The sequence below is a fragment of the Cololabis saira genome, chromosome 13 (genome assembly GCF_033807715.1).
Source record: "Cololabis saira isolate AMF1-May2022 chromosome 13, fColSai1.1, whole genome shotgun sequence".
In the NCBI taxonomy this organism is placed as follows: domain Eukaryota; kingdom Metazoa; phylum Chordata; class Actinopteri; order Beloniformes; family Belonidae; genus Cololabis; species Cololabis saira.
Genome location: NC_084599.1, coordinates 28,347,288 through 28,477,547, shown reverse-complemented (window position 1 = coordinate 28,477,547; position 130,260 = coordinate 28,347,288). Strand labels below are relative to the sequence as shown.

At 39.8% G+C, this 130,260-nt stretch overlaps 6 protein-coding genes across 9 annotated transcripts; all 6 read left to right on the top strand.

Moving 5' to 3' along the window:
• Positions 1-10,105: 10,105 nt before the first annotated feature.
• slc5a5 (solute carrier family 5 member 5) lies at positions 10,106-23,842 on the top strand. 2 transcript variants are annotated; one of them, XM_061738523.1, is made up of 17 exons: positions 10,106-10,212; positions 12,171-12,597; positions 13,104-13,169; positions 13,329-13,380; positions 13,795-13,862; positions 14,350-14,504; positions 15,667-15,807; positions 16,943-17,072; positions 18,300-18,388; positions 18,682-18,794; positions 19,373-19,443; positions 19,813-19,899; positions 21,474-21,676; positions 21,885-21,982; positions 22,237-22,322; positions 22,693-22,785; positions 22,892-23,842. In XM_061738523.1, the coding sequence occupies exons 2-17, from the start codon at positions 12,232-12,234 to the stop codon at positions 22,958-22,960; spliced, it is 1,887 nt and encodes a 628-aa protein (XP_061594507.1). In that variant the 5' UTR covers positions 10,106-10,212; positions 12,171-12,231; the 3' UTR covers positions 22,961-23,842. The 2 variants fall into 2 exon arrangements, with proteins under 2 accessions (XP_061594507.1, XP_061594506.1); XM_061738522.1 differs by having other exon boundaries at positions 21,882-21,982.
• Positions 23,843-29,733: 5,891 nt separating this feature from the next.
• On the top strand, positions 29,734-37,800 carry cluap1 (clusterin associated protein 1). 3 transcript variants are annotated; one of them, XM_061737198.1, is made up of 14 exons: positions 29,734-29,898; positions 30,891-30,918; positions 31,008-31,119; positions 31,500-31,584; positions 31,678-31,857; positions 32,766-32,861; positions 33,303-33,386; positions 33,486-33,619; positions 33,845-33,986; positions 34,309-34,381; positions 34,564-34,674; positions 36,516-36,565; positions 36,821-36,871; positions 37,490-37,800. In XM_061737198.1, exons 2-14 carry the CDS (start codon positions 30,897-30,899, stop codon positions 37,667-37,669), a joined length of 1,320 nt encoding a protein of 439 aa, XP_061593182.1. In that variant the 5' UTR covers positions 29,734-29,898; positions 30,891-30,896; the 3' UTR covers positions 37,670-37,800. The 3 variants fall into 3 exon arrangements, with proteins under 3 accessions (XP_061593182.1, XP_061593185.1, XP_061593184.1); XM_061737200.1 differs by having other exon boundaries at positions 29,884-29,898; positions 30,873-30,918; XM_061737201.1 differs by lacking the exon at positions 36,821-36,871 and having other exon boundaries at positions 29,745-29,898.
• Positions 37,801-39,841: 2,041 nt separating this feature from the next.
• ccdc124 (coiled-coil domain containing 124) lies at positions 39,842-42,325 on the top strand. The gene is made up of 5 exons (XM_061737197.1): positions 39,842-39,983; positions 40,540-40,717; positions 41,145-41,340; positions 41,494-41,599; positions 41,692-42,325. The coding sequence occupies exons 2-5, from the start codon at positions 40,559-40,561 to the stop codon at positions 41,894-41,896; spliced, it is 666 nt and encodes a 221-aa protein (XP_061593181.1). The 5' UTR covers positions 39,842-39,983; positions 40,540-40,558; the 3' UTR covers positions 41,897-42,325.
• A 4,470-nt stretch (positions 42,326-46,795) lies between these two features.
• On the top strand, positions 46,796-54,451 carry kcnn1b (potassium intermediate/small conductance calcium-activated channel, subfamily N, member 1b). The gene is made up of 9 exons (XM_061737196.1): positions 46,796-47,526; positions 48,502-48,915; positions 49,630-49,725; positions 50,105-50,523; positions 50,725-50,866; positions 52,672-52,782; positions 53,066-53,193; positions 53,377-53,446; positions 53,835-54,451. The coding sequence occupies exons 2-9, from the start codon at positions 48,604-48,606 to the stop codon at positions 54,117-54,119; spliced, it is 1,563 nt and encodes a 520-aa protein (XP_061593180.1). The 5' UTR covers positions 46,796-47,526; positions 48,502-48,603; the 3' UTR covers positions 54,120-54,451.
• A 3,038-nt stretch (positions 54,452-57,489) lies between these two features.
• uhrf1 (ubiquitin-like with PHD and ring finger domains 1) lies at positions 57,490-74,219 on the top strand. The gene is made up of 17 exons (XM_061738521.1): positions 57,490-57,619; positions 62,593-62,755; positions 63,006-63,272; positions 63,668-63,822; positions 65,351-65,566; positions 65,848-65,963; positions 66,048-66,234; positions 66,414-66,537; positions 67,557-67,664; positions 67,891-67,995; positions 68,111-68,217; positions 68,324-68,486; positions 68,619-68,756; positions 68,965-69,067; positions 69,271-69,419; positions 69,713-69,811; positions 72,762-74,219. Exons 2-17 carry the CDS (start codon positions 62,603-62,605, stop codon positions 72,906-72,908), a joined length of 2,337 nt encoding a protein of 778 aa, XP_061594505.1. The 5' UTR covers positions 57,490-57,619; positions 62,593-62,602; the 3' UTR covers positions 72,909-74,219.
• Positions 74,220-75,132: 913 nt separating this feature from the next.
• Positions 75,133-128,795, top strand: kdm4b (lysine (K)-specific demethylase 4B). Its single transcript, XM_061738520.1, has 22 exons — positions 75,133-75,258; positions 85,857-86,309; positions 86,497-86,672; positions 87,296-87,410; positions 87,772-87,965; positions 94,898-94,947; positions 101,327-101,430; positions 102,723-102,860; positions 108,548-108,744; positions 108,946-109,187; positions 110,167-110,405; positions 110,515-110,635; positions 111,340-111,500; positions 111,637-111,829; positions 115,108-115,184; positions 116,185-116,240; positions 116,399-116,507; positions 120,340-120,537; positions 121,793-122,038; positions 122,469-122,588; positions 123,234-123,326; positions 126,629-128,795. Exons 2-22 carry the CDS (start codon positions 85,884-85,886, stop codon positions 127,103-127,105), a joined length of 3,732 nt encoding a protein of 1,243 aa, XP_061594504.1. The 5' UTR covers positions 75,133-75,258; positions 85,857-85,883; the 3' UTR covers positions 127,106-128,795.
• The last annotated feature ends 1,465 nt before the right edge of the window (positions 128,796-130,260 follow it).

Sequence of the window (130,260 nt, the reverse complement as noted above, 5' to 3'; positions counted from 1 at the left end):
GTATGGAGGTAGATTTGTTTCTTAATTATTCAATCAAAACAAATTTCACTTCAATCAAAAAAAATGATTTCAATCAAAGAAAAAAGTGTTTGAATGCAAAAAAATATTTGAAACTCAAAAAAATGCATTTGAACACTGTTTTTCTTTGATTGGAAATTTTTTCTTTGATAGAAGTGAAGTTTTTTTTGTTTGAAGCAACTTTTTTGATTGAAGTAGTCTTTTTGTGTTTGGTCCATATTATGGATAGGACATTTGTGTCTTTATCATTTAATCAAAAAAGAAGTTGCTTCAAAAAGAAAAAAATATTATCAATAAAAAAAATCACAACTTTTTCAATCAAAGAAAAAGTGTTTGAATGCAAAAAAGATATTTGAGACCCCAAAAATTGCATTTGAACACTTTTTTTTGGATCGAAAATATTTTTGATTTGAAGTGATTTTTTTTTTGATTGAAGTGAAAAAAGTTTTGAAGTCTTTTTTTTTTTTTGATTGAATCATTTTGACACAAACATCGGATGCTTCCCCGTTGGTCAGCCCAGAGTCAGACATGTTTGACAAGTGTCTACACCAACGTCTACAGCCCCCTGACTTTGTCCAAAATGGTCTTGTTTGTTTGTGCTGCATTAGTGCTGGTTTGTGCAAAAAAAAAATCGTTTGTGCTGCTTTAGTTTTGGAGATATAATGGGTTAATTATGACACGATGATGTCACGCAGCTCCCCGACTTTGTTGACGTTCGCGGTGGAGTGAGCGTCGTTTTCGTGAGGACAAAGTGTGACGTTCCTGCTTTGGAGCTACTGGGCCACGCCATTATATGTTGAAACAGTAGCAATATCAGCTAAAATTACACACATCACCCTCAACTAAAACAAGTGAACTAGGAAAACTTGCACAGAGCCTCAAAACTGGAAAAAACACCCGAACCAGGAACGTCACACTTTGACAAGACATTTTGTTGGTTTTTTCAGGTGTGGTTTTGTGGACCTAAACCATGTTTTATTTTTAGAGACGACCTTTCCCCAAAAAAGCACCAGCCAGGTTTTCAAACTAGTGACATGTATTATCAATATTAACAGGAGAGTAAATGGAATTCTGACCCAAAATTTGGAGGTTAGCATTTCACTGGAAGCACAGTTACTAGACAGATGAATAAATGTTTAAGTCATTAACGAAGTTGGTACCTCTCAAATGTTAAAAATAGCCTACTAGTAAAACTGCTTCTTGTTAATCATAGCTGGGCCAGATACTGCGATATAGAGTAAGACAGATTATATAGAAACATCAGTTTTTTTTCAACAGTTTAATGTGAGAAGGCTTTAAAGGGGATGCAACCTTTTTTTCTTTAGGGGCATCACAATTTCCAGAAGTCTTAATTAAACATCTGTGATTTTCTGACACTGTTGCTATGGACATGAACAGAAATTATCTAAATCCTCACCCACAGGGATTTCCTGGTCCCCACTTGTTGAGGTGAACAAAATCCACGACTTCCAAAGGTTTCTTTTCCTCTGGTCTGGTAGCACCTACCGTGCTGCAGCGCCAGCATCAGCCCTCTGATCGTGCATCGATGCGATTAGAGTGGTTGGTGTCGGGCTCAAACGCTCTGCAGACTTGAGTGTCTCAGAGCCACCACAGCCTCCCATGGCTTATATGAAGTCATTCAGGACGGCCACACCGACGGAGCATCGAGGCTCATGCTTCGACCCAACCTCTTGCCAACTTTGGGTGGCGAGGGTGAACTTTTGCACGCTGCTGAAGTGGAAATGGGTTTCACGGCCACCAATAAAATAAATGGATCCCTGGAGGTGAACGCAACCGCAGAACTCTGGAAAAGTTTGATCATTCTTATATACTGTCAGCCAGCGGTCAGTTTGCACGTTGTATAACTCGATCTTATCATTTGGAAGATGGTCCTCAAAGCCACTGATAGTAAACAGCAGCTCGGCAGGCAGGCGTGTGCGTGTGGGGGGTCTCTCCATGCTGGAGTCACGCAGGATTTCCATGGTGCTGATCACCATATTCACACAGTCCAGGTTGTTCCTTACAACATCATCTTTGCTCACAATTTCAACCAAGTACTCAATGGGTATTAAGAGCAGGCGGATCTGGACAGAAATAAGAACATTTGCAGATAGAGACTACATAAGTGATAACAATTAACACAGACTTGTACATTAGCCCTTACAAGGCCAAAACTCTAACTTGTGTTTCATCATTAAATGGTCTGTTGGTGGTGGTAGATACTTTATCTGCCACTTCAACTCATAAAACTGTAGTTTCAGAACTTCTGAACTGCATATCAATCATTAATAGTTTATTTAATGTCCTGCCTTGACTTACGCTGGGCAGCAATGTGGTCAGGTGGCCCCTGCGTTCCTCAGGGGCAAAGCCGATACAGCGGAGGATGGCCTCAAAAACAGCACTTTCCTGCCTCACGTTCAGCTCATCCTTCTCTATGAGATACGTCAGCTCCTCCACAGACAGCTGCACTAACTCCTGGGAGAACCTTGCAATCTCCTCGAAGTGAAGCAGAATGTAAAGGTAGGCTTGCTCGGGATACTGGGAGTGTTCTGCCAGCCTCCAGGTGACGATGCAGCTGTCGGAGCTAAGGTTTTTCTGCAGGAAGTCACAGCAGGCCTGAATGATGCTTTTGACGTCGAAGTGCTGCCAACAGATCCAGCACGTTGTCCTCCGTCACTGTGACGGAGCTGGTGTAGGCGTTCTCCAAGATGAGGCTCATTACTTTTGCCGACACATCCGGGAAGCTGAAGACCTTCTGTGTTGGGTTGCTGGAGAACAGGTCATTGCGGGATCAATTTCAGGTTATGGAGGTAGAACAGTCTCAATAGTCACAAATGCACAGGTCAAGATTCACACTTGGACAAGATACACAGATGTATTTCTGATGCACACACAAATATTAACTAAAACCTCCAGACACAGAGACAGTTTGTTCCCCCAAGCTGTTGCTCTGATGAACTCTCAACACTCAGGCCAACACACAGCCAAAGTTCCGGGGGTCGCCCTCGGGACCGGGCAGACCGGCGAGACAGTTCGGGGGGGGGGGGGGGGTTGCCCTCGAGACAGGGGCCGATGCGTCGTCCGGGACCACCGCCGACACAGGAGCAAGCTGGGGGGGTCGTCGTCGTCGTTGGGCCCACCCAGAGCCAGGCGTGTTACCTGGAAGGGGGACTCCTCCTCCTCGACCCAGCGCATGTTCTTCGCCGACTCAAGAACTCAAGCAGCATGATGAGCTCTCCCGCTGGGTCCATCTGGTTGGTCCGTTGTCAAGGTGTGGTTTAGTTGAGGACCCAAACGCAGGAGAGCGGGAGGCAGGAGTTCCAAAATCTGGGTTTATTAAGCAAAACCAAACCAAAAACACGGCAGAGCAGGATCAAAAGCAGAACAAAAACAGGAATCCAAAAATATAGATATAGATATGGAGGGAGCAAAAAGTACGGACCAACACGGAGCAGGGGAAAGACAAGACTAGATATACACAGGGGATAACGAGACAGGTGCAGACAATCAGGGCAGATGGGAAACAGGAGGGACAGAACTGAAACTCAAAAGCTGGGGGAAGTGTCAAACCCTGACAAGATCACGTTATTCCAGCCAGATCCCCCCCATCCCATGAGGCGCCCCAGTATCCTTCTTAACCTGAGAAGTGAGCAGGCCGCGTTTTTCACCAGACAGGGTGGGGATTCTTCAGCGGGACGTAGCGCGTGGAAGGATCACGTTATTCCGGCCAGATCCTCCCCCCATGGATGGATGGACGTTTTCCTTTCTAAATGTTTCAGAGACCTTCATGTGGCAGCTTAACATTGTTCATAAGAACATGACTTCTAAAATGAGGCAACAAAAGCCATCTTGCATTGATGCACTGAATATTAAAATGCAGAGCCTTAAATGAAGAAAGTCAAGATCATCATATATTATAAATCATCCACAGATACTTCACCTTACGACGTAAGGCTTACGTCATTATTGTTTACAGTTTTGGAAAGGCTAAGACAAAGAATGATCTCTTTCAATTTCCTTTGCTACTACAACAACGCTGGACATGAAATGATGAAGACGCTTCGTGCCGGACAGGGCAGAGTGAAATTCTCTGAATTCTATCAGAAGTAACAACTAAGTTTAAGCATCGCTTTGGGCAAGCGAGTAGCCACAGTGGGGACTCCGTCACGCTGGATCACTGGGAGAAAAATCCTCAACTTTATCCCTGTGGGTCTGCAGTGAAGGCAGGAAAGCAAACATGTACTGTTGAAACAAGGAAACTGGGTTGTTATTTAAGTCTAAGCCTCATTTAAAGTCTGAAATGGACAGAAAATAAAATCTATTTTATTCTATCTAACAACTTGCAAAGAAATTTGAAGATCTGAATGTTTTGTTTTTTGTTGTTTTGCATTTCATAACCAATGACATTTTCTATTGCTTGCACCTAACATAGTAGAAAATGAAAGTAAAGTAGAAGAAACTTAAAATTGAAACTAAGACTGGACCAAGCAAACTAGAAGAGCTCCTAGAAGTTTGTGGCATTTTATTTTCATGTATTTTTGTAAGTACATGAAGATAAAATGCCACAAATTTTACTTAAGCGTGTAAGAATAGTCACACATACACACATTAGAAAAAAGGAGAAGTGCACAAGAAATTCAAAAGAAATTTTCAAAAGGTACGATGTTATGCATATTTAATTTAGCTGCCCGACTTACTGTATCTAGAACATTTAAAATATCTTCAATAGTCTTCATGCAACCACATTTCAACCATAACGTCTGATAAATTAACAACTGGTGAGACACAAAGAGTCTTGAAAAGGACAAAACTAAGCTTCAAATGCAAAACATTAGAGAGATAAAAACAGCAAATAAATATCTCAAAAGTATATTTATAGGGAGTTTAAGACTTTTTAAAGCTCCTTTCACACAAATGTGTTAGTTTGTCAGTGTTGGTTGTAATCAGTGTTATGTAATAATTTTGGAGTAAATTTCATCAAATGTTAGTGGTATATTTTAGGTGCGACATGCTTTCCAACACATGCAGTGTTAAATTGGCCATGTACTACTTTCAGGTGAAGAAGCGTCTTTCAGTTTCTGCAGACGCCAGTCTTATGTTTAATTAAACCTGCTTGCACTCTGAGTCATACCCAGATAGAATTTTATCAGAAGCTTACAATAGGCCTATGATCTTTATCGCTCTATGGTCACATCTTTGGATGAGTAACAGTGCAAACATGCGTGTGAAGGAATTTTCACAGTTGTTCCTGGAGGGAAATTAGATAACCAGGATACTCTTGAGTAAAGTGGGAATTTTACAAAAGGTGCTAAGATCGGGGAGCGTCATGTTTATTATATGACCATGCAGCTTTTTGATCACACGCTATGAAGATGAACTACAATCAGAATCAGAATCGCTTTTATTGCCAGGTAAGACAGCACACATGAGGAGTTTGTCTTCGGTTCACTTGGCTCTCTTAAGTGAAAAAAAAGAAAGAATGGTTTCGGCCATGGCGCCAAGAGACTTTTCTTTAAGTTGCAACATGATACAGGTGTGTACCGATTTTCGTGCATGTACGTCAAACCGTATTGTGGGGCTTGAGGCGCAATGTTTTCTAGGGGGCGTTGTTGAGTCATTAGGCCACGCCCATTAATGCAAACCATTAAATATCACATTTTTTGCCAGGCCTGGCTTGCGTGCAAAATTTGGTGACTTTTGGGGCACGTTTAGGGGGGCAAAAAGGAAAAATAAAAACGAGAAAAACCAGGAAAAAAAAATTCCTACAGATACAATAGGGCCTTCGCACTGTAAGTGCTCGGGCTCTAATAATATACAAAGTAGGTAAAGAGTAGGTAAAATAATTTAATCATCTAACTGTGATTTGTTCGGGTTTCAAATCAACATCTTAGGGTATTTTCTGTTTTTAGCACATTACTTCAAGTATTATGTCACTTTTAACCCTTTAAAGGGGACCTATTATGGCATTTAATGTATATTTTAAACAGGCCTTGAATGTCTTAAAAACAATCTAAAGCTTGTTTTTTCTACATAAAACAGAAATTCAGCCTGTGGGCCATGTCTCTAGTTTTACCGCTTCTAACCCCATTTTCTGTGCTGGATTCTGAGGGGAGGGGAGGCTATGATAATGAGGCTCTGTGCTGATTGGCTGCTTGAATGACGTGTAGCAGGGGAGGGAACAAAGCCTCGCTCCGGGCTGAAGAGCCGGCTGCGTACACAAAGCGTGTCCCATGCGAGGGAGCCGCAGCGACAAAATAAATTCCATTGCTTTATTTTTTTTGTATTGGACTGTCCAAACTGGCCGCGAGTTTAACGGTTTCAGTGTGGACAGAGAGCGTCCGATGTCACGCAGCTCGACGCGATAGTCGGACGCTTGCATGCATTTATGACACGGTTGTTATTATTTTTAAAACTTTAATCCATTTTAGTGACTTTTTATTTTATATTATTTATTATTCATCTTAAGTCTGGTATAGATTTCTTTAAAATTTTACACTTTTAGGCATTTTTTACTTTCTTTTAATCTTTTAGTTTTTAGCTCCAGTGTCTCCTCAGGGGGGTCGTCCACACTGGGAGGTGTGTCTGCTCCGCCCATGGGGGTGTCGTCATGGGGATCCCTCAGGCCTGGGTAGCTGGGGGCGGGACTCCACCTTCTGTGTGGGGTCTGCCCTGGTCTGTCCGGGTTGGGGGGGTCTCTGTGGCGATGCTCCTTGTGGTCATGGTCGGTGGAGCCTCTCGGTGTGGATGGCCACCCATAGGTAGTGTTTTTCCTCACCTGGATCGTTAGTGCTAAGCCATGTCACCAGTCCACTTACTGTGTGTGTGTGTGTGGGCGTGTGAGTGTGTGCACATGTGTATGAGTGTGAGTGAGTGTGTGTGTACGCGTGGGGGGTGGGGGTGGGGTCGTATGGGATGTTTTAAATTGTTTTATTGATTGTTATTTTATTCTGCATGTAAAGCACCATGTGTTGCATTTATATTGTATGATTTGGTGCTATATAAATAAATAAAGTTTGAAGTTTGAAGTTTGAAGTTTGAAGAGGGATCCGGGTCACCTCGTCTTCACACTAATTCACACAGGAAGATTTAATTGAATTCTTAACAGGTACACCACAGTTATTTACTCCGATTCCTCATCATTTAATTTCTTATGTTACAAGACAAATGAATCATGTTAACTGTAAAGAAATCCCAACACTGAATTTCCGTCATGGTATCAATCATTAATATGTGTGCAGACAAGGTAAAAAAAAACAAAAAAACAACACTGAATTTTCACAAATGGCAACTTTATTGTTAAAAAAATAAAAGAACATAAGTTGTATATAAATAACATTTATTCACTATTGCTGGCTCAAGGAAGGACCGTGCGTCTTCTGAAGGTGTCGTTGAACAGCTTCAGGTGCATTGCTTGGAAGATCTGAAACCATAAACAGAAGAAAAAATGTATTACAGATAGAGCTCCAGTGTTACCTAACACTCCGTTAGGGAACACTGGAGCCACCGGGGCTCCTCACCGGTCCGGTCCGGTCCAGTGAGGAGCCCCGGTGCTCCGGAGCTAAGCTAAATACTTAGCCCATGCAAAGATCATACTTGTAGACAAATATAAATAACATAAAAAAATAACGTCACTTACCGCTGACTCGTGTGCAGTTGCCGGATCCGTACTGTGGGCACTGATCCTTTTATGAGGGTAAGTGTCGATGCAAAACCTAATTTTTACTGTCCCCTCGCTGTGGAAGCAGCCACCGCTTCTAAACAATGGCGGAGCTCCAGCCGGCGGAGTTGGTTGTGGGCGTGGTTTCAGCAGCGGAGGCCGAAATCAGCCGAAATCAGCACCTATCGTTACGTAACGATAGGCGCAGATTCTGAACGGCTCGTAGAAATCACGTGACACTGGAAGATTCAGCCGGGCGGGGGGTACAGACCCTGCAGAATTTCGTGGGATTTCACCTTTTCTGTGTTGGCAGAGTGAGGGGAGACCACTTTATATATGTTAAAACAAGAAAAAACTTGTTTTTCATAATAGGTCCCCTTTAATGCCTAACGCATGAAATGATACACAGAACTTCAAATTTCTTATTTGAATTTTTTATTATATATTGAAATTAAAAATACCCCTAATTTTGTCTTTATGAATACAGTGGGTAATTGTATGTGTTTTTTTAATCATACAAAGTATTATTAGAGCCCGAGCACTTACAGTGCGAAGGCCCTATTATATTTGTAGGAGTTCTCTTTCATAGCATTCGTTTCGTGTCTCACATTGGGAACGCCCTTGGCGTGACCTCACGCTGAGGGCGTTCCCAATGTGAGACACTCACTCATGCTACTCAGAGAACCGAGGTTACGCAAGTAACCTAAAGTTCTCGTTGTTTTTCTCGTTTTTATTTTAATTTTAATTTTTACGAAATTAGGGCCTTTTTGCCCCCCTAAACGTGCCCCAAAAGTCACCAAATTTTGCACGCAAGCCAGGCCTGGCGAAAAATTTGATATTTAATGGTTTGCATTAATGGGCGTGGCCTAATGGCTCAACAGCGCCCCCTAGAAAACTCCCACTAGGGGAGTTTTAACTGCCATTGTTTATCTATTTATTGCTTGCGATCATGCTCTGGGCCTCTGGAAAGCATCTAGAGACAAGTGGTATTGTTATAGATGCTCTATAAATAAAATAAAATTGAATTTAATGATTTATGCGTGCAGAGAACTTTGGTACAGAACTCGTGAAGTATACAGCAAATGTTTCAATTTCTCCTGTCACCTTTTTATTCCATGTATTGTTTTAATTTCATCACTAATTATCAAATAGTTATTTATTGTTATATGTATTGATGTATAGGTGCACTGCTGGCTTTATACCTTGAACTTTGAACCTTATTTAAAGTGGTCAGAGTTTTATAGCCTAGGATAAACTTGTTTCTTCTGTATTTTACTCATAAAAACTCAGTTCTTTGTGTCGCTGGCACGACAGGAGATGGCTTTCGTATAGCATACGTGGTATAAAACACATAGTAAGAGCCAATGTAAAACAGGCGGTGTGAAATAAGGAAGGCGTTTTAACAAGCAATAAAACGATATTTTCAACAGTGCTTCTGCAGGTATGAACTGAAGAGAGGACAGGTGCTGTGTTGGTAAGGCAAAGCAAGTTTATTTATGTAACACATTTCTTGTACAAAACAATTCAAAGTGCTTTAAATATTTTTTTATGCATTAAGAAGTAAAAGAGTTTAAAAGCAGAAATCAAAGACAGACAGACAGACAGACAGAAGTTAAAAAGAATTAAACAAATGAAACGCAAGAATTAAAGGTTGTAGTGCATTATGGTGGATTACTGAAATTCAGCAGTAAATAAAGTTTTCAACCTCAACTTAAAGCAAAACAGACTTTCAGCAGCCATAATGTAGTAGATGATGTAAATGGGAAACTCTTTGTAAAGGATATTTATTCTTTACTCATAGTAGTTAGCTGAGCTTTTTTAGATTTAAAGGGAACAGCTTATTGTCAATATCAGCTATGACCAACTCTGTTACAATCAGTAGTTAAGTTAATGTGTAACATCATTGATCGCTCGAATATGCAGATGCACAAGAGGAACTTTTTTCGTTTTTGAGCCTCATATGATTTTTGATAAAGGAGCTTGAGTACATCAACAAAATGGTTCATCTGTTAGTTGAAAATAAAAAAAAAAGTACTTCAGGCCCCTTGCAGAATAAAGTGCAGTGAAGACCACTTTTTTTCACAGACAATAATAAAACCCAGCCTCACCTCAATGTTTATGTGTGTATGATGGCCACATGACAACACGTACACACATTTGCACGCTCACGGGGCCACATGCTGCAGAAAGATGGATCTTTCTTTACCCAGCAAGTGTAATGCCTCTCGACACAAACTTCTCCATTAACGTTCTGTTCACTCGTCCACTAACTCTCAAACCTTAACTGACCCTCTCACCTACCACACCTGAGAGCATACCTGCAAAGAAGTTCCCATGGAGTGCTCAGGTATCATATACGTACACACACACACACACACACACACACACACACACACACACACACACACACACACACACACACTTGTTTGAGAGAAGGTGTATGGATGTGAAGCAGCTGTTGAGGAGTGACGAGGGGGGCCGTCAGCACATTCCTTCTTCACTGACCAGACGGGACTGAACTGGCCACCGAAGCACTGGTGAGTCCTTGAAATGTTTTATTCGTATTTCTGCTCGCTGGTCTTTTATCGGCAACAGGTAACAGTTAGCTGTAAACTGAAACAAATGGATTCACAGCTTACATGTCAATGAGCAACCTTTATACAAGTACATTTATGTTGATTTTCTACTTGTTGAAATGACGGAACAAGGTGTTACAAACAGAAACAGCTCTTCTTTTTTTGGTTTTATTTGTCATTCAAGTGTTAGATATATCCACATCCGTATTCAAGTTTGTTTTGAAATTATATTTTCTTTTGTAAGTTAAAAGAAAATTAAAAAATTATTAACACAAGGTAACTTTTCTGTTTATCCAGATATGTCATTCATAACTGTCAATCTAAGGTCAATACCACAACAGGTTTTGGAGCTGTTAGCTGAATTGTATAAGACATTTATCTACAGCGTGGGGGTGTTTTCGATCCGGTGGAGATATCTGGGAAATAAGGAACAACAGAAGGGATTTTAAGGAAAGCTTGTAGCTCAGGAAATTAACTGTTTGGGTTGAGGGAAAATGAGGTTGAAATGGGAAGAGATCATTTACACGATGACATACACATTCAAGCATTTCTTTTCCCTTGATTGCTACTAATGTAAATGACCCACACAAGAACCATAATCATCAAAAATACTTTTGCTTTTCATGTCCATACATTCAGTCTAATTTCCTCAGATGTTGGAATATCTTTTTAAAGGCATCTTTTAAGATTTTCCTTTTGTCTTTGGTCAGGATAGCTCATAAGGGGGGATTTCATTATTTTACAAATGTATAACCTTTTTCCCCATGTTTCAGACTGATATCATTTACTGTAGATATAATATAGTTTTGTATTTTCCTTCCCTGTTGTGTCTTAATACGAGACAAAATAACTTTCTTCGGACTTTCTTCACTGTGGATGGACTCTGCTTTTCAACTTTAAATGATTTCAACTCTCTATACATAATCATGATGCTGAGATACATATACCACCACAGCAAAACAGACCAAAATAAGATGTCAACTTTTTACTTGAGTGTCGTAACAAAAAAATGCATTATTTCCTGCAAACTCTCTTGCATCTATGGGAGTTGCTAAAATAACCTGCTTTCACTGGTGTCTCAAGATACGGAGCTTGATCAAATTTTATTGCACCGTAGATATTAGTCTAGCAGAACTAATTCAACTTTGATAGAACTCAGCAACTAGAAAGTACTCAGCTTGAAATAAATGACATGAAATTGTGGCCAAATGTGCTCTGCTGATATCAAATGCATTCACATGTGAAGCCAAAGCCTTCTGACCGAGCATTAGTAGGTGACAGCTGTGGTCTGCAGATATTTGTATGTTTTTGTTCTTTTTTGTGTGCGTCTGTGACTTTAGTTTTCTGTTTCACTTTATTCGGCTTTAAGTCTGATCAGATTGTTCCCGTTCTGGATTTCCTCAGTTTGTCGCTGTCCACCTGTGTCCTGTTTCTCTTGCTGTTAACCTGTTTTTTATGATATTGTCTAGTTGTGATTTTGTCTCAACTGCTGTTTGTTGTTGTCATCCCTGGGTCTGCAGCGCGTTTGATTCTCCCATTTCCACTGTCGTCGACTTGCAGCACTTGCAGTACTGTATGCCTGTGCCTTAACAATAAAAGTCTTGTTTGCCTGACCTCTGCAAGCTGTGCTTTGGGTCCATCTTTAGAGCCAACACTGAGAGTGATGAATAGTCTGGCTATGTCCTAACAGATAAGAAAAGAAAACCATGAAGCTTTTTCACTAATATAGACATGAAAATGTGTTTTCGTCCACTGATTCACAGTTGATAGTAACACATACAGTAGCAAAGCTCCTGCATAGAAAGTACAGAAAAAGCAGCTTAAGAGAATTTTTCAGCTTTTATACTTAATTAAAATGCTTAACAGCACATGCCTTATTGCTCATTTGGTCACTAACTGATTGCAATTCACTCTGACAGATCCGTTGATCAACTTGATCCAAAAGAAACCACAAAGCAGGGGGCATCAAAGTTTAAGATAATGGAGGAGCAGTCTGCCAGCGACCCATCCGGAGCGGGTTTCGTCGCGGCTGACTATGCTGTCTTTGCTGCCATGTTGTCGATTTCTATGGGAATAGGGCTCTTCCAGGCCCTGAAGAGGAGGACAGAGGACTCAAGTGTCAGTGATTTCTTCACCGGGGGTCGGAGCATGCCAGCTGTGCCTGTCGGGCTGTCGCTCTGTGCCAGTTTCATGTCAGCAGTCCAGGTTGTGGGTGTTCCCTCTGAAGGTTTTCGCTACGGCTTTAAATTCCTCTACATGTGCCTTGGACAGAGCATCAACTCCCTGCTGACAGCTTACCTGTTCCTGCCAGTTTTCTTTCGACTGGGCATCACCAGCACCAATCAGGTCACAGTGAACTTTCAAGTTATTTCAAGAACTCAACATGAATCAACCAATGTTACATGAAAATGAATAATCCTATCGATGAGTTTCCCTATGGTCACAGATTCACTGAAACTGTACATTTTATAAAGTTTTTTTTTTGTTTTGCTTTGTTTTTTGTAAAGAAAATGTAATTTAATACCTCAATATAATGTTAATGTATTAAAATGATCAGTCATAAAAAGAACAAACATAAATTTGAAGCTGTATTAGGCGTTTTTTGAAAACAAAGTTTGAAGAATATCTAACAAAGTATTTTTCTGGAGAAGTTACACCGTTTGAAAAGATATGGCATATAAAGGATATTGTTTAATTTTAATCAATGGGGAACTGTGTTCAGGATTTATCTCAACCTGATGAAATGCTCCTGCGAGTAATCAAACGTAGCAAATATGGCAGGTGAAGAGGGACGAGGGTTGTGTGCGGCGTTACACTGTGATGTTATGACTCTGGCCATCTGCCTGTCACAGTATCTGAAGATGAGATTTGGCAGAGAGATGCAGCTGTTGGGCAGCGTCCAGTTTCTTCTTGCTACAGTAAGACTGATGTCTTCATGCTCTCCATCACACAAACTTTTAAGTTTTTCTAAAAGAGATATTATTTGTTAAAATGTTAAAATAATTGTTTTGAATGTGCATATTTTCATTCTCCTGCCAACATTTGCTTCTGACTTGCTTGTGTTTACATTTTCTCAGCTGCTATACACTGGGATTGTCATCTATGCACCCGCTCTGATCTTAAACCAAGGTAGGAAAAAGGCAAATATGAGTTTGAATTCATTTCTAAAAAACTGTATTTATAACACTGGTGAATGCCATTTTCCTATTTTTCCCTATCTCTATCAACGTCAGATCCATGTTTGAGTAAGATGGACCCTATAATCCTGATAGCAGGAAAACTGGAGAATTTAAGGGAAATATCGACCACGAATATATCTTATCTGACCAGTGATAAACACATTTAGATCTCACAATAAAATATTCTAAAATTTAAGTCATTATTGTAATGGTCTAAGGAGTTGTGTTCCAGTATGTCAGAAAGCGTAGGGGGTGTTGTTTAGACACAATTAATTACCATTTTAATAGGTGTTTCATTTTGTCAGCATTCAAATTGTTAAAAAAAATACACACTCACATATTTTTGTCACCTTTGATTTTGCAGCCATGGGACTCAATATGTGGGTGTCTCTGTTTTCCACTGGTATCATCTGCACTTTGTACACTACATTGGTAAGAACATCATTTTGATTTCTTTATCAAATTAGCACGACTGTCTGTGTCTGTTTATATTTATATACCGGTACATACAGAATAAGTCCAGTCTTTTAAAAATGAGGCCGATCGCATCCTGGATGTCCTATTATTTCTTCACTTAAGCATTTATTTTAGATATGATCTATGTATGTACTATGTATTTTACTGCATTTTATGCTGAAGCGAAAGCCACTCCAGTTTTATGTGCATGTTGGGTTAAATAGTCATAACAAAAACAACAACAACAACAAAAAACCAACAACAACAAATAATAAACAAACAAAAAGACTCAATGATGACTTAATGGAACATTTTACGTACAAATGTATTGTCCACATCACTCCATTATAACTAAGTCACAAAGGAAATGTTGACCATGTGATGGTATGTTTTATAATCTAACATTAACATTTCTTAAATATACTTAACTGTGTTGCTTCATGTCCTCCACTTGTGTGTGCAGGGCGGCATGAAGGCCGTGATCTGGACTGACGTGTTCCAAATCTTTGTCATGTTGTCGGGCTTCGTGGCAGTTTTCATCCATGGCACAGTCCTCGTTGGTGGCCCTGCACAAGTACTGGAGATTGCCGGCAATGGATCACGTATTAATTTTAATGAGTAAATGCATCTTAACGCCACAACATTATGTTAAATTTACATTATTGCATGCATTCATCCGAATGCAGCCTAGTTTTCAAAGTAAGATGAGATGAAATGATGACTGGCTGTAGTTATGGAGCCCTAGAGAAGCACCGCAGCAAAAACAGACACAGTTTGTGGTGGATATCACAGAACAGGCTCAGGAACACCTCTGCGAATAATCGCCAGTAAACACAGTGGTCTTCAGCATCACTTCACTTCAATCTCAAACACAAGTTAGAACTCCGCTTTAATACAGATGGCACGAGTAACTTCAACTTCTGTGAGGGCAGTTTTTGCTGCACCATCGTTAAAGGCTTTTAAAGCCACATATTCAAACATTTAAACATCTTTTTCAGAGAAGCAAAAAATAAATTTGGTATTGAATTGTTAAACAAATTAAATCCAAAATAAAGCCTGAATGTGACCTTGATCTTCTCGGTTCTGAAAGGCCTTTAATCTGTTGTTAAAGGTAGGGTATTCAATTTCTGGACATCTGTTGATATTTAAGTATGAAAACCAAGCTTTTTCACAGTTTACTCACCACATGGGCAGCTAGTGGATGGTATGGAAAAATTTACTAAATGTGTCAAAAAGTTTTCTAGGTTAAAAATCACACATAATCACCTACCCATGGTAGCGTACATTCACAATTCATATTTTTTAACATGGATCAAAGACCAAATATGAATAATAAAATGTTAAGGATTTGCAGATGATTGCATTTTGGTTTTAATGACATTGCAAACAATCTCCTAACTTTTTGGGAAATGCCATTTAGACGTCCTATACATCAGTTTAACACGAGTAATTGATTTTATTTGTTTGACTATATACATCTTTCAGGGTTTACGTCACAATAACGTAACACAACCAGCTGGAGGCAAAACAGAAGCAGCCTGAAAGAAAGTATGAATATTCAGCGCTGTTAAGTTGGTTTTATAAATGTTTTAAGATGTCCTCCAGTAATTAGGGTAATAATAAAATCTAATAATAAAATTCTTCCACTGAGTAATAGCGTACCACTGAAATTTTTCATACTGTTTACTAACAAGAAAGGGGTATACAACAAAGGGAATGTAAAGATTCGAGTGACCTTTGTGTTGTATTGCATCATTAACAGTTAGTCATTCCTTCACAGTTTTGACGTTGACCCACGGAAGCGTTATACCTTCTGGAGTCTCACTGTTGGCGGGTCAATGGTTTGGTTGTCCATGTACGGGGTGAACCAGGCACAGGTCCAGCGCTACATCTCATGCCGAACAGAGCGCGAGGCCCAGTGGTGAGCGGAGGCTTTCTTCTACTTCACATAAAAATGTATTCAATTCAATTCAGCTGTCTGAGTGGTGTTCCTGAGGGGTGTGCGGTTGGGGATGGTTTACAGTGCCAAAGGCAGGTATAGATCACAATAGTAACTTGTACCGTACAGATAACCTGTCCTGGAATTTTTATTTCAAAGCCACTACAAGTACCTCATTGAGTCTTTTCTTAGTAAATTCCTGACAGAAAAATCCGATTAAAAAAAGATTATTAGATTCCAATGTGATACAAAGAGAACCAGAATGTGACCTAAAAGTTTCATTACGAATTGACTTCAGATTTACAGCCACAGCTGGTAGGAACTGATTTAGTATCATGAGATCATTAAATCCAGCCCTGTGACCTCTGTGCAATGTTCAGTTCAAGGCTAAAGCAATGTAGATTCTTTGCTAAGGGAATGTAGTTTCAAACCTGTTGGTCCCTATATCAATAATGCCAGTTACAACCACCAGGCTTTCAGTTCATAATGCAGAAAGTGTTTGATCTCGACTTGCTGCGTAATCGGTCTCACACTGCTCAGACTGATAGAGAACAAAAAGGAAGACCTGATTTCCACTGATTGTTCATCATTGCAAATGAATACAATTACCGGTATACCTTGGATGTCAAACCTAAAAGTAAAAAGTTTAAATTTTAGGACCTCTGATGTCCCGCTGTCAGAATCGAGTGCATCTGGTTTTAAAATACATACTAGTGATGAGTTAAGTCTCTCTGAATCAGTACCTCTGATCCAGAGTTAGACCTCATAGTAAAGAGTAATGGACTGTGATATTAAGGTCCTGCAGAGTGGAGATCAGTAACTCTCTCCAGATGAATCCCACCATTTCATTATTGAACTTGGCACAACACATACAATGAATGTTACAGTTAGATAGCCCAGACAAAGGTTACATATTATGCAACATCACATCATACACCCTCTCACTTTCATCCCAGTGACAATCAGTTCTCAGCCTCAACAGGTTGTTTAAAATGATAGATTTGATGATAGACGTCTTCCAGATTATGAGACAGATCTGTTTTATTTTGCTCACAGCAAGTGACTAAGTGAACGGCGGGGAGGAAGCCGACTAAAGTGCAGTATGTTTCGGTTGCAGGGCGCTGTTTGTGAACCAGGTGGGTCTGTGCCTCATTGTGAGCAGCGCTTTAACCTGCGGCATCGTCATGTTTGCTTACTACAACGACTGTGATCCACTGAAGTCGGGAAAAATTTCGGCACCTGATCTGGTACTGTACAATGACAAATGATCTTTTCACACACTGACCCATTATCATTAGCTGTCGTTTCACTTTTATGGTTGATATCATGTGTTTCAGTGGTGCAGTCACTTTTGATTATCTTAATTGTTTTTTATATTATGAGGTTCATGGTATATTTAACACATTATTTTCTTGCAGCCCTAGAACATAAAAAAGTTAATACAATATGGTTTAAGCAAATATAGTATTGATTACATAATATTCAAACACATTTGAAAAAGTTGGTACAGAGCAATTTAGTGCATGTAAGAGGGTGAAAGAAAAGTAAGGATGTAATTTCAAACAGGTGATCATAATCAAAATATGGTAGAGAAGCAGTATTCGGGAAAGGCTGAGTGTTTGAAGACCAATGATAGGTGGAGGATCTCCACATTGTCAATAAATGTGTAAGAAAATTGTTTAAAATATTTATATACAATGGTCCTCAAAGAAGATTGGAAGAGTAAATTTCTCCTTCAGTTATCATTTCACTAAATAATTCAAGGAATCTATGGGAAGTTCAGAACATAAGGATGAAGCACATGAGACGGACCACCATGCAGTGGAAATGTGCACTGTGGTCAAGCAAATCCACAATCCAGATGTTTTATCCTGGAAGAAAAGGCTACCATGTGCTCAGACCATAGACAGAAAAGATAATCTGGAATATTATCAGCACAAATCCAACAGCCAGGGTCTGAGGAAGAGGAGGCTCTGGCGACTGGACGGGCCTGTGTGCATTCTTGACGTGTCCATGGAGGTAGCATGGAGAATTTTGACACCAAAAATGAAGCTATGACAAACCCGTACTTTTCTACACCACATGTTTACAAGAGTAATGGAGGGAAATAAAACTGAATCTCTTCTTCCTCTGGTATCCTTAATGCTGGAACACATTTAAAGCATTGTGAGAAGGGATGGCCGTGTTTGAAAGTGGTTAAAACTCTACTGGCCCTTTTTTGTCTTGTTAGGATGTGTTGCAGAGCTGAAAGTAAAAAGATATGTATATTAACACATGACATGAACGAAATGAACCAAATAAATGAACCAGATTTACTTTTGTTCTGCTTTCCAGTTATTTCTGTTTATGCTCTGTTTTGTGGAGTCCAGTTCAGACATTCTTCAGATATTGTTCTGGAAGTTGTGTAGTTTGCTTATTTAAGATGCTGAACAAACTAATATTCTCTACAATATCTCTCTGTTGATCTGATAAAGTATATGCCGTTCTTTGTGATGGACATATTCCGAAATCTCCCAGGCTTTCCAGGTCTTTTCCTTGCCTGTGCGTACAGTGGAACTCTCAGGTATTTTATTCTTACTTTGTGAAAGATATATTTGGAGAAAAATGTCACTATAATCAAATATGGCTAGCTGGTATAAATGTGCAACATTTGTACTACTTGTGTGTTTCAGTTTGTGTTTGTTTTTTTTTGCCTTTTTTTGTCTCATGTTTTCCATATTTCAGAGAAAAATGCTGGGTGAATATCTAAGCCTTCCATCTTCCTTGGTGATGATGAACTGGTTTTATACACGAATGAAATGAATGCATGACCTCCAGTTGACTCAATTACTGGTGACCAAGTGTTGTTTTTCGCAGCACGGCTTCCACAAGCATCAATGCCATGGCTGCAGTGACCATGGAGGATCTGCTGCAACCCCATCTGCTCCACATGACGCAGAAGAAACTCATCCTTGTCTCCAAAGGATTGTGTGGGTTTATTCTCACTAACCACTGAACACCTTACTACAGTCTTTTGTCTGTCTAGACATTCTATCAATAATCCAAACGTGTCTAAGAACTTGTTTCACTTGTTCTGGTAGTCTTTATGACTCCTGTCCTCATAAATCAGAGCACTACTCGTGACGGTTAATTACAGCAGTTTTTGTTATGGAAGAGGTTTGCAGGTAAATGACTGTACAGAGTCAATAAAGACTGCATCTTCTGATGTGGAAGGATGATTTTAATTTGATGTTGTGCTGGTTTTAAGATAACTTCAATATATGTTTTCATGAACCACTTTTATTTTATCTTATTTTATTTAACATAATTCCATTACTCTGTGCTCCAGCTGACCCTTTCTTTGGGTTCAGTTTGGTCCAGGGGCAGTTTGATTTATCAATGATTATACTGCCTGTTAGAAACTGAAAATTAACTTAAGGATAACAGATAAATGTGCATTTACAAACGTTGTGACAAGGCCAGGCTGAACAATAATACAATCAGGCTATATTTGCCACAGTTGTCCTTTTCGAATACTGAATCTGCTTTTCTCTCTTTTCTCTCCAAGCATTTCTCTACGGGGTCGGTTGCATCACTGTAGCTGCTCTCTCCTCTTTCCTGAACTGGGGAGTTCTCCAGGTATGACGCACGGATGATCTATGATGGAACATCCTTATCTGTGAAAATCCGGTGTTGCAATAAGTTTTTAGGAGACACATCATGCAGTGTGGCAGCTGCAACCTGCAAGTTGTTTTTGAAAGTGATGTCAGGTATTTACTACTTCCATCTTAAGCTAAATACAATGACAAATAAAATCAAAAATACAAGCTATTGTAGATATTTTGTAGAAGAAAATGTTTTAAAAATGTTGCTTGTAAGCCCTTTTGCTTCATTTTGTCATCTGGATTGTTTTTGGTTCCCAGTTAACCGCAGTATAACGTTAACTCCATGAGGAAGTCAGGTTTGTTTGTTTGGTTTTCCAGAACGTTGTTTATCTTTTTTCCTCAGGGTTCCTTCACTGTCATGGGCGTGGTCAGCGGCCCAATACTGGGCGTATTCATTTTGGGAATGTTTATCCCAGCAACAAATAGGCTGGTGAGTGACAGGTGGTCCGAATATCAAGAAAAAAAACAAGTATGTGTATATATATATATATATATATATATATATATATATATATATATATATATATATATATATATATATATATATATATATACCGTATTTTCTGGACTATAAGCAGCACCTGTATATAAGCCGCATCCACTCTATTTTTAAAAAAACAATAAAAAAAAGATATACAAGCCGCACCTGTATATAAGCCGCATCCGCTCTATTTAAAAAAAAAGATATGCAAGCCGCAAATATTTATGTTGTTAGATTAGACATTTACTACATGTACAGAACCATTTTGAACTGTAAATGATGTACATGTTTGTACCTAAATAGATCTTTCCTAACAGTCTTTTAACACGAACCTCTTGGTTTAACAGAACCAAGAGAAAATAGCCAGTATTTATTTATCTATTTATCTGTTTGAAATCTGCTTCTACCTACTTCTATCTGCTAAAGAAGAAGTAGCGTATTCTTCCTGGCATTTATTTTGTCTTAGTTTTTATTCTAATTCCGGTTAGCACTGCCCCGAGTGGTGGAAGAAAAATCCACAGAATAGCCGCACCTTTGTATAAGCCGCATGGTTCAAAACCTATGAAAAAAGGAGCGGCTTATAGTCCAGAAAATACGGTATATGTATATATATATATATATATATTTATATATATATATATATATATATATATATATATATATATATATATATATATATATATACATATATATGTATATATATATATACATATATATGTATGTATGCGTAAACATTTTGGGGTACCTACATCTGAAAATGTCTCATTCAGTCAGCCATTCAGATTTGAATGGCATTGTCACGCCACTATCTAAAATCAGATTACAGTTATCCAGCCTCTCCAGCTTTATCTCCATGCAAATTCCCAATTTACTGCATGGTGCCTCTGAAGCAGGTAGCACAAAGTTTTCAGTGAAGTGGTGTTGAGTGGCTAACTCCTCCCCCTAAAACCCTATAAAGTTGTTGAAAAGTGTACCTTTGTACTGTATCTCTGGTATTTTGAACATAACATTTCACATGAATGTGTCCACATTTGAAAAGGCCATAAGGTTAAAAAGAAAAACACAAAGGAGCTGATTTGCTATCATATGGTCACAAATCCTCAAAGAGCGAGAACTGTTGCATTTTCTTTGACCGTTCTACAAGAGAGGTCTCAACACTGATATACGAACCGGGTCACAAAAAGCTCCTCAAAGTGTGACCAGAAAAGTCTACCAAGAGAAACACAAATGAGGAGAAGCAGAAGCAAGCAGAACGAACAACAACTAGGAGTCTGCAACTGACCAACGACAACGACTCAGCTTGTTTCATGAGACAGCTGAGGTTGAATAGGCATAAAACCGAAATAAAAAGACAAGGGTGGAAATGACCACACTTGGCCTGGATCTTGGGGGAACACTTCAACAGAAGAATAAAAAGGCCCACAGGAGAAATTAGTAAATGTTCAAACACTGCCTGATAAAAGTTGCTTAACATCCACACGTATGATTTCTTTTCCTCTTCTTTTCCTAAATCCATCTTCCAGGGGGCATTCTCAGGGATAATAGTGGGCTTCTGTGTCTCTATGTGGCTGGCTGTGGGTTCAACGCTTTACCCACCCAGTGAGAAAACCATGGGTGTCCTCCCCAGCTCCACAGGGAGCTGTGAGCCCACTAACATCACCCTGAACAGCCACGTTGATCACGACCAACCCTACATCTCCACCCCACTTCACCCCAGTGACGACGGGTCAGTGAGCTCACTTTTCTTGTGATGTTACTTTTTTGATGATCTGAAAAGAGAGATTCATTTTCATTTAATCCCTTTTGGAGGTTTGGAGATCAGTCAGCTCTCCTCACACTGGCTATTCTTATCGCACCAAACTATATTGTTGTATATTATTAACAACTCAACATGTGATTTGTATATATTTTCATCTTGTTGTTTCTGAAAGTAGTGGCATCTATAACTTCTATTCCATGTCTTACCTCTACTTCGGAGCCATGGCTACCAGTTCGGTTATACTTGTCGGACTGATAGTGAGCTACGCAACAGGTATAGAAACATTTTTATTTTCTATTTTATTTTGGGGGGGCCCAATATTACCAAATAAGTTCAGCTTTAAAACCTGTTGAGTCACAGTGACTCATCTCATAGATGATTTTCTTTATCTTGCATCTATAAACTGCACTTATTACTATCTTGAATAAGACAGGTTGTTAACAACCAAACATCATCACAGTGCAATAAAAGCTTGGTAAATTCAGTTTTAAGTGAAGCTGGGATCTGTTGTTACTATTTGAACACAGGGCCAACAAAGAGGAGCCATATTAAAGAGGGTTTGTTGTGGTGGGACCTGAATAAAAAGAAAGAGGAGCTCCCATCAGAACGCAGAGTAAGTGTTTTATCCTGAGATTAGGACTTCCACACCTGTTGCATTTCTGCTAACTGCACAACTAGAAACCTTGCCGTTTAAAGAATATTTTTATAGACCTGAAGGACATTGTCTATAAATGTTCTCCACTCAGGATTTTAGAGACATTTGTATTTGCTATTATTTTGGATGTGCTGGGGGTCAAATGTATGAAACTACTTTCCTGTCAATCTATATTACCCTGGAGTTTCTTCATTTAACAGCTTCCAAAGTCTCAAGTCAAATAACTCCATGGATCTGACATATTTTGTGAAATAAACAGATTACAACCAATCTTATGAATGAAATCACATCATATGTTAAATGATTCCCCTTTTTTTATGTTTGTAAGGCCAGTGCAATATCCAGGATGTTCCCTTGCCTTCTGCACAATGCATGCTGGGATGCAGTACAGACGCCTTTGAACACCAGAAGGAATAGTCAGGTAGAAAAATGAGAAAGTAAAAAGATCTCACTGATCATTACCAGATAGAGTGCTTAACACTGGTTCCTTTCTGTCTAAAAACTAGAAATGTGTGTCTTTCTTGCAGGTGGACAAAGTGTCTGATAAACCACAAGTGGTGCCTTTGATGAACCTGCACAAACCTGAAGGACTGTAAAAGAAAAAGAGCTAATAGATAGTTGCAAGGGTGGCCTTTACCCCATTAGCATTAAAAAAGGAATCACAATGACTTTTCCCATCCATAATGTCCTCGCTGTCTAAACTCTTTAGTTTGAATGTTTTCTGCATTAGTATTTTTTTGTAGTCTCAAAATCTGGAGTAATATCTGTGACTTAATAACTGTTCCAAAGGGCTGTGTATGAGCTGTGTAGGCTGTAATTTTAACTTTGATGAGAGACATTTTCATCTCATTCTGGTATGTTTCATATATGTAACAATGAAAGTGTGGTTTCATCAGAATCATGACAGGGAGCAAAGAGTCCTTTTAATTAACAGCTTCTCCTTCCTCATTCCGTTGACGTCAAATAAAACCTGTTATGTTATTTCCAGTTAACTGGGTGTTGTGGGAAACAGTGTACAGCCTAAACCAAAGTAGGGTCTGTGAACGCAGTGTTATAGTTTAATGCATCACCATAAAATGACTGCAGTCTTTCTGTACACAGGATGCAACACAAAGTCTTTTTTCCTCCGCTTTTTTGTGTTTTGCAATATGTTGAAAGACATGGCGGGCTTTTAAATCTAAAAACTACACAATCTTTAACTGAAAAGTGAAAGGCTGCATCCATTAAAAGTAGCATAGAGTGCATGCCTTGAGAGTATCGAGGGGAGATTTATTTGGTCTGAAACAATTACAACTCCTGCATGTTAGAAATACTCCCATGGTTTGTTTCGGCATTAACCATTCCCAGCTACGGGTGTCTAGCAGATACAGGCCTGTTCACCCTCTTCTCAACTTAAGAGTCTTAAAAAAAAACTAAAAAAAAAACAATACATTTTGTTGAATTTGCAATTGTTATGACAATAATAAATAAATGAATCCACAGCACGTCTGTGACTGCATCTATCCTTTGAAAATTAACTTTACCAACCACCGTGTACTAAACAGAGGCTGCAATGCATGGAACTGAGGCACAAATTACTCTTTGAAAGTGTCCTGCAGTTTTGTGCTTGTATAATTGTGACTACTCAGATTATTTTCTGTTTTTTAGGAGCATGAAAACACTAACATTTTGATAAACCGTATGCGTGCAACTTTAAGGGGGGGGAGACTGTTGAGTGACATAATCATCAAGATTACAGACGCATCCTAAATCTGTGGTGTATACTGACATCTGGTGACAGATGCTGATAATAATGCTGCGTTCCATTTACCTCGGAAATAGGAACTGGGAATGACGTCACAGCCGAGTTATCAGCGTTCCAGTTACAAAGTAGGAAAACAAGTTTGTAGTTCGCATATACCACATGAAAAATGTAAATTACACTATAGCAGCACATATATGCCGAACAATACTTGTATATGACTGATTTAGTGTGACCAAAACTAGAATGAAGTGCTACGAATTTTTACAGAGCTCTCTTATACCGTTTACAACCGGGGCAGCCATCTTGGAATGTGAACTCGGGGGTGGTGAAGACTCTCCCACTTTCCCAGTGTGAAATCCCACTTCGAAGGGCGTTCCAGTTGAAAAATCCAACTGGGAACTGGGAAATCCCCACTTCCGAGGACAAATGGAACGCGGTATAAGCACACATGGTTGCAGCTGCATCCGTCATGGCTGCCAAACACATGCAGAATGACTTCAAAAGGCACGTCACGTCACATGGTGGTGATTTATTGCGTTTCACTCATTCATTCGTCATTCATTTTGACTGTACAGAAATAAACGTAACATTTCCAGACACTCCGGATGCTAGATTCAATTAGTAAAGCCTGAATTATGGTTCCCCGCGTTAAATCGACGCAGATCCCTCCTCCCTCCGCCGGGCTTCACCACTCCTCCTCCGCCGCCCTGTTCGAGTCCTCGTCGGCCACGGCGCAGTCCAGCCGCTGGACGCTGGGCAGAGCCAGGTCTCTCTCGTTCAGCTTTTCCAGAAACGACGAAAGCAGTCGTTTGTTTAAGTGGTCCGTCAGCGTCCTTTCCTCCTCCACCCGCTCCTTGGCCACGTTTGTCCCCACGTTTGTCCCCGGCTCCTCCGGCTGCTGCTCCTGCGGCTGCTCCGGCTCCTCCGTGGCGGCGTGCAGCTGCGAGGGCTCCGGCCGGCGGCTCAAGGACACGCCGCTCGGCTGCTCTCCCTCCCCGGGCTGCTGCTGCTGCTGCTGCTGCTCCGCGCCGGGCTCGGTCTCCATCCGGGATATTAAACTGGTTTGCAAGGCGGCATTTTCCAGCTCCTTTAGGCGTTTGCTGTAGAGCCCGTGTGCTGCAGGCTGGTTGTCGGGCGGGCTGCAGCTGCTGCTGCTGCTGTAAGGGGGATCACTAGTTTGCTCCATCATGCTCTGCGTCAGGAGAGCAGCCTGAAGACTGGCGGTGCCGCCACCCAGAGGTGCTGCCACCTGCTGGCCTTCACTGTGGATCCAAATATGTCGTGGTATTTCTAAATATTTGTAGGTGTTAAAAAAGTTCAGCAATTCCATTAGATACTATATTTTTATATTTTTATATAGGCTATCTAGACCCAAATTAAAAGTTTAAGAAACATGTCAAAAAAATGGCTACAATTATAAAATATAATCTACTTAATTTTAAATACATCAGAAATTGTCTTTCTCTGGATGCAGCCAAGATATTTATGCACGCAATGATCCTGTCCCATATGTCATACTGTATCACCTGCTGGGGGCAGGCTGGTGACTCTACTCTGAAACCTTTGGAGTCTTTATATAAACAAACTTTAAAAACATTAGACAAAAAGCCAATTCGCTACCATCATTGCAGAATACTTGAGAAACACAACCTATTGAGCTTTGTGAATTTTAGGTAATTTGACAATTTGTGCATGGTTTTTAAAATTGTAAATGGTTTGGCCCCACAGCCATTGCGTGACTTTGTTCACACTCGCTCGTTAAGCTCCATCAGGTCCACTAGGATATCCTCAATACTAGATTGCACTATACCATTTCGCCGCACTGTAACTGGGCAATCAGCTTTTTCTGTAAGAGCCACAAACCAGTGGAATACCTTACCTGATACTATAAGGAGCAGTAGCTCTCTCAGAGTCTTTAAAGCCAACCTGAAAAATCTGTTAAAAGATGCTCAGCTCTGTAACCATTAATTTGGGCTCTCTTCTGGGTGTGTGTATGTGGGATAAGGGGTGGGTGGGTGGGGGGCGTGTCAGGGTGGGGGGATTGCACGCAGATGTGTGCAGCCATGTTGTTTTAAATTGTGTTCTAAATAATCAGTGTATTTTTCTTGGTATTGTATTACTTGTTACTGTATTTCTTTTTTATTGTGACCTTTCAAGGGACTGCAGATGCAAATTAGTTTAAAGCTATAATCTGGTACAGTGCATCAGATGGCAACATTTATGTTTTAACTGTACACTGTCCCTTTTTAAATAAAATTGAATTGAATTGAATTGAATTGTGGCCCTGCGATGGACTGGCGACCTGTCCAGGTTGTATCCCTGACTCTCGCCTGAATACAAGCTGGGATAGGCTCCAGCAGACCCCCTTGACCCTGCAAAGGATAAAAGCGGGTATAGACAGTACCTTATTTGAGGGGGGATGAGGGGGGATGGCATCCCCCCTGAAATAAAAACGGTCCAAATCATCCCCCCTGTAAAACTGCCATCTCCCCTTTCCATCCCTTATGTCATTCCATCAATGAATGTGGTTTTACTGCTATTTCAACATTTAGAGTCAACACCAGGAAAATAACACCAGAAAAATAACTTATTTGACAATTTTCACCTGTTTCAAGTAAATTTTCACTTGAAATAAGTAGGAAAATCTGCCAGTGGGACAAGATCTTCTTATTACAAGCAAAAAAATCTTGTTCCACTGGCATATTTTTCTACTTATTTCAAGTGAAAACCTACTTGAAAAAGGTGAAAATTGTTGTTTTTTCCAGTGATGACTCTTGTTTTAAGTGTAAAGAGATTTTTTTACTAAAATGAGACATTTTAACTAGAAATGGGACAGATATTCTTGTTAAGATTTAGAATTTTTGCAGTGATCCATTTTACTTATCCTGAGGGGTAAAAAAGTAGAAAATATATATAATTACGAGATATAAACAATATATACAGTACATTGCAATGGAAGTAGAGGTAGTGCGAGAGAGAGAAAACAGTGCAAAAAAGCAGGTAAAATGTGTGTGAGGTAGACAGACAGATATTGCACATATGGTATTGCACAACTTGTTATTGTTATTATTGCACATGGTATTGTCGGTAAACTACTGAGAGCAGGCCTGGTTGTACAGTCTGATGGCAGCGGGGAGGAAGGACCTGTGATGTCTCTCAGTGACGCATCGCGGGTGACGAAGCCGGTCGCTGATGGAGCTCTCCAGGACTCTGACTGTCTCATGAAGGGGGTGGGAGACATTGTCCATGATGGAGGACAGTTTAGCCACCATCCTCCACTCCCCCACCACGTCCACTGGGTTGAGACTGCAGCCCAGGACAAAGCCGGCTTTCCTCACCACTTTGTCCAGTCTCTTCCTCTCTGCTGCTGTGATGCTCCAGCAAACCACACCATAAAAGATTGGGGGATGGATACAGTAAAGAAAAATTAAGTGTCCGGCAACTAATTGGTTTTGATATACACCTTCTGGTGCAACCTAGACACATCATCAGTGTTGTATCCCGGGGTCACGGGGTGTTTCGGGTCTCACAACAGACACCCTGGCCCAGGCGACCCAGCCGGGGTGATCAAGTCCCGGCTTGTGTCTAGGTAGCTTTTGTGGTAAGGCCACATGACCCGGCGATGTTGGGACTGCCTGACATAGGGTGGGCCTGTGGAGCGTGGAGGGTCCGGTGTCCTCCTGCGTCTCACCAGGTACTTGACCTGTGCGTTGCACCACCATCCCTGTCAAACATTCATTTTGGTCTGGTGGATCTTCAGACCACGCGGGTTCTTGCAGACTTTGCCACATGCTTGTGGGTGCACCCTCACGGGAGCTGCAGTTTGGGTTGCTGGCCCTCTCTGCCCCGGTTACTGTCTTTCCAGTAGTCAGCTGTCTCTCCCGCAGTCGCCATACTTTCATGGTCGTCATCCGTCCTATTCCCGGAGGTCACTGGCTTGGCCAGATCAACTGAACTAATAATAAGAATACATTTTATTTATAACGCACTTTATATTTAGTAATCTCAAACTGCTACAGAGCAGAAAAATAAAACATGAAATAAATATAATTTAAGAAGATATATTTAAAAACAGAGCATATAAAAGATATATTTAGATATAAGCTTTCTTAAAAAGGTGAGTTTTCAGGTCACGTTTAAAAGCCTCTGCAGTCTGTGGGGCCCTCAGATGGTCAGGAAGTGCGTTCCACAGCCTCGGAGCTGCAGAGGAAAAGGCCTGATCGCCCATAGTGGGGAGCTTGGTTCTGGGGACTTGGAGGGTGTTTTTGGATGCAGAACGGAAGTTGAATGAGGAGGTCTGGAGGGTGGGTAGTTCTTTTATAGGTATTGGGGGGCATGTCCGTCCATGCAAACTACAATTTGCCTGACAGAAAGCCAAAACTTAAACAATACCAATAATATTTTTTGAAGAAAAGCTTTTTTCTAACCTCGAGTTACTTAGTTTTTGGTGACTGATTCTCCTACAACATTTGTGGAAATAAGAAATCAAGAAAAATATTTACTTTAACTTTTTTTTTTAAACTTAAACGATGAATTCATCAAAATAGTTTTTTTTTTATTGAACACTTGAATATTGTACAAATCTTTGAGGCATATAAAACAGCATGAAGATTTATAAGTCAAATAAAACATACTGCATCACTGTAAGAGTGCAACAGTAAATGTAACAGATAAGTTGTAAAGCAAGGACATAAACAAATGGCGGGTCAAAAGTAAAAAAATTAAAAAAACAACAAAATATAAAATAAATAAATACAATTATAATAATAAAATATGAGAAAAACGGTGAGAAGCAGGGGCATTAGTCATTTTAAAATATCTTAAGATCTATATAGGCGTTAAGGAGTTGTTTATCAAAATAGTACCAAATAAGCACCGTCGGTGCCACCGGCTCAGCCCCATAGACATATATAGCCTACATATATATATATATATATATATATATATATATATATATATATATATATATATATATATATATATATATACCGCTGTCCAACCAGCCTAACCGAGGTCCAGTATTAAATTTTAAAGGTTTACAGGTTTACAAGATATTTAAAATATCTTACCTGTCAATCACTTACAAACTACAATTATGTGCTCTTTATGTACCTTTGCTCACACTGAAATGCTGTGGACATTCCTATGTATGCAATTCCTATAATAGAGCCTAAATGAAAACACAAAGGGGAATTCAAGCACATTTATTTATTTTAAATATTTTCAGTTTATATACAAATTGATTGTCTTCAAGTTAAACATTTACATTTTCTTTTAATTTGTCATTTTCACTCATGGGGGAGTCTGGCCCATTTTTAGATATATTTACATGAAGTCTTCGCTTTTTTAGCAGAAATGTCTTCTCTCTGGTCTGGTTACATCCATCCATCGCTCATCTGTTGCTCTGAGTTTGTTCCATGGATGTATTAGGTTTGTTCCCGTTGTCGCCACTAACCTCGCGAGAACTGCCCTCCAGGCTACAGCAGGGGGTAGTTCTCGCGAGGTTAGTGACAATTCAGTTTGTCGAGGCACAATAATCCTTTTTAAAAATGATTATATTATAAAAGAGGAAATTTACTGCAAAATAATAATACGGGGGGACTGCGGGAAAGAGGGGGAAAATACGGTAGTTTCCCGGCCAAAACGGAATATGCTCAGCCCGGCTCAGCCCCGCTTTGCTTGGTGCCTCCACAATTTTGGACCTCCTCGACTTTCCGTAGACGGAAACCTGTTTCCATAGAAACAGTGGCTGAGGCTGCTGGGGGGGAATCTCATACGTCACGACAACAGGTAACAGAACACAACAACAGACACGAAAACACACAGATATGTTGCAGCTACATATGTCTGCGTTTTAGGTTCACGTTATGTGAAATGAGCTCGACATTAGCTCTTTGTTAACACCCAGCTAGCGAAAGAGCTACCTGCATGCTAGTTAAACCGAGGTTGGTCAGAAAAGATCACAGGTCCTCCTGTAAAATATGACAAATTATTTTATGTCAGGTTGATTCTCACTGGTCTATGATTAAAAACTGCAAATCGTGCTTTTTTAACTACTGATTTTTTTGGGGAAATACATACAGTTGTGTTGTGTTTGCCCCCTTCCTGATTTCTTTTTGTTTGTCACACTAAAATGTTTCAGATCATCAAAACATTTAAATATTAGACAAAGATAACACAAGTAAACACAAAATGCAGTTTTTTAAATGAAAGTTTTTATTATTATTATTATTAAGGGGAAAGAAAAATCCAAACCTACATGGCCTGGGTGAAAAAGTGACTGCCCCCCCATAAAACATAAATTATCTGTGGTTTATCACATCTTTGGGAAGCTGAGTTTAATTTCTCTAGCCACATCCAGGCCTGACTACTGCCACACCTCTTCTCAATCAAGAAATCACTTAGATAGGAAATGCCTGACAAAGTGAAGTAGACCAAAAGATCCTCAAAAGCTAGACATCATGCTGCGATCCAAAGACATTCAGCAACAAATGAGAAACAAAGTAATTGAGATCTATCAGTCTGGAAAAGGTTACAAAGCCATTTCTAAAGCTTTGGGAATCCAGTGAACCACAGTGAGAGCCTCGGAAAAAAAATGCAAAAAAATGAGAAATCAGGGAGGGGCAGACAGTTTTTCACACAACTATATCACGTATCTTGCATTCCCAAATCCTCAATCTCTCACAGATGATCACATTTAATAAGCGACACTTTCTTAACTTTTGTTATATCTGTTCATCCTCCCATAATGTTTTTTTTTAAAGATTATTATTGTTTTGCAGGCCAAAATGTCTTTCCGAGACTTAAGAAGTAAGTTATCCTTGCTGTCTTCACAGTAATCAACATGATATTTTATTACAAAGTGATGACTGTAACTGGAGTTCTCTCTTATGTACCAGATTTTACAGAAATGATGAGGGCCTTGGGGTATCATCGTTTGATCTCTATGGAGAATTTCAGAACGTCAAACTTCGCTCTTGTTGCAGAAATTTTAATATGGCTTGTGAAGAGGTATGCTGGTGCTTTCAAAATTCACATGTTAAAGGTTTTAGTTAATTTCTTTCAATACGCTTTCTACAAGTCTAATGCTTTGGTTGGAATGTTTTACATCAGGGGTGGCCAATCTTGGTCCTCGAGAGCCCCCATCCAGCATGTTTAGAGGGTTCCCTGCTTCCACACACCTGATTCAAATCAATGATCATCATCATCATGTCATCATGTCATCAAGGTCTGCACAGCTCTGTCAGTGACACAGCCATGTCTATCATGGTGTGCTGAAGCTGGCAAACTAAAAGATGCTGGATAGGGGCTCTCGAGTACCAGGATTGTCCACCCCTGTTTTACATAATCCTCTTAACCGTCACCTCTCATCTTTCTCTTTCTCCTTTTAGATATGAGCCTCATATTGAAATTCCCACTGATGTGGACACAGAGTCAGACAGAATCTTCTTCATCAAGGCTGTGGCTCAGTTCATGGTACCATCTTGTCATAAGTGTAATGCAGTGCCCGCTATTCTTTGCTTTAGATGGTATTCAGCGTGTCTTAACAATAATCTCACCTGGCTGTAGGCAACAAAGGCTCATATCAAGCTGAACACCAAGCATCTCTATCAGGCAGATGGCTATGCAGTGAAGGAGATGCTCAAGATCACCTCAGTTCTATACAGTGCTATGAAAACCAAGCAGATGGCCCTGGAAGACAGAGTGGAAGAAGACAACAACAAGTTCAAGTTTGACCTTAGCTCACGGGTGAGGTTTATTTATCATATTGTGTGTTATGTTAAAGCTATATATTACTTTATTTCCAGCCATCACTAAACCTGATATGAAACTTGCAAGTTAAAAGCCACAGTGACATAAAGTATAAGACTATGTAACATCAACTACATTAACTACAGTCATTTTTACACATGTACACGTATGGTCAGATTAAATACAAACTGTTAGAATATTTGCTTTCTATCATTTATAAACGTTTTTGTAGTACCCATGTATAATGACAATAAAGTATTCTATTCTATTCTAATAATCGGTGCGTCCGAAATGCCATACTAAACAGTATATACTAAAAAGTATACTTAAGTTCGGCACACTTTTGAGTAAATATCAGTAGTGTGCATTAATTTGGACGTACTATTCAGAGCGCACACGTCACTTCCTGCCGTTGGGAGGAAGTGACGTGTCACAGCAGCAGTAGCAGCTCCGCTCCGCTATTTCCTGTTTATTCTGGCCGAAACAAGATGACATTATATAATATTATTATATACGAATATTATCATATTAATATTATATAATAATATTATTATACTTAATATTATACTTATGACATATACGTATCACTTAGCAACCAAACGCCACTGCATTGCATTGTGGGAAGTTTCTGCTCAGCTAGTGTCCATCAATCCACACTAATTTCTCCGGAATGAGTATGGATAGCGCATACTATTGAGTACGTTCTAATGTTTCGGACGCATTAAAAAATCTCGCATACTCATTTTGCATACTCATTAGGGTGGAAGTATGCCATTTCGAACGCAGCCAATGTCTTTGTAACACACTAGTTTGCACTTGTGGTTCTAGAATTGTAATCTTATTTGTAAAATTAGCTGGAAGAAGAAGAAGAGTTTGATTATTTTTTTTTCTTCTTTTCTCTGTAGATTATGGACCTTAAAGCTGCTCGCCATTTGGCATCTGAGGTCACATCCAAAGGAGCATCTTTGTATGATTTACTGGGAAAAGAGGTTGAACTGAGGGTGAGAGAAAACACAGTTAAAGTTTTGTATTTTGAAGAAACTCAGTAAGAAGACAATTATATGACTGACTGAGTTACAGCAATATGTAACTGCTCTTTGAAGACTACTAAAATATTATTGAACTGAATCAAATGTAGGTATTTGTTATGTGCACTTAAAAATAAGTTGCTTTTTTCTTTAGAACTTCAGACTGCTTTAAAATATCCTATAAACTTTCCAGCTGATAACAGTCAATTCTGTGCAATGAAGGCATGTGGTGGCTTTGCTTTTTTTCAAGTGAACATCATTTCAGATGACAGAAACAGTTTTTTAAGAACAGCTTTAAAGCAACCTGGTTGAAAAGATATTGACGGTCACAAATTATAAATATATATATTTATAATATAAAATATATATATATATATATACATTTTATTTATCTTTAAATCATCTGACTCACAGGAAATGAGAACAGCAGCCATTGCTCGGCCTCTGGAGATTAATGAGACTGACAAGGCCCTGAGGGCTGCCATCAAGGAAGTTCTAGTCAGTATTCATCCATTGCAGTTTAGCACATTTATCTCAAATTTTACTTACTGTACAATATTGTGGCACTGCATCTTCTGACATCGCTTTATGTTCAAGGAACGTGTTGAAAAGACCAAAGAGTTGCTCAGTAACATTGTCTCTGATGAGACTAGTCTGGATGCCAAGATAGAAAAGAAGAAACAAGAGCTGGAGAGGCATCAGAAGAGGCTCCAGACCCTGCAAAGTGTCAGGTCTGTTTGTGAGTAGATAGGTAGTAGATAGACAAAATGACAGGGATTTTTAATATTTGTTGTTTGAAAATTAAAACCAAGCATTTAAAAAAAAAAAAAAAGTTTCTTATTGGCTTCTTAAAAGGTTTCCATTTCAACTTACAAGAAAACTTTTTTTTTTTTTAAATTAACAAAATAAAACATTTTTAAAAATAGGCTTTTGAATTTCCAATCTTAATTTCATAGGCCAGCATTCATGGATGAATATGAGAAGATAGAAGAAGATCTGCAGAAGAATTATGAGACCTATGTGCAGAAGTTCAAGAACCTCAGTTTCCTGGAGTCTCAACTGGAAGAATATCACAGACTGGAAATGGAAAGATTTGAGGTCTGTTTAAAAAGTTTTCTTGTGAATAGTAGGCGAAATTCGCTCCCTCAGTCTTATTTCGTCCCAAGAAAAGTCATCATATCCTTCCCATGTTTTGCATTTGACTAAACTCACTTATATTTCCACACCAAAATATCAGTGGACATATTTGGATGTAAGAAAATACTCAGACAAACATTGGCATATAAAAATGAAATGTGATGAATTGAGAGTAACTGTTAATCTGAATGCAGTTGAACGCTGATCGGTAAAGGAGAGTAAGGACAAATTTGAAGGTACTAACAATATATTTTTCACAGAGGTTGTCTTGTCTCCCCTATAGGAAGCTGAAAACAATATGAGGACAATGCAACACAAAATGAGAGAAGAGGAGAGGGATTTGATGAAGGGTTCATGTGAGAAAAACATATAAATATACACACTAAAAGGTAGAGGCATCATTTCCAAATCATTTGTGCAGGCTCAAACACCGTCTTTCTTTCTTTCTTTCTTTCTTTCTTTCTTTCTTTCTTTCTTTCTTTCTTTCTTTCTTTCTTTCTTTCTTTCTTTCTTTCTTTCTTTCTTTCTTTCTTTTCAGTGAAAGATGAGGATTCTGACTTAGACATTCCAGAGGATGAAGGTTCAGACAGTGACCTTGATGAATCTAGACCCTCTAAACCACAACCTACAAGAAATGTCCTCATGGCAGGTACAAAGATTGGTTATAGCCATGTCCAAGTGACAATCAGCTTCTAATGGCTATCATTAGCTAATGTCAGTGTTAGAAATAGATAAAATAATGTCCATTGTTCTGTTATTTTATTATCTGAGCTGGCTTAAAGAATCATTATAGAACCTTAGATTATAGAATCCAGAGTTGGGGAGCTCTGCTCTGGAACTCACACCCACCTGACATCCGTAATAGTGACTCTTTACCCCAGTTCAAATCCGGACTCAAAATACATCTGTTTCAAATTGCATACAATTTATAATCTCTCCTTTTTATTTTATATTGTTCTTTGTCTGTTTTTGTATATTTTATCATGTTTTAATTTACTGTAAAGTCTCTTTGAGGCACTGTTAATAAAATGTATTAGTAGTAGTAGTAGTAGTAGTACTATTATTATTATTATCATTAGTATTCTTATTCTAACTGTGAGAGATGTCCTGTGTATATCTATTTCAAGGTCATTCTGTATGTTTTCGGTGGGATTGAGGATTTGGTTCTGACGGGCCAGTCTAAGATTTTCTTTTTCCATTTCTGAGGCTGTGTCCTGGTTTATTTTGATGTCTGCTTTTGTCATGTCGGAATGTGGAATTCCTCTGCATTTTTTATTCAAGAAATTACAGGTTTTATCTTAGTATAGCTTGGTATTTGGAACTATTCATTTTTCCATTTATCTCGACAAGTGCTGCTGGCCCAGCTGAAGAGAAGTAGCCTCAAAGCATACTACTACCTGCTTTACTGTTGGCATGGAGTTCCTTAGATTATGCTCTGTATTGGCTTTGCCCCAAACATATCTTTTTTGTCTGTCTTTTTCCACCAAAATAGTCTGGTAGATCCGGTGAGATTGGGGACTCAGTTAGATTGGGATTATAACATTCAGTTGGTCCAAGTTTACTTCCACACGGAACTTTGTTAAATAAACCTCCTGAATAACTTTATTCCCCTGTGGTGTTGCGGTACTAGGGCTTTTAGGTGGCGCTTTATTATTGAAGAAGAAGCCAAAACAAACAATGAGCAAAACACCTTGCTCATCTATTGTTGTAGCATAATTTAGTAGCTCAGTAGTGAGTTTGCAAGCATTTTTTCTTGTGTTCATCAGCAATTGTGATATATTTCCATCTGACCATACTTCTGTGAGAACTTTTGCCCTGTCCTCAGTCCAAATCAGACCGCAAGATCTTTCTCCTGGCTATCCCACTAAAAGCCCATTTGTTTAGGTTGTGTTAACCCACAATGCTCCACGCTGAAGACCGCTTCCTGCATTTGGTCTGCTTGAAACAGACCAAGAACTATGTCTTAGGCAGGCCAGAGTTCACTTCTTTGGTCGACATCAAGATAAACTTCCCCAAAGTTCAACCTTTGTCTCATCAATATACATAATACATTTTCCTGCACGGTTTGGGATAATTGAGTGAATCCTTTAGCATAATTCAGACCAATTAGCATGTTCCATTTTAAGATATGCCCCCCCCCACACCACTGCAGCGACATCCAGAATGCTAGATATGACAGTCACATGCAGAGTGCCTACTGCCTGCCAGAAATTCCCCCTTCAGTGCTGCCAGTGGCCTCTTGATAAGATGTTGACCTCGTCCCCCCATCAGTTGTTCTTTTGTATTATGCATTAGTGAATTGTGTGTTTGTTTGAATTTGTTAGTTTTTTTTATAAACACGGTGCAATATCAACAGTCATAGGAAACCACTGACTGTTTAACATACAGTATATTCCCTGTTGGTTCTCAATTTTTTTTCTCTTTCTTCTGAACTCTTTATTTTATCTAAAAAAAATGTTTGTTCTTTTTCTTCCTGTTTGTCCTACAAAGGGAGAGGAGCTCATTTCATTGGTAACATGCAAGGCGGTGACAGTGATGAGGTTAGTGACGTATTTGCTAATGTTCTTTCCTTTGCTTCCACTTTGTATTAGATGTGCTTTATTTGGGAACCTTCAAAGACTCATCTCGTCTGTGCTTCGCAATGATGCTCACTGTGGATTAACTCCTGTTTAAGCATTGTTTTTCTGTCAGCCATCCTAATATCACAAACTCCAGTTTCTCAGCACTATTGGTTTCCATCTTGTTAACTCTTCATTTAATTTTATTTTTGTCATTATTTACTTGTATTTCATAAGGCTTTATCCAGAAGGTCAATCCCTCATTCCAAAAAACAGCGGAAAGGAAAGGTTTGTCCAGGACAAGGACCCACTCAATTCTTCATTTAATCCTTAAGTATTTAAAGGAAAAATCTGTTCTCAAATATCTATAGTACAAGGAATGTGTCCTCATATCTATGACAGGCCAAAATAAACGATGGGTATATTCATACAAATAGAAAGGTCGAAGAGAGGCAGAAATAAAGGGCTATGGGACATTATTTCCTCTGACACATGTACATTGAATTCTAACAATTACATCAGGAATACTTGTATAGGTATTTCCATGTACACGTATTTAGTTTAAATGGAACCCCTCTGCCCTTTTGTCCTCTAAGTTTTTCAGCAGCTGTGCTGAGGTTTTTACCAGCTTTAAAATATAAAATTAGAGTGGATTTTTCCTTTAAATTATGCAAATGTATTGTTTTACTTACCTAGAATGAGTGATGATTAGTTTGTCCTGTCTGATTTTAAGTAGTGGTAAAACGTCAGCTGGTTCTGTGTTCTAGTCCAAATGAGAACATATTCATCCCCTTCGTTGTTGTTACACTGTGTGTGTATGTACTGTAGGTGTGTTAAGTACTTTTTTGACGTGAAAGTCCTTGACTGCATTCTTGAAAACTACTTGTTCCTTTTTGTTTTTTTCAGACTGAAGACAGCCAGATCGATGAAAATGACGAGGACGATGAGGAAGGCGAGGAGGAGGAGGATGAGGAGAGCAAGGACTTGGAGGATGATAGTTTGGAGGGCCCAATCCCTAGAAGTAATCGTCCTCCTACAGGAGGCGTGAGACGCCCTCTACTGGAGGAAAGCAATAACGACTTCTGAAAGAAGAACTTGCTTACACCAAATAGATTTTCATAAGTTCTATAAAATATTCATTATTTTTAGATGTCAATAGAGTTGCTCCTATTTTTTTTATATTTGTGAGAACTATTTCTCAAAATTAAATGTTGCATTTACCAAAATATGTCTTCTTGTGTGTTCTCTCTCAAGTCTTACTATCATAAATATTATTATTTTATGGAAATTTAGACAGATATTCAAAATACTTTATACATTCCCAAATTCAATTCAATTCAATTCAATTCAATTTTATTTATATAGCGTCTAATACAACAGAGTTGTCTCTAGACGCTTTACAGAGACCCATACCCAGAACATGACCCCCGAGCAGTTATTACATAAACAATGGCAGGTAAAAACTCCCCTAGTGGGAGAAAAACCTTAAGCCAAACAGTGGCAAGGAAAAACTCCCCTTTAGGAGGGAAGAAACCTTGAGCAGGACCAGGCTCATCAGGGGGGACCCTCCTGCCGAGGGCCAGACTGGTGGGTCAGGGACGGCAACAGCACAGCAGGCAGGTGGAAGCAGCAACGGGATGACCGGGGGTGGGGACCACAGGCCAGCACACAGCTCCCGAAGCTCCGGCCCAATCAGCAAGTCCCAGGTTGGGGTGCAGGGTCAGGAAAAGACTTGTGCTCCGTAATGCAAGCTACAAGCCACCCACGGCCACCTGCAGGACAAAAGAGAGAAAAGGGAGGAGAAGGGGGGGCCAGCAACGGGATGACCAGGGGTGGGGACCGCAGGCCAGCACGCAGCTCCCGAAGCTCCGGCCCAATCAGCAAGTCCCAGGTTGGGGTGCAGGGTCGGGGAAAGACTTGTGCTCCGTAATGCAAGCTACAAGCCACCCACGACCACCTGCAGGTTCCGGTGTCCGGCAAAGGATGCTGCAACATGGACAAAAGAGAGAAAAGGGAGGAGAAGGGGGGGCCAGCACAAGAAACCACAGGAGCGACTCTGACACACTAAAGTTTACACTACCTAGAGATTTACCAACACCAGCTAGAGGTTTACTAAACACTAACTATAGGCTTTACTAAACAGAAATGTCTGTTTTTTTTTTGTTTTTTTTTAAGAAACTTTATTTCAATTCCAGAAAATACAATAACATTAAAATAAATGGCAGGCATCACTCAATAATATAAAAAACAAACATACATAGGCATCATTATAGTCCAAAAAATATAAAATTGTTCTCTTCACAAAAAAAGCTACAATAAAGTGCAAGTAGTTCTTGACATTAACAATTACACAAAATAATAAAAGGAAGGCAAAACATTCAGATATCCGTAAACATTTCTTTTATGAGGTTGACAGTGGTATTACATTTTTTGTTATTAACCAATTGTATTGTCTCAAAATATATTTTGAAATCAACTTTAAAGGGAACTATGGATGGACAGGATTTGGATATTTTTGCCTTATGAATGTGAAACATAGCAACAAGAATCATTGAGTTGACCAGTTGTTGAATTTTGTAATTCTGGTTTTCGTAATATAGTAAGATATCTTTAGCTTCTAATTTAATTACATTATTAGTTTGTATGTCAAAAAATTATTTTTTTCCAGAAACTTAAAGTATGTTCACATTCATAAAACAAATGTATGATGGTCTCTTCGTCATTTTTACAAAATACACATCTGCTATCAGTGTCTACAAATTTGGATATACAGTGGGGAGAACAAGTATTATTTGATACACTGCCGATTTTGCCGGTTTTCCCACTTGAAAAGCATGTAGAAGTCTGTAATTTTTATGTCTTACTTAATACTTATGTCATGCAATAAAATGCAAATGAATTACTTAAAAATCATACAATGTGATTTTCTGGATTTTTTTTTTTTAGATTCCATCACTCACAGTTGAAGAGTACCTATGATAAAAATTACAGACTTCTACATGCTTTTCAAGTGGGAAAACCTGCAAAATCGGCAGTGTATCAAATACTTGTTCTCCCCACTGTAAGTTGGTTGGTGGGGGAAATATGATGTACATTTTTATATTGGACTTCTTTTAATTTGTTTGAGATTGCAAATTTATAGGGAAGGAGCCACGCTATTTTCCATTGAATGTCCGAAAAATGGGAGTTCCAAACAAATGTCCCTCTTGGGGTTATTTTCCTTTTACTGTAGAAGTAGCTTCTGTCTATCTATCTATATTTATCTGTTTGTAAATGTGTTGGTAGATCCGTGACGTCATCACGGTGCGCCCTGGTTTCGGAGAGGAGGTGGCGGATGCCCCTTCGAAACAAACAACGCCAAACTGTCTGTTACTTGTTATTTGGCTTTCCTCTAAAACTGGTGAGAACACATATGTGCAAATGTGTGTCTTTTCTCTTAGCTGAACATTGCCGCAAAGAGAAGAGTCTTTATTTTCAAACGTAAATCAATGTGTTAACCAGGCTAACAGCGCCCAGCTAATGCTAGCGATGCATTTACAAACTCACTGCAGTGTTTTCCCACGAAAGCATAGATGCCATTTATTACTCTATCAAATACTACTTTGCAGGCTTGTCTTTTGGGTAGCGACTGTGTTTGTAGTCGAATCTTGAACCTGTATATGATTACCATGACACCTTTTTTTTTCTTTTACTGCTATCACATCTGAATAATCTGTGTGTGTGTGTGTGTGTGTGTGTGTGTGTGTGTGTGTGTGTGTGTGTGTGTGTGTGTGTGTGTGTGTGTGTGTGTGTGTGTGTGTGTGTGTGTGTGTGTGTGTGTGTGTGTGGTGACAACTTCCACAAGTCTTTGGCATAATAATGTCTCAACAAAAACGACTGTTTCAACATTTTGCACGTGTCATGTCAATATTTATTCTCTAACTCTCTCTAATTCTCTCTTTCTTTGCACCTGTCAGCTAAGAATCAGCAGTTAGGATGCCAAAAAAGTTCCAAGGAGAGAACTCCAAGGCGGTCACCGCCAGAGCCCGCAAGGCCGAGGCCAAGGCGGTCGCAGACGCCCGCAAGAAGCAGGAGGAAGAGGATGCCTTCTGGCAGGAAACCGACAAACATGTACTCAAAAAAGAGCAGAGAAAGGCGAGTTGTCTGTCCATAAACCAGAAGTCATGCCCAAATGTATGAGTTGACTTGAGGAGGTGGTGTGGTGATTGTACAAATATGAAATGTTACATATTTGGTGTGGAATAACTGAAAAGGAAGTAGGGATTATGGCTTTCTGTTTTTGATGTTGACAGCAACTGTACTTGTCTGCCTATTCATTCATTCACATGTAAACCTGAACACATCCTATGAAATATTGGACATAAGTAAGTGCAATTCAAGTCCAGGGGTTATTTTTTCTTTGTGTGTACCATCAGGACTGAACAGGCACTATATGTTAGGACTTCTTTTTGTAACTTACTCTTGTTTGGTGAAGCCTTAACAAATGTGCTAAAAATAACATTTTTTTTTATCATTTAAGATTCCCAGCTCATATTTTGGGAAATATTTTCTGTCTCTGTAGGATGACAAAGAAAAGAAAAGGTTGGAACTCCTTGAGAGGAAAAAGGAAAACCAACGACTGCTGGATGAGGAGAGTGCCAGGATAAAAGGCAAAAGAGAGAGGGAGGCGGCGGCTGCATCTGCAGCTGGAAAAGTAACTCGTGCTCAGATTGAAGAGATGCTCGAGAATGAGCAGCAGCAGCCGATGAAGCCGAAAGGTTGGAGTTCAGATTGTAAACTTTGATAAAGTGTGTCTGTTGGCATATTAAAATCCTTCAGAACTCAAATTAAATGCTACTTTTGTCAGGGATTGAACCAGTAAATTGTGTTTAGCAGGCTGTGCCATGTTTGATGTAAAACTCTTCCTACAGAACAAAACCACTTGGAGACTCCACTGGAAGAGAATGTTAACAGAATAATCCCTGAAGAAGGAACGATGGAGGCTCGGACAATAGAGGATGCCATTGCTGTTCTCAGGTACCAATCACATATTTGGCATCTTGCTGTCATTTAGTCTAGGTGGGATGTTTGCAGTTCATTATTGCTTACCCCATCTTCCTTTTTCCCAGCACTGGACCCGATGATCTGGACCGCCACCCAGAGCGGAGGATGAAGGCAGCATTTGCTGCCTATGAGGAAGTAAACATGCCCCGTATAAAAATGGAGAACCCCAACATGAGGTTGTCGCAGCTGAAGCAACATCTGAAGAAGGAATGGGTTAAAGCACCAGAAAACCCACTGAACCAACGCTTTGCCACCTACAACACAAAGTGAACTCAGTGTTTGCTCAATTGATCTCTTTGAAAACTCTGCCTATGCACATTTGAGACTTCCATTGGAAAATGTTATTATTTCATTGATAAATTAATGTTGCTGATGAGTTTCACACCCATAAACAATCTCTCTTGTGCCAGAGGACTTGAAGTCATTGTTCTGCTCACAGGCAAGGAGAAACACATTCTCTTTAATTAAATAAAAACTCAACATCATGTTTGGGTAAATGAGCCGAAAGGAGGCATCTTGACATAATGAATTTGACTTTTTTTTTTTTTTTTAATGCACTTCTGAGGATGTGGGAAGTCAGATGTTTTGAAAGTAACTTATTAAAGTTCACGGCTGAATCCTTGATATCTCATGGTGCTTTTAACCTGTGCAACTCATGCTTATAAAGAAGTGCAGACATGCTGACTGGTGGCGAAAGAATGTGTCCAGTTTTGTTTTGTGTCCAGGCCTGGTGGGACTGAAACCACTGAATGTGAAGTAGCATGTCACCATCCATGGTGATGTTTGGTTTAGGATTTATGACAGCAAAACTTTCTTTCCTTTTTCCGCTGTAGTCCAAATGTGTCAAACACATCTGAATGCTGAAGGAAGAAAATAACTTAATAATAAAATAATGTCAGATGCTGGATGTAGATCATTCCCCCAAAACTAGGCATAGCGATACTTTTTATTGATCAATAAAAACATTTCATTTATCTCACCACAATAACCAGTTGAATGTGGGCTTCCTTATAATAGACTCACTGTTATTATTTTTCATTGAAGAGAAAGGTGAACTTCTTTAAACGGACAAGAGACTGTCTGGTGTCACAATAAGGGGGAAAAAAGAATCCAGGAATTAACAATCGCTCAAGTTTAATGAGTGAATGATCATCTTAACATTTCTTCGAGGAGCTTTGGTTGAATACTAACACATTTGATGAATTGAAACTAATTTAGTAAATGCGCGGTACTGCTGCTGCTCACAAAGGTTTTGTTCAGCGCAGCAACATTCATGCACTGAGCTGCTGAGGCAGCAAGCTTTACTTTACAGGTTTGTCTGACACAACTAGTCAAAAACAGGGCTGAGGCCGGCTCAAAACAAGTATAAGGGAAAACAAGATTATAAATACAAAATAGGATTGAACTATACTGATCTGGAAACAGCCAGTGGTTCATAAATACTGAATTTTAATGCTTTTTTAAAAAAAGTTTCCACCCAACAATGAACGAAAAGCTGTTATTTTTCTAAAAATGGAAAATACATTCTGAAAAGGCATTTACTTCACATTACCAATCAAATATGCAAATATTTTAAAATATTAAAAAAAAAAACAGTTTTATTGAGAAAATCTGTGAGTTCAACATGCTGTCTGTTGATGTGCTCTCATAACTTTTATATTCTGTTTATTTATTGTTTAAGAACAGCGATGGTTTGTATTCCTCTCATCATACAGTGATTGCTGGATGTTTTGTTTGTCCTGCGTTGCATTTGTCAGATCTTCCAGGAAACAGCTGATGAAGCCGGGCGCTTGCAGGAACCAGGCGTGAAAACGGCCACTTCTGTCAAGCAGGCTCTTGTGGCGGATGAGATGAGAGAGAGTGCAAAGGCCTTTGAACCATAACGCTTCAATGACAAGTTCAACTGACCCTTCATTCTCCACTTTGTATAAAAAGCTTGCAATTCCTATTTTTTTTGTTCCTTTGCAAGCTATTGTCGCTTCACAGTGAAGTCTTTGAGCTCTTACCTGTGATGTTCCGCCTTGACACTCTGGTCTCTGTTGCAGGTTTTTTTTTGTTTTGTTTTGTTTGTTTTGCTCACAGATCCAAACCCACACCCTCCCAATCCCTCCCATTTGCATGGCAACCCCTCACCAGCCAGCTGCTGCTGTCCATGTCTTTCTTCTTCTTGAATTCTAATCATTACTTTCAAAGGAAAGGGTCTGTAAAGCTCCTTCATCAGGCGTCCACGCAGGGAGGAGATCCGCCGCCGTCCATCACCCACTCAGACTGCTGCTCTGCCTCCCTGCTGCATCTGCTGCTTCAAGTTTGGAGAGAGAAGGTAAGGATTTCCTGTGGTGATGGTCTTGATAAATATTTAAAGAGATTATTTGATGAGTTGCAGATAAAGTGCTAAAGTTCAAGATAAGACAAACTATGTGTACATATTGTTTGAAAATGACCAAAAACTAAGTCAAAAGTTATAATTGCGTTTTTCATTTGACCTCTGAGTATTAGTATTTCAATGAAGGCTTATTTAATGCCGTTAGCTCGCTTTTATTTATATGCACGTTGATAAACATCTGTAAATACAAGTTTGAGACGCATTTGGAGAATTAATTTGAATTTATTTCACATTATCATTGATATCTAATAACACTTTTAAACATATTCAAAATCTTCCACCTGTTAATTAGTAATTTTCTATCACTTAATTTTGTGAAAATAGAGTTTAATTCTAATACAGCTGATAAAACTAAAGTGTACGTATTTCTTGAGCGTTAATCAGAAGCTGACATGAGATATACGGTAATCAATCTTTTTATTTTTCTTTATACGTTGATTACTGTGTAGAGCTTCTCAGTGTTATTTCCTTCTCTTTTCTGGTGAAACAATCCTAAGAGGAAGCTACATCTGCCCGTGACAGCATGTTTTATATTCACACCCTCCTGAAAACACAGAGCACCGTCAGACATTAAAAACAAATCACTGCTTTTACAAATGTGACTTCTAACACTGAACAATTGCTCCATTCATTAATACATCACAAATGTATTACTTCACTTATCAATGACTGTATATTATTGTTTATATTGGATAAGGCAATACGGTATTAAGGAACTATTTTCCAAGCAAATCTAACATTTGTTACCAGTTCTACACGTTTTACTCACTTTTAGTGAGATGGTTTTAGTTACTGATTAAGTTTCAGCTATGGCTTAATCATAGAAAAATATAAACATTTAAATGAGAAGATAAGCAGCTACATTTAAATTTCTTATACATATAATATAATTCCATACTTTTAAATATGACAATGGTTATTTTAAAATGCTCCCTATTGCTTAAAGACTGATAATGTGGCATTTAATGTCTGTACTATAAATGTGTGCTTTTACACAAATTTTTAAATATACAATTCAGATATACAATTAATTGATTCATTGAATAATTTCATTTGATTTAATTTAGGAATTATCCATTTTTTAGCTTGTAGAGGACTTTAAAAATGTAGAAAGTGATGCACAGTTTGAGATTTAAGACTTTATTTTTCACAGGTTCAGTTATGTACTGAATCCTGACTGTGCATTTTTTAAAATCAATACAAAAATACAATAAAAAAGGTAAAGAAGTAAAAACTAGAAATATGCTAAACATGTAAACATAAAATATAAATATTGACAAGTAATCCATTGAAATATTATTCAGCTCCATAATTCTGTATTTTATCATATTCTTTTGTTTACTTTGATGGGGGAAAAAAGTGTCCTTTTTATGTCTTTTGCAGTGTTTGCAGTAATGAGATTAATTCTGGTTAAACCCACAAATGCAACGCGGCGTTTTGACTCATCGGGAGAAGTCTTCCAGGATGACGACCATGAACATTGTGCCTCAGGAGGTCCCGAGAAGAAGCTTGATCCGTACTCTGGAACCTCAGGGGAAGCGTCTTCATCCCAGGAGAAAAGTCGCTTCAGCGCTTCATCTTCGCTCTATGAGACTCCAAACGGAATCAGTCATCCCAGAGGTTCAGCGCAGGTGGCCCCGCCGGCCACCAAAAACCTGTCTTTATCAGAGCTGAGCGACCAGGACTGGCTGCTGCTGTGTGGTCATGTTCAGGCAAGGCAAGGCAAGTTTATTTATATAGCACAATTCAACACAAGGTAATTCAAAGTGCTTTACATTGACATTAAAAGCGGCAAGACACAATTAAACAGTAAATAACAAATACAATGAGATCAAATTATGAGAAAAGAAGGTAAAATAATAAAAAGCACAAGTTGCTGAAAACTAAGGGCAGTAGAGTACCGCAGTTACACATCTCATTCGCGGTTTTCAGAGAGTATTTAATTTAAGAGTATGCTTAAATACCAAATAAATGAAATAAAATGAAGTAAAATGATAAGAAAAGAGGTAAAATAATAAAAAGCACAAGTTTTTAAGAATAAGGGCAGTAGAGTACAGCAGGTAAGTATTTAATTTAAGAGTACACTTCAATAACAGTAATGTTTTTACAGTTGGAGCAGACCTCAGGTCTACAGGAAGTTTGTTCCACCGGTGAGGAGCAGAATAACTGAACTGCCTCACCTTGCTTGGTTCTTGTTCTTGGGACAAACAACAAACCAGATCCAGATGAACCTCAGGGGTCTGGGAGCTTCATAGGAACTAACAGATCCAGTATGTATTTTGGTCCAAGACCATTCAGGTCTTTGTAGACCAGCAGTAAGATTTTAAACTCTATCCTTTGACTCACTGGAAGCCAGTGTAGCGATTTCATGACCGGTGTAATGTGGTCCAGTTCCTGGTGTTTGTAAGGACTCTGGCGGCAGCGTTCTGGATCAGCTGCAGCTGCCTGATAGATTTCTTGTTAAGGCCTGTAAAGATGCCATTGCAATAATCTAACCTGCTGAAAATGAATGCATGAATAAGTTTTTCCATGTCTTGTTTAGACAGAATCCCCTTAATTCTAGCAATGTTTTTTAGGTGGTAATAGGCAGATTTAGTGATAGACTTTAGATGGCTGTTGAAGTTCAGGTCTGAGTCAATAATTACACCAAGATTTCTGGCTTGATTTGTATCTGTCAATGACATGGAGCCAAGGTGAAAGCTGATCTTTTCCCTTTCATTTTTAGGGCCAAAAATGATCACCTCTGTCTTTTCTGCATTTAGCTGGAGAAAATGTTACCACCACAGAGGACGAGCCTCCCTCAGCAGGAGGAACAGGAACTAATGTGGGTCAGCATCACAGGGAGAGACGTGTCTGCCCCTGCGCTGATGCTCACCAGCCGCAATCAAAGCACGGCACACTCCAAGATGACCTCTCCAGATCCACAAAGAAGAAAAGCCTTTCACCACTTCACACCCGGAGTGTCTCTCAAAGCCCCCGTGTTTTTCCAGCGTGCCCGGTCTTAGCACGGCAGACAATACAGAGAGGTCTTCAGAAACCTGCAATAACCCGTCCGAATGTCATCGTGCCTCAGTGCACCGACCGAGAAAGTAGAAAAGAACAACCGTGCAACCGTTTTCAACTGAAAGACCCCAGCAAAATAACCTGTCCGAATTTGTTCAACATTCCCATCGACTCTGTTGAGTGTGCCAAGAAAAATAATAAAGTTCAAAAACAACCTCATCCTGTGTTCAGTGCACATGCAGGCTGGAGGGAAGTTGTAGGTAAAGAAGCAGTGTTGGTTCAGGGACGCCAGAAGACGGACTCCCACCGCTCAGGAACCGCTGATCAGACCGGCAGCTCGGCTGAAGATCCGTCCTTCGGGCTCAAGAGCCGCCAGCTCCCTTACAGCCGCCCGGCTGGCAGCAAGTGGGCGAAGCGCTCATCTCCAGCCAGCCAGAGGAGTCTCAAGTCCTTCTCCACCAGCCAGTGTAGCTCGCTTGAGAAACAGGTTCTGGTGGAGGAAATAACAAGACAGGTACGTTATCTCTAGGGGTGGGATGATACGGGTAACTCACAATTAAATACTGCGGCGATATGTGGCCCACGATAACGATAATATCACAATACACGATATCTAGATCCATTATGTGTGTTGTAATAAAATATCGATATTTGCCGTCAGTTTATTGATTATTTATTGCAACAGAGAGCGCAACAATATATTGCAATATCGATTTTTTTCCTCATCACTAGTTATCTCTCTCTCTGTGTGTGCTCGAAAGTTATGGGTTGAAAACTCTTTAAATTTCTAGATAAATCCTTAAGAAGTTATGAACATTTGTCTTATACTCCAGTTCTTTGCCTGTACATGTTGGGAATATCATTTTTTTTAAATAGAATATTAAAGCCACTTCGAAATGAAAAGGAATAAATGAACAGGACGGAGGCTTTGATTTAATACAACTTTAACTGGCCATATGCTTGGATTTAAGTGAAATAAACATTATTAGTTTTAAAGTTTTGGACCAGGTTCTCTACCTGAAGTTTACATCAGAATAAAGTTTATGCTTTCAAAATTAAAATCGTTCTTTCTGGAGTGCCTTATTAACTTATAAAGACGACTGAAACTATTACATGTCATTTTGGTTTAGAATAGAATAGAAGCAGCCAAAACACACACACACTTTATACAAAAAATTTAAAATAGAAATAACCAATAAGTGGTTAAATAATAAAAAGAGCAATATAAAAAGTAGAAAAAGAGTATAAGAGAGAAAAAAATAGTAAACACAAAAAAAAGGATAATATTTACAAAAAATGTACAAATATTTTCAAAAATACTTGAGGTATTTGAGGTATATACCATATTTGAGGTTTATACCATTTGAAAATTGTATTTGTGTCATAAACTTGATAGTCCCTATTCCTACACTCACCTTTTCCCGAGTCTGAAAAGTATCTTCTTTCTCTCCTTTATGGCCCAGGTTAACAATCTTAACCTCTTTTACAGGCCAGCTCTCAGCACGTCAGTGGATCCAAATTGTCCCTCCACACACGCTCCCCTCCACGTCCCGACACCTCGGAAACTGGCGACATCCTTAATGGGGATGTGATGCGTCCGCTCAGCTGCCAGGACACTTCCAGATCTAGTATTTCAGATCTTCTTCAGTCAGGCCAGCAGCCCATTCAGCTTCTCCACAGTTCCATCCTGGAGGACGCCTTCTCCAAAGTCCTCAGGGAAGACTCCAGTAAGGAAGGCAGCATCCCTCAGAAGAAGACCAAGGACATCAGCTACCGGCTGGGTCAGAGGAGAACTCTCTTTGGGAAGCGCAAACAGCTGAGCGATTATGCGCTGGTCTGTGGGATGTTTGGGATTATTGTCATGGTCGTTGAGACAGAGCTGTCAAGGTCATTTTACAGCAAGGTATTGATGATGTGGTCATATGTACAGTGACTTTATTACATGTGAATGTGTATAGAGCTCCACAGTGAGCGTTGCTACAAAATAACTAGTATTATGTGTGTTTATAGCTGGACAAGACAGACTAATGCCACTCATTCTGAAACGCAGACATGCTTCACTTTCACTAACCTATTAGATCTCACCGTTCAGCATGTAAATTTCACTGTTTTCACTTCCACACTACAAGACTACATTTTAAGTATGCATAATCACCTCCTCTGTTGACACACCTAGCCGTGTTTTTTTCCCCCCTTCACTTCACACAAAAAGACTCAAAGGGAGCATTCCTGAGGTTAGGGTGGGTGTTATTTGACCTTTATGCAATGATGCAACATGCAATGAACCTGCATTTGCAGAATTTGCAGAAATATATTCACTTGCAAAAGCACGAGACTTACGTTTTTCTTCACATCCACACAATTATCTTTTGGAGGCTTTTCAAATAGAAACGATCCTCTGTAATCTTCAGTGTTTGATTAGAGGACTGTACTTCCAGTTGAAAGGTGAAATGTTTTTAAGAATCACAGATAAATCCAGGTGACATTCAGCTTACATTTACCAGGGCCTAGTTAATGACACATTTATATAAACAATACCTACAATGTCATTGGTTTTTTTGGTTGCCTACTGCAGGACACACTGATTCTCTTCATATTGTGTCTCCTCTGTGAACAGGAATCCATGTATTCTTATGTTTTGAAAGGCCTTATCAGCATTTCTACCACCATTCTTCTTTCACTCATTCTGATGTACCACGCAAGAGAAATTCAGGTACAGTCATGATAAATGTAAAATATATTTAGCTTCTTTAAGATGAGCAGCACATGAGACTAAGAGAACAATGAGACTAAGGCATTAAAATATCCCCAAATTTGAATATATCAGGACATGGATTGTTGACTCTGGCAAACTGTGGGATCGTTTTGATAAGATGCAAGAAATAAGATAATGTAAAAAGTCATGTAGAAGAACTAAAACGTAACTTTTCAGTTTACAGAGTGAAATATGTCAGAAAATTATTAAATAATTGCAGATCTATCAGTTGCACTAACAATAAAATAAAAAGTCAAAGCAAAGAAATGCATTATTGATCATTTTATTTGTAATAATCAAGAAATGACCCTCTGTCTTTATTTCTCGTCTTCTCCAGCTCTTCATGGTGGACAACGGGGCAGACGACTGGAGGATAGCCATGACCTTTGAGCGCATCCTCTTCATCATGCTGGAGCTCCTCGTCTGTGCCATCCATCCCATTCCGGGCCGCTACGTGTTCACCTGGACCGCCCGTCTGGCCTTCAACTACACGGCCTCGGAGGCAGACGCCGACGTGGACATCGTCTTCTCTGTGCCAATGTTCCTGCGCTTGTACCTGATTGGCCGGGTCATGCTGCTCCACAGCAAGCTGTTCACAGATGCTTCCTCTCGCAGCATCGGCGCACTCAACAAGATCAGCTTTGACACTCGTTTTGTGATGAAGACTCTGATGACCATCTGCCCTGGCACAGTTCTGCTGATCTTTAGTGTGTCCTGTTGGATCATTGCAGCATGGACCGTGCGTGTTTGTGAGAGGTATCAGCTTCAACCCTCCCAGTTGCTAGACTCTGATGCCATCATCAGGTTCATGTATTTTCCATGTTATCTAAGTGCAGGGTATGGATTTAAGAAGGTGAAATCAGCAGTGATCTTCCAGTAGAACCTGTTTTTAATCCTGTGGTCTTTCTTTAGCATAAACAGCTACTCCTATTACAGCTAGGTGTCGTATCTGCACAGGTATCACGACGCACAGGAGGTGACCAGCACTTTCCTCGGTGCAATGTGGCTGATCTCCATCACCTTCCTGTCCATCGGCTACGGAGATATGGTCCCTCACACCTACTGTGGAAAAGGGGTTTGCCTCTTGACAGGAATCATGGTGAGATTATACAGTACATTCAAACACACTGAATACTTATAAAACCATAGCATTCATAAAGCATGTTTCTTTGCAATGCAAACTGGAGTACCAGAAAAAAATTAGATTTTTCTTTAACTGCCAAAAAGTCTTGTATCTGATGTTTAATAATTTCTTTGAACCTATATTCAGCAGACACAAAGAGAACGGAAATTGTTTTCAATGTCTTCCTTGTATTAAGAACATACGGTACTAACAAACCTGAGTTTGAAGTCAAAAACACACTCAGAGGTTCACTTTTGTGTTACATCAGCCTTCCTTTTAACTCCGCTGAAAATACACATTTTTACCATTTTCGCAAGATGAATTGTTGCTGAATATAAGGTTTCAATTATTCAACAGTCATTGGCTATCACACAGGCAATGCTTGTCGTGCCTTTGCAGCAGGAGACAGTTGTGGCCTGCAGGCAGGTCAGTGAAGAGCAGTGTGAAGCTCTTGTGAGCTGTGCAGAGTGAGCTCTGACATTGTCCCCCTGAAATACAGATCTACAGATGTCCCAGGAAAAGATGGAGCTTTGCTGCTCTAAAATTCAAATAATTACCTCTGCACAGCAGACTGTGTTAGGTGATAAAAACTTAACTAGGTACCTGAGCTCAAGTCATTATATTGATCATGGTCACATGAGAGGTTAAAGGTTACAAGTATCCAAACGCGGCCTGCAGCTGTGGCCCTTAGGCTCTGTACAATGTACAAAATAGTGCTCCGTAGGTAGTGGGAGGCCTCATTTATTTGCAATTTTGCACTTAAATTTCTCTTTATTTTTATTGTGTTTTACTAATATGTCTATTCTTTTGACAGGCTGTGAGTTGGGCACAACACAGAATAAGCCCTCTTTTGATGCTCATTTTATAACCGATTTCAGCAGCCTCACCAGAATTCATTAATAGTTAATAGTAGAATCTACGGGACCAACTTCCTAATTTTTCTGGTTATTGGATCCATCCATCCATCCATCCATCCATCCATCCATCCATCCATCCATCCATCCATCCATCCATCCATCCATCCATCCATCCATCCATCCATCCATCCATCCATCCATCCATCCATCCATCCATCCATCCATCCATCCAGGGATCAGGTCACAGGGCAGCAGTCTAAGCAGATAATCCCAGACTTCCCTCAGGGTTTATCTGCCCAGTCTGTCCTGGGTTTTTTCCCCGGGTCTCCCCCTAGTGGGTGGTGACCGAAGGCGGGGAGCCTTGGCAGTCCAATCCTCAGCTGCATAGGCTGATAATTGGATCTGTAACTTAACTGATTAGTTTGCCAGCAGGTTTTAAAGACAAGCTCCTTCATATTGTGATTGTATAGTTAAATTGTATCCTAATTTAATTTGCTAATTCTTTTTGTTGGACAAGAATTTTTAGGATTTTTAAATACCTGACATGATTCCTTTTGCTTTCAACAGAGTCACAAGATTGTGTATATGACCCTCCATTTATCAGCCTAGAATACATTTAACCAGAAAATGTATACATCCTGTATCCTGTATCCTATATCCTAATTTATTTTTGCAAATTACTACTTGAATAATTTTCTTTTGGACTGAGGTTTGTTTTGCTTTTTACAGTTAGTGTCCTACTCATATAGTGTACCTTTCTTTTATTCTTTGCGAGAGGCGGTGAATGTATCTACATGTTTGTTGCATCTCACTTGAATACTGGTTTAAAACCTGCTGTGAAACATTCATCTATTTGGATGATGCCCATTCCTTTTGCTATGTTGAGTGCATCTTTAAAGTACCTTCTTCTCTTCTTTTCTCCAGGGAGCGGGTTGTACAGCCTTAGTGGTAGCCGTTGTTGCAAGGAAGTCAGAGCTCACCAGAGCAGAGAAACATGTCCATAACTTTATGATGGATACTCAGCTCTACAAGAAGGTCTGCTTACACACAGAAATGTGGATTTCATCAACAGGAAACGATCTAAACCGTTATAGGCAGCATGTTTTGATTCTATGACCACAATAGTCACATGGGGGTTGGCATGGCTTTGTCTCAGTTACATCCTGCGAATGATCCCAACTCTCTGTAACTTGATGCAGTGCAATAAAACGGCAACAAAAAAGAAGAAAATGTGGACACAGCACACAAACATGACTTGATGAATGATCTATTTACATTCCTGCTCTGTGTTTTCATTCCCACAATTTTACCTCCTCAGATAAAAAACACGGCAGCAAATGTGCTAAGGGAGACTTGGCTCATCTACAAAAACACCAGGCTGGTCAAAAAGATTGACCACGCCCGTGTGCGCCACCATCAGCGGAAATTCCTCCAAGCCATCCACCAGTAGGTGTCAACATAGGGGATCGCCATCAGGGAGTGCACTTATTCAATAAATATTTTGACAGTAACATTTACAATATTTGTCAGTGAAAATGTTCTCACAAACAAGCAAAAAAGACAAACTCCCCATTGGCTTGACCTCATTTGGAGAAAAAAAGAGTGACTATCTCTGGTTTTCAACTTTAGACTACGAAGAGTCAAGATGGAGCAAAGAAAATTAGGTGACCAAGCCAACACAGTTGCTGATCTGGCCAAGGTTTGTTGCTTTCAACTTCTAAAGAATAGATGATAGATGTACCTTTATCATCAATTGTTAAATAATATACGATACATACTTTTCTCAGCTTTATTTTCACAAGCGATGTCACTTTTACATCTTTCAAAACAGCTTAAGAACATTGTAGCCTTGGTTATTTCTTTATGTGAATGGATGTATGAGGTCTAATTGTTTGCACATTTGGTTTGTGAAAGAATTCATTATTAAGATGTAACTCCAACCTCTATATCATCTAAGTCTTTTCTATAAATACAGTTAATGTGAATGTGGAAAAGTGAGATTTCTAGATTTGTATTTGTTTTTAGTTCATTTTATGAAGTGGCTAAAACATGCCAGATGGAAAAACAGTTTCTGTGTCGCTTTCCAGACTCAGAACATGATGTACGATCTGGTCTCAGAGCTGCAGCATCGAAGCGGGGAGCTGGACAAGAGGACCGTGGCTCTGGAAGAGAAACTGGACTTAGTCCTCCTTGGTGTCCAGTCGCTGCCTGTTGTCCTCTCCCAGGCAATAACAAAGCTACATAAGGATTTCCAGGATGATTTGGCCTGTCACGTTCACTTCCTGTCATCTCCTCTGAACTCTGAGTGTTGTTCGGTATCTGCCAAACAGCTCTGTCCAGGATCCACAGCTCCAGAGACGCCATACGGCTGAAAAGCATCCTTTACTGTTTCTCTTCTCACCCTTTACCTATCAGGTAAAAGCTACAAATTATTGACGATTAGAACAGGAACCACTAAACCAGGGGCGTCAATTGGGTATGGCAAGGTATGGCAGCCGCCACACCTTGGCTTCAAGGGTTTATGGAATTACTCTGTGTCTCTTTGTATTGATTATTGTATTACTTAATACATATAGAATAACTACAAATGCAAATCAGAACAACATGATCGATTTCACTAGTTATTATACACTGCAAAAACTCAAAATCTTAACAATAATATTTGACTTATTTCTAGTTAAAATGTCTCATTTAAGAGAAGACTCAAAAACAACCATTTTCACCTGTTTCACTTAAAATAAGTAGAAAAATCTGCCAATGGAACAATATTTTTTTTGTTTGTACTGATAAAAGATAAATCTTGTCCCACTGGCAGATTTTTCTACTTATTTCAAGTGAAAATTTACTTTAAACAGGTGAAAATGGTCAAATAACAAGTTATTTTTCTGGTAATGACTCTTGTTTTAAGTGTAATGAGATTTTTTGACTAAAAATGAGACATTTTAACTAGAAATAAAACAAATATTCCTGGTAAGATTTTGAGTTTTTGCAGTGAGCGACACCGCATTCTAAAAAGTTCCAATTTTCTTGACCACACAGATAAGCTACATAGCAGACTTCTGTGATGAGTATTTGCTGGACGTGTTGATTGATACTCTAGTTAAGTTCTGTGACTCGTAAACTTGCCATACCTTAGCTTCCACTGAATTGACGCCACTGCACCAAACACATTTTGACCAAAAGCCTTTATGGATAGTTAATCTGTGTAGTATGTTATAAATGCTGCCAAGAGTCTTACAACAATTTTGAAGTCAATATCAGAGTGTCTGTCTTTGGTGGAAGTAATAAAAACAGCTAACCTAATGCCATGTGCCAATAACAGAAACAAAAGATTACAGTCTTAACAGGAGTAGCTGCTACACATTAAAGCCCAGTGGCATTTAAGGAGAAAATGTCAATAGTTGTTTTGACACTGACTGAATGAAAATATTCAATGTATGGGTTGTGGAGCGGTGCCACCAGCGGCTGGAGGCAAGTCAGTGTCAGCCTGCTTGTTTTCCCAGGGTTCATATGACAGTAAAATTAATTGGAAAGCTTTTTTATGACCATAGTGCATGCTTCTCCCCAGAAGAGAATAAGTAACACTTTAAAGATGAAGAACAGAGCACAACTGAAAAAAAATGGCAGAGCAATAAGGGTGTCAGGGGAAGTTTCCTTCTCTTTTGTGGTTGTTCTGTGTCTTTGGGGGATTTGTGCATTGTGTATTTCTAGTCTGTATGTCTTCTCCATTTATTCATAATTCTGCTGTTTAAACAGCTGTGGCACAGGTGCTTAAGCTACTCATTTTAGGTTTGCTTGTTCGATTCAAGTCACTGGGTTACCAGGATGTTTTTTTTTCTGATGGCAGGATGCTGTTTTTTTTTTTTTCTTTTTACATATTTATGAAAACAGGTCTTTGAAAAGTGCAGTGAAACATTAACTTGATTTTTTTGTTAAAAGGCACAATAAAGGTATAAGCCATTCACTTTTTGTTGATTTAGTTATGACCTATACACTATTCATTTATTTTTTACCCATATTCACATATTTTAGTCTGCAACTCAGAGGCAGTAGTTATGATTACGTATCACTAATCATCAAGTATCTCTCACATCTGATGTTTAATAAAAATATGTATTTTTAATAGAACTGTCCAAGTGATTTTTAAATCCAAAATTTTCCTTACCAAAGGTTGGGTTTTTGTTTTAATCAAAGTTAGTCTTATGATTAATAAAGACATGTTCTGAAAGATTTTACATAGATGGGTGATGCTGGTTCATTGTCAAAGTAGCGGGGCAAAGAACTAGAGGGCATAGAGGAAGAGTTTTATTACATAAGTCAAGAGCTTCACAGGGGTCACCCAGTGGCCACCCATCTTCCGTGGCGTTTTGATTATAAGCCCACAAAACTTACAAAGGGTTCATCAACATGTGGCAACCCAGGTGTCCCCACCCCTCCTCCTTTTTCTTCTTCAGGGAGGAAACCCTCATCCAAACAGTGGGTATTGAGGACAAATGTTTATTCATTCATAACCACTAAACAAAGTAAATAAGTTATGCCATTATTGGAACGATGTCATTCTTGCATTGTGTATATCTAAATACAGTTTGTGGAAACAAACTATCCTAAACACCAGAATACAGATTTTTTTTTTTTAAAGATGTATTTCAGTTCTTCAGTTTTCCCATATTACCACGACTAGTTCATGGGCATGAATTAATTATCAATTAAACCAAACTTGTTCTCGCTCCATATGATAAAGTACACTTGGGACGTAATTAGGGTTGCCACCTTTCAGAAATAGAAATAAGGGACGCCCTGATTTCAGCAGCACAGGCGCCAAAAAAAAGCCCCAAAACTTCTAAACTGCATAAAAATCAGTTTATTTTATATGAAAAAAACAAAACGCTTTGATTTAAAGTTTAAAGTGCTTTAATAGCATCGAACTTGCATAACTGTATAGACAGACAACCGTACTAGTAACTGAAATATCCTCCTATGCTGTGTATGTCCACATCAGCCAAGATGTATAATATAGCTACAGGTGAAGAATATGGTGTAAAAGTTAATTTATTTCAATAATTCAACTAGAATATGGTGTATAAGTTAATTTAGTTCAATAATTCAACTAGAATATGGTGTAAAAGTTAATTTATTTCAATAATTCAACTAAAAAGTGGTGTAAAAGTTCATTTATTTCAATAATTCAACTAGAATATGATGTAAAAGTTAATTTATTTCAATAATTCAACTAGAACATGGTGTAAAAGTTCATTTATTTCAATAATTCAACTAGAATATGGTGTAAAAGTTCATTTACACAATCAAAGATTTTGCTGGCCTTAATGTTTTCTGTATTTTATTTTATTCATTATTGTTACATTTAGTATTGATGTTTGTGTGACAGACGTGTGTATGGGGCGTTAATGAAAATACGGGACAAATTGCGGCAACATTTTTTTCTCAAATAAAGGACAATTCCGTATTTTACGGGGCGGGTGGCAACCCTAAACGTAATGAATAACAAAAACTGCCCGTGGTTTACTCGGGCGACCATCTGTCGCTCAATCCATAATCTCGCGATAACAGCCTGGAGGCGACCTGCACCCACGAGAATGTCATTTCGCGCGCTGACGCTAAGCTCCAGTCACTGTACTGATTGACAGCTCTGTTATCCAATCAGCGTGGGGCAGTGAGATGCAGGCAGCCAATGGGGAAGGAGAACTCCGAGAGCAGGCGGGATAGAAAAGTCTTGAAGAATAACTCATTGATCAATCTCCAACAAGGCGTAGAGTTGGTCGTCCCGACCCTTGTAAAGAAGTTATTCGGGGGAAGACGCGCTTGTTGGTTCTTAAATCTCAGTTTCTCGTTTTCATTTTGAACGATCAAAAAGGTAAGCGGTTGTTTTCCCTCGTTTTCTGCATTTGGCTTAACTTTTTAATTGTTTTCATTGACACCTTCAATTGGTTGCTAGCTTTTCGAAGTGTAGCTAACTTCAAAGAGTCATACCTATTTTTTTTCTTTTTTTTTTTTTAATGCTTTCTATTTTAAGTCACCAGTGAGTTCAGAATGAGCCAGTCCTGCAGACGGTTTTGATGCTTTTCACTATAATCCACTTTGGTACAGTGGATGTGTACTCTACATCAAACTAACGTGGTTTACTTTAACCTAGACGTGAGTGGGGGGAGAACTTGACTACCAGCGAGCTTTTATCTTATTTTCTCTGTGGTATCACAGAGTTGTAAGCTTCACCGTGCAGCAGCTTCTCGTGGAGACTAATGCCGCGTTCCATTTGTCCTCGGATGTGGGGATTTCCCAGTTCCCAGTCGGATTTTTCAACTGGAACGCCCCTCGAAGTGGGATTTCCCACTGGGAAAGTGGGAGTCTTCACCACCCCCGAGTTCAGATTCCAAGATGGCTGCCCCGGTTGTAAACAGTAGAAGAGAGCTATGTAAAAATTCGTAGCACTTCATTCTAGTTTTGGTCACACTAAATCAGTCGTATACAAGTATTGTTCGGCATATATATGCTGCTATAGTGTAATTTACATTTTTCATGTGGTATATGCGAACTACAATCTTGTTTTCCTACTTTGTAACTGGAACGCTGATAACTCGGCTGTGACGTCATTCCCAGTTCCCAGTTCCGACTTCCGAGGTAAATGGAACGCAGCATAAATGTTGCTCATGCTCTGCGAGAAAACCTGGTTTGGTTTGCAAATATTCGCCTTGTGTTTTCACCTCCGACCTGAAAAAGTAAAGATTGTGCTGTTTATATAGGGGTAGGATGAGGATGTAGTTCTGTTTTCTTGTTTTGTATGTTTTCTTCACTGCTACTGGATTATTTCGAGCCCGCACCATCAACAAGATGAAGTTAAAAAGGCTCCAAGTTGGCTCTTTTACTTTATTCTGGAGCCAGTGCGGATGCATTGGAGGAGTACGGTGTCTAGCGTTGTAATCAATCGATCCAGATGTATGTTTTATGTAGTATTTAACCGTGTTTTATTGTCCCAGAGCCAGGGCACATTGTTTGCTAGCGCTCCCTCGCGTCCGGATGTGCTTTTAAAAGAACTGGGCGTGGCCAGGCGCTCAGTTTCCCGCACTGTATTTAAATCAGCCTGTTCCCTCCCTTTTTGATACTCTGATGAAGAAGTGACAGCCCACTAATTGCAGCTGCACAATGCTGTGTACACTCAGTTTGAGAGAGAAACTCATGCTACTGTGCAGAATTATGAATTATTTGCCGTCAATGTATTTTTTTTAATTTTTTTGTACATGTAAAAAAAAAAAACACTTCAAGAAAACAAAGAATTTCATCCTTTAACACTTTATCTTAATTTACATGTGCAAAAAAAGGAGTAGGAAAAAGTGTACATTTATTTAATCCTACCCTCATTCACTAATCATGTAACCCGTATTTATAAATACTCACACACTGTACTCACACTGCTAAATAACAGTATTATTATTATTACATACTGTAATTATATATACACACATCAGGGCTCCAGAGTGCGACCTAATAGGTCGCATATGCGACCTAATTTATTAAGGTGCGAGTTAAAATTTAATGAGGTCGCTCCGGTGCGACCTATAGAGGACTAGTGGAAAAAAAACAAACATTTTATTTTTTTTTCAGTGCATTTTTTTAGTGCATTAATGGAGTGGTTAATAATACAATTTTACTTTCTGGCTCATTCCTGCGAGTCCTATTTCTCCTCTCTCTGTCTGACTGCACCTGGTACGGTCTGCGCACGTTACGTGCACAGCAGTGCACGCGCGGGTACACGCAGCGCGCTCAAAAAGGTAAACAAAGCAGATGCAGGATGAAGCGGTCTATAGTCGATTATTTTAAGAAAAAAATGTGCCAGAGGCAACAAACGAGGCTGGTGGTGGTGGTGGAGGAGAAGGGTTAGCAGAGGGAGCGACAAGAATGGATTCTTCTTCTGATGAAGAGAGTGACAGGTTGGTGAAAGAAGCGGGGGAGAGTGGGGAGCAGGCTCGCCACCCGTCCCTTGAAATACGGAATTGTTTGGTAATTGGGAATTAAAAGTTGCGTTCCGTATTGAACCAATAAGGAACCCTTTTGCGCTCCGTTGCCTAGTTAAGCCTTAATTATGGTTCCGCGTTAAATCGACGCAGAGCCTACGCCGTAGAGTACGCGGCGACGCGCAACGTACGGCGTAGGTTCTGCGTTGGTCTGACGCGGAACCATAAATCAGCCTTTACCTCTCACTGCTGCTCACTGCACCGACACACGCGACTTTATACAAAAAAAAGTCAAGTCAAGATGTCTCCAGACTCCAGACACCCCACCTCGTCCTAAAAGAGGAAACAGAGGTCTCCCGGAGGTGTGTCAGACAGCATGCTGCAGGGGACCCTCCACAAACGTAATATAACATCCCAGAGGAGCCAGGCTCCTGTTGCACAGTTCCTCATACCTGAAACATCCCTGAGCCTGATATGGTGTGATATGGGACATTTATTATGCTCTTATTTATTGGTCATAATATACAGGTGAAGGTCGGAAAATTAGAATATATTGCTAAACTTAATTAGTTTCAGTAAATTCAACTAAAGGTGAAACAAATATATTATTTCCCACTACATGCAAAGTGAGATATTTCAAGCCTTTATTTGTTATAATTTTGATGATTATGGCTCACAGCTTAGGAAAACCCCAAATAAAAAATCTCAAAAAATTTGAATATTTCATGAAATCAATAAAGAATTAAATAATAAAATTATAACAATAGTTCAGTGGAGCTCATGAAGTGAGCTGCTCCTCATCACTGAACTTTGAGCAGACCTGTTCGGAGTTCCACACCACAGTTCTGAAAGACAAGGAGCTGCTTGTCTTTTGTCATTTTGTCATTTAATTTAGGTCCGGTTCTGTTTAACTGCCCAATGCAGGCAGACTGTTTAATTTACGATGACCATGCTCAGGTTCAGGCTGTCTGTACAGTCATGAAAGTTCAATGCTATTACAGCATTTAGTTTTTTCATATAAAATATATACATTTCTATGCATTTTAGACGTTTTGGGGATGTCCCTTTTTTTTTTTAGCGCTCGCGAAAATCGCTGAAATCGGGACGTTCCTTATTTCTATTTCTGAAAGGTGGCAACCCTAGTGGGGAGAAGAAAAAAAAGTACAGCATTCAACAACAATGGTTGGCACAGTTCCCGTGGTTAAGATACGAGGGAGGAATGTAACTAATGTTAATTGAGGGAACCTTATTGTAGTGTTTCTAAATATGTTACGTGCAATGAAAAATATGGTGCTACCTAATTTGTTTTGGTGCTACTAAATGAAAAGCTAGGTAGCACCAGTGCTACCTGTGAAAAAGTTAGTCTGGAGCCCTGCACATACATACATACATACATACATACATACATACATACAGTTGAATATTTCTATATATTTGTACACACATGCCCATATAAATATTTATATAAATATACTTATTTACACTATACAGTCTCTATTAGAATCAGAATCAGCTTTATTGTCCAGGTTCGAACATTGTCCAACAAGGAATTTGACTCCGGTAATTTCGCTCTTTGGTAGTAAAAATAAACAATAAACAAATGTGGTATTTCTATGTACATTTTAAAGGTGCAGCAGTTTGAGGTAAAAAAAGAACAGTACAGAATAAGAATAACCTATTAACAATTTTACAAGACAAATTATACAAAAAATACAAAAGTGAGAGGTGCAGCAGAGTGAGGCAGACATTAACTGCATCTGCTCTATATCTATGTATATATCTACTTACGCATATATATATATATATATATATATATATATATATATATATATATATATATATATATATATATATATATATATATATATAGTCCAAAAAACATGCATGCTAGGTTAATTGATCATTCTAAATTGCCCGTAGGTGTGAGTGTGTCTGGTTGTTTGTGGGGACTACGGGTGGAAACTAGCAATTCTGCTAAAACCTGGTGTATTTACACTGCTTAATGTAGTGTTCATGAATATGCATTGTCCCGTCTAAATAAACTTTGAAATAAATTTGAAATATATATATATATATATATATATATATATATATATACACACACACACACACACACATTATTTTTTTTTTAATTGAACGTATCTACATAGAATAGAAGAAGCTTTATTGGCCAAGTATGAACATGCCAGACAGGGAATTTGTTTTCGTTTTCTTTCGCCCACTGAACCCATTTAAATAGTTACAAACGGTAATAGAAAAATGGCTCTTATTAACATGTATACAATTTAAAAGTGAAAGGTGCAGCAGTATGAGGTAGTCATGGTTATTGAAAGGTGCATTGTTACAGCATATGATTGTGGTTATTATTGTATATTATATATATATGCAGTTCGTGAGCACAAATACAGTCATTGGACAGTGTCTTACTGAATTGATGTACTGTTGTCTACAGTACGAGTAATTCAGTGGCAATAAATTAAGTTTTTCATACATTTTGTTCCTTTTTTTTTTCAGTGGATTCAATTGCATGTAACCATCTGGGAAAAAAAAACAAAACTACATTTAGCAGGCACATTTGGGTGTTTAAACCTGGCATTATAGAAAGGAATGCTAGTGTTAATCAAACTAAAGTGTTTTTTTTCCCCCATGTTCCTCAAATTTTGCAAAAAAGGAAAGGGAGGAGTGTTTTGAGTTATTCTTTACGATATTTTGTTTTCAAAAACATTTTGTAATGCTTAGGAACATTGTTATGAAAACACTTGCATGATTTTAATGCAATCCAGTCAAAATCATGTAATACAAGTAAGTTGGATTCTAGAGAAAGGTAAAATTTCTAATCGTTACTGTTGTAATGGGTCTTTTTTGGGTGTTCGTGTAGGGCAGCTGCAATGTGGATTCAAGTGCGCACAATGGACGGGAAGGAAACCCACCGGGTGGATTCCCTGTCCAAGCTCACCAAGGTGGATGAACTGCGCCTCAAAATCACGGAGCTTTTTAAGGTGGAACCAGAGAGGCAGAGGCTTTTCTATCGTGGCAAGCAGGTATGGTTCTGTGTTTGGGGTTTTTGCTTGGTGATGTACTCCCCGGTTGTTTTCGTTTCATCACAAGTGTAGGAGCATCTCAAAGTTAAAATCTTGAATGCTAAAATGCTTGATAAAAGTCTCTGGGTGATATCCTAAGGGTTAATTTGTCTGGGATAATTTTTATATTTCCATAATTGAACAAATGGTACATGGATATTGCTGATTTTTCTGGTTAATATTCTCTTTCTGTCTGTGTCTTTATTATCAGATGGAAGATGGCCATACTATATTTGATTATAATGTGGGCCTGAACGACATAGTGCAGCTGCTTGTTAGGCAGAAGATGCCCCCTGCTGATGTTGTCAAAAACAAAGACAAAGAAGCTGAGCTTTCAGACTCTGATTCTGGCTGTGGTTCAACCCAGAGTGAGTCTGACAAGAACTCGACTCATGGCGAAGTGGAGGGTCAGGCCGCTGGAACCTCTGCTCAGACAATTACGCCAGAGCTCATCGATCCTGGATTTGGACTTTACAAGGTAGAGTTTAAAGGTTCTGGGCTTGATTTGAATAGATTTAATGTTTAAGCTGAGATGAGCAATGCTTAGTTATTTGTTCATACAGCTTCCAATACTTAAGAAATGCAGCATTTCAAGCATCAGAAAAGAATTCTGTGAAATACAGTAGTGTGACATCTAAAGCTTGCTGCTGGATGGTTTTACTGGTTACTTTGACCCCTGTTTTAAAGTTGTTATTGTTGCTATTAAGATATTGAATATGTTGCATCCTACAGTTGGTGATCTTCTTAATAAACATCTTTATTTTTTAAGGACATACAGGCAATTTCATATTCTAAAATGCTATTGCTTAAGACTTACAGTTGTAAAATCTTAATGTGCAGATTTGCTAACTTAGTGTTTCTGTTCATGTCAAGATCAATGAGCTGGTCGATGGAAAGGACTTAAACATGGGGGCGTGGTTTGAGGCCCAGATTGTGAAAGTCACAAAGGGGGCAAAAACACCCAAAGATGGGGACGATGATGGAGAACCAGCTAAAGAGGAGATCCTGTACCACGTTAAATATGAAGAGTAAGAAAACATTTTATAACCATACATACCCTTTCGTATTATTTACACTTACTCGCACAGATGCACAATAATTGTGTAATTATTTAAAAAAAAAAAAATAATATTTTTTTTTTATTATCATATCATCAGTGTTGACAGCCCTCTGTCAACGCGGATGGTCAAAAACTTGAAGCCAAGAGCCCTATCTGCTTATTTCTAGAGCTTCTTGTGTTAAATACTAAAATTATCTCCTTTTTGATGTTCGGTGAGTTTATTTGCGCTTCACATATTGACAGTGGTATCATCTGCAAATTTGGTGAGGTTTTGGCTAGTGATGCACCGAAATGAAAATTTGTGACCGAAACCGATAATAATAAACACTTGGCCGAATACCGAACAATACCGAACATGGTTCTTCGCAGTTTTTCATTTATTTTGCCAATTTTTTCACCATTGCATAAATCAAATAAATTTGATTTAGGCATGTTTTTAAAAGAAAAAAATCTTTTACAAAATTACAAGGTAGAAAACATTTGTTGAACATAGAAAAATGAAAATTTTTTAATTTCCCAGCATTTCTTAAATATTCCAGCAGACATTATACCAGCAAAGAACAATAACTTAAAATAAATAAATTAGCAAAATACATTTTTTGGCCATCTTTGAGCTTACGTTAGGCTTAACTGACTGAACATTGTAACATAGGCCTTAAAACAATAAAAATGCATTAAGGCGCTCATGGTTATTTATTATTTCAAATGATAAATCAAACTTGTAGTGCTGACTTTGCAGATGTGCCCCCTCTAGATATTTGAGCAGAACATTCATTGCAAACAGCCATTCTTGTATTATTCTTTGCCACTCTAAAATACTTCCACACTGCTGACATGTTTGCACCGCACCACTTCACTCCACGCTCTTTTATCTGTTTGATTTCGTCATCTAAACGCACCTGTAATAGATTGATTTATGTGGTTTTGGTTCCACCTGCTGGTGAATGTTAGGTAAAATTCTTATGTGGTTAATTTTTGGTTGGCCAACGATTTATGTGGTGCGCAACAGTTACGGAGCGGCCAGTCTATTTCCTTATATTACAACGCCGTTATTAATTGTTCGGTTTTTTTCCCACTTATTCCACCGAACACCGAAAGTGTTTTTTTGCCATTTTCGGCCGAACAATTTCAGTTACCGAACAATCGGTGCATCACTAGTTTTGGCGTAAGCAGGCATGCAGTCATATATACACAGGTGTGGTGTGTCTTATGTGAGCACTTTGAATCAATAAGTACAATTAAGGTTAAAAAGAAAACAATTGGTAATTAGCATAATTATTATTATTCAATGAATTATTAGTATCATTCTATTAATTCAGAGTACCAACTCACATCAGTGTATATATTTCTCACCTGCCATGTTGATGTAAACTGGTGGTAATTTAGAGAATTATTTAAATAACTGTTTTGACTGCATTCCAGTGTGTCAAACATCTGTGACTGCATGTGGCTTTTACCGCAACTAAAATGAAATGCCATCTCGTTAACTGCCAAAGCTACCCAGAGAATGGAGTTGTTGAGCTGCTGGCTAAGGATGTTCGCCCGCGGGCCCGTACAGTGTACCAGTGGCACCAGCTGGAGCCAGGAATGATTGTGATGGTCAACTACAACCCAGATGACCCCAAGGAACGTGGATACTGGTATGATGCTGAGATCCAGAGGAAACGGGAGACGCGCACTCTGCGAGAGATCTACGCCAAAATCCTCCTTGGGTAAGGGTGCTGCTCCATATAAGGAATTATCTGATTTTCTGGTTCGCCACAAGCCTTATTTCAACTAGCTGTAGTGGCAGTTGAACGTTGAAAAATGGTCTCGTAACGGCTTTTTGGTTTGAGTTTTTGGAGTTTTGAGGGAAGATGGTTTGAAAGCAGATTTCCTGTTGTGGTATCAGTTAAATACCAATAAATGGATATTATCTTCACAAGCTTAGAAGCAAAACTTTACTGCAACTTTTTTGCAGTTTTGACAATTTTAACAGTGTCCTTGTTTGCAGTGATGCTGGAGACTCTCTGAATGACTGCCGGATCATGTTCGTGACAGAAATCTACAAAATAGAGGAAGCTGGTTCTTTAAATGACGCCCCAGCTGGATCTGAGAGTCCGTTAAAAAGTAGGACAAAAAGAGTTTTCATCACAAGTAATTAGCTGAGAATCAAAATGGTTTGTAAAGAATGCAATATTGTGTTTATTCCAGGATCAAATGGACCCGAGTGCAAGCACTGTAAGGATGATCTCCAAAAAAACTGTCGCTTGTGTAACTGCAACATCTGCGGCATCAAGCAGGATCCTGACAAACAGTTGCTGTGTGACGAGTGTGATATGGCCTACCACACTTACTGTCTGAATCCTCCGTTGACCTCCATTCCTGACGATGAGGACTGGTGAGTAGATTCCCACAATACATAATATTGATATTAGCTTTCACTTGATCAAATATCAATTATTAATAATGGAAGCGGGGAATGACTCAGATAACATGTCAAATTCACAACCTCGAATGACGTTTTAAAATATTATTGAATTCAAAGTTAACTGAATATTAAATGTTTTGCTATTTCAGGTATTGTCCAAGTTGCCGTAACGACACCAGTGAGGTTGTTGCGGCTGGAGAGAAACTGAAGGAGAGCAAGAAGAAATCCAAGATGGCTTCTGCCAGTTCCTCCAGCCAGAGAGACTGGGGCAAGGTGACAGATGGATCTCTTTTTAAATGAATTATTTTAGATGTACGAGTTTGTGATATGACCCAGCAACTTCTAGATACAGATATTGTGCAAAGTATTGTAAGTAGATGCGAAAGGAGAATTATTGGCCTCTGCTTCTAATGTGCCAATTTCCGATCCAGTTCTATAGAAGCAGAGACGGTAGTTTGTACAATAGAAGTAGTTTATTTGTACCGACCACTGATCATTGCTGTGGAAAGAAGGACACTCGGGTTAACCCGTTAAAGCATTGTTTTAAATGCACTTTTTGTACACATACTATGTTGTTCTGTTGGTTCTTCTATAGATTCCCTACTCGGACCATCATTTTATGTGAAATTACATTTTCAAGTCTTGTCAGATGTTTAGAATAGTTTATTCTGATATATGAAGATTGCCCTCTGTGCTAACATTAGTCACCATTTAGGTGTAGATCTCTATCGTGTTCTAAATCAAAGCTGCAGGTTTTTTTGGCCCCTAACAAAAGTTTACACTTCTTACCATCTAAAAATAGACTTCCAAGTTATTTTTAAAAGGATATGCACAGGTCTTAATATACAAATTACTGTGTAAAAGAAGCGTGAAATACTGCAGAAAAAAGTCTAAGAATCGGTATTAAAAATAAAAAAATGTCAAAGTTGTTAATTATTGTTGTTGTTAGTATTCAATGTCTGCCCAGTGCATGAGTGACATTGCACAGTCAGTACTTGATGATTTTATTGAAAAAAAATTAAAAAGATGGTCATGAATAACAGTTGCCAATACACAGTAAATGTTACCAGTTTTAAAAACGACAAATTTAATGTTAAGCTGCGTGTGTAAAGAAGTTGTACAGTTTTGAAGGTGACATTTGAGCCGGGTCATTTTGTTGATGGCACATGTAGTGTCATAAGTTAAATGGCTTATATCGTACACGTTTCTAGTCTCTATATATTTATATATACACTATATATTAAACACCGTATTCTAAGAAAAAATAAATGAACAACCTTCCTGTCCTCCAGGGAATGGCATGTGTGGGCCGAACTAAGCAGTGCACCATCGTCCCGTCCAACCACCACGGCCCAATTCCTGGCATCCCTGTCGGCTCCCTGTGGAAGTTCAGAGTGCAGGTCAGTGTCGATCCTGTTGCTTTTAACCAGATAAAACAACTCTCAAACAATTATAGTTCTTGTAATTGACTGGATCTGACAGTCTGTTTTTTTTTTTTTTTTTTTAATGTAGGACAAAAATCAGTTATTTCATTCCTTATTAATTACTTGACTTGGTAACTAAGAATTGTAGTTAAGTATCTGAAAATGATTATGATCTCTTATGTTTTGAATCATTTCCCCCTAGGTCAGTGAAGCTGGGGTCCACAGGCCGCATGTTGCTGGAATTCATGGCAGAAGCAATGATGGTGCCTACTCTCTGGTCTTGGCAGGAGGCTATGAAGATGATGTGGTACGCTCTTTCTTGTATAAAAGATGGCATACATTTAAGTTCAGTGAGGCCATTGTCAGTGACATAATCTATTTTTGACCATGTATATGTTTAACACTGAGATGTTTCTCTGTAGGATGATGGCAATGAGTTCACTTACACTGGCTCAGGAGGACGAGATCTGTCCGGAAACAAGCGAACTGCTGAGCAATCGTGTGATCAGACACTTACACACATGAACAGGTATGGCATGAAAAGGCATAACATAGTTGACTTAAATAAAAGCATATCTGACCACCTTTTTGTGTAGTTTGTTTGTACATTAATCACTTATTTTGGGTCCCATCAGGGCGCTGGCTCTCAACTGCAATGTCCCCGTCAATGATAAACATGGAGCCGAGGCCAAGAACTGGAAAGATGGCAAACCAGTTAGAGTTGTGCGCAACTGCAAGGGACGCAAGCACAGTAAATACTGCCCTGAGGAAGGGAACCGATATGATGGAATATACAAGGTATAAGAAACATTGGCTGCCTGTGTTTTTGTGCGCATTTAGGCTGGGGGCATGTCACTGCGCTCCCATCTGTGGCAACTATTAAACATGACATGACAACTTGATGAATGTATTTTATCTATTTTTCTGTAGGTGGTGAAGTACTGGCCAGAAAAAGGCAAGTCTGGCTTCTTGGTTTGGCGGTACCTCCTGAAGCGTGATGACGATGAGCCAGCACCATGGACCAGAGATGGCAAAGAACGCATCAAGAAGCTTGGTCTCACCATCCAGGTAGAGATGATTAAATGACATTATTGCATGCATGTGTCTGGTGTTTTATTTACCGGTATTTATTTTTTCTCAGCATGTTTAGGTGGTGAATGTCCAAAATGCTTAATGTCATGTGTTCCAATAGATGGTTGGATTCTCTATTAACTGCCTTCCTGTTGATTCCCATGGTAATATTGAAATAAAGTAATTAATTTGGCTCTTGCTGCAGTATCCTGCCGGCTATCAGAAAGAGAAGGAGAACAAAAATGAAGTGGAGGAGGAAGCAGCAACGCCTAGCAAAGCAAAGAGGAAGAGAAAATCTCAGGGCAGCGGTATGTTCTGTCATGTCTTTTTTTTTTTTTTTTTTTTTCTTCTTCTTCTCTCTTTTTGCTGTCAGTTAATCTAAATCCTCCTGGGGTTCTGCATTTATGCAGAAAAAGCTTTTTGTTGTTGGGGAAAAATAAATGTTTGAGCAAAATGTTCTGACCTCATATCCCACAACTTCTAAATTAACAACAAAATGTTTCTCTGTCAGAATCCTCCAAGACATCCCCAGCCAAATCCGTCAAGAAGATCAAATTGGAAGTGTACAAACTTTCCCAAGAGCAGAAGGCCCTCATCAAAAATGACAAGCAAAACAAGAAGTTGTGGGATGATGCCATGGAGTCGCTTTCACTTGGACCGGTGAGGAGAGGAGAGGGGGTGGGAGGTGCAGTCAGTTTTATCAGAGAACGTTTAAGTGCTCAAAGCTGGAAAGATTGCATTGAAGCTGTAACCTAGAAGTCTTTCAAAATTAAATGTCATGGCGGTTGTTTGACTGACTGCATAATCTCATTGAGCAATTTGTTAGTTTAACCCAGTTGTTTTCAAAAGGTTAGAGCCAACTTCCTTTTAATGGTGCGGTGGTTGCTTATGTCTATCATTTCAGTTCCTTCAATACTTCATACTTTTTTTTTTTTTTTTTAACCTCTATACAGAAATTCTTGAGCAAAGTTGAAGAAGTTTTCCTCTGCATTTGCTGCCAAGAAGTGGTCTTCCAACCTATCACCACAGAGTGCCAACACAATGTCTGCAGGGTAAGAAAATGATTACTGTCTCTGATGATCATGAATTTATTTTTGACTTGATATTTACAGTGAGACTAAAATCACTGCTCATTCAAGGTGGGGTTGTTGCATCTATTTGTCTTGTTGGTAGAGAATTGAGGCAGAATGACAGCTCAAACATTTCCAGGATAGTTTGGATGTTAATGTGTGTCCATTACCAGGAACAGCCCAACAAGAGTTTTAGGCCCTTTAAAGGGCTATGGTTAGTCCCTGCCTTGGGATTAAGTTCTTCAGCGTCGAGTCCCTCCCCCTTTTTTTTTTTTTTTCTTTTTTTTTTTAAATAAAAAAACTAAACAAAAAGTGGGATATAATGTAGCATTGGCTGCTGATTTGTTGTGCTGGAGATAACATTCAGCCCTTGGATAATTTCTCAATTCCAAGTGCAACAATTTTGGACTTCTATACTTTGTAGTTCATACTTAGCAAGTACAATTCAGGAGAACTGACCTTGGAGGGTGGAAGGATGCAGCTTGGTTTTGCTGTGTGAGTTTTTATTTTTCCTCCAATGGCAAAAAGTGGACTTTATAGCTACCAAACGATATGGAGTGCTGGTTAAATAGACACCTCAGCTGAAATTACTGATGAAACCTTGTTGGTTTTATCCTGAACCCCCTCTAATGGAAACCTGGCTACAGAGCATAAAAGAGGCCACACACCGCACAACTACTCCTGATTGAACAGATGGAAATATGTTACTCGAAAGCACACTGATAAATTGGAGCAGGCACAACAAACTACAAGAACAATGAAGAACAATTATGGTGATGGGATACTTCCAAATAATAATTGAGGTTGATTTGAAGAAAGAGGAGGTGGAGTGAGGGGCACTGCTCAGTGGATCATGTTATGGCCCTTTTGCACTAGTATCGCTTCACCTCGGTTCTACCCGCCACGGCCCCGTTTTGCGCTTTTGCATTCGGGCTGAGACGGGTAGAGCCGCTCCAAGCCGATACTATTTCTGTAACCATTCTGGCGAGGTTCTATCAGGGCTGAGTAGGGACTATTTCCGACGTCACCACCCTCCGCGCCAGTGATTGGTCGGGGGGCCGTCAGACGTTTGAATCAGGAAGCGGGAGTCAGAGCGAGAGCGACCCGCGGCTCGCTGCGATTTAATTATAAAGTGCAAAACGTCTGTTTGGTGATCCAACTCTGAGGTGCAGATGTTCATAAACCTGGTGACTGACGAGAGAATTAAAAAAGGGATGTAGACGGGCTGTTTTACTCTCAGCCGCTCGCGGCTCCAGCTGATTTCTCATCAGCGCCGACATGAACAAAGCGGTTGCGCAATCGAGTACGTCACAGCAGCTTCACCACAACCTGCCCACTTTTCCCCTGGCTGTGGAAAAACAAACGAGTAGAGGCGTGACGAGCCGAGTCGGGCCGAGTAAGTCCTAGTGCAAAGGTGCCATTAGTGTCCCCCTGCAGGGTAGGCCTATAGCAGCTAGGCTTCATTCCATATCCATCGGCAGAAAAGCAGTCGGACTGAAAGTCTGCTCTCGTCTCACCGACTTTGTCAAAAGAATACTCCCGAACACACCAACCCGACGCCGACTGGACCGCACGTTCTGCGTGTGTGTTAGGCGGATACGTCCCCATAACTTGCAGGCGGCGCTAATGTGTGACGTCGGCCAAAAAGGAAAGAACAACCGGAAATGATGGATCACTCTAGTCTAGAGTTGGAGCCTGCTGTCATCAGTCAGTGTTTGATAGAAGTCAAGAAGGATCAAAAATAAGATGACTAATAATGAAAATATACTAGCAACACAGTCAAACACAATCCAAACCGATGTGATAAGTGTAGTTTAGTGTCTGTGCCGTCGCTGTCTATTGAGTATCCATCATCATTTCCGGTTAACTCTTGATTCGCTAGTCAAGGGCTAGAAATCCACCAATCAGATGGGTCATAGTGGCCGATTCTACATGTCGACTCGGCCAAAATGAACGTCAACTATACCGACGGACGACTGCACGGGACACCAACCTGACTTGAGTCACCGACGGCGGCCGATAATTGGGTTGGTGTGTCCCGACCTTAAGACGAGCTGCTGTAGTCTTGTCCTGTATCTGCAGCTATGACTGACTCTAACACACTAGAGTTTAGGCTTTACTAAACAGAAACATTTTAAGTTTGGTTTTAAGGTGAAGGTGGTGTCAGCCTCCTTAACCCAGATTGGAAGTTGGTTCCATAGTAATGGTGTCTGGTAGGAGAACGCCCGTCCTCCAAATCTACATTTGGATACTCTAGGAACTACGAGTAAACCTGCACCCTGAGAACGGAGAGCTCTGTTAGGAACATACGGTACTATTAGGTCTTGTAATTTTCGCGGAGCTAGGCCATTTAGGGTTTTATACGCAGGTAATAATATTTTGAATTGGCTTCTGTTTTACGGCCAATGAAGGGAGGCTAACGCTGGAGAGACGTGGTGTCTCTTGTTCATTCCTGTCAGCACTCACGTTGCTGCATTTTGGATCAGCTGGAGACAATTCAGAGAATTACTTTGATATCCTGCTAATGATACATACAGTAATCTAGTCTGTTAGAGGCAAATACGTGAATTAGTTTTTTAGCCTCACTCTGGGAGAGGATGTTCCTAATCTTTGCGATATTACAGAGATGGAAAATTGCTGTCTTACAAACCTGATTTTAATATGCTGTTTAAATGACAAATCCTGATTGAAAATAATTCCATGGTTTCCCACAGTAGTACTGGAGGCCATCGCAACACCATATAATCCCTTCCTAATGTATCACCACATTGTGTGCAGTAACTAATTGTATTAATGATCTTAAAAAGGTGCGAGAGGTGTAAAAATGATCTTATATTCTGTGGCTGCTGCATACTGACATGCACAAGCTCTACCTAAGTCCCAGTGAAGTCTAATGTCCAGTTTTAACCCTTTTCTCCTCTTTTCACTATAGGAATGTCTGCAGCGATCCTTCAAGGCAGATGTATACACCTGCCCAGCCTGCAGACATGATCTGGGGAAGAACTACTCCATGTCCGTCAACAAACCTCTGCAAGACATTCTAAATCAGTTTTTCCCTGGGTACAGCAGTGGACGATGATCCTTGGTTCTGCCTACTCTGCCCTCGGGATGGAATGAAGAGTGTAAGGGGCATATTCAGTAGAGGCAATAAAGAATCGGTCTGTCTTAATATATTTTCGATTTATAAACTACAATATTTGTGGACTGAAAACCTACCATTACTCCATTAATGGCATCAATTAAATTTTTTTTCTTTTGCTCGGAAAGTTAGTTCCACTTATTATTGCTAATGTTGTCCATTATTTAAATTGTGCATTCGTTTTTACTAAATTCATCAGAGTTTAGCACTGATCTAGAAAACGCTGACTCAAATGGTTTAGCCGTTATCCCATCTGGTTAGGAGAGACCTTTTTGTATAAGATTTTCTTATCCGTTTCACCGTCAACGTTGGCCTATCTTGGGCAAGTTTTTTTTTTTTCTCTTTCTCTTTTTCTCCGCATGATTTGTATATTGAAATTGCACTGATGAGTGAACAAAAAGGTTGAGTTCCTTCCTCCATTAAGATGTAAATTACACCAAATCTACATTTCATAAACTAAAGCTGAAGAGTTTTCCTGTGTTTGAGCGGTCTGAGGGGAAGTGTCTTTAGGGGAACTGTGTCATAAAACTTGGTATGGTTCTACTGGTTCCTTAAATGTTTGGTTTTATTTTATTTTTTTAATGACACATGTTGCAATTTGGTTAAAAATTCCTGTTAATTTTATAAGCGTGTAAAAGACACTGTAGATTTTCCTTGTTTTTGATTTTAAAAATTCTCTTTGAAATAGTCCGAAGAGATGAAGGTGTGCAAGCAAGAGTGTAAAAGTAAAACTCATTTATCTAGCTTTCTAGATCTTATCCCAAATGAACAAACCTAAGTCAATTTGGAGACTATGTTTTGTTTTATAAAGTTGATGTATGTAATACTTTCTGCTTTAAAAAAAAAAATCTATAATCTAATTCTTCCGTCTGTGTTGGGAGTTCAGGCCTTTGTCTTGTCATCAGTCACTTGTGATACTTGATCTCTTTTAAACAGTGCTGACATTGAAGCGTAAAGAGACTGCACCACACAGCTCCATTTATGTACTGTTATATCCCATTGCTTTTTTTCCCCCCGTTTTGTTGAATATTTTGTGGTAAAGTTCATCTGCACAGTGTATGTATTCTAATACAGACAATTTGTGTTATTGGGGCAAATATTTGCTTAGACTGGTAAATTTATATTTTTTTCTGAAATTGTACAATTTTTAGATCATTTTTAGATGTAGTTCAAGAATTCTTTGCACGTTTGGTGCAAAACTTTGTCAATACATTTTCAGTGTTTTTATTCAATAAAAAAAAAAACGTGAAACATGGATGCGTGTGTGTTTTTGGAGTGTGGGGTGTTGGTTTAATATTTGGGGATAAATGTTTAAATTTGGATTATTACATTGACTTGCCTCATGGTTATCGTTGTAATTAAAGACAATTTATAATTCTCTGCACGTCCATTACTGTCTGGTTCGGATCGGCCATCAAACTAGACAGGCAGAGACTGCAATGGACAATTAGGTCTGCGGAGAGGATAATTGGGACTAACCTCCCATCTATCCTGTACCGGTCTGGGACCAGGAAACGGGCAGGTAGCATCTCTGCAGACCCCTCACACCCAGGACACAGTCTGTTTGAACTCCTCCCCTCTGGACGGCACTACAGAGCTTTGTAGGCCAAAACCTCCAGAGACGGACAGTTTCTTCCCCCAAGCATTTGCTCTGATTAAATCTCATCACTCAGAGTCTTAGAGTAATCAACCACTGTTGTTAACAACCACAATCATATGCTGTAACAATGCACCTTTCAATAACCATGTCTACCTCATACTGCTCCACCTTTCACTTTTTTTTATTGTATATAGGCTATGTTAATACGAGCTGTCATAGTGAGAAAAATAACCTGAGTCAAATTCCCTGTCTTGTTTGACCTGATTTGGCACATAAACCTGATTCTGATTCTAATTTAAAGGAAGACGGCCACACTTAGACAATGTGGGCTTGTGACTGTTGTGAGGAAATGTAAAATATTGTCAACTGGTTAATCTGAAAATGTCAAAGCACGATAGCGTGTACGTGCATGGCGTGTGGTAGGTAAGCGTCAGCTCGTAGTGGCGAGGCTGCGATTTCATTGGTCGAATTGTCTGTCCGTCACCTCGACAACCAATCACATTACGAGCCTGCTCGCCAAAGAAGACCGCCGTCCGACCAATAGGAACGCGCGGTTTGTGAGAGGGGGCGTGAACCTTTAAACAGGCTCAGCTAGCTAATGCTAGAAGAAAATCGATACCAGGAATCTTTACTAAACGAAACCAAATCGTGCAACGAAAAGTAGGAGAGGACGATAATCTGCTGCAGGAGGTATGTTTTCCCCCAACGGGGTTCATTTTATGCAAGTGGAGGAAATATTTGAATCGTTTACTGGTTATTCATGTTTTTTTCTGTCGTCGAGGTGTTTTGTTTTTTTCTTTAAATGCAGACATTGAAGCTCTTAGCTAGCTGCAGGCGAGCTAACGGATTTAAGAAGACAGTTGCTCTTTAAATTATTTCGATTAGTCTATCACAACGCTTTAAAATGCTTAAAATGTATGCGATTCCGCGTTTTAAGCCGGAATTATGGTTCCTTGTTAAATGGACGCAGAGCCTACGGCGTAGGTTACGCGGCGACGCACACCGTACGTTGTGCGTCGCCTGCGTAGGCTCTGCGTAGGCTCTGCGTCGGTGTAACGCGGGACCATAAATCAACCATGGAGACTTGTTTCTGCTCCGGTTTTTGGTGTCAGCTGTGCGAGGCTAGCGTCGTCTCTGGCAGCTCCTCGCAGCAGTTCAGCCAGAGGGACATCTTATGTGCACCGAGCTGAAATGATCTTATCACACGGCCGTTATCTCCGAAATTATTAAAGATTGACGTTTGTGCAATATTGAAATAGGTTTAAAGGCCCAGACAAAGATTTGGTTCCGCGTAGGCCCGTATTGTTGTGGTTTTAGAGAGATGTGGGATCATGTGGCCTCCTATCCATTAGGGCTGTTCGATTTTTTTTTTTTTTTAACTTTTTATTTAAACACTTTAAACATTTTACTGAACAGGGCAGAAATGAATCTGCCAAAAGCAAGGTAAATTAAAGAACCACATAATTGTAATATTAAAAATACTAACGGTAACAACGATAAGTAGAAGAGCAAATATCTATGAATAGTGGCTGAGCAGGATTTTATAAAGAGGAACTCCCAAAAGTTCTCCCTCACATCATCCCATCCATCAAACCCTCAGGTATCTTGAAATGCAAGTCCATCTCCGCAGGAAAGTGTCCATTGTGAGCTGTAGACTAGCTGTCATTCGCTCCATCGTGTATACATCTTTCAGTCTCTGGGTCCATTGAGCTATAGTTGGTGGTTTTACTTCTCTCCAGTTCACTGTAATCATTTTTTTCGCCACCAATAAAAGAATCCTCAATATATATTGTTTGTCTACATTATACACGTCTTTGAGTACGACTCCCCACAAGAACAACATTGGTTCTAGTGTAACATCTATCGCCAGAATAGTATCGATTTCCTTTTTAATATTATCCCAGAATCCTTGTAATACTGGACAGTCCCAGAAAATATGTGTGGTGTCTCCAATCTTTCCACATTTTCGCCAAAAAAAAAAGAAAAAAAAGTGAAAAATCGATTTTACGAGTTTCACGTTTTAACATCGTTCTAATTACATAATCGCGAATACAATTTAAAATAGATTAATCGAACAGCCCTACTATCCATTGATTAGATCAATCCTGGGTTTAAATAAGGATTCAGAATCAGAAGTTTATTGCCAAGTAGTTTTTTTTTTTAAAACACACACAAGGAATTTGTTGTGGCGATATGGTGCTATACAAAAGAACAAATTATATTAAAAGAAAAAATGTACAACATGTTGGTTTTTCGGTCAAATTTGGCTTCCAGTGAGAAAGGATGGAGTTTAAAATCTTACTGCTGGTCTACAAAGACCTGAATGGTCTTGGACCAAAATACATGCTGGATCTGTTAGTTCCTATGAAGCTCCCAGACCCCTGAGGTTCATCTGGATCTGGTTTGTTGTGTGTCCCAAGAACAAGTTTAGTTTTTAGTTTAGTTTATTTGCACATAAAACAGAACAGTAAAAACAATGGTCAAATGAAGCATTGTGCAGGGGAGGTGGAAGCCAAAAAGGCGTATGAAAATGCCTCCCCTTTATAAAACAAACATAAACAACAGTAGTAACAGCAGCAGTTGTAAAAAACACAAAGAAATAAATAATATAAAACAGAAAAAGACAATTTAGCATGAAAAGGAAAAACAATACTGAATTATTGAAAGATAGGAAAAATTAAGATGATGTAGGATAATTGCATGAAAAAAAGTACAATTTAACAATTCCAGAAGTGTTTCTGTTCTTAACTAAAGAATTATTTTTTTGAAAGTGTTTTTTGAACAAAGCCAGTGAAGATATTGATTTTAGTGATGTACCGGTAGGTAAATTGTTCCATAGGGTTCCATGGTCCTCTGTATTTTAAAGTGCGTTGATTGTGTGAAGTCCGGCATAAAGGAAGGTGAAAGTCCTTTGAGCGTCGTGTCTGATATGAATGGATGTCTGAGGAAAACTTTAAAAAAATTCTGAAAGCTTAGTGGCAGGTCATGAGATGAATATACATACTTGTACATAAACACACAGGTAAGATAGATGTTCACATTGAAGACTGATAACAAATTACATTTTCTAAAAAGAAGAATAGAAGATTCTGTTTGGCAAATGTAGCCATTCTCAAGAACCAAGCAAGGTGAGGCAGCGTTCAGTTATTCTGCTCCTCACCGGTGGAACAAACTTCCTGTAGACCTGAGGTCTGCTCCAACTGTCAGCTCCTTTAAATCAGGGCTAAAAACATTACTGTTTACTCAAGCGTACTCTAATTAACTAATTAAATACTTAAGTGCTGTACTCTACTGCCCTTACTTTTTAACAACTTGTGCTTTTTATTATTTTACCTCTTTTCTTATCATTTTACTTCATTTTATTTGTTATTTACTGTTTAATTGTGTCTTGCCGCTTTTAATGTTGATGTAAAGCACTTTGAATTACCTTGTGTTGAATTTTGCTATACAAATAAACTTGCCTTACCTTGCCTTGTAAGGTATGACTGAATATTGAGGTGATATGTGTGGCAGCATAACTGATTTCACATGTAGTCTTGGAAAACATTTTCTGTTAGACGGCATTCACAAGTTTTAATTTTTTGTATTTCAAGTTCTTCTTGTCTTTTCATGCACTTAATTGAAACCTGGCTCCAGGCTTGTTTTGCTATATGCAATTGAGTTCATGTAATTCCAGTTTTCCATGTTTTAAACCTGGATAGTCACTGTACTAAAGGGGATTCAAGTAGTGCTGTTTTTACAATGTAGGTGATGTTTATGTGTAAGGTTATGCATATGCAGTGCATATTTTGTGATGCATTTATGGTTTTTTGATTAAAAGAAAAAAATATATATATTGAATAGAATAAGCTTTATTGGCCAAGTATGAACATGCCAGACAGGGAATTTTTTTTTTTTTTGCTCACTGAATCCAGATTTAAAGAGTTACAAACGGTAATAGACAAATGGCTCTTATTAACATGTATACAATTTAAAAGTGAAAGCAGAATGAGGTAGACATGGTTATTTAAAAGTACATTGTTACAGCTTATTATTATTATTATTATTATTGTTGTATATGAATATACATTTGCTGTAATATAAAACACTAACCTTGTTTTCCAAGATATGTGTTACCACTGTAGTTCAAATGTGGATCTACATTTTGTTGATCTTTCCTTAAATGGCAAAGTTAAATTTTTTTTTTTTTTTTTTTTTTTTGCTTTGAGTTGGTTGTTGTACATTTATTTAAAATTAGGGACATGGTCTTTCGATTGACAGCAGGCATAGCCTATGGCCACCGGGTATCAATTTAGCTACTTAGGGCTGGACCGACTACTGAGCTGTGATTAAGCAAGAGAAGATTATAGTTGTTTTTATTTTAAAGATGATATGGCTTGTACTGATAACTTAAGAAACCATGCTGTAACCAGTTTTGGGTTGAACTGGAGAAGTTCAGGGGTGAGCCTTAGCTAACCCTTTTGTAGTATGGTGCTTTTATTGAACTAATCCTAAAAATTTCTAAAGTATACTAAATTTCAGTCAAAATAAAATGTGAGGCAGCGTAGGAAATGTAAAGTTGTTCAAATAATCCTTTACACATTTTGTCATGTACAGCAGTGTTACCTTTTATCACTTGAACAAACATGTTTATGTTGCATTGAAAGTGGGGGAAGGAATCACCAATGGTCAAGTTTAGTCTGTTTGTTAACTGAGCATAACATTTAAAACATAAGGAAGTATATGTTGCAAAGTACTTTTTTTTTTTTTGTGATAGTAAGCACAATTGATATCACAATTGAAATTCTATTGATGGCACACCAACATTTTGGGTTCATTCATTTGTCAAAAACCCCAGAGCATGATAAGAGGGCTCTGTAGTTTTCTATGCATCCAACAGTATAGTCACTTGAAGTGGATTGAAACACTTGGGGTGACAAAATAAACTTCCTAATAACTCCAAATTGTTTTTATTTACACAGGGTGACTTGTACATGTACATTCTTTAAATAATAATACAGCTGTTTAAAAGGAGATTCAACACTTTCATAAACACATAGATTGTAACTTTGTATACAAAAAAAGGAAATTACTCTCTTTTTTTAATTCCAATTAGTCCAAAGATTTTTATTATAAATCTGCAATTAATGGCACAAATTAATTTACCTTCACGGATTAATAAGGTATTTTTGCATGGAATTGAAATATATATTTTTTATTGTTCTCTTTAACTTAAAAAGATGGTTTTTCAAATTGCAACAATACATTAATTTACAATTATCCTTAAAACACATCCTGAAAGTCTAGGGCAAATTTCAATCAACAAACAACAACTGATCTTGAGCCTAGTAATTCTGTCGCAGAATGTCCACAGAATATATAATATGAAGCATAGCCTTTAATGTTTACATTGGTTCAGCCAATGGCTAGCTATCATTACTTTATAACAGGCAGTTTGTTCTAACCCAGTGTCAGCTTAGTGGTAATTTCTGACTTTGTCACCGAGACATATGAACGGGATACGTCCGTTAACAGTGCTGCGGCCTTCCTGCACTAAATAAAACATTCTCAAATTAAACAAAATATTAAACGTGTGTTTCAAACCTGTGTTCTAAACAACTGAGTATGGTCGCAGATCCGCCGCTATAAAAACACCAACGGCATTAGCTACAGCTTCAGCCCGATCTGAATTACTGGCAAAAACCTGTTTAAATGCCAAAGGTAGCTGCGTTGACACAGTGCTGGTTTCTTTCCTTGCAGCATTGATATTCACATTCGCGTGGTGTTGTTTCAAATGCATTATGGGGTTTGACATGTTGTCAGACACATGCCCGATTGCTGTTAAACAACATGGGCACACTGCTCTCGTCTTATCTACTTGTCTTTGTCCATTGTTGTTTTTCACTGGGAAACCCGGTGGAAAAAAACAAGCCTGTTAACTAGCTACTGTTAAAACTTTGTACCGTATTCGGATCAGTATACATCTGCAGCGTACCGACAGCCCTTTACCAAATTGGTTTGGTACGAATGTGTGTACCATTACACTCCTAAAATGTGCGTGTGGTCTGTCTGTCTGTCTGTCTGTCTGTCTGTCTGTCTGTCTGTCTGTCTGTCTGTCTGTCTGTATACAATCAACTTAGAAGAGAAAATGTAATCTGCACCATAACAGTATGTCTTTTAAACTCCCAACCCCAAAACAATACAACCCCACAAACAAACGATTGAAACGTAATAAAGAGGGTAAATAAATGGGTAAAATAATAATGATGAAAAAAAAAACAACCAATACACTGGGTAGATGAAGTGAAACAAAACAGTTGTTTAGTCTGCAAATAACTCATAGACATTCAAAGACTCTATGATGTGTAAAATGATCCCAAGTGCTATGAAATGATTGCAATGACCCTCTGAGTGAAAACCTGAGCTTTTCAAGCTTTAGATTGTATAACATTTCGCAAACCTAGCAGACATGTGAAGAGGGACAGGCGGGCTTCCAACCCACCAGGACAAGCCTTCGAGCAAGAAGTGTGGTGAATGACATGGCCCGCTGACATAAGTAGCTAGAATAGGGGAGATGCCAAAGACTGCAGAAAGAGGGTTAGGAAAGATTGTAACACCATATGCCCTGGTCAGTCTGTAAACAATGAGTGAGCAAAATTATCCCAGTTTGGGGCAGGACCAGAACATATGAGCATGGTTAGTGGGGGATAAATTACATCCGTTGCAAGTGTGAGTCACAGAAGGTTATGTTTTTGCCAAGCTGTCATTCGTATAGTGGATCCTAAAACAACCTTGCATTGAATCAGCCTATGTTGAGCACAGATTGAAGAGAGGTGAACAGTTCCACTGTTAAGCCGGGCATACACTGTGCGATTATCGGGCCGGATTTTGACCCAATCGTTGGTCGTGCAGTATACGTGGGGTAACGACGAGAGATTAACACCCCACGACGAGCTCCCGATCACGAATCGTGTGCTCACAAGAAAATCAAACGTGTTTGAAATCCTGGTCGCTCCTCGTGAAGGTATCACACAGTTGAAGCAGCTACGACCCGATTGGCCTCATCCTTTCGCAGAGAGCATGCGTAATCTCTGATGTCACGTCAAAAACTATTATTTGTAGTTTAAAGTGTTGCAAATTCACATTACAAATCATGTTTTAATAGCAGAAAAAAAAGACCGTATTTCCCACGTCTGCCCAGCCAATTCCTTGTCCAATCACGACGTTGTCTAATCTTTTTTCATTTATCGCCACACAGAATGGCACAAATTTCTAAAGGCTGATTTATGGTTCCGTGTTACATCAATGCAGAGGGTACGCGGTGACCCGCGCCATACGGTTACGCCGTCGATTTAACGCGGAACCATAATTCAGGCTTAAGGCAGCGCGTTTGTTTTTGCTGAGCATCTTTGGAGTCTCCCACTTCGGGGTTCCTCCTCTTCCACTTCTTTTTGACGTAGCAGTTCCAGTACACAGAAGTCCGACGTGAGGATTATGAACGTATAGTGTGAGCAGACGGGTCGCATCCGAGCATCAGGTCGTACAGTGTGAGACCATAAATCGTGGGCTGTAAACTTTTGAACTCAGCGATCTAATCGTGCAGTGTGAGATGGGGCTCAATCAAACGATTTAAAATATTGCACAGTGTATGCCCAGCTTCAATCAGTGAGATTGGTTCCAAAAGTCTTCTTCCACACAATTCTAATGACCGTGTGGCGTTGGAAAGGCGTACCACATAGATCAATAGAGCTGAGATACCCTTCTGATGGCAGATCTTACCGCAAGGGGGTGTATTGACTAAGGTTTCAGGGGGACGGTTCAGGAAGTGAGGAAACGGTTTCTTCACATACGCTCCGGAAAAAAAACAGAACATGTGCTGGTTAGGAAGTTATACATGGTTGAGAGCTGTGAGAAAGAAAATGTCACTGGTGTACACAGATCTTTAACTGACTTTATGCCAGCATTATGCCAAACACGGAATGTGCCATCATTAAAAGGTTCAAAAGCACAATTCTTTTATAAATGGAGGTCAAAACAAGATCTAGAACAGCCAAAATGTTTTTGGATCTGGTTCCAAATCTTTACGGACACAGACACAATTGGGTAATCAGGCAGCAGCATGAAAAACCTCCTTTTTTTGGGGGAGATTGCAGGATTGAGTTACAGATTCTTTCCATTTTACCGTTTCATATCGATGACAATATCATTTTATCTAATCTATCAAAGAAGGATTTAGTTAGGAGAACAGGGAGATGTTGAAACAAATTAAAAAACCTAGGGAGAATAACCACCATGACAAGATTTATACAACCCACAAGAGAAAGGGGCAGGGATGAACAGCAGGTAAAGTCCCCCTTGGCCTTTTCAATTAAAGGGGCAAAGGTATCATGATACAGATTTGGAAGAGATGTGGAAACATGAATGCCAAGGTAGCGAACATCACCACATGACCATCTTAACAGGACTACTTAGTGTGAGAGTTTGTTTGCCTGTTCATTATCCACATATAATGAGGAGATGTTGGTAGGTCCGTGCCCCAGCATGTCGACAAGTGCTTGGGGAAAACGCTGTGGGTTGAGGGCCTTCGACATTCTTGGATAGGTCAGTATGTTGTTGCATCTGCCTCTCCCTTCGAGCTCCATTACTTCAGCCTTGAGCTTGGTGTTGTCTGCGGCAATTGTAGTTAGCTTAGGGGCAGTCATATTCAGTCGAATTCGCAAACGGCTCCAGTTTGGTAACGTGTTGGTGCTGATCGGCAACAGCAACACGAAAAAATTAACCAGTTTTGAGTACGTATCCCTCATCTCAGTCAGGCGTGCTGCTTTTTGCTCCGCTAGCATCATCGTTATCAGTGCTGCTGGTTGAGCCCCATTCCCGTTCTTGGGTCTTTCTTTTTTGACTTGTTCAACATCGTACTGGACACTTTGTGCTGTACACTTTAAGTCCAAGATAACTGGAACATTAGTCAGACTATGGTAAATAAATGACCATGTCGAAGTTATACAGTGTGGGAGTGAAGGCTGTCACGTCTACTTGGGCAGTCACTGTGGAAGTCAACTTAATTTGTGCAGAATCAGTAGTTAACTTAGGAGCCATGGTGAAAATATGGCGTTTTCCATTCAGGGGTTCATAGAAATGAAATGTCCTTTCTGCAGTGAGTCAATATAGGACCAGATTCTGTCATTTATAGTGAGGCTGGAGAAGGAGACTGTACACAAACGGTGTGTTACAACTATGGAAGAATTTTCAGTTACATTCTGCATCGTGGTATAATTAAAAAATATTGGGTGGGAAAAATATCCATGTCAAGTGGAGCCAATTGAGCAAGTGATTATCATGACCATAATAATGCATGATATACAGACTTTGTAATACTCTTAAATATTTGACTCTGATCAAATCACTGCGCCCACATAGCGATACTTTGGGAAAGAATAATTCCTTTCTATGTATATCTTCATAAGATGATTTAGTCTTATTTTACACAAGATAAATGTATAAGTCAAAACATGTGAATATGAACATTTTGTATTTTGTATTTTTTAATCTTTTTTTGTCAATTTACTTCCAGTGTCTGGGCTAAGCAAGACGAGCAGGGCTTTGCTAGACTGGGTTATTGGATGCATAGAAATGAACATGGCATACAGTATCTTATCAAACTGTGGGGTTGATGACAAATAAGTAATTTTAGCATATTTGTTCATGTCTGAGAAAGGAGGTGTTGGTGAACAACTTTAATTTGTACAGAACTCTATTTTTTTTTCTTTTAAAATGAAATCTTGGGTCAAAATGGGTTAAAATTGTGACCTCTGGTTAACACTTAGTTTCCATTTCAGTCACTATTTGACCTACTCTGCAAACAGAAATCAAGTTGCCACTGCTGTGTATCAAAACAGATTGTTGATACTGCTTTTTGAGCATTTGTTACTAGTTACATTATATCAAAACACGAAAACTTGAAAAAACAAGGGCAACAGCGATCTCATTTTTTCTGTTATTGCTTTGATTTCACATCGGTGTTGAATCTAATTTTATTTATTGGTCTCACTTGAATTAACTGGATTTAGGGCTACGCTGGTTCTGTAGTTTTCAAAATGCTGATCACAAAGTTTTAGTTTGCCCAATGGCTTTGACTGGGCCAAACAATTGCTTTAATATATTCTATGAAAATATTTATACCCCATGTCAAAAAGTTGGGACTGCTTTCATAGAACTGGCTCGATATGTATTTAAGAGAAATAGCCGTGTTAGAAACAGAGAGCATAAATTTGGCTCCTTTCTTTTTTTCTTATTTATTTATTTATTCGCAGTAGTTTGCATGTCATAGGTAGTAAATTTTAACAAACTTAAAACTATGGAGAAGCAACTGGACCGAGACATCTTTATAGTCATGCCTCTAAAAGCACTTTTTACGTGGAAAAGAGTCAAGATAACTTTGGCTTTTCTAGTGAAATAACATCTTTGAGACTTGTCAAAGGCTTAAAGTTGAAGTCTATTTTGACATAGCTCCATTTTCCTCCTGTGCTAATATTGATTACAATTTTGCTGCAAACACATATTTCATTCTTACTTAAAACTGCTTTAGATTACTGTGTTTGGTCCCCAACATGGGTTTACACTGCATACCATCTAATATTAGACTTATGGTTGTTTTAATTCCAGAGTGTTCATTTAATAAACTACGTGAAGTTGATTTATTTATAACAGCACCATGAACACCAAGTACTTGTTTGCATAGTCAGCCAGTGTGAGCCAATGCCACAGTCTCTCTATTTATAAAGTCAAATTTTGTAATTAAATTCAATTGATTGCTTACTAAGGCTGTTTTATAGGGCATGTCAGTTACATATGTTAAGCCCTATTATAAAATGTGTAAGCATTATCAAGGTTTTGCCTCAGTTATATTATTGAAATCCTCTTATTGGAAAGTCCACATGTAATACTATGAAACCAATAATAATGCACCAAACACGATATAAATTTATTTTTTTAGTGGAGTGCAACATGGAGAAATACATTAATGTAAAGTGCTATTAAGATAATTAAAATGTAGAACTGTTTTGATAGGATCATTTTGTTAACTTTTGGAAATCCATCCAGTATTTTCACATTTGTATTTAGTCGTAATATTTTCAGCGTAGTGTGATTTGTACAAAGTTTTACTTCATTTTTATTTATTTATTCATTTTTTTCAATTCTTTTCTCTTTTTTTTTTGCTATTCTTTTATGTATTTATAGCCACTAGTCCTCCGTGTTGGAAGTTATAATTCATTGAATGTGATCCAACTCCACTTGCTGTTTCCTTACAGGTTGACCTGCAATCCTATAAAGACCCAATGGCCACCGACATGCCCTTGGACACGGTGTCGGCTCCTGACCCTGGCCCAGCCTCACTCCCTGATCCTGCCCCAGCCTCATTTCCTTCTCTCAGCTCCAGTTCAGCCCCAGACCAGATCCCTGCCCAGGAGCCAGCGATCGCTGAAACCCCTGAAACTGCTGAGACCTCAGAACGAGAAGCTGCTCCAGTTCTCAGCCCAGCTCAGCCTGTGGGTCCAGATGAACCCCCAACACTTTTTCCCGAATCTGAAGTGCCCACAGGTCCTCAAATGGCACCTATACCACCGCCCCTGCCGAAGTTTGCTTCCAAGAACCCCAGCTGCAAAATTATGACCTTTCGGCCGACCATGGAGGAATTCAAAGATTTTGCCAAATATATTGTCTACATGGAGAGTCAAGGAGCTCATCGCGCCGGCCTAGCAAAAGTAGGGACATCACATACCCTTACACATGCACTGTACAATATGTCCCCCTGACAGTCTTAACAGTCTAAAATAACCAAGGTTAAAATCCTGCAAAATATTATCCTATATAGACCTATAAACATCTAAATATGAACAGTACATTGATGTTTACTCTTTATATAGGTTAACTATGTTTTTACACCTCCAGGTGATTCCACCAGAAGGCTGGAAGCCTCGCAAGTCCTATGAAGCAATTGAAGAGATGGTGATACCAGCTCCTATCATGCAAGTGGTGACTGGTCAATCTGGCCTGTTCACGCAGTACAACATTCAGAAGAAATCAATGACTGTGGGTGAATACCGCAAGCTGGCTAACAGCAAGAAGTAAGTTGGCCCCGATCCAGGGGTTTCGTCCATAAATGAATGCATAAAATGTTATTACTCTGTTGTTGTAGAATATATCCATCATATAATTTGAAGGGAATGGGAGCAATGAGGTGCTCATAAAACCTCTGTCAGACCATATTTTGCTGGTAAACACTCTTAACACCTGCAGATTTTTTTTCTCGCTTTTTTTAGTTCCTCCTGTGGCACAATGTTATACAGTTTAGAAACTACATATTAGAAATAAATGTATTGTTTTTACATAAATTCAGCTGATGTAGTATAAAGTCACATCCCTCAGAGTCGTCACATTTGAAATCAAACAATAGAGACCAAAATGTTAGTTTTTTTTTTTAACCCGGCTGTAAACATGTTTGCTTGTTGGGCCAAGGTTTGCCCTCCCAAGTTTTCAGGTTATGTTTTAACAAATAATAATACAACAGCAATCATTTGTTTCAAGCAAGGATAATTGCTTGCTCCAGTGTTATTGTAATTTGAAGAATATCTTTAAGGGAAACAAAAGTTGTAAAAAAAAATGATTTTGACCATTGATCTGTGTGAAGTAATCAAATCTTGTTTCCTGAGTGCACTGTTGAAATATATTTGATCTCATCTGTCTTTAGGTACTGCACGCCACGCCACAAAGACTTTGACGACCTAGAAAGGAAGTACTGGAAAAATCTGACATTTGTGTCACCGATTTACGGTGCTGATGTTAGTGGTTCCATCTATGATGAGGTGAGATGCTCTGCAGTAGTGAACAGTGTTGACACACCTGCCCATTGATTTTAACCTTTTGATCTTATTTATTGTATATTTTTAGTAAACTGACATAGATGCTTGTATCACTCAGCCCATTAATGTGCCTGTATAATTGGAGGGTTAAAAAAAAACAAAACTACACAAGGTTGGTAGGTGTAGCTTTTACTTACCAAGGGCACAAAATATTACAGTGACTGTATCAATGATCAGAGAGCAAGTACATGAATGATTACAGCACCATCTGGTGGTCACTGATTGACCGTGTGCCATTTTGAGTGCTTCTTTTAATGCATTTTAACCATGTATTAATCAGGAAAATGTATGTTATTTTATCCAGGATGTTCCAGAGTGGAACATTGGCCACCTCAATACGCTACTGGATATGGTCGAGCAGGAATGCGGCATTGTCATCGAGGGTGTCAATACTCCTTACCTGTATTTTGGCATGTGGAAGACCACCTTTGCTTGGCACACTGAAGACATGGACCTCTACAGCATCAACTATCTGCACTTTGGACAACCAAAGTCCTGGTCAGTTTATTTTAAATGTATAAACACAGAACAGTTTCAATGTGTCATTCATAAATGCATAAAGGTGCTGACACCTTTCTATTCTCTTATCAGTATTATTGAAAGCAAAACACAAGGGAACATCAATGTTAAAAAAGTCTGGAGATTTGACAACTTTGAAATGTTGTTACCAGACCTTTTAACTTCTAATCCAGTTTTTGGAAATTGTTCTGTAATTGATATTCATTAAGGCAGAAACCCAGTGAGCAGCACTGCTGAAGCAGACCATTCTTTACATGGACTTTTAAAACTTATCTGCATGACCTTGGACACAGCGGTTGTTTGTTTTGTTTTTTCCTATCACTTTTGCATAGGCAAACTTCATATGCTAATAGATGGGAAGGGTGGAGCACAGGTCTTTTACTAGAGCTAGAAATGTGAACTGTGTTCATCCCGCTTCCAAAAAGAGCAACCACTCACAGAGTTACCTTATTAGGAGATAGATAGTAAACACATCCACCAAGAAATATAAATGTTATTTGCACTCTGCCAATGCAGCAGTTATATATAATGGCAGTTATTGTTTGCTATGCAGACAACTCTGCCTAATAGCCTTTGTAATGTATTCATGACCAAAGAGCACTGAATCTAAACACACTCATCAAATATTTTCCCACCAGCAGTTTTGTCATGATTAGCAGACCATCAGATTATGTGTAAAGTACATAAACAAAATATCACTGTCTTGTGCACTGCTGGAAGTGGAAACCATATGCTGGCTGTTAGGGCCATATACACTGGAGTAAAGATCAATCTCTAACACAAATACAATGACACTTAAATCAAGTTTATATTGAAGAAGGGAGAACAGACTGAAGTGTGTGAATACAAATAGAAACATAAGATTGGATCACAGTAAGGATACATGCATCATTTTATAGACGGCATAGACAAAACATTATGTATTCAGGCTCCCTTTACAAGTTTTCAATAGCTTCTCCAGAGACCTGACAGCACTTTCCCGTTAAATATTACTTTATACACCTATATTCCTAAACATAATGCTTTTAAAGTTTTAGACTGAAAACTGCAATTTGAGTTTGATCCATTTTGGCAAATCAAAATAGATTTTTTAGTTTTTCAGGAGCCTCTTAATGGTCCATGGTGTGAATCCACAAGCAGATTAGAGTTTTGGTAAAAGTTTTTGCAAATGCTATACAGTCAATTATATTAAAATGAAATAGATGAAATGTGTTTTTATTCTTTAGTTTCTTTTTTCCACAGGGAGAAGAAGGAATTATTATTATCTATTAACTATGAAATTCAAAAATTTCAATTAATGCAATGTGTTAATTTTTGTGTTTTTATAAAATATAAAATCCTTTTAATCCTTTTAAACTCCCTTTCTTCATAAAATATAATGTAAAATCCTCTATTTTCTGAGAGGAGACATGTTTCAATGCGCCATGCTGACTGGTGCATCATCTCATAAGTAAACCTAACATTATTTACTGACTTATTAAACAGTCAGCATAGTTTCATTCTCCAAGTTGTGCAGCAAGCCAGTGTGCCACAGTTGCAAGTGCAAAAAGATGTAGTCACTTCTACTTGTTTCACTCATCTCACACTTGGAAAACCCCAGAGGTATTCTGAAGTCGCATTGTTCTTTCTATACAACTTTTGTAATGGTCATTACCAACATACAGCTTTTGAGTTTGGTATTTTAATGCTATGAATATAAAAGGCCAAATTAGATTTCGTGGGGCTCAGGATTTGTAATGCTGTGGCCTTCAGGATCTCGTTGTAGACCGATGGTTTACATCAGTGCAGTTACCTCTTCTAATTTCCACTGCCCTACTAATTTTGTTCAAAACAGGTTTATGCATCTTAATAAATGTGATTTTGAGTGACACACGCACTCACACTTTGACACCAAGTTGTAGCAAAATGTACCGACTCACAGTGGGGAGTGTGAAAATAAGAATCGATTATTATAATGAGATTACATTAGAGAGAATGTGATACGCAGGCGTCCTACAGGAGGAGGTGGACAGGAGAGGGGATAGCATACTTTGAGGAAAAGAAGACAGGTTGGAGAGAAAACAGAAGGAAGAAACAAACACACAGCCAGAGATAATGCTGTAATTCAGAATGCTGGATTGACTCTGCTCCCCTCCTGCAGTGTGAGGGATTGGAAACAACATGAAGATAGAAAAAAGGTTGAAACACAAACACAGAAATATAAAGACAAACTAGAGGTTATTAAAGAGAAGTTATTTTCCTCAGGAAGCAGGAACTTCCAGGTGTGTGTAACAGAAAGATGGAGGCAAATATAAAAACGATGCTCAGACTGGAAAGGAAATGGGTCTGAAAACATTCAGCTCCAATCATTGAGTATTTTACATTGTTAGAAACGAATTACCATCCAATCATGATCGAATAAAACTGAACGTGAACGTACACAATCCGACAAAGTCCAACTAGCTGATAATACAGTTGGAACAACTTTCCAAAGTCTTGGACTAAGCAGTAACAGAAGAAACGTGTACGCCAGTAACAACTACCTCGAGAACAGAAGATATACATGTAACATTTTGAATCGTGCATATCATTTGCAAAGTCATTATAGCGTATCACCGTTTAGGAAACCTACAGAACTGTAATATTATCCAGATATCAGTTCTTTGGGTACATCCATCCATTTTATTGACCTCCAATTCACCAATTGATAGACAAGTTTGATTACCTAAATAGACTATAACCATAGGTCACCGTAACTACATTTACATTCAGTAAATGACTTTATTGAAGGCAATTTACAAATTGCGGAACCCACTGAAGCTACAGTGTGAGAGGGGAGCTGAAGTTGAAAGCAAGACAATGTAGACAGAAAGATTAACTGATAAGGTGTAATAGAAGAAGCTAGTTTTTTTTTCAAGAGACTTGATGATGGAGAGGAACAAACCGGCTCTTGTAGCATTTGGTACTTCATTCCAGCATCAGTGAACTGCCTGGATTGGGCTTGTTTTGCACATGGGGATGTCAAACGTCATTCCTGCAAGGAATATAGTGATCCAGTGGGAGTGTGAGACATCAAGATAGAGTTCAAGTAGATTGGAGCGAAGATGGCAACCCCTTCTGTAATAGGCTATTCAAATAGAGCTAGCATTACCTGGGGACCTGGAGTATTTCAGAATTCACATCCTGGATACGCCATGTTTGTTACCCAAATTTAGCGTGTCTTCTGTCCTTTTTACGTCAACTGGAACAGGGTTGGGTGTCAAGCTGGTCCAGTCAATAGACGAGAATGTCTGCCAGCTCCTCATCTTCAGGACTGAGGACGCCATAAATAGGCATTTTACGGTTCCCATAATATGCAACTTACTGCATTGGGAAAAAACGAAATGCGGGTCATTAACAAACTGAAGAGTCTTGGAAAGAAGTTCTACGCGGTCAGTGACCATAACGGCAACTGAAATGGTCATATTTTGATTTGTACTACATTTGAGGGAGGCCACTCCACAAATCCTGTTTTTATTAAGGGCAGGATGGACGCAGCATCTGCTCCATCTCCCAGTGCTGCATCAGGAGGCCACCCAAACACATAGCGGGACCATCATGTTACAGAGTACCACTTTAACGCCTCTCAGCTCCCCCTCCCTCCCCTAAACTCGCCTTCAGGCGTCAGGAAGCGGTATTCACACTGCCCAGCGAGTTCTTGATCCAGGGAAAGTAACGGGTCTAATCGAAACACGCCTTGTGTTTCATGCAGCCCTTGAGCATGGTACGAGTAAAGTCATGTCACCCTTAATTTACCATATAAATGTTTTTAAGGGATTTTTCTTCACTTTTCTTAAGAAAGATGTGTTAAGTTATAGATAGTGTTAGTGAAAAAGAAACCTTTTTTAAATAGTTATTTTCCCTCTTTCCTAGTTTTTCTGTCACCACTGTCTTAACTCATGAGATCTTGCCAAGCCCTCCCCATGTTTTCTCTTTTTTTCCCTGCTGAAATTGAATCATTTTCACTTGTATACTTGTGTGTGATGGGGTAATTATAAGTTGTTAAACAGAGCATATTCCTTTAAAACACACACCCGCTCTCTTTGTCTTTCGCCTTCTCTCCTCTCAGTGCAACCATTTGTGAAATTAGGTCTATTCCCCCAGCAACTCTGCTCGCATCAGAGTCTGTTCCTGCTGAACCTCCTACGTTTACTTAACCACAGACACACACATACACGCTCTCTGTTGGATGTGTAGAGGATTGCAGCCTTGGTCGCCAGTTACACCATCTTTACCCCTCCATTATTCTCTTTTATTTCAATGCTAAAAGCCTCTTAATCACCTCTCTAACCCAATACACACCAGTAGATCTGCTCTCAGAAGATGGATTAGTCTCTGAGCATGTGGGTGGAAGATCAGGAAATGTTGAAATAAGCCCAGTCTGACTTGTCTAGCGAGGGAGGAGTTTATGATGAATGCATGAGTTCCCAACATCTCTTGTAGTCCCACTGGTTTTGGGCCATTTTTGTTTACACATTCCAGGAGAAGACAATTTCATTTTCTATTTGATTTCAAAAAGTGTACAAGTTACTTCTCATAAAATGCTAGAAGTGGATTAGATGGATGGTATAAAAATATTGTGGGTTCTCCAAATAGGTTTTAGTTCTGTGGGATTCACTACATATGTTGCACCACTTCTCATGCGCAGATGACTCTTTAATTCAACCTGCCAAGAATACTGGATCCTACAACCCCCCCAGTGGCGTATAAAAGTTGATTCTCGTCCTTTTTTTTTTTTATTTTATTTTTTTTAAGTGTGTGTGTGTGGAGTTTTATTTATGTGTTTCTCAGCAGCTGAGGGAGTGACATATGTGATGTTGCCGTGGTAACCATAGTCTTACGAAGGCGAGAGCTGGAGGACACGTGCTGAATGAGATGATTTAATTTGTTTGCAGGTTGCGTGGAACAACCCATTTAGTGGATGTTTCTGGATTGTGAAAGTTGTGCACATTTGCACACAAGCTCTCATGTGATGCTGACCAGTGGTAAAACCTTTAAAGAATTTTAGGAAAGGAACTTATTTTCTGGAGATAGAGCATTGAAAATCCATGTCATCTTCAGTTTGGATGTATGTTTTGAGCCCAGCAAAATGTTGTCATAACTTCAGACATAACATCACAATGATGAGTGCCGCACGAGCTCTGTACAAGATTTGTTTGGAGCTGCATAGCCATTAGGCTGTGAGATGCCGCCACGGAAAAATTTAACATTTAAATATTCACAAAACATAGTATTATAATGCAAAAATACCTTTTTATTTTTTACAGCTTCTCGGGTACCAGTTGAAAGATTGTAAATCTTTTCTTCCAATAGAAAATCAGTGATGCAGAGGAGGTTATGTGGTTTAGTGGATCAAGGCACAGTGTGAAAAGTTAAATGAGGCGGAGTGATGCCTATGTAGAGACGAAGCCTGAGTCTTTTATGTAGTTATATTGGCACTACTGAGAATACCTGTTGGGCACGTTCAGTGTGTGGTTGATAATGAAAAACCATAACCCAAGGTCAGGTTAGATTTTGGAATAAATGCAAAATTTCCAGTTATCTCCGAAGGATAATTGGATCTGCCAGCAAGTCACAAGTTATTACTTTTTATTGTCTTTGTCCTCTGGCTGCAGAACAAATTACTACTGTGATCACAAAGCCTGATATGTTTTGTCTTATTCATTAGCAATTATGCATGTAAAGAAATGATAGTGGAAAAAGCAGACGCATGTGAAACTTACTTTTTAAGCTACAACTCTTCAGATGGCAACTTAAATGCACCAGATGTCCCTTCATGTTTCACTTCCTTATCTCATAATGACACAAAGGACTTTTTAAATCACAAGTCACTGATGGCAGGATGGTTAGATGTTCACGGACGTGTCCTAAATCCTTGGAGGCTGTGAAGGTCTGAGCTTTTGTCTACAGGTGGCAGTGTGGCGCCGTGATTTGAAGCTCTAGCAGAAATGGTCTTTTTACTTTTTCATTCTGCTTCTCTCTTGTTGTTGCTTTTCAGCATCTCTCCTTCTTTCCTCCTTTCTTCTTATGAATTTTGTTTGCTTCAAGCACTCATGTGGGTCAGCAATAAAGTAGATGTACTTTGCTTTTTTTCAAGCAAAGTTCAATCCCAGAGGTTTCTGAAGATTTTCACAGCCAAGAAGAAATGATTGCAATAATGAAGAGTCTTTATTGTTTTCACTGATGAACAGATTAGAGTTGAGCTCGCCAACTGTCTCCTGCTCCATTTTACGAATCAACATGCTCTGTAAATGTAGCATCTGAAATTTAGGGTGCAGTTTCATAATTTACGGCTCCCTCCACCTTTTTAATACCAGCATAAAAGCATTCATAAATAATAACAGCAACCTCTGCGGCACAGAAGCGTGACAACAGGGTAACTATTTTAGCTTAGTCACACGCTGGAAGCAGATGGAAGAAACGCATCAAATCACGGTAACCGCACAGAGCGAGGTTGTTTAATGTTGTTTTTCCTTTTCTTTCTTAGAGATTGTTCTCCTTTTAAAAATAAACCTTTTTACAAGGAGAATAGTGTAGCTCAAAGCAACATGAACATACTTCATACAGCATTCTCTCAGTTATTGGTAAAAATGTGGGTCCTGATAATGACCACGAGTGAAGGTGAAGTTTCTGGGACGGATTGTGAACAGAGATTTTCATTTCTTAAAACAGTTGGTGCTTAGGGCTGAGAAATAAGCCCACAGGCATTTTTCCTTTTCTTGCCTATATATGTGTGTTTATTTTAGCATAATTAACACTATCACATTTTTTATACTGTGAATAATTAAGACCCATTCTCCTATAACTTGATTTTGATTTGCTTTGTCGCACTTGGCTTTCCATCTTTCTTGGTAATATTCCAAACTGAACACCTCCCCCTCCTTTATCTGCAGGTACACTATCCCACCTGAGCATGGCAAGAGGCTGGAGAGGCTGGCACAAGGTGAGCACCTCCTCTCTATTAAAACGCATTTCATGTTTAGTGAACACGTACACAGGTTTTTCTGCCCTCCTTTTTCCCAATAGTGAGCAGTTATTGAACGAGGATGTGCTTCAAACCATTCAAACCTTCAGACCATTATTTCCTGCTCATGTAAAACAGTCCCAACATATATGACCACAGAGCAAAAGCATTTCTGCTGTTCCTCAGCTGTACCATTTACCTAAACACTGCATGGAGATCAAGGTTAAGAATTATTTACCCCCGTGTTCCCTTGGGTAGCTAGTGTGAGCTACCCTCACAAAAACATGCACCAGTCCTTGGCTATACATGCCCCCTCTGGCCAACCGGGGCGCCAGATGGGGTGGGAGGGATCTGGCCGGAATAACGTGATCCTTCCACACGCTACGTCCGTCCAGAGAATCCTCACCCTGCCTGGTGAAAAGAAGCGGCCTGTAAACTCCTCAGGTCAAGGAGGAAACCTGAGCTCAGTGTAGGACCTCCCAGGGTTGGTAGAGGATGGCAATGCACAGGACTGTCACTTAGGTAGGAGCACTGGGTGATATAATGGGGAAAAAATTGGGATAAAAAATTTTTTTTTTTAAAGGAATTATTTACTACACATAGGGCCCGATTTACTAAGATCCTAAGAGTAATAACTTGGGTGTGCACTGAAAAAGTTTGCGTGTGCTGTTATTGTGTGTTTTGCGGGTGATCAACTAAGATTGCGTGCGCAATTGATAACAGGTGCAAACCTCAGTATTTAAATGAGGTGTTGCGCGTCTTACGGTTTGCGGCGCAAACTTTGCGCCATGGAGAGTGGATGGAAAGCAGGATATAGTTGCAAGCGCAAAATGAAATTTGACGAGTTGGAGTTATAGAGATTTTGTGGAAGAGGCAAATTGTTGTGCCGTATTCAGCACCCCTGCCGTGAAAAGCACCCCCTCGTATATTCAATGATAAGTAGACCAAGAAAAAAAACAACACACTGACACTTTAATATATTTATATATACACACTCACACAAACACATACTTAGGAGTTTATATTATATATATTTACAAATATTATGGAAGACAACACAGTAAGCAGGCTATTAATTAATGACATAATTTACCCGATTTTTTTTTTTTTTTTTTTTTATCCGAATCCATGAGCGCATTTAAACATGAATCATTAACACAAAACTGGACGCTAAACAGAACATGGACAACAGAACATGAACAGAACACGGAATGAGAATATCATTTTTGTCAGACGAGGGGGTGCTTTTCACGGCAGGGGTGCTGAATACGGCACGACACCGGGGTATGAGAACTGCAGAACAAGTATAGGCGCACAATGAGAAACACTTTTTTCTCCATGAAAACACGTGATTTATTTATTATCACAAATAAAAAAATGAATGTGCCTCCTGTGGCAACCTTTTGCTGAATAATACTCGATTTAACATTCAAATAAAATATTTCTCCTTTTGCATGTGGAGATTAGCACCTTCCTTTCGAACGTATTAAATACAGACGCAATCACAATCCACGCAAAAACTTTCAGGCTTGGTAAATCTCATTGCGCGTGGTAAATGGACCAATTTGCATCTTTCCCTCCCAGTATTTAGCTATTCCTGGTGGGTACGCCCCATATTGATTATTCATCAGGGCAAAAGTACTAAATGGATTGCGTGTGCTATTTTGCGCATTTGAGAGACGCAGTCCTCTTTGCACGCTGTTAGTAGATCAGCTGGCACTTTGGTTTGCGGGTGCTGTCAAGTTTGCACACGTTTTTACACACGCAAACCTTTAATAAATCGGGCCCATAATCGGCAGCGTTTCTGCAGTTTTTCATCAGAAAAGCACAGAGTGTAGTGGATACTGCACCATGCTTGTCATCATGTTTTACGCGTGTTCCACTTTCTAACAATACTTGAAGCATCAACAACATCTTTGCCACTTGACTGTGCTGATGCAGAATTTGAGAACACGCAACTCAAAGTTGTACATGTTTGGAGTCATTGATACAGAATGGATGAGGAGGGTTGAAAATGATGAATTTGAGAGGGATTGAAATTAAGCCAGCAACATCAACTGTCTGTATTTTGTTTCTTTTTCTTTAGGAATGAAATGGGTAAAAATGATGAATGTTAGTGATGCTCAGGAGACAGCCTTGGACGTAGATGCCTGCTAAACTGGCTTGAGGCATGTTGTGCTCGAAAGCGTTACATATCTTTACAAGACAAAACCAAGCTAATTTTGAACCAGTCTTGGAAAGAGCTTTACAGTCTTCACAGTAATAGACGCTGAGCTTTTCTATGTGAAAACTAGAAACATCTGGGGCAGATAAATAAGATGTAGTGAGGCCATTCTGTCCGTCTTCCTGCATCGCAACATATCTCATGTTATCCCCCACCTTCCTTTTGAAGTACTTGTGTTCTCCTCTTCTGTAAATGGTGTTGAGTATCTGCATGATACTCAGAGTGAGACAGAAGATGAGTGGGAGTTGCTTAATCCAAAGTATATAACTGAAAACTCAGAATTGAACGCTGGTGCACAGCCTCTGCCTTGTGCCTTCTTATTTTATACTTTAAAGAGCTGGGATATTCAAGACGGTAGTTGAAGTGTGATGAGTAAGTATCCATTTAAAAAAAACAAAACAACGTGTTGCAGGTAATAAATACACGATCTACACTGCAATTCTTCATAATACGAGCTCTTTTAACATTAAATATTCAGCTCTGTCCACGTATATCTGCAGTACATCACGGATATCTAAGCTTGCGTCATGAACTATGTATAAAGATGGTGTTCATGTCATTGATCTATTTTTATCCCGTTTGAATCCTTTTGATTCATTTTCTAATTGATTAAAAATTGAATTATCGGATTGTTGAATGCTTCCTCTATTTCTGTCGTAAAAAATATTTTAATCACTAGAAGGGATATTCGCCTTCTTCAAAAATAAATTAAATTTCTTCATAATGAAATGGAAAGAAGATGATTACAAAGTGAGGAATACCTGGGAAATGAGTGTTTTTAATTAAGTGGACAGGATGTGATTATAAGTTTACTACAGGCTTTAGATGAAAATATTTTTTTTGTAGTGTGTGCATGCTGTAATAAACAAATTGTTGCTGTGATTTGGTACATTCAATACTGAGTTTATAGATTTGATCAAATTAAATGCCAACGACTTGAAACCTGGATTGTTTGTAGACACTTTTATAGCTCTTTCAGTCCCTCCGTTCCCTTTCCTTATCAAAGCAGCTGGTAGTTGGATGGAAGCGGCGGCCGTGTTTAACAGACACCCACTGACCTATCAACGGCGTCGTTGGCGCGCACACAGCCAACTGTTTATGAGTCCTGGAGTGACGGTTATGAGTGTGGAGTGAATGCCAAATGGGCCGGGACAGCGGTCTTATCATGTGGAAATCGCCTGACACCATGGCAGCCATACCTCTTCTGGCGTCCTCATCAACGCATTATTTTACTTTTAGTGTAGGAGGCAGGAACTAAATTCTCCACCTCAAAAGGACAAAAATGAAGCCTTTAAGTTGATATTTTCCTGTGGAGAGCTCAGAGAGAGCCAGCTGCATTTTAATGAGGATTAATACCGAGACTCTGTCGGCACATTATTCACCTTTATCAGCTCCAACAAGCAGGCAGGCAATGAGGGTGTAGAAACCCTCTCTCCCTCCTCCTCTTTGTAGGGTGGAACAGAAGCTGAAACAATGCAGAGAAAAAATGAATGATGAAATAGGTGCTGATCATACTGTCAGTCACATTAAAGTTTAACTGGGTAAAGGCTTAGATGGAGCCCCCCTGCCTTGAAGCAGTGGTGGGTACAGATGATAGAGTGATGAGGAGAAATTCTCTCTTTGATAATGTAGTGTCCATCTGAGGCCCTCCAAGAGCATAAGTGAGCCTTTGTTTTGCAAGTTGGTGCTTTAAAAGTCTCTTGGAGTTCTATTATGATCTCAAAATGTTGCGTGTCTTTTAAAGAATTGTATTTGTTTGTAACTAAGCACTAAATTCTGCAACTGCAGATGTGTTTTTGTTTTGTTTTTTTGGATGCGACCTTGGGGATGTGGCATCAGCAGTTTTAAACCTCATTATTTTGGATTAATTGGACGGAAGTAAACAAATAAAGCTGTTGTTAAAACAGCCAGCCGTTGACTCAGTCAGTGGTGTTGCTTTTAAAATTAATGGCATGTTTAAATAAATAAAGTGGATCATCAAGATCAGCCAAGATTTTCCTCTGTGGTTGCACTCAGGCGTTTCCACATGCGGGAGTTCCGGGTAAGATTTTCCGGGACTGGATCGTTAGAATGGCTCCCTATTAGCAGGAACGGCCCTGCAAGAGTAGCTTTCAGGAACCTTTACGGGGCGAAAAATGTCTCTGTAGCAGGAAAGGTACTCGGGTTGGCCAGCCAATGTACATTTTCCATCTCAGTCGTTACCGTGTGTATGTGTTTTTTAAAAACAAAGAAAACGCAAGTAGGATACATTGTTTACGTGTTTCTTCACTTTATTCTTTTGCTGCAGTCTTCTTTTTTTTTTGTCTTTGGATGCTGCTGGTGGTTTGCGAACATAAAAAATGCGCATTACTGCCACCTAGGGCTGTTCGATTAATCGATTTTAAATCGTAATCGCGATTATGTAATTAGAACGATGTTAAAATGTGAAAATCGTAAAATCGATTTTTCACTTTTTTTTTTTTTTTAATTTTTAATTTTTTTTTTACCTTGTCTGCACACATATTAATGATTGATACCATATTAATGATTGATGGAAATACCTCCCAATACCTGCGACAAGTGCCCCATCGGAGAGGCTCTTTAGTGTAGGAGGGGGCGTTGGAACATGCCACCGGTAGACCGGCTCGTGTTCCTTGCAAAAAACTTGCAAATGTGAATAGCAAATGTAATGACTGACATTACACACCTCTACCTCCTTCATGGGTTGCATTATTATTTAGCATGCAAAGACCCAGTTTAGTTTAATTAGAAAATGTTTTGTTTTATTTAATTGGAAATATAACTTACTGTATGTTTGCAAGTGCTGATTTGCTGATTTTTTTTTTTTTTCAGAGATAAAACTTTATATTTTATTATATTTTTTAAAACTTTTTTTCAACTTATTTTACAGAGTTTTGCACTTTATTCATTCATTTTTGGTTTAATAAGAGCAAAGTTTGCACTTAAAGCCCAATGGGGCAAATGTTCAATAAAAAAACAGCATATTTGAAATCATTTCTTTGCCTTTTGTCAATTCACAAAATAATCGTAATCGGATTTTGAGAGAAAAAAATCGAGATTTTATTTTTGGGCAAAATCGAACAGCCCTACTGCCACCTTGTGGTCAACTGCGTTGCTTGTTCAGTCAACAGATCATGTGTGACGCTACAGTGTAATGGAGACACGCTGGCCGAAGGGGCTGAGGAGGGTGTCGGCCTTGCTAGAGGTTCCTGTCTGGCGGATTTACTCTCCCCTCCTCCTTTTGTAACGCCACCCAGTTTTAGTTTTTGCACTCTGTAGTATTCTTTTGTGCTAAATTGAAGTCCATCAGATTTCCCCTGAAACACAACCTGGAGGTACACAATTAGTGCATTTAAATGCATTACGGTAACGTGATTATCCTTCACTCGAGGCGGTAAATTAATTTATTTCCATGTCGAGGGGAAACCGGATTTCCTTTTCCAGGTTATAGGATTAACAGTAATGTGATAAACGCAGCTGTATTTCAGCTGAAGAAAGCTGCTCAATTTGCAGTGTCTAAACACTTTCAACATATGTAAGGGCTGCATGGGAATCTGAACACAGATCAGCTGGTAATCATATTTAATCAAGTTAAAAAAAATATATTTTGATAAAGGTCTTTGGTTTTTAATGTGTTCAAATGAATCTATTTAGAAAAGGTTAGTCATCTGAGATTGTTTTGCTTGATTTGTGAAAATGCAGCTCTAGAGGATTTTCAGATTTTTGTTTAAGAAAACTAAGTATTTTGGGATCAGGGATTGATTATTCTCTCATTACCTGCAGTATGTTGCTTAACAGGGTTTCAAATAATTATCACTTTTCTTTTTCCTTAACATTTGAATACCACAGGCCGTATTGTTGAGTTCCATTTGTAAGACTATCTGTATTTGTGTTAAAGTTCAGCTTTTACTTTGAAAACTTTCCCCTTCCAACATGCAAGGTACAATCAGTGCAGGTATCTGCATAACTTAGAATACATATTATTCAGTCTATCTTGTCTATGTCATTGGTTGGTATGTGTGTTGTGGTTTTCATTGTGCAGACGCAATATAATCCAAGTTTCTCACCTTCAGTCTATCTTCTAGTCTTCTGTGAAATTCTTTCAACCCCTGTACGCACTTTGATCCTCTGCAGGCTTTTTCCCGGGCAGCTGCCAAGGGTGTGACGCCTTCCTTCGCCACAAGATGACGCTGATATCTCCATCCATCCTGAAGAAATACAGTATTCCCTTTGACAGAGTGAGTGGCAACATATCCATGCCTACATGATGGGCGATAGTGGTTGTTTTAATCAACATAAGTTTATGGGTAACTCGAATCTTCTTTGGTTTTTTTCAGCCAATGCTGAATCACAGACACAAAGGTTGCGTTTAGTGGAGTCATTTTAAAATGCATTGTTGCGGCGCCACTCATTCATTTTCATTCAGTTTCACCCTGATAGTAATCAATAATGGCTGTGATAAGTAGGATTACTTAAAAGTTTGAGATGCCTTGTATATGAAAGAGGAAGTGAAGTTGTGTTATTTTACCCGCTGCTCTCTCTGTGTGGTTTCCATAAATTGCAGGAGAAGTGGGCTTGTTCGGATGACTGAGTATTGATGCGTAGACCAGTAAAGATTGTCTCTTTCTGTCTGTCACTGAAAATTAATTGGCATCTTTTCACCTTTCTTTTGTGCCGTTCGGCTTGTAGCAGAAGCCTCCACTGTGCAAGAAAATTAATGGAAAATTGAAGGGGGGTGAGAGGGGAAAAAAAAAAAAAATACAGACAGAAGAGGCATCCAAAGCTCCCCAAAGCCAGACCCCCCACCCATCTTATCTCATCCCTCCCCCCTCAGGATATCATTATCACAGCGAACATGTTACGTGCTACACACCTACAGTGACTTTCCTGATTTATGTATAAAAATAAAACAGTCTTCTGTTCTTGGCACAGCGAAGGGGGTGCGTTTGATATCTGAACCACTGCTTTTAGTTGAGGAAGTTTATCTCCCGCTTTCAGCCCCCATCCCTCTCTCCCATCACGCTCGTTTCCTCGTTTGGCTTGATGTGCCTCTTGATTGCAGGAATCCAGGCTTCACAAAGAAGCCGAGATCCACAGGCACGTATATAATGCTTAGGCTTTGGGGCGACATGCTAAAAAGGAATGTGCCTAACTTGCCCTCCTATTCTTAAACATCCTCATAATAATACTCTGCTCATGGGAAGACGCTCAACACTGGGAGCAGCAGTCGAGTTGGGTTGAAGTCAGAAAAAAGTTTAAAGAAAAGTTTATTCTGAGGAGCCAGACTCTCTTTATTCTTAAACTTTGGTGGCAGTTATTTTTTTTTTTGGGAGACTCGTGGGTAGTAAGAAGGTTTAAACATTTTTAATAATAAAAAAGTGAGTTGTAGCTGTAAGAAATGCAGTACATGGATGAGACACACTTCTTTTTTTTTTTGTATTAGTAATTTCAATACTTGGACTTTAAATAGGAATGCCAAGAATTTATAAGACTTTTTTTTAACTCTTCTGTTTCTTTCCTCTATGCACAGATAACTCAGAATGAAGGAGAGTTTATGGTGACTTTTCCTTATGGCTACCACGCCGGCTTCAACCACGGCTTCAACTGCGCAGAGTCTACTAACTTTGCCACGCTGCGCTGGGTGGACTACGGCAAGAACGCTACCCTGGTAAGATGAAACGACCCGCTGAGATCTGAGACCTCTGCAATGTATCACAAACTTAAGGGTTGTGCTTATTATTAAGAGTAAAGTTAATTGTTGAGAGGTCTTGGTCTAGGCTGTTCTTGCAGCCCCTTCTTTAAGAAACTGAAAGTTGAAAATGGATTGGAAAAAGTGTAGGTGCTCATTTGAAATTCAGTGCAGCCAAAACCACGGATGAAATAGTGACAAGTGATTGGGATGGGGGCAAAAACCTGAATATGTAATTCCTTTAAATAACGATAGCATACATCAGTGAACTAATACTGTTAGCAGCATGAATGAACTTCAGGCGAGGCATGAAATGTGTAAGTGGAACAAAAACGCCTAAATCTCGATCAGCACCAGAACTCTTCAGACAAATGGAGAGTTCACATTAAATTTGCTACCCTACTCTGGCTATTTGCGTCTCTTAAGGGATAAAGTAATAGATCATATCAAAATGTAAAAGCAGCATCGAGCTCTCTGTTCCACGCCATCTGTTACTGATGCGTCTTTGTACCGACGCAACCGACCCTTTTCCCTGTAGGCTGTTGAGTGTGAAATTGACAGGGCGTGGGTTAGTTGTGGAAGGGAGCCCAACTACAGTGTCCTCATGAAAGCCCAGTCTCTCTCTTTTTCTATGTCTTCTACTCTGTCTATCCTCCTCCTTTTTCCCTTTATGTCGCCTCTTCTTCGGGCTTTCTCACATCTCAGATTTATGTGGTACCTGTGCGGCTCTCTTTCTTTTTACACTGTCGATTTGGCCATCATACTTTACCTGTGTGGCCGTTTGTGAGTTAAGAACCAGTATACCAAGCTCCACTGCTCAAAGAAGCATCTCTGTACTCTTTGTGTCAGTTTGATGTAGAGGAGTGGTCCATTCTGCACCACTGACGTGAGCCCCGAACTCGGTGAACAACAATACTTCTGTCTAGCAGTAACTCCTTCTGAGTGCTGGTGTTGTCACCAGGGATTTCCTAATATTAGTTATATAATATTACAAAAGGGGTTTTGAAATTTTTTTTACTTTTGTCATGTTGTACAGTCATCAAGTTGATTTAAAACTTTTTTTAGTCTTAAAAATGCTCTGAAAACTGAAATTGCCTCAGTTAAATCCACATTTGAAATATTCAAACACGTATTTAGCGCTCGGCCCTTAAGGACAATTGTACTGCACCTTTTTTGTTAGTGATTTTGTTCGGTCTCAGTCTCTTGTACTAAATATAGAGTTCTATACCGCTCGCTCATATCAGCCGCTTGTTCAGCAGTAATTAAGTCTCATTTTCCTTCAGCCTCCCAACTGCCCGATCTTTCTCCGTCTGTCTTTAGCTCAAGCAGCCATCCGTTAACTCGTTTGGCCGTCTCTCCTCCCTTTCTCGCCCTCCGCCTACCGTGCCCTATTCTGTCAGCAGCAAACAGGACAATGAACGATGGGGTTCGGTATCAAATTTGTCACCGTTTTGAGGCTGCCAGCGCACCACATAGAGGAGGTTGGCTTGACCGTGCTTTGCGGCCGGGTTCCATTAAATACGGGGTCCTCAACTGCTGACCCATCTGTCTGACTTACTAAGCGAACGCACAGCTGCAGCCAAACGGGCCCTTTGTCAGCACTTTTGTCTGCTGTGTATGAATGTCATTCTTTTAAGACATTGCGGTTTTAACCTTCTCTTAAACCCTTCTGGCTTTGCGGATTCTACATATAAAGCAGACATTTTAACATCGAGGCTTTTCGATAATTGTGTTAAACTGGATTTGTTTCCTTTTTAGGTTTTAAATAAAAAGATGGGAACTTGCTGAAAGTATTTAAAAGTGTTGATACATGCAGTTGCATTGAGTAACACATTGTATAAGTGAAGGTTTGGATCAAATTTGGTAGAAAGAAAATGAACCTTGAGCCTCAGAAGTGAACGTGGTAAAAAGCATCCTTCATGTTGTTGTGTTTGTGCCCGCCGCACCATTTCACCACCGAGTGTAGCCATTTGGTCTTCTGAGTCCGCTGCATTTTCATTGAAAGCCTCTTTGTTGATACGGTGCTCAGTTGCTGTTCGGTACGGCTCCTCCAGGACTCCAGTGTGATAATTTTTTTATTTTTTATTTTATTTTGTCTGGGAGAGGAGTGAAAATCATCCTCCCACTTCCCAAACTAGAGCAGACAATTTTTATCGTTTCAAAAACTGCAGATCACACGCTCCACATTTTTGGATTAGTTGCGCTCACTTTCTTTGTGTTGGCGAGAGCAGATAGGCTGAGATTGCACAACAAGGTTTCACAAAAGCCAAGTCCAGTGACTTTAGGAGACACATTTGACATGCTTGACACACGTGATCAAATCGACGGCCTGTGATTTTTATTCGTAGTGTCAGTGTAGAATGATTGAGTGATGGAGTGATGGTAGGGCTGGGCGATATGGACCAAAAGTCATATCTCGATATTTTCTAGCTAAATGGCGATACTCGATATATATCTCGATATTTTTTCTGTGCCTTAATTGGGGTTTCCCCCAAAGCATTATAGCATAGCATCTCTGTTTGCTTAATTTTTTTCTGAGGCAAACCCTTAAAAAAAAAACAGTCAGTTTTAATACAAAGCCTCGTGCCAAATGTCACACAGGTACCTTTTGTTTACAGAGGTCTGCACAATATCAAAATGTATAAAACAAATGGTCCAAACTGCCTGCATATATAGAATAAAAATGCTTCTTGAATAAAATAAAACAAATATCCCTTTCCTGCATAACAATTAAATTAAAATAGACTGTGCAATTAATACAATGTAGACAGTAACAGGCAGACTTTTCCACTGAGGTTGACAGTTGTGCAAATAACAAAACATTTGTGCAAATCTCAAATAAAACATTCAAGTCAATTTGTCAGAAAATAAGCTATATCAAAATCATGAAAAAAAAAATGTAAAAATTATTTATTTATTTTTTTTAAATCGATATAAACGATATTGTCTCGTACCATATCGTGTTTGAAAATATACCGATATATATTAAAATCTCGATATATCGCCCAGCCCTAGGTGATGGTCACATTTACAGTGCTGGTGGTCAGTCAGGAGGTGTTGGGGGGGGGCTACTAAGGCCTAAAGACCTCTTTGGAGTTAACTTGAGCTTCCATTTAAGCTTTCTCTGGTTAACAAAACAATTCAGCAACATGTTAAAACAGAGTTATCATTTAACAATCAATTTAAGATCAGGAACATTTAGTTTAGTTACCATGGACAAAGTTGTACCAAAACTCACCGTCATGACTCTGCATGCTTATTTATGCAGCTTATAAATTCATATAGAACAGGAAATAGCTGAAATATCACTGACATTTGAACAGAAAGCAGATGCAACGGATACTTGATGGATGCAGCGATACAGCTGCCTGACAGCAGGTACACCAACATGGCCACATGGCTCGCTTTGTTTTGAATTAGCTCGTCTGTTTCAGAATGGTAAAGAGTCATTGCCAAACGGGTCTAAAACAAGAAGAGAGGAAATAAAACTGGGAGTAAAAATTAAAACAATGTAACCATTATTTGTATCTTGTCAGAATTCACTGAAAAAGGGTACGCCAGCAAATCTCCGTCCCCTTTGGTGCAGCAGGTGTTTGCAGCAGTTAACTGTAACTGAATTATGACACGTTTTGGCTTCTTTCGGCCCAAACAGTTCAGTCCTTAAAAGCTATTTATTTGTTATTAAGAGTCCAAGGAGCCATAAAGAGGCCCCAGGTCTGTGGAGCAAACAATTTAGATTCTTTGAGACTCAGCATACTTGTAGCCTCATTGACTTGTAGTCTCAAAGTGACTTTTTTAAAAGATTGTGTACATATTCAAATGTTAATATTCATGTAAAACTTAATTAGAGGAGAAAGTGGAAATGATGACCCCTAAGGGAGGTTGGCAATTTCCATAGCTTCTTAACAATTTTGTGAAAATAATTAGAGCTTTAATACCCTTATAAATCCCACTTAAAGACACGGTGGACCACTGATTGGATAGTGAATAATCACAGGATTTACACCAGAAACTAATAATGGATGAGGCTTATTTTCGCTTCCTCTTCCTCAGAGGGTGACAAAGTTTGCCTCCTCAGTCAACCAGCCACGAACGAAAGCTCGAGTACACGAGTACAGCGCTCTTTCCTTTGCTTCCTGTTGATTGCGCAAAGGTGACATGTTGGAAATTTAGAACACTAAAATCCACCTTCCCCCAACTACCCCTAGAAAGGTGGTCACAGTCAGCAGTACTAAAGCACACACACACACACACACATAGACGCACACACAAGCACACGCATCGTGCTGCAACACCATATTTCAATGTTTCCGTCTGTCAAGTGGTGCCAAGATGAGATGTAGGCTGGATATTGTTTCGCTGTGAAGGTTTGAGTTTTTGTGTTTCCCGTAATTGAACATAAGACTCTGAATACAGCTCGGAGGATGATGGGGCCAGAATACAATACAGCAAGCAAAGCACAAAAGAAAACCTTTTCATCTTGCTTTCCCACTCTCATTTTTGTTTTGTATACATCTTTCGCACCATACTTGTAGCATTTGCAGGTATTTCTTTCTCACTCTGACCTTTATTTTGCACTTCATTCTGCAGCGTCATGACCCCTGTGTTGCACATCTTAACCCCTGTATCACACACAGACCTCATAGGCATCGACAGTTGTTGTCTACTGACTTTAAATGGTGTGATGTCAAGCATTGGTGAATTGGATTGTGGGTCCGGTGTGATGCTTTTTAATCTCTGCTCTCGTCAGAAAGATGGGCCAATACCAGGCAAAGTTGAGGAAAAGCTGATGATTGCTGTGACCAAACACCCCATTTTATAGGACTCGACTTTGTCATTTTGACATAAACAGACAGGAACCGGAATAAAGCCTAGAGAAAACCAGTAGATTGTAAATCTGGCATGGATTTACTTTTGTGTGGTTGCATGGTGACCAGCAGCTATCCTTTCTCACTCTGAGACATCACCCATCAAGTTCCTACATAGAGTCGTAATTGAAACATCAGGCTGTACACAGTAATACGAATGAGCAAAAATACATCCTAATAAACATCCTAATTATAAGATTAGTCAAACCTGGCAAACAGCCGGGTTTGTAATGTACCTAGGGAGAAGGAATCTGATTTGTTTTGTATTTGTATGATGAAAGCATCAGCAAAGGACAACCCCGAGAGATGCAGCAACACACGTGAGAGTTGCCAGATTCATTGGCCTGTAATAGCGGTCAGGGTTGTGGAGAGTTTTAAGTGTGAATGGTTAAATAATGATGCCGTCACCCTGATTTATTAGTCTGTATGTTTCCTTTATGGGTGTTAAAATACCAGAATGGTGAAATATTTTTAACTTTGTCTCTTTAGATTTTTTAACGTCAGTTATGTGTTTTTGTTTTGTTTTTTCCTTCAGGCTGACCTTACACACAGTGCTTTTTCACTTTTATTATTTCATAAAAAAAGTATCTCTACATTGAGATTTCAATCCAAAAAATTGTTATCTGTGGGATGTGCTGCACATTCAGACAAACAACTGGAAGATCAGGCTTTAAAAACCTGAATGCAGTGTAAAATCACAGGCTCAGTTTGAATAGAGGTTAACTTCATTCTTAACCAGCAGCAATTACCAAATTTATTGTGGAGCACAAGATTTTAAATGTCTCCCTTCCCCCTTAGTGTTCCTGTCGGAAGGACATGGTGAAGATCTCCATGGACGTGTTTGTGCGCTGCCTGCAGCCCGATCGCTACGATATGTGGAAGCAGGGTAAAGACGTTACAGTGCTGGACCACCTGAAGCCCACAGAACTGACCAGTCCTGAACTGGAGCTCTGGAGGAAGCAGCGCGTCACCTTCCGCGTGAACCTGCTGCGAAGGTGAGTCAGGAACACTACCAGATAGGAAATCATTTAGTATAATACTTTCTGTTTCTAAAATTTGTAATGTGGTACTTCTGGAACTGTCTTCTCCATGCGTGGCAGACTGAAGTGAAGCCATAAGTGCATTACCATGTTCTATAAGGGGTGTCAGATCTTTTGTGAAGGTTTCATGGAGGCTGTGTTTGTGCACCACCCCAGGGCCATGCAAAAAATGAAGCAGGTGCGTCGTCTGAAGCTAGAGGAGGTAAAGGTGCTGGCAGAGGAGGGAATTGAACTGAATGCTGCCGAGTACCAGCGTCAGGTGGAGGAGCGCGAGGCGCAGCGCAGGCAGGAGAGGGAGGAGCGCCTCGCCAGAGAGGCCATGATGACCCTGGAGGCGATGGAACGTGAGGAACAAGAGGCTGCTGCCAAAGCAGCAGGGACTCCAGTTGTTGAAGAGGGTGAGGAGGATGTGAAACGTTTCTGTTAATAAAACCTTATTCTAGGCTAGTACGGTGGTGCTAATGCATGCTTTTATTTCATGTCGTTTAGATTATTGTAACGCCCTGCTCTCTGGTCTTCCCAAAAAGAACATGTACAATGTACAATTATTACAGAACTCAGCCGCACGCGTGCTGACGAGGACCAGAGGGCGGGAGCACATTACACCTGTTTTAAAATCTCTGCATTGGCTCCCCGTCCGCTTCAGGGTTGATTTTAAGGTTATTTTACTAGTTTTTAAGTGTCTTAATGGTCTTGGGCCTTCTTATTTGTCTGCACTACTTTTACCCTATCGACCCTCGCGGACCCTGAGGTCCTCCGGTGCCTTTTAACCATACCAAGAGTTAGAACCAGGACACACGGGGAGGCGGCATTATGTTATTATGGTCCCCGATTGTGGAACAGCCTCCCGGAGAATCTCAGGAGAACCTCAGGGCCGCAGAGACTGTTGATGTTTTTAAAAAGAGGCTCAAGACCCATCTCTTTAATCAGGCTTTTAACTGACTCATTTAACTCTTTTACATTTTTTATGCTCACCCTTATTTTTATTGGATCTTACTGCTCTGTTTTATATTTAGTTTATCCTTTTTTTATCATAATTTATTTTCATTGTTTTATCTTAATGTTTTATCTAAATATTTTAGTCGTTATTTATGGTCTATTTTATACATTTTAATTAATACATTTTATGTTTATGTTTTATGAAAAGCACTTTGTGTTACATTTTTTGTATGAAAGGTGCTTTACAAATAAAGTTTGATTTGATTTAGGAGTAAAATCTGCTTCCAGCAGTTTCTGTTAGCATTATTTTTATCGAACGTGTGAACAGTACACTTCTTTTTAGGCTGAATTGTCAGCGGTTTACAAACTATTTTTGTTGATATGTTATCTCCACTACTGACATTTTTCCTTTCTTCTCCCCCTTCTTGTTTTTGACAGCACCAGCACCAGAACCCGAACCAGAACCAGAGGCCAAGCCTCAGATCTTGACGGATGACACTGAGAAAAAGAAGCAGAAAAAGCCGAAGACGACGTCCAACATGCCAACCATCACGTCTGGATTTGAACAAGCATTTGAGCAGTTTGCTACGTCTTCTGTCGTCAATTCAAAGAAGAAGATGTTCAGTCATTTCGACACTGAGTCAACAGACATCCCCGTGGAAGAGACTCCCACCCAGGTGAGGCTTGTCGTGACTGAAAACAAACATTAGGAGAAAAGAACTTTTACACATTGTAACGATGGAATATGTAGACTAAAACAACATGAACAACCTTGATTTTTACCAGGCGACCTACACCAAGACGAAAATGCCAACAGAGGTGAAGAAGAGTCGCCGCCACCCGCTGAGCAAGCCACCCATGCGTACCCCCCTGTCCATCGTCAAACAAGACCCAACAAGTGACAAAGGTGTGTGCGTTTTAAATGTCACTGCAAATGTAATGAACCCTTAAGAGTATTTTGTAATTATGCATACTAAATACTTGGCTTTTGAAACTTTAGACGGATGGGTTATCCTTGTCTTAGTGTCGGTTGATTTGATCACATCTGGATCTGCACAAAAACAGCCACAGAAATGAAGCACCTTGTGAGGATAATGAAGTCAAGGTGGCAAGGCTCGGTTCCCCTACTTTACCTTGTGTGTATTTCTTTTTGTTTTCTGACTGACACTTATTGATCTGGGGATCATGACTTCCAATTACCTGCTTTCAAAGTCACTTTATGTTTGACGGCTGGGACTTGACTCCCCCTGTCCTTCATAAGGATGGATGAGGGAGAGAGGGAAGGGTGGCGGAGGGAGGAAACGCGTTTGAGTAGAACCTGAAAAGATCTTTCCTGCCTTTTTGTTCACATTTATCACAGTGTGCATCAGTCACTTGAGAACTTCACTACTAAGTTGACTTCAAGTATCAACCATTGACATTGATGCTTTTTGTGTTCAGTCGGTTGCATCAGTCCATAGTCGGTACTGTCCTGGAGCAGTGTGGGTGGTTCTCTTTTTTCTTTTCAAGAGCTTCTCTGCAAACGTTTATGCAACGATTTATATGTACATCAAAGAACTAAAATCACTGGTGCTAATTATTTTTAAATGGTTGATGTGTACTTTTCTGCAGAGCTGTCCTCCCCGATGTCGATGGATAGCAGCATGAAGAAGCAGGAGCACCTGTGGCAGACTCATTCACCCAACTTCGTGGCAGAGAAGACCTTTAACGATGCGGTGGCTGTGCTCGAGCCGCATTGTGCCGTCTGTTCACTCTTCTGTCCCTACATACGGGTCCGTTCATGCTGCCGTTGACGCACATTTGTCAGGCTGGTATTAAAGACTGACGTGGTTGAAGTTCAACCCGTTCACATGAAGCATGTAAACCTTTTTTTTTTCTCTCCCCCTTTTCTCAACATTCAATCCACAGAAAGAGAATACGGCTGAATCCCCACCGGCCCGTCACAGCCATCACGGCCGTTCAACTCGTCCGCTCGTCCCAGAGATGTGCTTCAGCGTCGGAGCAGGAAACACAGAGCCACTGCCAACCAATTATCACATTGGGGAGGATGGAACCAGTCTCCTGATCCGCTGTTCGTCCTGTAACATGCAAGTTCATGCCAGTAAGTACTCCATGCAACAAGAAATGCGATGGCTGCAGTGTTGGCGTAACAAGTTTATAACACTGCATGTGAAAATCTCCCTCCAATTCCTCACGAGGAACGAGTGTGATAGTTGCTATTAACTCTTTTGTATTCTTCAAAATAGATATTTGTATTAATGACTACGTTTACATGCAGTCAAAATTCAAGTTATTGCTAATATTCGGAATATTCCGTTTACATGCGTGAGCAAACAGGGAATATGGTAATTAATCACTCGATCAAACCAGCGACGCGTGGAGAACATCATGACGCAATTCCAGTCATTTCCGCTTCTTCTTCCTGTATCCAAATTCAAAACAAATGCTGCTTCGCACAACCTTTCACTCACCTTCTTGTAAATCGTGCTATCCCGGTACTTTCTACCGTCTACAAATGCCAAAATGTTTATATCCTTCATTACATTTATGAAGTGATTAGTCTCCTCCTCACTCCAAAAGTGTGGCGTGGTCTTGTGTTTCTCCGTGTTTAGAAGTACGTCCTGGACTCAAAAGACCAAGATTCCTTGCGAACCGAGCATGCGCAGGAAACAAATTCATGTTCCATTTGATGGGGATATCCCGTTTGGTGTTTACATGACCGAATATTCGGGATTTAAAAGGAGTAACCCAGGGGTCATATTCAGGTTTTTAAAAACCGGAATATGAGCATATTCCGGTTATTCAAAGGGGTTATTGGTGTTTACATGGCCCTGCAAAACCGGGTTATTGCTAATATTCTGGTTTTAAAAGGGTTATTGACTGCATGTAAACGCGGTCACTGACTTTAGTGCATTTTAATGCAAAGGTGCAAATAACCAGGGGCCTCATGTACTAAGAGTGCGGCGCACAAAAAACGTGCGTACGCCACTTTCAACGCTCACGGTCGGATGTACAAAGAATGACGTGAACGTAGAAAGCTGCGGTCCTTCACTCACACACCAAAGCTGTTGTACGCACTTTTCTGAGGTTTTGTCCGTTGGCGACACTCACTGGTGATGCAGTGAAGTGCAGAATATGAGGAAACATGACGTCAACAATAAATTCACGACCACGTGAAGGACATGACAGTCCCCACATCACCAGATAAATTACACAAGAGTGGAGCTGCAACAATCTCACAATCAACCACATCATCTGAACAAACAACTAAAGGAGCTCAACGATGGAACCTGCAAATCCCGATGGAGCTTTGGCTCCGTTAGAGGAACCTGCTGATGGCAGGATCAGGAGCGAGTCCTCAGGCACCAGACTGATCTGCTGGTCCAGGACTAAGACTGGACCATCAGCTGGTTCAGGTACCAAGAGGATCTTCTGGATCTCTGCCCTGAACTGGACCAGCTGCTCCGGTTCAGACCAACATGATGCTTCAGCTGGAGCTGCAGGTCGGACATCTGTCTGTCGTCATGACGGCCGTATGGGAGGACTACTGATAAAAGCCAGATCCTAAACATCCCATAACTGTGTCTGGACAGAAATACATTAAAATTAATTTTGAAGCAAAAACCGCGTTGTGCCAAAAAGTGATTGCCTTCCAGAATCTGATTTCTTCTGATTTGTGGCCGCGGGAGCGCGCACTGCAGCCCGTTGAGCGAGAGCGCTAAACAGTCAGATTTCAGATTATGAAGCTCAAGAATGAGATCAAGTCATATTTAGGCAGAAACAACCTTTCATTAACTGTATTTGGCCTTCAATCACTTTTTGGCACGACACCTGTCTCTCCTCCTGCGGATGCAACACTCCGAGTTACAGCAATTTTGCTCTTTATTTCTCACGTTTGCACCTCGATAATCCCGTCGGCACAAATTGTCTTTATTTCTGCAGCAGAGGAATCAGATCGTAATGCTTCATGTTTTAAATATAAATGTATTTTGTTCACATTGTTATACTTATGAGAGGGGTGATCGCGGACATCCATAATGTGTAAGACTATTTAAAAGTGTACATTGGTCTTAATCCGTTAGTATATAATATGTATGACAATAAACAACGAGGAGCCGTTTTTCATCCACCAAAAATTCTGGTGTCGGTTCTTAAAATACAAACAAGAAAAGCAGAGTGTAATGATGCACTAACGCTGCCCATAAACATTAACAAACCCGTACGATCATAATAAAACCACAACTCTTCACCGAACGCAACGCAAAGCAAAGAACACCATAATTTAGGTGTCAAACTGAATCCCAGAAGGGCCGGTGTCCTGCATGTTTTAGATGTTTCCCTGCTTTAACACACCTGATTCTAATTAATCATCATCACCAACTTGTCATCAAAGTCTGGATAGTTCTGTTGATGACACAGTCACTTGTATCATGGTGCAATGAAGCAGAGAAACATCTAAAACCTGCAGGGACACCGGCCCTTGAGGACTGGAGTCCGACACCCCTAAATGCCCCAAAATGAATTATTTATTCCAGCTCAGAGCATTTTCTTGTTAGGATGAGCGGTTTTTAATGGATAATTATCTTCATATGATATTCAAACATATATTTGAGGGAGGAGACAAGGCGGAGTGTTGTGCTCCCGCATGTGCGCTCAAATCCACGCTGATTGGGATGTACAGAGAAACCTGCGTGGATTTGGGCGTACGCACAGCTTTGTACATATGAATTTTTGCGGTCTTGTTAATTCCACGCACGGATTCACGTTGAAGTCCACGCACTCTTAGTACATGAGGCCCCTGGTGTCTTGTAAAATGTCCAAAAGTAGGTGGTAGAATGCATGTACGATTCAGGATTAGGTTACGTAGCATTTAATTTTGCAAACTCAGTCTGGCTTTGTCAATTATTTGAATGATGCCATCTAACTGGGCATTCAAACGCATACACACACACACACACACACACACACACACACACACACACACACACATATCAACCCTCCTGGGTTCTTATTATCCCAAAAGCTGGAGTGCACCTTCAAGGCCAATTCATTACTTATCCAGAGATGAACTGGGTTCAGCAGCTGAAACAGCGCTGCCATTGATGGGAAGATGTGAAGCAGAAAGAGCTCCCGTCTGTCAGAAACGCCAGTCCTGCATCGCTCGGCTCTCGCTCCTCTTTGTTCCGGAGTGGACATCCAGCTAGAGATCATTCAGACATGTCCAGGTGTATGTAAACTTGCAGGCTTCAGGAGCTTAGGTTGGATCAAGTTGTAAAAAAAAAAAAAAACCCCAGGTTACAGACAGGTCTGTTGTTAAATCGTATGTAAAAGCTTTCAGAACAGGAATGTGTGAAGTGATTGGTGTCTTCTCTCTTACAGGCTGTTACGGCGTGAAGCCAGATTCTGTCAGCGCCTCCTGGACGTGCTCCAGGTGTTCCACAGGAACCTGGACAGTGGTGAGTGGCAGTAATAACTGATACTGATACTTTGGTTTAGTAGGGATCATTTAACTTGTGGGTGAAAAGGATAAGATGGAGATGGGATCATCACCTTTTTATAGGGAGAAATTGTGTCAAGATGAGATAAACATTGACTGCTAACAACGTTTTAGATGGAGTGGAAGTATTCTGTGAAAGTTCACAAACAAATTTAGCAAGATCTGCTAATCAACGAGCTATAATTTTTCAGATATAATTTCTAGTGAAGCACCTCATATATGGAGCCAAATCAAGGCCAAAAGTTTTGCTAATTTGAAAATAAAATTTGAACCTGAAAATTCTTTTTTACAGTTTCAATTTATTTTTTTTCAGTATCAGATATTTTTTCATTTTCAGATATTTTTTTTCAGTTTCAAATTTTTTTTTCAGTTACAGACTTTTGGCCCCGATCTGGCGTGGGGTGTGTGGCAGCTTTTTAAACAGAAATGTGTCATTAGTATCAGATTTTTCCACTGCCAATCACGTGAATATGTCTGAAACTGAAAAAAAAAATTGAAACTGGAAAAAAAAAGATTTGAAACTGAAAAAAAAATGGGAAACTGAAAAAAAAAAAGATCTGAAACTGAAAAAAAGATTTGAAGCTGAAATAAAAAGTTCTGAAACTGAAAAAAAGATCTGATACTGAAAAAAAATAAATTGAAACTGTAAAAAAGAATTTTCAGGTTCAAATTTTATTTTCAAATTAGCAAAACTTTTGGCCTTGATTTGGCTCCATACTCATAGCAGTTTAAAATGCATTCAGCTCCGTTAACAAAAACCTGATTTTGACCTCAGTAGCCTTGGTTTTAGCTAAACCCTCTCAATAATTGTGCATGAAGACACAAAACTGTTGCCATGACATGAACTTCAAATTATTGGAGAATGAATGACTTGGAGCTGACTCGACACTTACAAAAGGGTTTGATAAACTCTGGAAGGATAGGGGCTAAATACTATTTTACCACTCTTTTTCTTTTAGGAGTGTTGTCTCTGCAACCTACGAGGAGGGGCTTTGAAGGTCACCACGGATAACAGGTCAGTGCTCGGATTTTACTGAATATGGAGCACAAATATGTTAACCCCTCTTCAGAACAGATTTTCCCTTTTCAGAGGGTTTTTAAATGCAGGTGCTTTTTGACTCAGCTGATTTTTCCTGGGGTGTTCATGGTGTCCTCTCTGATTTGTGGCACCAGGTGGGTTCACGTTATCTGTGCCATCGGCGTGCCAGAGGTGCGCTTCGTCAACGCTATCGAGAGAGAGCCCGTGGATGTCAGCGCTGTACCAGAGAACCGCAAGAACCTGGTAAGGCCCAGCAGAAACATATCCGAGAGTTACACTTCTTTCATGCGGTTGTGTTGTATTAAGCAAGTGTGCCCTTTGCAGCGGTTTCATTTCGTTTTGTTTTTTTTTTCCCCCGTCATGCCAGATATCCTTTACTTGCTCCCCTGGTCTTATCCTGGGCTGAGGCAGATTGCTATCTTTCCCGTTCATTGCCTCTGGATCTGTCACTTTCTCCGTTTCCCTCCTTCCTTTCTTGGTGAATAGATCGTTTTTGTGAGAAGTGGGGTAAAACAGACATGCTGAGGGGAACGGCTGAATAATCAGCTGTCATTTCTCACTGCGCCAAATGAAGTGCATCGATCCCATAGGTTGGAAGCAATTTCCCCATTGTTTAAACACAACTTGTTTCTCTCTCTCCTTACTGCCATCTCTCTCTCGCTCTCCCGCATCTCTGCTCCACGGCGAACAATGGCCTCTCCCGCTTGTACATTACCACAAACTCACAAATAACGTCACCTCTCCCTACTTTTCTCTTTGAATCATCTATCAAACTCAAGCCATCTGACATTGGCATCGGAGTGCCGTCGAAGCTCTTCTTCTTCTCGTCTTCTGAGAAGGCTTTGAGAAGAAGCTGTGCAGTCTAATGATTCGGATGGCTGGGCTGATTAAATGTGAACATGCGCCCTTGGAACCGGTCTTTGTTGCACCATGTCGTCCCCCCCCTGTGTCTCGCGCTCTCAGGAATGGGATGATTTCACACACTGTTTTTCTTTTTGTCTTGGGCCTTGCAAAAATCTATTAGGCTCAGTAACACTGGTGAAATCCTTAAAAAAAAAACTTTTATGGAGGCTTTCATAGCATCTTGCACTAGTGGTGGAAGTATTCGGTGGTGATTTATTTAAGCTGCTTGCGCTGGCAACTGCGCTTCAAACAGAAATCAAACGATCTTCTCAACTCTTTATCAGCTGCCAGCTTCCACACACGGTCTCCTGCGACGTACAAAGAAGTAAAAAAAAAAAAAGAAAAAGCAAAACAATGACTTTGTTTTATTTGTCAGTTGGCCAATTATTTTTCTCTGCAGATAAATTGTTTAGTCTCCGTCTTGGAAAGGGCACCAGAAAAGAGTTATAAGACCAATGGTTTGAATTCCAGTGAGCGTTGTACAGCTCTGGATTAGATTCTCTTCAGAGCGGATTCAGATTTTAAGATGGACAAATATTGAAATGTATGAGCAGAACATAAATACTGCCAAAGCTCATTTTATTATGCAAACAAGGGTTGAGTCCACGTTGCAACGCTCCCATAGATAAATGTGACAATAAGGATTGTTCTACACAGATAAGCAACAACATCCATGAAAAGTTGGAGGAAAGATGTTCAGATCACTTTAACGTATGCATAAATTAAATGTAAGAAAACGCTTCAGAAGTACATAAGTTGAAAAATTAAAGTTATTTTTCTGCTGATTTATCTTTGCAGTCAGTCTGTCGGGGAAGGAAAATAAGGCCAAATTTGTCATGTAACTTGTCATTGCTCAGTTTTGGTTTAGTGTCTTATCGCCATCTGCCTGAAATTTCACCACTGATAACTTTAATAGGTTGTTTAAAAAAATAAGATGGGGGGGACAAGTGAAACATTGATATAATAAGAACATATTGTTGTAGCTGCTTGTATTAATGTTGTTTTTTAAATATTTTTTTGTATTTTTAAATCGGATGACGCAATAAAAAGACTGAAAAAACATTTGAAATAAATCATAGTAAAATTGGCTTAAAATTATATACTCAACATTTTCCCAAGTACCTGGAATAATGGTTGGTTAGTTGCATCCAAGTGTTGAAAATGTTTAATTTTCCCTTTCTCCCGATTACATGACTGTGTCTCTTGTCTTCTCTTTTTGCAATTCATGCACCTTTTGTTGTTTCATTTTGACTAAACTGGTATTTAAAAACTGCAGCTCTTTTCATGCAGATTATGTATAAAGGTTGCAGGAAGACTTGTATATTATGCTTTAACTGCCGATTCACCTTGATCTTTTCCGGTTTGCTTTGGAAAGGGCGTAGTTCAGGGTGGTCCGTCCTGCCGGCCCTGAGTGCTGTGGCTGATCCTCAAGTCTGAGGGAAACATGTACTTATTTTAAAGGGGACCTATTATGGCATCTAATGGCCCTTTCGCACTAGTACCGCCTCAGCTCGGTTCTAACCGCCACGGCCCCGTCTTGCGCTTTTGCACTAGGGGCTGAGGCGGGTAGAGCCGCTCCAAGCAGATACTTTTTCTGTAACCATTCTGGCGAGGTTCTAACCGGGCTGAGCCGGGACTATTTCCGACGTCACCACCCTCCACGCCTCTGATAGGTCGGGGGGCCGGCAGACGTTTGAATCAGGAAGCGGGAGTCAGCGCGAGAGGCGACTGGCGGCTTGCAGCGATTTTATTATAAAGCGCAAACGTCTGTTTGGTGATCCAACTCTGAGGTGCAGATGTTCATAAACCTGGTGGCTGACCAGAAAATTAAAAAAGGGATGTAGACGGGCTGTTTTACTCTCAGCCGCTCGCGGCTCCAGCTGATTTCTGATCAGCGCCGACACGAACAAAGGTGTTGCGCAATCGAGTACGTCACAGCAGCTTCACCCCAACCTGCCCACTTCTCCCCTGGCTGTGGAAAAACAAACGGGGACAAAACGGGTGGAGCTGCGACGAGCCGCGCCGAGCCGGGCTAAGGCGGTACTAATGCGAAAGGGCCATAATACCTATTTTAAACAGGCCTTGAATGTCTTAAAAACAAGCTTTTTATTGTTTTTGCTAAAGAAATTAGAAATTCAGCCTCTTAGCCATGTCTTTATCTTCCCATTCTCTAACCTCATTATCTATGCAGGATTCTGAGTGGGCGGGGCTATGATAATGAGGCTCTGTGCTGATTGGCTGCCTGAATGACGTGATACACCGCTACAAAAAAATGGCGGAAGCTCCGGCCAGCAGAGTTGTTGTTGTTCCGGCCAGAGTTAGTTGTGGACGTGGTTTCACGCATTGCGCCCGTCGTTACGTAACAATGGGCGCAGAATCTGAACGCCTAGAAGTCACATCACACTGGATGGCTCATCCGGGCGGCTGTATAGACACTGCAGAATTTGTTGCTTCCCTCCTTCTCTGAGTTGGCAGGCTGAGGGGAGACCACTTTATACATGTTAAAGCAAGAGAAAATGTTTTCATAATAGGTCCCCTTTAAGTTCAGGAGAAACCCAGGTGTTCTGCATTCGTCCTGGTCCTTCTGCCCCCAGATGGTTCCCAGCTTGGAGCTGTCGTTGCAGACACCATTTCCTTTTCCAATTTCATGACTGGAGGCCATGATATGGTTGGAGAGGGCTGACTGGTCACTGCAGTTATCCACTAGTCCAAAAGAGACTAAATCAAGAAAATAAAAATTTCATGACCGTACTGGCATCGCCGACTGGCCCAGCTGCTGAGCGGCTGCGTGCGAGGCTGAAACTGCTCACTCTGTTTTTAATGAGTAAAAACTTGTCGGAGTGCAACGGAATCCAAGATCAAAGAGATAAGAAAAGTGTTAAATATCGATTCTCTCAACATCTCCATTTCATAAGATATTGTGCAATCATTGCAATTTCACGGTGTGCCAGACAAGAAGAGTGAGAGAGTTTTTGCGGCTCAGCACCACTTTTAATTGTTTCAACCCCTGAGTGGCACAGGGGCGATTATGAGGTCAGCGATGTGATTGTTACTCTGCGCTTCTGGATGTAATCTTTCTATTATAATTAATAGAAGTCAAAGTGAACAGGAATTTATCTCAAACCTGGAAGGAAAACCCCCAAAACCTTCTTTTATTTTGTTTTTGTTGCAGAAATGTGTGTTCTGCCACGGGAGGAATCCGAACCAGAAACACGGCGCCTGCATCCAGTGCACATACGAGAACTGTGCCACCTCCTTCCACGTCACCTGCGCCCAAATCGCTGGCGTGGTGATGAAGCCTGCAGACTGGCCCTACATGGTGTCCATCACCTGCCACAAGCATAAAAAGAGCACTCCTAAGGTTCCTAAGGTGAGTGCAGAGAAATGAGACGATCAGGGTGTGCACTCAACATTTAAATCCAACAAATGCTCAGTGAAATTATTTAATGTGCTGCATATAGCCCAGAGTGCAAGATTCTTCTTTTTTTTCCACGAACTTATTTCATACGTTGGTGTTCTGTTATTATGGTGTTGGAAGGAAACAAGTATCATTTAAGTGGATAAAGGCTGACATTTTTCTGCTTCTGCTTTGAAAACGTGATGTAGTGTATATTATTGAATGTTTCTTTGAAGCTGTTCTTCATGGGATAAGAAATAGGCATCCATTTCTGTAATTCTTTTTTTAGGGCCCGAGCAGTGACGGTGCGAAGGCCCTATTCTATCTGTAGGAATTTTTTTTCTTCTGACGAAAGGAGGGCCTTTTTGCCCCCCTAAACGTGCCCCAAAAGTCACCAAATTTTGCACGCAAGCCAGGCCTGGCGAAAAATGTAATATTTAATGGTTTGCATTAATGGGCGTGGCCTAATGGCTCAACAGCGCCCCCTAGAAAAATTAGTGCCTCAAGCCCCACAATACGGTTTGACGTACATGCACGAAAATCGGTACACACCTGTATCATGTCGCAACTTAAAGAAAAGTATCTTGGCGCCATGGCCGAAACTGAACAGGAAGTCGGCCATTTTGAATTAATCGTGTAATTTTGGCGCAATTTATGCCATTTTCATGTGTCGTACTTTAACGAACTCCTCCTAGCAGGATCGTCCGTTCGACATAAAACTCGCTCAGGAGACACAAAAGACGTTAACCATGAAAAGTTACCACAATCGTGAGTTTCCGTGAAATGGCGAGGCCGTGGCCAAACAGGAAGTGATACTAGTAGCTGATTGGTCGATATTTGAGAGATCCTATTTTCTGCCATAACTTTTGAATGGTTTGACACAGAGAGTCGTGGGTGGTGTCATCGGACTTAGTTTTGAGTCCTTGACCTTTATTGGTGAAAATTGCACGCATGAGGGCCCGTTCCTCGCTTTAATTTTTATTTATTTTCTTTCGTTTCTGTAATTCTAACAAATATCTTCCACAGTGGATTTGAAAAAACATTTTAATACCCCCCACATTTGCTCGGGTTTCAGGAGTTCTGCTTAACATCTTTTTTCTCACAATTTTTTTTACTACAGAATAACAATGCATCTCTGATAAAATGTTAATCCTAACCTAACTAATCCTAAATAATGTGTTTTTATTTTTTCTCCCTTCCTCCTTTTTATTTGTTTATTTTTTCAAAGCCCTCAAACTCAAACTCAAACTCAAAGCCCTCAAAGCCCCCGAAGCCCTCACCGAAGCCCTCACCGAAGCCCCGGACAGTACCCAAAACTCCTCAGGGCCTGGATCTGGGCCACAGGGTGATTGGCCGCAACAGCGACGGCTGGTACTACCACTGCACCACCATCGGCATGGCAACACAGACTTTCTACGAGGTCAACTTTGATGATGGCTCCTACTGTGACAACGTCCACCCAGAAAACGTACTTGTAAGTGTTTTCTCCAGTTGAGACTGGACTCTGCTCGCATGAAACTCAGTTGATGAGCAATTTTTACTATTTTACCATTCAAACGTTTGGACACACTTTCCCATTCAAATGAATGAAAAGGTGTTTTGTTTTTTCTTTGAACTTTCAAAAAAAAAATTCCTGCTCGAAGTTATAAAAACCCAATAATAATAATTCTAAAAACCATATTAAAATAAACTTGTGAGAAGGATGAACCAATAATTTTGTAAAATATGAAACATTTATGCTTCTGACCACAGAGGAGTTAAAACTCATGAGTCATTTAATAAGGTGAACTTATAAAAATCTTCCTCACAAATTCCAACTAAAGAAGATTAAAAGATAAAGATACTTGCAGATCTCAGTTTCTTTTTCTCCACACTGTTCCCCTTTCCCTTCCTCCCCCCTCCAGAGTCACGACTGCCTGCGCAACGGTCCTCCGGACGACGGGGAGATGATCGTGGTCGGCACACCTGAGGGTCTGATCCTCAATGCTGCTTTTGTCAAACCCCACACCCACAAGCTCTACCAGGTGAGGGGCCGGTTTCAACAAGATTACACTTCCTTTAACCGTCACGTGCACATACACGTGGAAATCACTGCTAAAAAATGCCGGATCGTAGCCCAGCTATGTAAAAAAGATCAAATAAACAGAGCTCCGAGCACCTGAAGTATAATGCATATTATAATATGTGTGAAGTATTTTCTCCCAACAATTTCCTCGACAGTTATCTTTTCTTTTTTCTCCACCTTCCCTCTCCATCTCTTGTTAAAGTGCTGACCTAAGAACAAGCCTCCAGCTGCTCACGCAGCCGCAGCCACGGCCTTGGCCGTGTCCCCTATTTTGCTGTGTGTTTTCTAAAAACCTGTATTTATATTTAGCTGGCTCTTGCCAGAGTCATAGAGCGGCTCTTTGGAGTTCAGTGTCGTGGTCAAGGACTAGCTGGCCGAGCTGCACGCTCGCTTTAGTGAATCAGTTACATCCCGAACAAAAGTTTAAATGTCCACTTGTTCAGCCGCCTCCGTGCTCTTTCCTGCTCCACTTGCTGATGTTTTCTCCTTTTACTATGCCAACAATGTCGTCTTTTCTATTTCTCCTGCCTCTTCATGCATGCTCAAAAGGTCTTTTGCATTCACAACAGCAGACGTGTTGATCAGTTGTTTTATTTCTGTCTAGGTTGAGTTTCAGGACCGAAGTCAGCTGATTCTCAAGCATTCAGACATCTATCGCCTGGAAGCTGACTTACCCAAAAGGGTCAGAGCTCGACTGGTGAGTATTTTACACTCCAGAGTGGTATTTCCTCTCGTTTCAAAAAACGTTGACCCTTTTGGAGAATATTTTTGTAGAAGACAAGGGTGACACAGTGGTTTCAGTTAGCGGCCCGTGTGCTGAGGCTACAGTCCTCCTGCAGCGGTCGCAGGTTCAAGTCCCGTTTGCCGCATGCCGTCCCCACTCTCTCTCTCTACCCAAACCTTGAATAAAGGCCACTAAAGCTGCAAAAAAATCTTAAAAAAGACAACAACCAAACGTGAAAGCAGTGGAAGAACGGCATAAACATATTTATATACAGTGGTGGACAGTAACGGAGTAAATTTACTTGAGTACTGTACTTAAAGCAGCACAACGTAACTTTCAGCTTTTCTGAGTTTGGCGGCATCTTTTGGACAAAAGCGGTAGTGTTTTACCAGAAAGAACACTACGTTTCCCATGAGCACCAGCGCGTACTGCCGGAAAACTCCTGTCCCGTCGCTGCATTTGTTTTGATGAGAGGAGACGGGATGCTTTTCTGTTTCACCAAGTGAACAGACGGAACGCAAAAAAAAAGATGTTAAACTGCTGGAAAGGAAGTGGAATTTACTTGGATACCTTAAACAAGGAAGCCAGGGAGCAGTATATGGAGAAAATAATGATTATTAACGGTCTGGATCCATATGAAATCTCTACTGAAGAGCCATATGTTTCAATAAATTTGTATAATACAACATACAGTACATGTTTTGTATCCCTCTTACTTCTCTCTTTTTTTTTTTTTTTTTGACCGCTGTATTATGCTGAAGAGGCTCCTCGTGAGATTATTTTTTTCCTCTGCAGCTACAAATAAGAGTTAATATTTTTTCCTCAACAAACTAGTTTTATCTGAAGATTGGGGTTAATTGCACCGCAGAGAGCTGGCCAGCAACTGCGTTTAGCTGGAGAAGTGGGGAATAAAACCCGTGTTTTGATCCGACGCCCGTCTGTGTGAGTGTTTGTGGTTTAAGGCTGTTTATGGTTCTGCGTTAAATCGACGCAGAGCCTACGGTGTAGGGTACGCGGCGACACGCACCGTACGTTGCGCGTCGCCACGTACCCTACGCCGTAGGCTCTGCGTCGATTTAACGCAGACCATAATTCAGGCTTTACTGTGTGTTTGGTTGTTACAGCCGCGATCCAAAGCGAGCCGACGACTCTTTCACTCTTTTACTCCGTTATATCAGATACTTGGCCTGCGTGGTTCTGCCTCCGAGCAGGAAACCGTTGAAAAGTTAAACCATTAGGATCTTTTCCCTGGTCTGTTATATGTGGAGCTGCTGCTGCTGCTGTAGCAACAGGTTACCAGCTTCTGCGGAGCTCTGCGCTCCAAGCCCCGCCCATTTTCGTCTCGACTGCGAATCGGGAAGGAGGGGGAAGTGACGTATGTGCCGTAAAGCAGTCAAAGTCGTAAAATTTGTAGTTTTTTAGTGTGGCAGGGTTCCTACCATGCTCCTCAAAGTTACATAGTGCCAGTGAAGGCGATACAGACTCCCTCAGATCATGAAAGAGGTGTCATTAAACCTGTTGGATGTTGATGTATCATCACAATGACTCTGGAAATATGATATTAAGGTGGAAAAGTTACGTAGTGTCGCTTTAAGTACATATCCAGAGGATTTGTACTTTACTTGAGTATTAGATTTCTTTGGTACTTATTACTCTTACTTGAATACATTTCCAAGACAAATATTTTTACTTTTACTCGAGTAAATTTCTAGGAAGGCTGAAAAGTACTCGTTACTTTCAGGTCTGCTCTTTTTTCTTCTTCCCTAAAATCCTATTGGACACAAGCTGTTTTTGTCAAAGGAGGAGACCTATCACAGTGCTCTCCACTGGGATGTACGTAAAGCGGAAATACGTCAAGCCTCCTCAAAACGATACCGCCAAAGTAGCCTGCGTTTGTCAAGACAGAGTCAACAAGTCAAGACATAGCTGCAACAATGGCTACACCTGCGTCAGGAGAAGAAAAACAATCCGCTGAGTCGTCTGAGTCTGATAATGAGCCGGACTCGGAGCAGGGACTTTCACAAAATCCTTGGCCGTATCTTAACTCAATGTTTGAGTTCGACCGAGTAAAAAAACGAGGGCACAGACAAACCACAGACATTTACAACTTAAACTTTACAACTTAAATTAATTTAGAAAAAATATAGTAATTTACTGATGTGGAAAATAAGAAATTTACTCTTACTCTTACTTTTACTTTTACTTAAAGTAAATTTAAAAGCATTTACTTTTGGATACTTAAGTACCTTTTAAAAGCAAGTACTTTTCTAGTCTTACTCGAGTAATATTTGACTGAGCTACTTTTACTTGTAACGGAGTAAATTTTGACCAGTAGTATTTGTACTCTTACTCAAGTACTGGGGTTGAGTACTCTGTCCACCTCTGTTTATATAGAAGTAAGAATGCTGGAGTTACAATCAAGTAGATTTTTTTTAATAGACTGCAAAGAAAACGTGTATGAAGCAAGTGAAGAAAGTATTTAAAAAAGCATTAATGCCTGATATTTAACCCCAGTGCAGCAACAGACAAGTATTAGCTTTATGTCGATACAGGATGAGTTTATGTCATGTCTGTTGGTGCTGAAACTTCACCTGCTGCGCTGCAGTGACCCCCCCACCCTCCCTAACACAAAGCTTTTTTTTTTTTCTCTCAACAGTACAAGGTAGACATTTTTGTTAAAAAGGTTTCTTTAAAGATGCCGTAAAGCCACACAACCCTATTCTGTGGCTTTTCTTTTTTTTTTTAAACAATATTTTTTATTATTTTTCACTTTTACAATGAATACATAATATGCCTGTTTTGCTTGTTATTTCTGTGGATCAAACAAACAGAACAAAAAAGAACAAAACAAAACACTAGCTCAGATCCATAAAGATAATACCTGGTTTACAGTAAAACATTTTGGTATGATCAGTCAAGAAAATCCCTGCAACAAGATTTTAGAGACATCAGGCTCTACATAGTTCAAGTAGGGCAAACTTTATATAATTGGTGTGTTTTTGAATGTAATACACATGTAAGGTAAGGTAATGGCACTAGATCAAACACCACTTTCTTCCAGCCTTTAACAGTTGGTACTTTTTCATTGATCCACTGCAATAAAATATTCTTCCTTGCTGCATAAGTAAGAATACAATACAGCCTCCTATTATGTTTTGATGTTAAGTGTTGTCTTGGGAGGCCCAATAAGAGAGTGGCTTTACTTTAGTAAAAACAAACCAACAAAAGAAATAACGTTTGTATCCATCTCCCTTCATGTAACTGTCTGCTTTCAGGCTATACCTTCAGCGCAGGAGGATGCTTCCTCAGCGGATGAAGCCAAGGCGGCTAAACGTCCCCGTCTGCCCTCCAGTTCAGCGTTACCTGCCAACACCCCCATGGAGACGGCCCACCCGGCCTTCCCTCAGACCGCAGCCCCGCTAGCAGCACCAGCACTCAAGCATCACAGTATTAGTACTCCGCCGGCGTCCAGACCTTTGTCCCAGCCGGCCGAGTCCCCGATGGATACGAGCGGCAGCCTCAGCGACGCGTTCACGGAGCCGCTCCTGGCCTCGGATCCCACGCTGGCTCCGCACTCCGCTCCTTTCCAAGCCACTTTGAACTCTGACCCCCTCCTCTCGGCCCCGTCCCCTCAGCCGCCGCAGCATCACCTGTCAGAAAGCTACACGCCCAGCAGTGGCTACGTCTCTTACATGGAGACGCTTCTTCATTCACATTTTCCTCAGGACGATAACCGGAGCTCCCTGTATTAGAAACCAACTCCACTATGTTATTACTTAGCCAAGAATGGCCGAGCCAACAGGAAGTAAGCTAATGGAAGTGGACTCCGAGTGCTTTATTAAATGGACAAATATTTCCTTCACCAGCTCCGAGAGCTCTGAGCAGGAGGAGGAAGAGACACAGAATCACAAGAGCACTCTTTTAATGCATGTTACTTTTTTGTTTTTGAGTTAATGTATTTACATTGTTGTTTTAGTCTGCTAGAAAGCAGCAGCTGAAGAACTCATGGCTTTTTTTTTTGTCTTTAGTTTTAACATTATTATTGTTACTATTCTTGTTTACCCCTCCCCTTTTTTTCCTTTCTTCTTAAGACTATATTGCTTTTTGTTTTGGGTCTGCTGTCGTGCTTTTCCTCCTCATCTTAATATAAATATGACTGGGTGGCATCAACTCCTTACCTCGTTGCATTTATTCAGTAATAGCACACTTCACTTTTATTTCCATAGGAAGCTAATTATTATATATGATGGTCTTTAATAATAGACTAAAACCTCCACTTTTCTTTTCTTAAAATAAGTAACCAGCAACAAGATTTATATATTTTTCAGCCCAACCAACGATGGCTTTGAAACTGTTTAGGATCAGTGTTACATTGTCCATCTATGAAATCTTTTCAGGAGGTGTTTTTTTTTTTTGTCTTTTCCGTTTTTTGCAGTGCAAGAGGTTTAAAGGGGAAATGGGGTTTAAAAAAAACAACAAAAAAAGGAAATGTAGTGGAAACTCAGTATTTAAATATCTTAGTCAAATATTTAAAGAAGATATTTGTAATAGAAGAAACAAGGTGAATGCGAACACTAGTAGATTTGTCTGCAGGATGCATTGAAGTTTTGTGAACATGTGTCACAGTAGGTGACAGACGACACCTTTATATATTCATGTCATTTGGCAACTCCACCTTTTTCACCAAAAAAAAAGCAAACAATTCTCAGGGTTCCTACATGTGTAAAAATGAAATTTTGTAACCTCCGAGTCTTCTTGTGGACGGGAGGGGACGACCCAGAGCTTTCGTTTTTCGCGCGGCTCACACATCCATTTAAGTGTCATGAGCTATAATTACTATGATGAGCGACGTCCGTTTACCATCTCATAACTCAAACGAGCACTTGAACCGGCTAAAGAAAAAATGTCCGTTTTAAAGATTTAAATATGTAGGAACCCAAAAATCTGGATATACTGAGTTAATATTGATTTAAAATTGTATGTACAAATCTATATTGTAATTTGTTGTATGTCTGTTTTTTCTATTATTGTACTTTCTGAACTGAATTCACAAACTCGGCCTCTCAAAATATTAATATCTTATTTTTCAGCAGGTGTTGCAGGAACATTAGTTTGTGTAAACAGCGTTTATTTTAATTTTTTTCTCTGCATACAACCCTTCTCTACGAGGTGCTACGAATGAACGGAAACTACTGACGGACTGATTTCTCCCGACACTGTCTCCTTGTACATACCACAGGCCTTGTGTTGTGAATGAATTTACTAAAGGTCTCCTTTCCTCTCTTTTTGTCCTGTCACAGCTGAAATGAATGGCTCCTGTTTCCAAATGAGATCCATCAGAAAATGTTAAATCATGGAAATTAAAATGGGTTGCTCGTCGCCAGTTCTTCTGTGTTGTGATTTCACTGACTTAAAACCTTCATAAACTGCTTTCTTGGTCTTGCAGCGGAGGGACTATTATTAATTGCGTTAAATATGGATGGGCGTTCTACATGTACGCTTGTTTTTAGTTAAATGTTAATTAAGGTCTTGCTAAATGATGCAGCTTTTATTATGGAGAAATAAATCTCACGGTGCTTTGTTATCCAGGACGTCCTGTAATTTTCATATTTGATTTTAAAACGTCATTACTCTACAATGACAGGAGCTGCCCTTGAATTTGCTCTGACATGATGCCAGAACTTTAAAGATGGGGTAAGCGATTCCATGCAGTTTTCTAATCCAGGACAGTTTTGTGTTCAGTGAACATCTCAGCATCCACGACAACAGTTTGGGATTCTCCCAGATGAGCAGGACGAAGGGACCGTGGAGAGGGATGCTTTGTTTTGATATGCACCTTTAGGGCACGCGTGTCGGTAAAATCGTGAGTTATATCGTCTGCTATAGCCTAATGTAGCTTTGCAAAACAATCTTTTTGTACGCTAGGACTATGGCTAAATACAAGTCACGAAACAACAACAAACGTTCAAGGTGTTCCTTAATCTCATCCCTGGTGAAGAATGATACCCGTTTCACCTGAACACTCCCGTCAAAGAGGCTGACAAAGGGCAGATAATGCTCTTATTAAAAGAGGGGGGGATCTCATTACACACTTCTTTCAGAAACTCCTGCAACCACCTTTGAACATTTGCACAGAGAGCTTACTAAAACATCAGAAAATTTTAACACGTCAGAATTACATCTAAGTTGTTAAGTTTTACCTGCCAGTCAGCTGCTTGTGGGGTCATTGAGGGCATCACGGCCTGACAAACGAGAGGAATCTGTTACAAATAGCATCTGCCAATTTGCAATTTTGATGAAAATTGGTTAATTTCACGATAAGTGGTGTTTTGATTTGTCTGGACTAAGTCATCATAGGGTTGTATGAATATTAAACCCACCATGAAAGAGCCACTTTAGAAGGATGACCACACATCCCGAGTAGTTTTAAACAGTACCAGTGATTTCATCCTTCGTGTCCTGAAGCACAAAAGCGCTTCACGGAGACAAAGAAGGTCACTTATAATCGATATATTAAAGAGACTGAATACATCTTTGTCTTGTGTAAGTCATTACTGTGGTCGTTACCTCGGCGTCACACCTGCACGTTCCCCGGCCCGCGCTGCCCTCGCTGCGTCAGAGTGGCCATTAGCATTCTGAAGGGCCTGTGTCTCTGCAGAGGAACTGGGGATGTGCCAGCTTGGCAATTACTTTAACAACTCGAGGGTTTGATTTCTTTATTCAGCCGAGCCCAGCTGGGATAAAAACTTGAGAGGCACCAAGAAAAGGACGCTAAAGGACAAAACTTTTTGCAGACCTGTCTGTAGCCTGGTTGGATGAAAGGAGTGAGAAACTTTGCTCTTTTCTGAGCAATTAAGCCAGGATGATTTTGATGATTAAACACACACTCACACACACAGTTGTTGGG

What these genes read in the sequence shown, in the direction of transcription:
- uhrf1 (XM_061738521.1), top strand. Translation starts at nt 62,603, where the DNA reads ATGTGGATTCAAGTGCGCACAATGGACGGGAAGGAAACCCACCGGGTG. An exon ending in TACCACGTTAAATATGAAGA is followed by an intron (nt 63,823 to 65,350) that starts GTAAGAAAACAT and finishes TAACTGCCAAAG; the next exon opens with CTACCCAGAGAATGGAGTTG. An exon ending in ATTCCTGACGATGAGGACTG is followed by an intron (nt 66,235 to 66,413) that starts GTGAGTAGATTC and finishes TTGCTATTTCAG; the next exon opens with GTATTGTCCAAGTTGCCGTA.
- ccdc124 (XM_061737197.1), top strand. Translation starts at nt 40,559, where the DNA reads ATGCCAAAAAAGTTCCAAGGAGAGAACTCCAAGGCGGTCACCGCCAGA. An exon ending in TCAAAAAAGAGCAGAGAAAG is followed by an intron (nt 40,718 to 41,144) that starts GCGAGTTGTCTG and finishes CTGTCTCTGTAG; the next exon opens with GATGACAAAGAAAAGAAAAG. An exon ending in GCAGCCGATGAAGCCGAAAG is followed by an intron (nt 41,341 to 41,493) that starts GTTGGAGTTCAG and finishes CTCTTCCTACAG; the next exon opens with AACAAAACCACTTGGAGACT.
- kcnn1b (XM_061737196.1), top strand. Translation starts at nt 48,604, where the DNA reads ATGCGTCCGCTCAGCTGCCAGGACACTTCCAGATCTAGTATTTCAGAT. An exon ending in GCCTCTTGACAGGAATCATG is followed by an intron (nt 50,867 to 52,671) that starts GTGAGATTATAC and finishes TCTTTTCTCCAG; the next exon opens with GGAGCGGGTTGTACAGCCTT. An exon ending in ATACTCAGCTCTACAAGAAG is followed by an intron (nt 52,783 to 53,065) that starts GTCTGCTTACAC and finishes TTACCTCCTCAG; the next exon opens with ATAAAAAACACGGCAGCAAA.
- cluap1 (XM_061737198.1), top strand. Translation starts at nt 30,897, where the DNA reads ATGTCTTTCCGAGACTTAAGAA. An exon ending in GAAAAGAGGTTGAACTGAGG is followed by an intron (nt 32,862 to 33,302) that starts GTGAGAGAAAAC and finishes TCTGACTCACAG; the next exon opens with GAAATGAGAACAGCAGCCAT. An exon ending in AAGAAATGTCCTCATGGCAG is followed by an intron (nt 34,675 to 36,515) that starts GTACAAAGATTG and finishes TGTCCTACAAAG; the next exon opens with GGAGAGGAGCTCATTTCATT.
- kdm4b (XM_061738520.1), top strand. Translation starts at nt 85,884, where the DNA reads ATGGCCACCGACATGCCCTTGGACACGGTGTCGGCTCCTGACCCTGGC. An exon ending in ACGGCAAGAACGCTACCCTG is followed by an intron (nt 102,861 to 108,547) that starts GTAAGATGAAAC and finishes CTTCCCCCTTAG; the next exon opens with TGTTCCTGTCGGAAGGACAT. An exon ending in TCCACCCAGAAAACGTACTT is followed by an intron (nt 122,039 to 122,468) that starts GTAAGTGTTTTC and finishes TCCCCCCTCCAG; the next exon opens with AGTCACGACTGCCTGCGCAA.
- slc5a5 (XM_061738522.1), top strand. Translation starts at nt 12,232, where the DNA reads ATGGAGGAGCAGTCTGCCAGCGACCCATCCGGAGCGGGTTTCGTCGCG. An exon ending in TCCAGTTTCTTCTTGCTACA is followed by an intron (nt 13,170 to 13,328) that starts GTAAGACTGATG and finishes ACATTTTCTCAG; the next exon opens with CTGCTATACACTGGGATTGT. An exon ending in TCACGTATTAATTTTAATGA is followed by an intron (nt 14,505 to 15,666) that starts GTAAATGCATCT and finishes ATTCCTTCACAG; the next exon opens with TTTTGACGTTGACCCACGGA.